Source organism: Dasypus novemcinctus, chromosome 9, assembly GCF_030445035.2.
Source record: "Dasypus novemcinctus isolate mDasNov1 chromosome 9, mDasNov1.1.hap2, whole genome shotgun sequence".
In the NCBI taxonomy this organism is placed as follows: domain Eukaryota; kingdom Metazoa; phylum Chordata; class Mammalia; order Cingulata; family Dasypodidae; genus Dasypus; species Dasypus novemcinctus.
This window is the reverse complement of record NC_080681.1, coordinates 127855792-127999970: the sequence shown is the minus strand read 5'-3', so window position 1 is coordinate 127999970 and position 144179 is coordinate 127855792. Positions and strand designations below refer to the sequence as shown.

General features: G+C 47.8%; 1 pseudogene; it reads left to right on the top strand.

Annotated features, from left to right (window-relative positions):
- The first annotated feature begins 59512 nt into the window (after positions 1-59512).
- LOC101433679 (creatine kinase B-type pseudogene) lies at positions 59513-130859 on the top strand (annotated as a pseudogene).
- Positions 130860-144179: the final 13320 nt, after the last annotated feature.

The window sequence follows — 144179 nt, the reverse complement described above, 5'->3', positions numbered from 1 at the left end:
AGCTGTAAGCCACCAGCCAGAGGGGGCCGTGCCCAGCCCGGGGTCTGGGTCATCACGAGGGATCGGGCGGGGCATCCCTGGAGAACGCCGCTTGCGCAAACTTGTGGTTGGAGATCTGTGCGGGATTTTCAACACCAGGAAGCTTGTTTTGGAAACTCCCTGCCTTCCAGGCGCAAGTGATTGTCAAGGAGAACAGCAACGTGCCAGGAACGGAGGCCCCTGGGAGCTCGCCGGTGCCACCTTCCCACTAACGATGAAGCGTCTCTAAGCATCTCCATCCGCCCCGTACTTGGGGTCCTTATTTCTGGGGACCCGCCTTCGTAAGCACTTAGCGATGCAAGCCCTCTTAGTCTGCAGAATGCCCAGGTGGAGAGTGATCATTAAAAACATGTGAATTAAGTTACCCCAGTTGCTCGAGAGATGAGTCATTGACTTTTCTCTCCTGTCGGATCTTAACCTACCATGGAAATTAATCACTAAGCGGCTCAAAACCAAAGATTAGCTCGCTCTGTTCACAGTCCCCGCGAGGGGAGGCCTGCTGCCCCCAGCCCCCGGCCGCATCTTCGCTTCCTCCCCTCCCGGCACGTAAAGGGGGTTGGGTGTGGCTACGCTGGGGGTGACCAGAAACCCCCGGCCACCTGCCCCTGCCTGCTTGGCTGTCACCACGGGCAGGGTGACTCTGCCATCTGCGGCATGGCCCACAGCCACACGTCCCCCAGAAAGGAGGGGCTCCACCCCGAGAGCAGCTGAAGGAAGGAGGCCACTGCCCTTCCGAGCTCACCCAGGGCCCACGGGGATGCCCGCACGCTCATCGGTCCATGCATTCATGCCAAGCGTTTATTGAGCTAAGATGTTGAAGTTCTAGGACCTTCCAGGGCCTACGGTACATGCTGGGCACGTGGAGATGCGTGAAGTCCAGGCCCTGCCCACAGGGTCTCTCGGGCCAACGGAGCACACGCGTGTGCACACACACACACACAGAATCCAGGGAACCCGCAGTGCGGCCAAAGCATCTCAGGGGATGCACAGGGCACCCTGGGAGCCCAAAGAAAGGTGTAGGAGTGGGAGTTGTCTGGGGAAATCCAAAAGGGCTGCATGCAGGAGGGGGCATTTGGAGACCCATCTTCAAGAATGAGCAGGTGTTTGGCTCAGAGAGGCTTTCTAGGAGGGGCGGCTGGCGTGAAATCTGGACCCAGCTTTGACCAGTGTGCAGCGTTGTCCTCGGTGGGCACGTTCCTTACCCTCCCTGAGGATCGGTTTCCAGGCACAGGGCCTTAGTTTGCAAGCAAGTGGTCTCTCACTGTTATTGCCATGCCGTTGTTACGGCTCAGGGGCTGCAGGGTCCCGCGGCCTCGCCATCCGGGAGCTCAGGCTGCCAGGCGGGCGGAGCCCTCAGGGGCTGAAAAGCCAGTGCGGGGAGAGGTGAGTGACCAAGTGAAGGAGTGAGAAGGCAAATAAAAGAATAAAAGGATGCCATCTGGAGCCAAGGGGCCTGGGACAGGACATTGGAGGACGCCAGCGGCGCTGCCACCCGCAGGTCCCCAGGTGCCCGGGGACCAGGCAGCCCTGGAGGGCACGAGGCTCAGGAAGAGGGAGCCCTGCTTCCTTCTTTGGCCTCCGCTTCTGTCCAGCCCCCGGGTTGAGCCCCCTCTGGGCTCCCAGCAGCCCCTCGAATGCAAACATCTCCCCAGGAGGCGGTCCCTGCCCCAACCGAAACAACACAAGTTTCTTCTCCGGGGTTCTGCAGGTCTACGTCAGGGCAGGGCGGGGCCGTGCCCGCTGAGGCTCTGGGGGGCTCCCTCCTGGCCCCCCAAACCCTGCCTCCACCCTCACTCGGCCTCCTCCTCTGGGCCCATCTCCTCTTCGGCCTCGCGTAAGCATTCAGGGACCGTCCAGATGACCCAGGACCGGTCCCTCCCCCCAAGGCCCTTCACCATCACCTGCAAAGGCCGCATTTCCAAAGGAGGCTGCACCGCGGGTCCCGGGGCACCGTTCAACCCAGGACAGCGCCTTTCCCTTAGTCTCAAGTGGCTGCGGAGCTGCGAAGGCCCTGCCGGCACCCAGGGACCTGCAGCTTGAAGCAGAAAACCTGAGCGAGCCCAGCGTCTGGTTCCCCAGGGGCTCCTGGTAGCCAGGACACGCCCAGCAGCGCCTCCGATAGCGACGAGGGGACGAAGGAACGGAGACCTGCAGCAAGTGCTGGAGGGTGCTGACACCAGTAACGAATTCCTGGACACGCAGGCCGCCGGGCCAGAGCAGGCTCGCGGGAGAAAGAGCAAGTCCTAAAACTCGGCCACTGGCCATTCACCCACGGAGAAGCCGTTCTGAAGCCCCACCCGCCTCCTCCAGGAAGCCCCCCAGGGCACGAGACCATGGTGACCTCTTCTGAGAGTTGCCAAGCCCTGCCGTGGCCTGCTCCTTCGGACAAGGAGCTTGAAGGCTGAATCCTGCTGCTCCTGCCACCTCCACCCGCCGGTGGAAACCCCTTCGCTGCCGCCTCATCTCTGGGTTCCGCCCTCTGCTCCGTGGCTCTGGGCAAGATCTCCCCGGAGGTGGCCAGGGGGCCCCAGGGCTCCGGCCACATGCTGCTTGCTGGGCACCCTGGTGGAAAGAGCCCTTCCCTCCCCGTCAGTCCAGCCGCGTCCACAGCTGATTCATGTCCCTGCTCGGGGCACTCGGCTGCCCCTGAACCAGTGGCCAGAAGCAGAGTATTTGCAAACTAGCCAGGCTGGAGTGAAGTCAGCCCCCCACCAAAACCAGGGGGAAAGCAGCCCCCCAAAGGACAATGAGGGGCTGCTCCCCAAATAAAGGAGAGCTGGTGATGCAAAACACCCCTGCCCAGCAAAGCCAGCAGGAGGGTCAGGCGCTTTCAGCGTGGAAGTTAAAGGAAAGGGAAATCTGGGGCACTTGGGATCGGCAAGTTTCAGCTCCATGTGTCTGCAAGCGGCTTCTGGGACAGGGTCCAAGACTGAGCTCTCTGGCAGCTCCCCTCCCACCCACCCACCCAGCACACCGACAGGGCTGGCAGGTACCAGGTCCGCGACGTCGCCTTCACAAGCCTCAGAGTTGAGCGAGCAGGCGGAGCGCACAGGGCACCCCGTCTCCTTTCCCCTGGGCACGGAATGGGAGTTACCTCCGGGGCCAAGAATGGGCCACAGACCTCGCCTCTCCCAGCCGCAGGGTCACCCGCTGCAGGACTCTGCCCGGTGCCTCCTCAGGAGCCTCTGCAGGAGCCAGCAGCTGCTTCTGGAAAGCGAGCCGGGAGGAAGGAGGTGCCAATTTGTGGCAGACGTCTGGAGAAGCTATTTCTAAAACAGCAATTACCAGAAAGGGGAACAAATTACTACTTACTTCAGAGACTTTCACACATGGAGAATCAGGGCTCTACAAAGTAATCAGGGCACTGTGTTTGCAAAACTGCATTATTTATATTCAAATATTTCACAGAGAAAGGTCAGGCACTGAAATTGAAGATTGGTGAGGAATAAAATACCAGGGTCACTTTACCTCCGTTCGGCGGGCGCGGAGCTTCCATCACAGCTGCGTTGGGCACGCTGGAAGAGGATTAAGTAAACCGAGGCTGGCACCCAGCGTCAGATTCTAGGAAGCTGGAGCTCAAGTGGCCAAGCCCGATGGCGGAGCAGCCGGCGGGGGGGCCCTCAGAACCCGGGGGAAGGGTCCTTCCTCGCCTGGCCCAGCTCCTAGCGGGCAGTTTACAGCGGCCCTTGGAGCGCTTTGGCTTGTGGTGACACTGCTCCAGTCCCTGTCTCCGTCGTCACAGGGGTTTCTCCTGGTGGGCATTCTCCCCGCCTTAGGAGTGCCCCAGTTGTTCAGGATTCAAGGCCTGAGGCAGCCTCACTGGTCCACACCTGCAAAGGCCCTACTGCCAAAAGAAATGCCCAGTCAAAAGACTGAACATGGGAAGTGGACTTGGCCCAGTGGTTAGGGCGTCCGTCTACCACATGGGAGGTCCACGGTTCAAACCCCGGGCCTCCTTGACCCGTGTGGAGCTGGCCCACATGCAGTGCTGATGCGCACAAGGAGTGCTGTGCCACGCAGGGGTGTCCCCTGCATAGGGGAGCCCCACGCACAAGGAGTGCGTGCCGCAAGGAGAGCCGCCCAGCGCAAAAGAAAGTGCAGCCTGCCCAGGAATGGCGCCGCACACACAGAGAGCTGACGCAAAAAGATGACGCAACAAAAAGAAACACAGATTCCCGTGCTGCTGACAACAATAGAAGCGGACAAAGAAGAACATGCACCAAATGGACACAGAGACAATGGGGGGGTGGGTGTTGGGGGGAGGGGAAAGAAATAAATTAAAAACAAAAAGACTGAACGTGCCTTTCGGAGGGACACCGCCCCAACCATAACAGATGGAGGTCAGGAGGGGGCTCCCCCAGAGCAGCAGGCCTTAGCCCCACCCCACGCCCCCCCACATCCAGCCCCAGGGACCTGCAGGGGCTCCTCCCTCCATCCCCTCCCCTTCCCCCGAGGAAATGTGCAATTGTACTAATTAACACCAGGCACAGCCCGAGAGGCCAGTAGGGGAAGAACAAGCCCCAAGGAGGCGGGTCACAGAGCTCCCAGCCACAGGGAAGGTTTGGGGGCTGCGCTCTTGCTCCAGGGGCACTCCCCCAGGCTCTTTGGCACATCGAGGGCCGCTCACCGAGGAGGAAGGGATGGAGGGACACCAGCGTGAGATCTGTTAGCAGATTCAGGCCACGCTGTGCAGTCACCCCTTGGGCTGAAGTGTGGTTTGCTAGCGGGGGAGCAGCCACGGCAGGCCAAGCCGCTGCCCCCATAATAGGGTGGCTGGTCGGACTCACCACCACCCCTGAAGGAAGCTCGGCATGGGCACAGAGTGCCCTCGGGTCTCCCCTTCTCGGCAGCCATGCTTCCGCGGCCGCCCCTCCTCCCAGATAGCGCTACACGATGCCTTCTTTCTCCCTGCGCAGGCGCAGGGCGGAAAATTCCAGTCTGCCCTTTTCCCCTCCCCCGACAGCAACAACAGCCAGGCGTGGGCGGAAAAATCCAGTCTGCCCTTTTCCCCTCCCCCGACAGCAGCAACAGCTAGGCGTGGGCGGGAAACTCAAGTCTGCCCTCCACCCCAGCAACAGCAGCCACCAATCCCTAAACCCTGCCCCTTCCCCCAGCAACAGCGACAGCCAATCCCTAACCACCACCCCTCCCCCGTCCAGTACCGCCCACTGACCTTTCGCCGGCAACCAATCAGAACAGGGCGTGGCTTCGACCAATCAGCCTTCCCCAGCCCCTATAAAACTGTTGCCTCTCCCTCAATAAAGTGGACTTGCGTGTTTACCTTGTCTCCGCGGTAGTTCTTCTGCCGTGCGCCCTCCAGTCCTGAGAGCCCCCGACAAGGGCCTGGCCTCCCTTGTCCCCAGTTCGTCGCCTGCTTCTCCGGGCGACCCCTTCGTCGCCGGCTTCGCCGGGCGACCCCGTCAGCCGAACCGCGCAACCCCTTGTGAGACCGATCCCTCGTCTGCTGCCGGACTGACCCCTCGTCCCAGGTGGGACCGACCCCTCGTCCCAAGCGGGACCGACCCCTCGTCCAGAGCTGGACCGACCCCTCGTCCGCAGCCAGACCCCACCTCTACCGACCGAGCAAGCCGCCGCAACGCTGGTCCCTTCCTCCTGGCAGAGAAACCCCCCAGGCCAGTTCTGGGTCCAGCCCATTGCCTGGAATCGAGAGGGGAGTCATGTCCCTTTGTTCTGGGAGACAGCCCACACCTACTCTCCTCATTGAGCTACGTTGTCTCTGGGTAGAATCCCAGCAACCTCTTCCTTGAGGTCCTCCCACCTGCACATCATCCCACCCACTCTCTTCTCCCAAGACCCATTGCTTCTCCCCTGGTTCTCCCCTCCCCCCAAGCCTTGCTGCCCCCAAGGGCACACAGCCTCACTGGGGTGTTAGTTTTGCACCAACCAACTTGGATGAAGTCATTGCAGGACAGACGCTGCCAAGCACAGCTCATTTGGTGGTCCATCCCCTGGTCATAGGTACCTCGGGCCAGGGGTTCTATCTGTTCTTTTCTCTGGTGTAGCCCCTGCACCTTCAAAACCATCCGCCACAGAGTGGCTACTTAATGAATACTTGAGTAATCCAACCACCCACCCACCCACCCATCCATCCATTCACCTGCCTACCCATCCACCCATTCACCCGCCCATCCACCCACCCACCCATCCACCCATCCATCCATCCACTCACCCATCACCAGAAGTTCCCCAAGCAGTGCTGGGGTAGACGCCATCAGAGAGAGCCCACAAAAATGGAGACGCTGGACTAGGTCTTGTCAGTTTCTCAGCAACACTGGGTGGCATTTGGGGCTTAGCTGAGGGCCAAGCAGGAGTTAAATATGTCCTTGCTGATGGACTTGGCCAGCATCAGACCAGAAAAGTCACAGTCTTGGGATGAGGAAGAGAAAGAAGGGGAGTGGCAGGACTGTGAGACCACAAGAGACAAAGACAAGGGCAGAGACATGAGCAGGAAGGACAGATATTTAACAATCTGTGGGTCAGACAGAAAATAAATAAATAAATAAAACCACCAGACAAGGTTCAGGAGGCTGCCAAGAAGCCTCAGTGAAGGCAACCCCCCATCACCTGGGACCCCAACAGAAGCGGAGGACCCCGGAATTAGAGCATCTGGCCAGGGCCTGCTACATAATTTACAAAGTGCAAATGTGGGGCTCCTTGTTCAAAATACAAGAACAAAGGGCATTTTGAAGGTACTAAAATATAAACCCTTTTCCTTCCTTCCAGTCTATCTCTTGGCTTATCGTGGTGATTAAAAAAAAATTTTTAATGTAAGATTCTTAAATTTTATTAGAGAACTTGTAGGTTTACAGAAAGATCATGCAGAAAATATAGTTCCTATATACCTACCCCTAGTTTTAACATTTTACATTAGTGTGGTAGCTTTGTTACAGTTAATGGGAAGATATTATGATCAAAGCCCATAGTTTAGAATAGGGTTCACTGTTTGTGTTGTCCATTGGTTGTTTGTTGTTCTGTCTAAAATTTCCCCTTTTGATGACATTCAGATACCATCCATTACTAAAACTTTTCCATCACCTCAAATAGAAACTCTTCACCAATTAATAATTACCTCCCCACTCCCTACCATGCCCCCAACCCCTGGTAATCTGTATTCCAGGTTCTGACTCTACGAATTTGCTTATTACTCTTCACATCAATGAGGTCATACAATATTTTTCCTTAGTGTCTGGCTTATTTCACACAACATGGTGTCTTCAAGTTTTTTCCAGGTTGTCACATATAGCAGAACTTTATTCCTTTATATCGCTGAATAATATTCCATTTCCACTCAGAAAGCTGGGCATCCATATGCAAAAGAATGAAGGTGGACCCCTACCTCACACCATATACAAAAACGAACTTGAAATGGATCAAAGACCTAAATATAAGAAACAGAACTATAAAACTCCTAGAAGGAAACATACCATATTTTGTGTATCCATTTATCTGTTGATGGACATTTGGGTCACTTCCATCTTTGAGCAATTGTGAATAATGCCACTGTGAATATCAGTGTGAAAATATCTGTTTGACATTCTCTCCTCCTTATGAGTTCACTTTTGGGGTATATATCCCCAAAGGTTTCAATGCTTTGGGGGTATATACCTAGCTGTAGAACTGTTGTGTAATTCTATAGACAACAAAGTTTGTGCCTTGTGTGTAAAGTCTAAGAAACCATTGCCCACAAAACGTTCTGAAGATGTTTCCCTACATTTTCTTCTAGGAGTTTTATAGTTCTGCTTTTTGAATTTAGGTCTTTGATCCATTCTGAGTTCATTTTTGTGTATGGTGTGACAAAGGTGTTGTAGAAGTTTGATATGGTTATGAATTCCAAAAATAGATATTGGTCTGTACCTGGTCTGTACCTGGGTTTGATTGAGTTATGATTAAGGCTTTGATTGGGCCACATCATTAGGGTGTTGAGTCCCCACCCCTTGGTGGGTGGGGACTCACAGAAAAAAGGCATGGTAAAGGACAGAGTTGGGGTTTTTGATGTTGGAATTTTGATGTTGGAGTTTGATGCTGAAGCCTTAAGCTGGAGCCCTTGGAAGTAAGCTCACAGAAGAAAGAGAAGCCAGCCCCAGGAAGAGAGGACCCTGAGCCCAGGAAGAAGCAAGCCCTGGGAAGAAAGGAACCTTGAATCCAGAAAAAGCAAGACCCTGGAAGAGAGGAACCCAGGAAGCCTGAACCCTCACAGCTATTGGCAGCCATCTTGCTCCAACACGTGAAAATAGACATTGGTGAGGGAAATAACTTATGCTTTATGGCCTGGTATCTGTAAACTCCTATCCCAAATAAATACCCTTTATAAAAACCAACCAATTTCTGGTATTTTGCATCAGCACCCCTTTGGCTGACTAATATAGGTGTCCACTTTCATTCTTTTGCATATGGATATCCCATTTTCCCAGCACCATTTGTTGAAGAGATATTCTTTCCCAAGTGAGTGTACTTGAAACCCTTCAAAAAAAAAAAAAAAAAAAGCCATAGAAATGAGTGACTATTTCTGAACTCTTACTTCAATTCCATTGGTCAATATATCTAGCCATGTGTCAGTACCAAGCTGTTGTGACCACTGTAGCTTTGTAATAAGTTTTAAAAACAGAAAGAGTGGCTCCTCCAACTTTGATTTTCTTTTTCAAGGTGTTTTCAGCTATTCATGGCCCCTTACTCTACCATATAAATCTGATGATTGACTTTTCTACTTGTGCAAAGATAGTTGTTGGAATTTTGATTAGGATTGCATTGAATCTGTACATTGCCTTGGGTAGAATTGACATCTTGATAATATTTAGTCTTCCAATCCACAAGGACGTAATGTCCTTGCATTTATTTAGGTCTCCTTCTGTTTCTTATAGTAATGTTTTATAGTTTTCTATGTATAAGTCCTTTACATCCTTGGTTAATTTATTCCTAGATATTTGATCTTTTAGTTGTATCGTAAATGAATTTTTCTCTTAATTCCCTCTTTATATTGTTCATTGCTAGCATATAGAAACACTACATATTCTTGCATGTTGTTCTTGCACCCTGCCATGTTGCTGAACTTGTTTATTAGCTCTAGTAGTTTTATTGAGATTTTTCTGGATTTTTTATATATGGGATCATGTCATCTACAAATAGAGAAAGGGTTACTTCTCCCTTTCCAAATTGGATGCTTCGTTATTTCTTTTGCTTGCCTAATTGCTCTGGCTAGAATTTTCAGTACAAGGTTGAATTACAATGTTGACAGTGGGCATCATTACCTTAATCCTGACCTCAGGGGAAAGCTTTCAGTCTTTCACCATTGAGTATGATGTTAGCTGTGGGCTTTTTATATATATGCCCTCCATCATTTTAAAAAAACTACTTTCTATTCCTATGTTTCTGAGTGTTTTTGTATTGATAGGATATTGGATTTTGTCAAATACATTTTCTGCTTCAATTGAAATCATCCTGTGTTTTTTTTCATTTGTTTTATTAATATGGAGAATTATATTTATTTATTTTCTTATGTTGAACCATCCTTGTGTGCCTGAGATAAATCTCACTTGATCATGGTGTATAATTCTTTTAATGTACTGTAGAGTGGGTTTGCTTATATTATGGTGAGGATTTCTGCATCTATATTCATGAGAGATATTGATCTGTAATTTTCTTTCCTTGTGTTATCTTTATCTGTCGTTGGTATTAAGGTGATGTTCAACTCATAGAAAAAGTTAGAATGTGCTCCTTCCTCTTCAGTTTTTTAGAAGAGTTTGAAGAGGATTGGTGTTAATTCTTCTCAGATGTTTGGTAAAATTCACCAGTGAAGCCATCTGGTCTGGAGCTTTTCTTTATTGGGAGGTTATTGATTATTGTTTTAATGTCTTTACTTGTTATTGGTATGCTGTGATCTTCTATTTCTTCCTGAGTAAGTACATGTAGTTTGCGTTTCTAGGAATTTGTCCATTTCATCCAGGTTCTCTAATTTGTTGGATACAGTTGTTCATAGTATCGTCTTATAGTACTTTTTATTTCTGTGGGGTCAATAGTAATGTTTCTCCTTTCATTTCTCATTTCAGTTATTTGTGTCCTTTCTTTTTCTTCGTCAGTCCTAAGCAAGGGTTTGTCATTTTTATTGATATTTTCAAAGAGGCACCTTTTAGTTTTGCTGAATTCCTCTATTGCCTTTTTTTTTCCTTTTCTTGTTATCTTTTTTTTTTAAAGATACATAACTCACACAAAATGTTACATTAAAAAACATAAGAGGTTCTCATATACCCCACTCCCCACACTCCCCACTCTTCCAACATTGACAACTTCTTTCATTACTGTGGTACATTCACTGCATTTGAGGAGTACATTTTTGGGCATTGTACACAGCTTGGATTATAGCTTATGTGGCAGTTTACACTCTCTCCCAGTCCATTCAGTGGGTTATGGCAGGTATATAATATCCTACATCTGTCCCTGCAATATCATTCAGGACAACTCCAAGTCCCGAAAATGCCCCCATATCACACCATTTCTTCCCTCTCCCTGCCCTCAGCAACTCCTATGGCCACTGTCTCCACATCAATGATACAGTTTCTTCCATTACTAGAGTCACAGTAATCCTATAGTAGAACACCAGTAAGTCCACTCTCATCCATATTGTATTTCTCCATCTTGAGGACACTGGGATGGTGATGTCCATTACACCTCTAAATTGAGATGGGGCTTAGAGCCCACATGGCTGATAGATAGGATTCTCCTGCTTGCAGTGGTAGACTCTCTTGTTGCCTGGTGTGGTGGCTGACCATCTTTACCTCTTTGTTAGCCGACCTGTGGAAGTCCAACAAACTGGAGAGTAGGAGCTGCCAACTCTGCTGAGGCTCAGGGCTCAGCTGGCACATGGCCAGTCCAGAGACTGAAGTCTCCTGGGTATACACCAACCCCAGCACCAACCACAGGTTCAGTAAAAGTGACAGAAGAGGCATGTGTAGAAAGTTCATATCTGAATCCAACTCCATCCCAATTAGGAATTCACAATCACAAATTCCAAATTGGGGCCCACTGACAAGGCTTCTTCCTTCTGCTCTTCCCTGGATGTTGCACAGTGTTTTACTAGACTCTGGGGTTTCAAAACAGTTGGTCCAATCAAGACCAAATGGCAGGAGCCATTTAAACAGTCATTCTTTTGGAGGGACTGACTCCTGGCACTTTCTGTTCCATCTTCCCACAATCCTTCATTATGATGATTTTTATTTGCTGTTTAATGTCACTCTAAGTAAAGAAAAATTTAAATTATTAGCTTGAAAGTCACCAGTCATCTTTATATTGTGCAATGACAGCTTAAAATGCAAACCCAAGAGACTTTAACTCATCACTGAAATTGAAGAATTCATATTTTGTAGCTCATATACGCATGTGTATTTCATTCTTACCAGAAGAGTGGAAACCCTGCACATAAATGAACTCAGCTGCATTCATTTCACTTCTAGATGTGCTCACATCTACCAACAATCTCTTTCTTGGTCTTGCTGATGCATAAGGAAGGACTGAAAGGAAAGCAGAAAACAGTTGCCCACCTTTCCCTTTCCTTCCATGTCATTATTTTCAGTATAAGTGGATGGTTAATGCAAGGAAGTAAGAGTAAATGAGAAGGGACAAGATAGGCTTTCTTGGTTATTCTTGGGATGCTTGTACCTTCTTTCTGTGCTCAAAGCTAGTTCTGGTTAGAACAGAAAACACGCTTCTCAGGCTATCAGTGCCCACTTAGTCATGAACATAACTCATTTTCCCCTTCCTTGCTTTGAGGACTCTGGATTCTCATGCACCATGGCTCCAGAATTCTGGACATTGTGATGGTCACATGCAAATGGGGTGGTATGGGTGGGTGGACAAACACACCTCACCTTCTCTGCTCACCCATGCTCCGTTGTCCCAGTGAATTCTCTTACAAAGTACAAGTTCAAATGTAAACTTGTTAAGCATTTCAAGTTGGCAACAACAGAGCACTAGACCAAGCACAGTCCCTTCTGGGTGTGGGGCCCAGCCCTGGCACTGCCCCCATTTGGTGACCAGATCTCAAGCCCCATGTGGCCCAAGCCTTCCCTCAGCAGAAAGGACCTGCCTGAGTGTCTAGTGGCTTTTTCCCTATCATCAGACCTGGTGTGGACTCCAAGTGGAGGTGGGATCAATCTGAAGCTGAGGGAGGGAGTTATGGGGGATGGATCCACCTGCTGCTTCAGGTCACCCCCAACCCCAATGTCAGGCAGACCCGAGGCCTCGCAATCATCTCACTATCTGAGTACAATGAGCCAAAATACAAAGCGACAGCTCTGCTCCACAGGCTCCAGCTGCAAGGCGTGCATTTCCACTTCTAGAACATCCAGACAAGCCTGCCTCAAGAGGACCAGACATTTCTATATCCAGTCGGGCTGAAGGCAGCAAATATGGTGGAACTGCCATCCTCACCTCGCTTTCAATTTTTTGTGTGATTTTGAAGATCACTGTTAAGCATTTAAATGTTTCTATATCTTCAGTCTACATAAGAAAGCTCCCTTTTCAGGGCCTGCCCCACCCAACCCACATGAATGAGGATGCCCACACATGTGCCCTTTGCACCCTGCCACACATCTGGACATGTGCAGAGCAAGGGCAGCTTTCAGCAAGATGTGCTCCTCATTACCCAGGGTGCCATCCTGTCCACGTGGGCTGCAGACACACATAGTCTTGGGGCACTGGTGCCCAGAAGAAGCCCCTGGAACCCCACTTTGGCAGCCATCTCAGAGCCCAGTGCTCACCATTCCAAAGAGAAGGGTCTTTATCTTCCTTTGAGGTTGAACACAATTTTTGAAAAGAGCCACAGGTCATCCTGAATTCAGGCCAGGGTATAAGGTGGGTGGGCAAAGGACCCCCAGCTGAGCATTCCCTGGGGCAACTTGCAGAGCTTCCTTCCATGGCTGTGTATCCATCCTCAGTCTCAAAATGCCTGGTTTTAATCCCGAGCTCCATAAATGCATCATCGGTGTGATCCTGGGCAAGTCGCTTCACCTCTCTGTGCTCTGAAACCACGAGTACAGAGTGTGGTACTAAGGACAGCAAGTATTTCAGAGAACTCTTGTGAGGGTAAACAAGATAAAGGACATGAAGGACTAAGAACCATCTGTGAAACATGGTAATTACTCCATAAACGTTAGCTCTTTGCATCCTCACTCCAGGGAAGAGATACTCTCCGGTGTGACTCACAGAGTGGCCTGGTGGGTGCCAACTCTGCAAGGCCCCTTGGGGTCCATCTGCCTGGTCTCTTGCCCTTTTGCCACCAAGATCCCTCAAGACCAGCCCTGTCCAATAGAACTTTCTGGAATGATGGAAACATTCTCTTCTGCACTGTCCAGTTTGTTAGCCACCAGCCACACGTGGATATGCACCTCCCAAAATGTTGCCCTTGTGGCTGGGCATTGCATTTTCAATTTTGTTTCATTTTAATTAATTTTCATCAACAAAGCTACATGTGGCTGGTGGCTACTGTATCAATCAGGGCAGCTCCAGACCATCATCCCAAGTCTCTCAATTTGAAAATAAAGGTTGTTCACTCACAGAAGACTGGGAGATGCTGATTTCTCTATTCCCCTCCAGAAGCTAACTTTTGAAAGGCCCTGAGAAGTTCTGCAGCAATTAAATTGTTCTCCCTAAGGTTCCCAAACTTATTTTACCGTAGAACTTCTTTGGCACACAGTTGTATACGAACACTTACCGACACCCTGCAGAACATTCCAGAAGGAGAAGCCCATGTCCACTAGAACAATGGGTATAATTTTGGCTTGGAAAGAGCTCCAAAAATCTCTTTTTATGTCTGTGCTAATGGCTCCAGAATCGGGAGTCAGTAACAAGTCACTCACGCATTCACTCAGCAAACGCGGAATGCATCCTTATGCTACACATATCCTCAGCCAAGCATTAATTCTCCCCTTCTCCACCTTGCACAAGGAAAAGTGCTCCCCGCCTATCCCCAGTGCCAGCAGCGTGGGTTTGGCTGCACTGGGTAAAAGCACACCCTGGCTCCACCCCTGGAGGGTCTGTACTTTTAAAAGCTCCCCTGGCGATGCTTCTCAGATCCAGCTTTGGAATGGATGATGAGGGAGAAGCAGGGACCGGCCGTGTCTTTGGATTCAGCCCAGGACGGTTCTGGGTCCCCAGGGCAAGCACTGTTCCATTTGGGCCGAGAAGCTAGCTCCAGCCCACTGGTGTCAGACTGGACCCAAAGTGAGAGGAGACCAACCTTTTTGTCCACCCGCCCCAGGCTTCTCCCAGGTGCTCACGGCATCCTCGCAGGAGGAAGGGGGTGTCAGAGCTCAGGGACCAGCTCTGCCCTCCCCGAAACTGTCAAGGACACAGAAACAGGGCAGCACGCCCATCAGCTCCCATCCAGCACGGAGCCCCTTAATGATTTCTAGATTAAAAAACCAAGACGCCGGCATATCTTTAAGATGCCTAATAAAGCAGTCGGCTCGTCAGCCAATCCGGCCCTCGGAGCCAGGCACCAAATGTGGAGACGGGACCAGCCTCAGCAGCTCTGCTTAATGCAAAACAGGTAATGTCATTTACAAGCCTCTCAAATGCACCTTATGAATAAAAGAACAGTGCTCGAAAACAAGCCCCAGCGATGCGTATGCATTGCAAACAGCCCCGCGCGGATCTTTGTGTCCTCTTGGCACACCCCTTCAGCCCTGCCTCGGCCCGGTGGAGGGCACCCCGTGAAGATCACGCTCTCCCTGCTGGAAAAGCTGCCAAGTGCGGGAGGCTAGAAGCTTGACTTCACAGGCAGCCGAGTCCCTTCCCATCACGTGACTCCTGAGAGGGACCCCAAGGCAGAGACACCCGGAATGAAAGATAACTGTACCTCCCACCGCCTTTGCCAGATTCGGCTCCTGTGCCTGCCGCAAACGCTGCCAGGAGGTTTCTGCTCTCCTGCCACCACTAAACCAGCTGTCTGCAAAAAACTGTCCACCTTAGGAGGGCCAGGCATGGGGACAAGAGACAGGGGTTCCGTGGTGACCCATTTCCCTGCCACCCCACAGCCCTGGCCCCATCTGCAGAGGGCCCCATGCTCCTGGGCAGACGTTCAGCCCAGACTCTCACCAAGGCATTTCCGCAGCACATTAAAGAAAGAACAAAGGCGAAAGGGGAGGACAAAGCCAGTCCCTCCGGATTCAGAATGAGAAGATGAAATGTTCAGAAGGGAGAGGGACTTTTCAAAGTACTTTTCATCTGGCACCAGTGCGGTTTGAGAGACTCAGAACAGAGAGAGTTCTCTGCAAACGGGACGCGCAGTCCTGGCGAGTACCTGGCCGGCGTCCTGGGAAGAGGCAGGCGGGCCAGGGCAGAGCACGCTGAAAACCTGGCTTTGGAAGTGCTCCAAAGACGTTTTGAAAGTTCTCCTGCCGCAGGGAAGTTTGCTTTCGGGTCTGTGATGGTTAGGCTAATGTGTCAATTCGGCCAGGTAATCGTGCCCAGGTGCTTGGTCAAACAAGCACTGGGCTAACTGTAATACAAGGGCATTTATGGACTTGAGTCACCATTGACTTTACTGCAGTGGAAAATCATAGATAGCTGGTTATAATTACATCAGTCAGGGAGAATGCCATCAGCAGTGAGTGATGCTCAACCCAATCAGTTGACTCCCTTAAAAGCGGAAGGGAGTCCAGCATCGAGGGAGAATTTCCCAGCTCGACCTTGGAGAGCCAACGTCTCCCAGAACATGTCAAGAACCTTCATTGGACTTTCATCAGAGGCCCTGGTTTGCAGCCTGCCTGCGGAACCTGGACTTGTGCATCCCCACGGTCACGTGAGAGACTCATAAAATCTCTTACTACCGACAGATATCTTTTGTTGGTTCTGTTTCCCTGGAGAACCCTGACTAATACAGCTTGGTACCAGAGGTGGTTCTTGAAGAACAGAGTCTTAAACATGGGGTGCCTGAGGTCGTTCTGGGAGTTTTGCAATTGGCTCTCTACTCTATTGGACTCCCTTTCCAAGAACGAAGAGGTTGCTAACAGTCCATGGCGAGAGTTGGCAATCAACATACGCAAAATATCATCACTGGATTCCCCTACTTTCATGCTTATTAGAAGCAAGGATCTGGGTGGCAGTGTTTTCAACAACTTAACAGAGTTTTGTGCAGTCAAAGGGTATAATGATGTTGGCTGGCTCCTCCTAGATACTCTGGATACTGTTACAAAAGAAAGATGAGTTGAAGGCTTCAAATTTGAAACTTAAATGCCACATAAATGATGGGAAAGTTTCTTTGTGTGCTCTGAAAGAAAATCTTGTCTCCTGTAGCCACAGGCTCAAAATATCAGAGAACAAAACTCAGACGCTCATTGTACGAGTAGCGGAGTTATAAAGGAAACTAAAATCTCAACCCCACAGGGTTTCTGCAGTTAAAGTGAAGGCATTGACTGGAAAAGAGTGGAATCCAGAGAATTGGGATGGAGACATATGGGATGTGATGATATTGGTGGAGACATGGGAACCCTGAATTCTGCTGAGACTTTACCAGATAAGCCTACAGTGGCCTGCCCGGTCCAGACCACATCTTGTCAACCTTGTATCATCCAGCCTCTGGCCTGCCCCAGGGAGTCTGGAACAACTTCCAGCCTTGAGGTGGGGACCAGCCAAACTGAAGCCTGCTCTGCCCAGCCTCGGGCCTGCCCCAGGGAGTCTGCACCTCCTCCCAGCCCTGAGGCACATACTAGCCAAACGCCAGCATGCACTGCTAAGCCTCCAGTCTTCCCTGAGGAAACTGCCTTCCAACCCCTGCCCAAAGAGATTAATCCTGTCTCACCAGAAGAAAATGCAAGGGAATGCCCAATGTCCTGAGGTCAGTAGCTTGCCAGGCATTTCTAATCCTTCTCCTTACCCCTCCCCACCCCCTCTTTTGTCTTCCAAACCTCTTACTAGACTAAAATCACAAGTCCCCAAAGGTGAAATACAAAGTGTGACCCATGAGGAAGTAAGGTATACTCAGAAAGAACTGAATGAATTTTCCAACTTATATAGACAGAAATCAGGGGAGTATGTGTGGGAGTGGATACTGAGAGTATGGGATAATGGTGGAAGGAATGTAAAGTTGGATCAGGCTGAATTTATTGATATGGGCCCACTAAGCAGAAATTCTGGATTCAGTGCTATAGCTCGAGGGGTTAGAAAGGGCTCTAACAGTTTGTTTGGGTGGCTGACTGAAACACAGACCAAAAGATGGCCTAGCATGTCTGAGGTTGAGATGCCCAGTTTGCCCTAGTATACAGTAGAAGAGGTAATTCAAAGGCTTAGGGAGATTGGAGTGCTAGAATGGATTTACCATTTGAAAGCAGCCCACCCACCCCAGGAATGTCCAGAGGACACACCTTTAACTAGGACTGTGCGGAATAAATTTGTAAGGCTAATTTCATCTTCCCTGAAGAGCTCTGTGGTTGCTCTTCTCTGTAGTCCAGATATTACTGTAGGGAGAACTGTGATGGAATTAGAATCCTTAAACATTATGGGGATGATCAGATATTCATCTGGTAAAAGTCTGGTATCAGCAGTTAATTGCTGAAGTCGAGGTGGGCATGGCTACTGCAATGAAAGGCAGATTCAATAAAGCACTCAAAATAGTCTGAGTCACATACAGTTATGGCGTTGGCTAATACATCATGGGGCACCTAGCAGTGAAATAGACGGGCAGTCTACTAAATTTCTTCTGGATCTGTATAAACAGAAGAGTTCTAGGTCGAGTGAACAGAACCCTAACCCAAATTACAGATACAGAGAATCACAGCCCCTTAATCAATTCCCAGACTTAAGACAGTTTACAGACCCAGAGCCCCTTGAATGAGGAGAAGGTCAGGTCCCCTTGGGGAAGGGTCCTGTTAAACTGCCCAAAATTCATACTCTTAATCTTCCTCCCACCTTTCCCCAAGGAGATCTACAGCCTTTTACCAGAGTAACTATGCATTGAGGAAAAGGAAATGATCAGACATTTCAGGGATTATTAGACATTGGCTCAGAAGTGACATTAATTCCAGGAGACCCAAAACATCACTGTGGTCCACCAGGCAGAGTAGGGGCTTGTGGAGGTCAGGTGATTAATGGAGTTTTAGCTCAGGCCCATCTCACAGTTGGTCCAGTGGGTCCCTGGACCCATTCTGTGGTTGTTTTCCCAGTTCGAGAATGCATAATTGGAATAGACATACTCAGTAACTAGCAGAACCCCACATTGGATCCCTGACTTGTGGAATGAGGGCTATTATGGTGGAAAGGCCCAGTGGAAGCCACTAGAACTGCTCCTGCCTAGCAAAATAGTAAACCAAAAGCAATACCAGATTCCTGGAGGGATTGCAGAAATTAGTGCCACCATCAAGGATTTGAAGGGTGCAGAGGTGGTGATTCCCACCACATCCCCATTCAGTGCTTCTATTTGGCCTGTACATAAAACAAATGAATTTTGGAGGATGACAATATATTATCATAAACTTAACCAGGTGGTGACTCCAATTGCAGCTGCTGTCCTAGATGTGGCATCATTTCTTGAGCAAAGCAACACATCCCCTGGTACCTGGTATGCAGCTGTTGATTTGGTGAATGCTTTTTTCTCAATTGCTATTAGTAAGGATCACCAGAAACAGTTTGCTTTCAGCTGGTAAGGCCAGCAGTATACCTTCACTGTCCCACATAAGGGGTATATCAACTCTCCAACCCTATGTCATAATATCTTCTGCAGGGATCTTGATCCTCTCTCCCTCCCACAAGAAATCACACTGGTCCATTATATTAATGATACCATGTTGATAGGACCTAGTGAGCAAGAAGTAACAAAGACTCTAGACTTATTAGTAAGGAATTTGCGTGAGAGAGGATGGGAAATAAATCCAACTAAAATACAAGGTCCTCCCACGTCAGTGAAATTTCTAGGTGTCCAGTGGTGTAGGGCATGTCGAGATATCCTTTCTAAAGTGAAGGATAAGCTGTTGCACCTGGGCCCTCCTACAACCAAAGAAGAGGCACAATGCTTAGTTGGTCTCTTTGGATTTTGGAGACAACACATTCCTCATTGGGTGCGTTACTCCAGCCCGTTTACCAGGTGACCAGAAAAGCTGCTGGTTTTAATTGGGGACCAGAGCAAGAAGAGGCTCTGCATCAGGTCCAGGCTGCTGTGCAAGCTTCACTACCACTTGGGCCATATGATCCAACAGATCCAATGGTGCTGGAAGTTTCAGTGTCAAATAGAGATGCTGTCTAGAGCTTTTGGCAGGCCCCTATAGGAGAATCACCATGCAGACCCTTAGGATTTTGGAGCAAAGTGCTGCCATCCTCTGCAGATAACTATACCCCTTTTGAGAAACAGCTTTTGGCTTGCTACTTGGCCTTAGTGGAGACTGAATGCTTAACTGTGGGCCATCAAGTTGTCATGAGACCTGAGTTGCCTATCGTGAACTGGGTATTGCCTGACCCACCAAACCATAAAGTTGGCATGCACAGCAGTACTTCATAAGGACATGGAAGAGGTATATATGAGATAGGGCTCGAGTGGGTCTTGAAGGCACGAGTAGGTTACATGAGGAAGTAGCCCAAGTGCCCATGGTCACCACCCCTTTCCTTTCCCAGCCCACAGCTTTGGCCTCTTTGGGGAGTTCCTTACAAGCATTTGGCTGAGGAAGAGAAAACTCAGGCCTGGTTTACAAATGGTTCTGCATGATATGCAGGTACCACCCAAAAGAGGACAGCTGCAGCATTACAGCCCCTTTCTGGGACGTCCCTGAAGGGCAGTGGTGAGGGCGAATCCTCCCATTGGGCAGAACTTCGAGCAGTGCACCTGGTTGTTCATTTTGCTTGGAAGATGAAATGGCCAGAAATGTATTTGTACACTGAATCATGAACTGTTGCCGATTGTTTGGCTGGATGGTCAGGGAATTGGAAGGAACATGATTGGAAAATTGGTGACAAAGAGGTATGGGGAAGAGGTATGTGGATAGACCTTTTTAAGTGGGCAAAAAACATGAAAATACCCGTGTTCCATGTAAATGCTCACCAGAGGGTGACTTCAACAGAGGAAGATTTTAATAATCAAGTGGAAAGATGACCCGCTCTGTGGCTAATACTCAGCCTCTTTCTCCAGCCACTCCTGTCATTGCCCAGTGGGCTCATGAACAAAGTGGCCACGGAGGTAGGGATTGAGGTTATGCTTGGGCTCAGCAACACGGACTTCCCCTTACCAAGGCTGCATTGGCTACAGCCACTGCTGAGTGCCCAATCTGCCAGCAGCAGAGACCCACACTCAGTCCCCAATATGGCACCATCCCTTGAGGTGACCAGCCTGCTACCTGGTGGCAGGTTGACTACATTGCACCATTTCCACCATGGAAGGGGCAGTGATTTGTTTTAACTGGAATAGACACATACTCTGGATATGGGTTTGCATTTCCTGCACGCTATGCTTCTTCCAAAACTACCATCTGTGGACCTACTGAAGGTCTTTTTTTTTTTTTTTTTTGCATTTTTATTTTTATTTCTCTTTCTCTCTTTTTTTGTCTTTATTTATTTTTTTAATGTTACATTAAAAAAATATGAGGTCCCCAGATACCCCCCAACCCCTCACCCCACTCCTCCCCCCATAACCACAACCTCCTCCATCATCATGAGACATTCATTGCATTTGGTGAATACATCTCTGAGCACCGCTGTACCTCATGGTCAATGGTCCACATCATAGCCCACACTCTCCCACAGTCCACCCAGTGGGCCATGGGAGGACATACAATGCCCAGTAACTGTCCCTGCAGCACCACCCAGGACAACTCCAAGTCTCTAAAATGCCCCCACACTTATTTACTACCATGGCATTCCACACAGCATCGCTTCTGATCAAGGAACCAATTTCACAGCAAATGATGGCTGGAAATGGGCACATGCCCATGGATTTCACTGGTTTTACCACATTCTCCATCATTCTGAAGCAACTGGATTGATAGAACTGTAGAATGTCCTTTTTAAAGACTCAATTACAGCACCAACTAGATGGCAATAGCTGGCAGGGCTGGGGCAATGTTCTCCAGGAGGCTGTGTGTGCTCTAAATCAGCATCCACTCTATGGTGCTATTTCTCCCATAACCAGGATCCATGGGTCCAGGAATCAAGGAATGAAAATGGGAGTGGCACCACTCACTATTACCCCTAGTGACCCACCAGGGAAATTTTTTGCTTTCTGTCCCTGCAACATCAACCTCTGCTGGTCTACAGGTTTTCGTCTCAAAAGGAAGAGTGCTGTCACCAGGGAACACAGCAATGATTCCATTGAACTGGAAGTTAAAACTGCCACCTAGCCACTTTGGGCACCTCTTACCTCTGAATCAACAGTCAAAGAAGGGAATTACTGTACTGGCTGGGGTGATTGATCCTGACTATCAAGGGGAAATAGGACCGCATCTATGTAATGGGAGTAAAGAAGAGTTTGCCTGGAATACAGGAGATCCTCTAGGGCATCTCCTAGTACTGCCATGTCCTATGATGAAAGTCAATGGAAAATTGCAGCAACCCAATCCAAGCAGGACTATCAATGGCCCAGACTCTTCAGGAATGAAAGTTTGGGTCACCCCACCAGGCAAAGAACCACAGCCAGCTGAAGTGCTTGCTGAGGGTAATGGAACATGGAATGGGTAGTGGAAGAAGGTAGTGATAAATATGAACGTTGACCACATGACTGTTACAGAAATGAGGACTGTAATGGTCAAGAATCTTTCTTCCTTGTTTCATTATGATGATGGTTGTATATGTACACAAAACAAATTTCTTTGTTTTCTTCCTCAAGTTTTTTCCTTATTATTTAACAAGTTGTATCAGTTTCATGTCATAATATTTGAGGATATCAAGTTTACGAGTGAATATTATCCAAGAACTTACACCATATTCTGTACAGAATTAATGCATTTCTGGTTGTACACAGGAGAGTTGAACTTTGTTATGTGGAAATATTGTTATTGTTTTTACTTAGAGACTAAGTATGGTTTAAGGTAATGTGTATGGTTGCCAAGTTGACAAGGGGTGAATGGTGATGATTAGGCTAATGTGTCAACTCAGCCAAGTAATTGTGCCCAGTTTTTTGGTCAAGCAAGCACCAGGCTAACTGTAATACAAGGGTATTTATGGACTTCAGTCACTGTATTAGTCACTCAAAGGGGTGCTGATGCAAAATCCCAGAAATTGGTTGGTTTTTATAAAGGGTATTTATTTGGGGTAGGAGATACCAGGCCATAAAACATAAGTTACTTCCCTCACCAATGTCTATTTGGAGCAAGATGGCTGCTGACATCTGTGAGGGTTCAGGCTTTCTGGGTTCCTATGTTCCTGGGGCTTGCTTTTCTCTGGGCCCAAGATTCCTTTCTTCCTGGGGCTGGCTTCTCTTTCCTCTGCATGCTGACTTCCCAGGACTCCAGCTTAGGTCTTCAGCATCAAACTCCAACATCAGAAAACCCTCAACTCTGTTCTTTGCCATGCCTTTTATCTGTGAGTCCCCACTCACCAAGGGGTGGAGACTCAATGCCCTAATCATAACTCAATCATGCCCAGGTACAGATCAAATTACAAACATAATCCAATACTTCTTTTTACAATTCATAAATAATATCAAACTGCTATAGTCACCATTGACTTTACTGCAGTGGGAAATCATAGATAGCTGATTACAATTATATCAATCAGGGAGATTGTCATCAGCAATGACTGTGCTTAACCCAATCAGTTGAATGCCTTAAAAGGGGAAGTGATTCCAGCATTGAGTGAGGTTTTCTCAGCTCGTCTTTGGACAGCCAATGTCCCCCAGAACTCATCAAGAACCTTCATTGGACTTTCATCGGAGTGCCTGGTTGTAGCCTACCTGCAGAACCTGGACTTGTGCATCCCCACGGTCACATGAGAGACTCTTATAAAATCTCTTACTATCAACAGATATCTTTTTTTGGTTCTGTTTCCCTAGAGAACCCTGACTAATACAGGGTCCCTGCCCTGGGAAGAGCTGAGCTGAGCTGACCTGCAGTGCTGGGAAGCTGGAGAGGACACAGGTGTCTTCTGCCCTGGCAACCAGCAACTGGCTCACAGCCTGCTCAGGCATGCTCCAGTCCAGTGGGGAGACCCTCAACAGCCCCCTCTAAATAAGGGTGAAAGGCCAGATGAATTGCTAGGTCCTTTCCCCTTCTAGCTACCTTTGTTTATTTGAAATTCAAAGGAGGGAGTTCTCCAGGGCATGTATACAGGGTACATAAAAATGTTTGGATATTTTCATAGTAGTTTCAGTTAAAAACAACAACTGAAGGAGTACTGAGTTCCTAGCCAGGGGAGCTTTATCACATTCCCCAATGGAACAGCAACAATCCCCCAAGTGCAATGGCAAAGACCAATAAAGAAGGATGGTCCAACAATGAGTACTGATGACTAGGCTTATGAGCCTGTGCACCTGAAATATGAACTAGGCCTAGAGCTAAAGAGTGCCTATGAGTTACCTCCTAAGAGCCTTCATGTTGCTCAAATGTGGCCACTCTCTAAGCCAAACTCAGCTTGTAAATGCATTACCTTCCCCTCAGCATGGGACACGACTCCAGGGGATGAGCCTCCCTGGTCCTGAGGGATTACTTCAAGCACCAGCTGGTGATGTAACTAGAAAAAGGCCTTTGAATAAAAGGGTCAACTCAGACCAGCAGAATATCTCAGCCTACATGTAATATCAGGTGCTAAAAACTGCTTTTTGACCTTGAATAAAAGGGGGAAATGGAAAGGACAAATAAGTTTATATGGCTTTGAGTCTCCAAAAAAGAATCGGGAGGTCATCAGAGGGGTCACGCTTATGCATGCCTCAGCAGGGTCCCAGAGACAGCCAAAGTAGATACAACCCCAAGTACTGGTTCTCCTGAGGGCTTCACAGACCCACAGGTTCTATGGTTATGACAGATGGCTCTGGAGTTCAGTGCCATGTCAGTTGGCCCTACTCTGGAGTTTGTGTTTCTGAGTGTGATGGAGTTGGACTCAGATGTGACCTTTCTACACATGCCTCTTCTGTCACTTTTACTGGACCTGTGGTTGATGCTGGGGTTGGTTGTACTCAGGAGACCTGAAACTCTGGACTATCCATGTGATGGCCAGGCCCTCAGCCTCAGCAGACTTGCAACTCCTACCCTCTGGTTTATTAGACTTACCCCAGCCAGCTAACAGGGAGGTGAAGAAGGTCAACCACCACACCAGGGGGCCAAGAGTGCCTACAACTGCAAGTAGGAGAATTGCATCCATCATCCATGTGGAATCTAAGCTCCCTCTCAATATAGAGGTGCAGTGGACATCACCATTCCAGTCCACAGGATGGAGGAATAGAGTATGAATTAGAGTGCACTTACTGATATTCTACTATGGATCTATTGTGATTAGTAATGGAAGAATATGTAGCATTGGTATGGAGAAAATGGCCACAGTAGCTGCTGAGGGTAGGTAGAGGGAAGAAGAGATATGATGTGGGGGCATTTTCAGAACTTGGAGTTGTCCTGGGTGGTATTGCAGGGACAGTTGCTGGACATTGTATGTCCTGCCATGGCCCACTGGGTGGACTGGGGTAGAGTGTAAACTACAGTGTTAGCCATTATCCATGTGGTGCAGCAGTGCTCTATAATGTATTCACCAAATGCAATGAATGTCCCATGATAATGAAAGAGGTTGTTGATGTGGGAGGAGTGGGGTGAGTGGGGTGGGGGGTATATTGGGACCTCTTATATTTTTTGAATGTAACATTTTTAAAAAATAGAGAAAAAATTTTTAAAATAAGAAACACAAACATTGAACAGCTATTATGAAAATGAAAAATAAAAAAGAAAAGAAAAGAAAAAAAATTAACAAAATACATACTAACAAATATTTATCACACATGTAGAAAAACTGTTCGCATAGAGGAGGCAACTCATAGATATGGGATGGTTTATTCATTGATGTCACTTCTTGTGCATCAGAGGTGCTCTAAGAAACTGACTGCAGACCAAGTCCTGCCACAGTCGACACCCAGCACCCACGGGTACTGTACTCTCCGAAACAGACGTTATGGGGGTAGTTGTCCAACAAACCATCATGACCATCTTCCATAGCCTGGCAGTCCTTCCGGAAATTCAGCAACTCCTCAAAGCCCTTTGAACTTTTTTTTTGGGCCCACATTATAGAAGGAAAAAAAAAAAGTCTAAATAAAAGCAAATAACATACTTTTTGAAAGGAGTGTCTCCAACTCTTAATGCTATTCATCTGTCAACAGGTGCCAGAGGGAGAAAGTCTGGCTCTATATGCTAACTGTAATAACTACATATTGAACATCTCAGGGTTTGATTTATTAACAATGAGATTTTACAAGCAAGTCACTATTGACAAATGGCAGCAATTTTAGGCACCCCAGATCAATACCCCCTAATCAAGTCAAATCTCAACAAATTAAATTAAAGCAAAATTCCACAACAGCCGCAAACTAAAATGATTTTGTATAAAATCCCCCACATGGCTGGATGACACAGGAGTCACTCATAAGCTGGTGGTAGAATTTTTATTTATTTATTTGGAAAGTGAGATGGGTGACAGGGCGCTGTGGTTAAATTGCCATGCTTGTGTTCCTTTTGCGGTCCTGTGGTTGAGCACAAGTGATTAAGAGGAGGGCACAGATACATTTGGGTGTCAGTCGAGGATATTTTTGAAAGAAATTTCTCACCTTCCCATTTGCCACCCCCCCCCCAATTCATTACCTCTGGTAAGCAGGAAATGCCAGAGAGACTCTCAGATCTTGTGGCCCAAGGAAAAGAGCCAGGGACCAGAGCTCAACTCTTCCCTGGATGGTCTGTGATCTTGGACAAACCATGAAAAACTTTTCCATCCACCAAAGGAGAATGGTAATCATCTCATCACTTCCAAGGTTGCTGTTCCGTTCAACAAAGTAATGTGTTCGAAAGACCAGGTCCAGGTCTGGCCCAGAGCAAGCACTCAGACTTTAACTGATGTGCATCAACGTCCCGCTGGACAACAGCTCACGAGGCAGCCTTCACCCAGCAAGCTTGAGGGGGACAAGCATCAGCACCCACGGCCAGGCCAGTACCTGGGACAACAAGATCCCTCAGTGCTCGAACGTGGCCAAATTCACCATCTCAAGACATTTCCCATGGTCTGCAGGAAGCCCCAGAAGAGCGTCTCTACTGGGGACTGTTCACTTTGGAAATTCTTTTGCCTCTGGAATTTTCTGGTGTTTCACATGAGGCCTTGTTTGCTGGATTTCAAGTACGGATCATGGGCCCATCCATAAAAGTTCAGTTTTCCAAACTGTTCTTGGTCAACAGTTAAAGAAGGTGACAATCTCCACCCCATCCCAACACTGGAGTGGGAACTTGTTCTGGAATCTGGAGAAGCCCAGCGCTCACCCAGTACCTTGCATGGAGCTTGGCTCAAGGAGTCGAATGAAAAATCCAACAGGAGCATGCTTTTGCTGGCCAAAAGGTTGTTCAACGAGTGGGAACAGGTAGTGACAACAGTGATGGCACTGGGGACGTGTGTGGCTGCCATTCCTGACAGAGTTTAGCCCCCCGACACCTGCATCTGGTGGATAATCAGAAAGCGGCTACCCCGCCATCATGCTGTTTGTGGATTTTCTCCAAAGCGAGCCCTCTTCTTCAGCATCCACCATCCTGTGCCTGTCCCCGTGTGTCCCAACACAACCAAAGTGGGTGAGTGAGGGGTGGGAGCCAACATTTCTTGAGGACCTACTAAGTGCAGGGACAGCAGAGGGCAGAGACCTAGCGCCAGCCCAGGGCCATGTTGGCCAAGTTCTGTCCAAGGCTGGAGATGCCCTTCTCCTTCCACCTGACACCCCAGTCCCCAAGAGTAGATGAGGCCTTCGCCCTGGCTCCTGGGCACCTGCAAAGCCCACCCCAGAGCCCTACGCTTATGCCACTGTAGCCACATTTGCTTCCTATGGCTGCATAATGAAGGACCACAACATGGGGCCTGGAAACAACAGAGACTGATTCTCCCCCAACTCTGGGACCAGGAGTCTGAAATCAGGGTGGGGCCTCACTCCCCACTGCCTCCGGTGGTTCCTGGTGTCCTGCACTTGTCGCTGCATCCCTCCAGCTCTGCCTAATCTTTCTGTGGCCTTGTGCTCTGTGTTTGTCTTTCCTCTTACAAGGACTCTTGTCATTGGATTTAAGATCCAACCAAATCATCCAGGATAACCTCATCCCAAAATCCCTAATTACATCCACAGATGCTTTCTCCAAATAAGGTCACAACCACAGGTTCCAGGGCTTAGGACATGGGCAAATGGTTTCTGTTTTTGTTTTGTTTTATCTTGTTTTAGGTTTTTTGGGGGGAGGGGAGTGCTCATTTGCTAAAGGCTGTCAAGGCAATATATGGGAAAGGGGTTGACTTTTATGAAGGGGATGTGTTAACTCCTAAGCTTACAGTTCTGAGGCCAACAAATCAAGCATCATCAGGAGATGCTTTCTTCTCGGGCTGCAGCTGTGGGCAATCAGGTACATGGCAGGGCACAGGGGCGTGTCTGCTGGTCTCTGTCTTCTCCTCCAGGCTCTGCTGCTTTCACTTTCCAGCTGCCTCCAGCTTTCTCTCTGCTCCTGTGACTTTCTCTCTCCTGGATTCCATTGATTTCAGCTTCTGGCTCTTGGGGCTTCATGTCTCAGCTTCTAGGAGTTTTTCTCTGGGTCGCTGCATGTTTCTCCCATTTATAAAGGACTCTGGTAAGAGGACTAAGATCCGCCCTGGGCTATGCCTTACTGGAGTAACCTAATCAAATGGCCCTTAACTGAAAGTAACCTAATCAAAGGTTCACAGTAGGTTCACAGCCACAGAAATGGACCAATTCAAGAACAAAATTTTCTGGGATCCACCAAAGACTCCAAATACCACCCTCTTCTAGTCACCCTTTATAAATAATCCCTCTTCTTCCCATCACATTCTCAGGCCCTAACAGGTGCCAAGTCAATTTCTGCAGAATGAATGAGTGCAGGCATGAATGAATGAAGGGATGGGCAAGCAGCTGCTCCCCCTGACAGTGGCCAGCGCCCCATTCCTTGCAGCCACATTCCCTCAGTGTTCCCAGGTGAGGCGCTGCCCACACTGGCTGGGGGTGCCGCCCCTGCCCTTGGGGTTGTGATTTTTGCCTCCTTGTAGCATTCAGGCTCATCCCAGATGCTGAGAGATCCTCTGAAGCCACTGCAATTCTCAGAAGTCTCAGGATGGGGTCCAGGGGTGCCCCTCCCCTGATAATTGGGCTCCAGGACTCATCTCTGCCTCCCTCACAGACCCCACAGGGCTCCACCTGGTCAAAGGAACTGAAGCATGTCTACTGGATGCCCTCAAGCCTCCGTGTGGAGGAAGGGATTGGGGACAAAGGCAGAGAAGCCCTAATTGTGAGGACGCCATCCACCCCCAGACCCAGGCAGGCTGCAGGTGCTCGAGGAGCAGAGCCATGCTCTGCTCTGCCTCCCAAGGCATGCAGCAGTCACGTGCCCAGGCCCCTTCCTCTGCCACACACCAGGACCTCAGAGCCCCCACCCCAGCCCTGGGAAGATGCTGCTCAATAGCAAGGTGCGGCGGCTAGCTCGGTCGGTAGAGGTGGGGTCTGGCTGCGGACGAGGGGTCGGTCCAGCTCTGGACGAGGGGTCGGTCCCGCTTGGGACGAGGGGTCGGTCCCACTTGGGACGAGCAGTCGGTCCGGCAGCAGACGAGGGGTCGGTCTCACAGGGGTTGCGCGGTTCGGCTGACGGGGTCGCCTGGCGAAGCCGGCGACGAAGGGGTCGCCCAGCGAAGCAGGCGACGAAGGGGTCGCCCGGAGAAGCAGGCGACGAACTGGGGACAAAGGAGGCCAGGCCCTTGTCGGGGGCTCTCAGGACTGGAGGGCGCACGGCAGAAGAACTACCGCGGAGACAAGGTAAACACGCAAGTCCACTTTACTGAGGGAGAGGCAACAGTTTTATAGGGGCTGGGGAAGGCTGATTGGTCGAAGCCACGCCCTGTTCTGATTGGTTGCCGGAGAAAGGTCAGTGGGCGGTACTGGACAGGGGAGGGGTGGTGGTTAGGGATTGGCTGTCGCTGTTGCTGGGGGAAGGGGCAGGGTTTAGGGATTGGTGGCTGCTGTTGCTGGGGTGGAGGGCAGACTTGAGTTTCCCGCCCACGCCTGGCTGTTGCTGCTGTCGGGGGAGGGGAAAAGGGCAGACTGGATTTTTCCGCCCTGCGCCTGCACAGGGAGAAGGAAGAAGAAGGGTACTGCCCCACAGGCATCGTGTGGCGCCACCCGGGAGGAGGGGCGGCCGCGGAAGCATGGCTGCCGAGAAGGGGAGACCCGAGGGCACTCTGCGCCCATGCCGAGCTTCCTTCAGGGGTGGCGGTGAGTCCGACCAGCCACCCTATTATGGGGGCAGCGGCTTGGCCTGCCGCGGCTGCTCCCCCGCCAGGCCAGCAAACCACACTTCAGCCAGAGGGGTGACCGCAGCAAGGGGCAGGGCATGGGTGTGCAACCCTGTGCAGACACCACAGCCGTGGGCCGGGGAATGGGTGTATACAGGCATGTTCAAGCATGTGCAGGCATGTTTAAGTATGTGCAGCCATGTGTCAACCCTACAGTCATGTGCAGGAATGTGTCCATACAGGCATGCTCAAGCAAGGGCAGGCACATGCGTGTGCAGGCGTGCCTAATGTGCATTGGCATGTACAGAGGTGTGGGGGCATGTGTGCAGGCATGCACATGCACGTGCATGTGTCTTGTGAGTGTGGTTTTCTGTTTACATATGCAAGTGGGGGCGTAATTAGGCAGTGTGCCCAGGAGGCCTGTAATCTCTTTAGGCATGTGCTTTATTCTCCTGTCAGAATATTAGTGCTAAAAATTATGAGACGCAAATGGGCTGGTTCGCATAAAGGCCGTAACGTATTTGTTTCTAATGGAGCCCGCGTACAAACACATCTGTCTTCAGACAGCTGAGCCCCCCACCTTTGAGAAGAGGACTTCCATCTCAAATACGAGAGGCGAGGAGCCTCTCTCCATCATTTCAGGGAATCCCCCACATGTTCTCCCCAGCTGGGCCCTCCTTGTTTTGAGCCTTGGTGGAAGGGGCCAGTGTCCAGGCATCTACCAGGGGCCAGAGACAGTGGTCCACCCCTCTCAGGCTATTGGCCCTCAGCCCCACCCACCAAGGAACCCCTCTCTGCCCTTACAGAAAAGAAACTGGGGCTCAGTCGGTCCTGAGAAGTTGGAGAAGGACTGACACTCAGGGCTGGGACCCCCAAGTCCATGGGCTTTCCAGTGCCGAGATCCTCATGGACAGGAGCACCCAGGGGTGGGTGTGTGGGTGGGGAGGGGTGCTTATGAAACAGGCCCGGGGAAGCCCAGATTGGGCTGAGGCTGGGTTTTGCGTCTTCCATGCACCCCCAGTGATCTGAGGGGCAGCTTGCCCCCCAGCCGTCCTCTGGAAACACCGCTGCGGCCTGAAGTCCACACAGCCCAGTACCTGCCAGTCTCACCGGCAGGAGGCCTCAGAAGGGGTTCCCCGCAGAGCCCCCTCAGCCTCCTGGCTGGCAGGGGGATCTAGAGGAGACCCAGCAACGGGCAGGACACCCACCTCCCCAGGGCAGCCGCGTCAGGCAGCTGCCAAAGCAGGAAAGTCCACATGGAGGCTTTGTCCAGAGCAGGAGCTGTCCTGGGGACGCAGGCTCCCAGGCAATTCCTAAGGCACAGCGGGGAGTCCTTCTGGGCATAGATGGACCTTTTCCTTCTGTCCCGAAAGGCCCCAAGCCCTTCGGTGGGAGAAAGAACATGCTTTCACTGTGGTGGCAAGACCTCTGCGTGCTGGCGGCAGGGTGACCAGGTGATCGGGTCAGATTGCCAAGGGCCCTGGAAGCAACATGGAGGACTTATGCACCTGCACGGTTTCATCCATTCTTTTCTTCATGCATTCATTCATTCAACACGCATTCAGAGAGCACTGACTACGTGCCAGGCCCTGCATTAGGGACTGGGATGCAGCAAAGAGAAAAAGGCATTTTCCCATTTCCACCAAGAGCAGACCACGCTCAACTAAACAAGCGACGTCTACGTCGAGTAAACAGGAGGAAAACAGCGAGGCTCCAGCCCCGCAGCAGCAGTGGGGACAGGTGTCGAGATCAGGCAAGCAACTGCCACTGAGCACACGTGATGACAGCAAAGGGCAGAGAGCTGGGCTGCAATGGCCATTAACTTCCACAAAGAGGAAAGACCCTACAGAAATGTGTCACCTGCAGGGCAGGGCGAGTTAGCTGCCCACCAGTCCTGTGCGCAGAAAGTTCTCGTTTAGATGGAAGAGCCTTTGCTCCATCTCTCTCTCCCTCTACATATTATCTCTATCTATGTAGAAAGAGATAGATACAGATGTATAAAAATGCAATATACATACATACCCAAGTATGAAAAGACAGGTGTACTAGCGAGAGATGTGCATTTGAAATAATAGGAAGAGACCCCGGGGTGTATGGTCTTGTCGACATTCTTCCAGAGCAGAAACTATTTTGCTTAATTGTGTTCTGCTGAAATTATTTTTTTAAAAGCTCCTTGCAGATGCCGCCTCCAGAACAATCATGCTTTCCACCCCCAAAATTGGGCCAGAGTTCCCCTGACTAACTGAATATAATGGGGGAAGAAAAGTTATCTTTGGGAATCATACTACATGCAATTTCAAATTTTTCCAAAAATTGGAACATGCTTTCCCACGAGAGAGCTAATGGTGACGGCGTCTTTCTCCAATGGTCCAGGGCTTCTAGGACCCAGCAGGCCTCCCCCTGCACGGGGAGCGGGAACCAGTCGAGCTTAATTACCGAGCCCACCCTCACGTGGGCAGAGTTTACTGGAATTTACCGTCAAAGGCCAACTTGGCAGGCTGGGAAAATGGAGGTTTTGCGTCTTAATTCCCCTTTCTTAAGCAACAGCTAGAATTTATTCGCATCTTGTCCCTCATCCCACTGCCTCAATCTATTTTTTTTTAAGATTTTTTTTCTCTCCCCTTCCCCACCCCCCCAGCTGTCTGCTCTCTGTGTTCATTCTCTGTGTGTTCTTCTGTGACTGCTTCCATCCTTATCAGTGGCACCGGGAATCTGTGCCTCTTTTCATTGCGTCATCTTGCTGTGTCAGCAATCCGTGTGTGCGGCGCCATTCCTGGGCAGGCTGCACTTTCTTCCGTGCTAGGTGGCTCTCCTTACAGGGCGCACTCCTTGCGCGTGGGGCTCCCCTATGTGGGGGACACCCCTGCGTGGCAGGGCACTCCTTGCATGCATCAGCACTGTGCATGGGCCAGCTCCACACGGGTCAAGGAGACCCGGGGTCTGAACCTTGGACCTCCCATGTGGCAGGTGGATGCCCTAATCACTGGGCCAAGTCCATTTCCCTCCATCTATTTTTAATGACGTTCTCGCCAGCCCCTATTCGCTTTTCCCCTGTTAACACAGGTTTTCATTATTCGCGTCATCCATCTTCCTCCGACCTCAGCAGCACACCCCTCTCCCGCCGATCAGCGGTTGTCCCGGGTGTCTGTCCCCGAGGCTGCTATCTTCATTCACAGCCCTTTAAGTAAATCCAGGACCTACTTAGCCAGCTCCTTCCTGGAAGCCATCCCCACCTTCTCGAGAAGATTAGTGATGGAGGCAATTGCGCTGGCACGGTGGGGGGGGGGGCCGGAGGACACGTCCTTGGCCTGGTCATGATTCTACGCTCGACTTTGTGGATTGGCATCTAGCCCACGTGCCGCTCTGTTGACCCTAGAACGTTGCAGAAGGTGCTTGGCGTTGGATCTGACTTGGTCTTGGGCCCCGAGAGGCTGCTTATTTTTTGTAACATGGAATTTGTAGCATGGAGGTTTAGAGCTTTGGAGACACAAAGACCAAGGTTCAAATCCCAGCCCCTCTCCAGCTGGCCACCTTGGACCCTTGACCCCTCAACCTCCAGTGTCCTCCCCTCTAAAATGGAAGCGGTTTCTCCCCTGATGGGAGTTCCAATGAGCATGCTCAGAGACACTCCCCTGAAAGGGCTGCTCGTCCCGCCCGCGGAGATCAAGCAAGATCCTAGAGAACGGCAAATGAGAAGCAAAAGAGCAAACGTGGCGCCCGCGTTGGACGGCCAGATCCGCTGAGGCAGCGCAGACCTAAATCCATCTCGTCCGGGCTCAGCCATTTGTGAAATACGGGTCTCCCCGCTGCCAGCCAGCCCACACTCACGGCATTCCTGCCGACAGATATTTATGGAAATATCCCACCAGTCAAGGGAGATGTACGAGCTACATAAATACAAAGGATAATCTGGCAAATTCCAAGCTAGACTAAAGGGCTACAAATCAGTCCTTGGGCTGGGTCCCAGACACCGAAGAGAAAGTGTGATTAAGTGTGACTTTTTTAAGTTTTGTTTGGATTTATTCCTAAAAGCTTTTTCATCCGGAGACTCAGATTTCTTGTTGGCTGGGGCACAGATGGCTGCCCTGTCATGAATCAGAGGTGCAGGGTTTGAGCAGTTTCCAAAAGGAGCCCAGAAAAAAAAAAAAAAGCACAAAAAGGCAGAACAACTCGTCATTTGGGTGCAAAATTAAGAGAGGCGAAGACCTGTCCGTGGGTTTGGGAAGTGAAAGCCCGTCGAGGCTCATGGAAGCTTGTGCCCCGCGGCCGCCTGCACGCCTCCGTGGCCTCACTGGGCAGAGGCCCCTGTGGGTCTCACCAGGGCCGGGCACAGGGGCACCCGGTGGACACGCAGCCGCCGGCCGGCACGACACACGCAGGTGGAGGAGGAGGGCGGCGCGGCTTTGGCGTTCCAGCAGGACCAGGGCTCGGCTGGGGCCGGCACCCCCCGCCCGGGAGCGCCCTGCTCTGGGCCCCATTTCCAGGAAGGCTGGTGCCGGGATGCAGGCCCTGCAGCAACTCCCTCCCTGAACCCTTGGCCCGCTGCTGCCTGAGCCTCAGTTTCCTCCCCTGCAAAGTGGGAGTGACGACGGCTGCACAGGTTAGACGAGAACCTCGGGAGGTCCTCTGTGGGAAACTGCGGGGCAATTTCCCATCAGAGCCTCCTGACGATGGCATGAGCTCCGGGTTCAAATCCCAGTGGTGTCATAGGGGCTAGCTCATTCTCTAGATCAAAGGCAAGAGCCCCGACCATGCTTTGGGAACGTCCTGATCCTCCTGGACTCTGCTGGGGGGCAGAGTCTCCCCACTTCCCACACACACTGCTGGTCTGCCCTGCCCTCTGCCTGCTGCTAAATGCAGAGCAGTGGCCGTTACTCGGTTATCCCCGCCGTCTTTCCCTTGGGGACAGGGTCACTCCTCCGCGCCCGTGGGAGGTGTGGGAGGCCGGCTTGGCCCCACTGTGTGGACGGGGCAGGTCTGCTCAGTGCTGGCTTTGGGGCGCGCCAGCCCCCCCCGAGCTGCGCCTCTGGCCCAGTCTCGTTGGTGGAGGTGAGCTGTCCGGTCCATCCACTGCCCTTCCTCACCTTCCCCAACTCCCACAGGACCAAGGCAGGCAAGAGGAGTGCACGGGCCCGGGGACCCCCGAGACCCTCCCCTAGGTGGAGCGCTCTCCCTGGGGGCGGACGGCCCCGGTGCGGGCGTGGCCATGGGCCTCACTTTGCCCCCGTGTTCGCCCCGGGGCCCCCGGCAGCTCAGGGTGGCTGCAGCTGGCCCGGCTGGCCCGAGGACTCAGGCGCTGCCCACCGGGCAGAGGCAGGGGCAAGCTTTCCCCTCCCGAGGCCGCCTGCCCCGCCGGGGTCCCGAGCGGGAACGGTGCGGGCTCTGGAGCCCGATGCCCAAGAAAGGGGCAGCAGCCCTGCTCTGCCGGCAGCTGGCAGACCCTCTGAGCGGCCAAATCCCCACCCGGGCTCCTGCTCCCGGTGAAGAGCAGGGCCTGGGCACCCGGAGGCCTGCTGACCAGGACTGTCCCCCAGGAGGCAGCGGTCAGCGACCATCAGCCTCCCGTGCAGGTAGGAGCGTCCTGGGGGAGGAAGGCGGAGACGTCTGGGTTCTGCTCCAGCCAATGAAAGAGGCTTAAGTGGCCGGGACAAGGCCCTCCAGAACTCTCTCCTCCCACCAGCGTGTGACTCCGCGCCCTCACGGAAAGGACAAGATCACTCTGGAGAGTTCTCAGCCCTGCGGGAGCTCTGCATCAAAAGGAACTAGACCAGTGACACCCGAAGCCCTGACACGGGGCTGTTTGTTACTGCGCCATACCCCAGCCTGTCCTGACTAATCCAGGGGCAGACAGAAAAGTCAGCTCTCAGGGACCCCTCCCCAGTGGCCCCGAGAAGGCAAACCAAGCCGCAGAGCTCCGATGGAAGAAGCAGCGACCCCATCATTTCACACGAGTGCATCCGAAAAAGAATCAAATTCTACAGCTCTGTCATCTAAATTGCCTGAGGAGAGAACGTTTATTAAAAGTTTTCCAGAAGCATGCCCCAGCTCTTTAATCACAGAGCCTTTCTCTTTGTCTTTCCCGGAAGATCTTAAGGACATTTACTGCCTCCACATAAAGGACTTTCGCTTCTAATCATATCGATTTTACCGTAATTAATTTTTAATGTATTTTCCAGGGTGTTGTGTATATATATACAGACCAAGATATTTTATCATATGTTAATATAGCCATTTCCATTCTTAAGAGATGTTATTAAATGAGGGCTAATTTATTATCGCTTAAAATGCACAATGTTAATGCAATGACCATTTGCCTTTCATCTCGTACACTTTGGCCAACGATAATAGACCCAGTGGAATGAAATTCACCAAATATCCTCCTTGAGACTGTGGCTGAATTCTAATAGCTTGAGTATGTAGCAGGCGGCACTTTCCAGCAAAGTATAAGTAACCGCCTCCCGGCCCCACCTGCTGTCAGGAGCTGGGGGCGGAGCTGGCGACACCCAAAGCAAATCCCACCGCTGGCTCTTGCCAGCCCAGCGGCCTCCGCCAGCTCTGTGCTCCCCAGAGCCTCGGCCTGCCCGCTCTCACCAGGCTCCCTCGTCGGGCAGCTCCCGGTCTATAAAGGGCTGCTGGAGTTGGCACGTGGTAAGGGCTTCCCAGACATTTGCTACCTGGACGTCATCACCATCAACCCCTCAGGGATCTTCCCAGCATGCACCTCTCTGTTAGTTAGCAATAGATGTGCCCATGGCTCCACCCCCAACTCAACATTCCCAGAAAACTCCAAGCAGGCGGGAACGGTGCCTCCTGCCCCCCAGGGAAGCCTGGCTCCTGGGCATGGCGGTTGGGTCTGGAACGCTCTTCAAGGTGACCGCCGCCTCCACCACCCGTCTGTCCTCAGGGCACAGCCGCCGTCATGGGGGTGGTGCTAGTCCGCTCTCAGGAGGGAGCACAGCAGCCGCTGGGCAGGGGGTAGGACGGGGTCCCAGGAGTGGACGTCCTTTCCACGACCTTGTCAGCATCCATGTCCTGGACTCGGAAACAAATGTCCCCTGGACTCTGGGGCTCGTGCCCGCCTCCCTGACCAGGAGCCGCTAAAGCCCCCTCGTCCCTGGTCCGCCCTCCATGTGGAGGCGCGTGAGCCCGAGCCTGCGTGGGCTCAGAGAACCACCTCTGCCCAGGCTGGTGGCCTGGTGAGGCCGGAACCCCCCCTCTGGCCCTAGCACCCATGCCCGCGACTGCCCTCCCAGCACCAGCACCCCATGGCAGCTGAAACCCGCTCTTCCCCAACCTTCCGCAGAGGCTGGCGGAGTTGCCGGTTAATTGCCTCCTGGGCTTTGTCACTCTAAAGGGCACGGAGCGACATGCGGAGGCAAAACCGGTCTTTCAGCTCAGGCCAGGGATGTGGGCACCTGAAGGTGAGGCCAGAGGGGAAGACGAGAGGCGCCTCTCGGCCACTTCCCGGCTCCCTGCTCCCCTCCCCGGGGCTGCTGGCGCTAGAAGCACGCAGCAGCCTGGTCCCCTGCGGTTCTCGCCCGTGGCGGTGAGGGCGCCGGGCTCCACGGAAGAGGTTCGCAGCAGCCTCGGAAGCAGCATCTTGCAGTTCTCCTGGTCTCAGCTCCAGGGTTCACGGTGCCCACACGGGCACAGGAAAGCAGCCCCTCCCGGGCATCACCGCCTGCCAGCTCATCGCCGGCCGGCTTCTGCCACCCCCTCGCCAGCGCTCCTCCACCAGTCCTCTCCATGGACCCCCGCTGCACCCCAGAGACCCTGGCCTCTGCCTTCCCAGCCTGCCCCGGCGAGTTTTCCAGGCAGGCTTTCTTGGCCTTTCTCGGCTACTTCTCTGGGCCCCGCGTTCCCACCCCCGCTCTTCCCCTGCCCTCTCCCTGTCTACTTTAGGTTCGTTCCGCCAGGGTCCCCTGAGCGCTGGCTCTGACCCTGGCTCTGTGCCAGCAAAGCCCCAGCGGCCAGCAGACCGGTGCAGCGCCAGCCTCGGGGCAAACCGCTCAGCTCCCGGCCGTTCCCAGCCTCGTATCCGACGCTTCCTCACTCGCTCAGTCACTCGCCCACGAGACAGACGTGGACTGCACATCTCCTGGGCAGCAGGCTCCCTCCCGACAGCCTTGCATGCACGGAGGAAATGTGCAAGGCCAGGCGTCTGCCCAAAGTGCTCGAGGAGGGGACAGCTGCCCCGAAAACCTCACGCACCCCCCAGCCTCCTCCTCTGGGAAGTGCCCCGTGTTCATCCGCTAGAGGCTGCCGAGGCGAAAGCCCCAGAAGGGGCTTGGCGTTTATGAAGGGGATTTGCCTGGAGCAAAGGCTTCCGGTTCCGAGGCTGTGGAAATGCCCACACCCGGGCATCCTCTGAGAGGCTTCCCCAGCACAGGTCGGCTGCTATGGGCCCCGGAGTCCAGCCACGAGGCGAGGCAAGCTGGCGGGTCGGCTGGTCACTCCCTCTGTCCTCCTCGAGCTCAGCTGGGGGCGATCGGGCATCTCCCCCTCGGCCTCGGCTCCTTGAGCCTCTCGGGGCTTCTCTTTCTGCAGCTGTAGGTGAACTGGGGTCTCCTCTCCCCGGGCAGCTCACACTGGCTGCGCTCCCTTTCCTGCGTATCGTCTCTCTGCGTTCTCCGTTTATATAAGACCAGCACGGGGGTGACCTCATCCACTGCCATCGTCCAATCAAAAGCAACCTGATCAGGTGACCTAACCAAGGTCCCTTAACCAAGGCTAATGCAACCAAAAGGTCCCTTTGCTGACTCTACCCAGGAGGGCCCACACACTCAGCGCCCAGGCATGGGAACAGGTTAGCTTAAGAACATCATTTTCTGGGGTCACAGAAGACTCAAACCAGCACACTCCCCGCATTTCGGTCCGCACTGGCTGCTTCTTTCACCGAACCCGAAGAGGACCGCCTGGGAAGGGCCGGTGTTCTGCAGGAGAAGCACCGAAGGCAGCTGGAGCTAGTGCACGCGGCTCACGGGAGCTGGCCGCGCCCAGTCCACCTTCGGGGACTTCACATTGGAAGCGTGACATCAGCCACCGCAGGACTATCCACACCACAGTGATTGGCAAATGCTGCAAATCACCCCCCAGCCTTGAAAGCTGGACCCCTCGTCCTCCTGATGCTGACCCACGGCTCAGACTCGGCATCCACCACAGCAGGAGGCAGTCATTCACAAGCTCCCGCACTAGCTGCAAAGCCCTACTGCTAAATGCCCTTTAATAATCTGTGACTCTGACAGGTCTCTGGAATGCAATTCACAAAATGCAAACAAGTACACAGCTCATGGAACGACCAGAGGAGCTACCACAAACACACCCCTTTTACTCTACCTCCGGGTACATCTCTAGAGCTCGGCCTCCCCGCAGTAACATGGGGGTACCTTCCCCAGTAGCTCACTGCGTGGTGAGGAGGGGCAAAAGTGAGGCTGGAAGTGAGAGCCTCTCGTGAGCACCAGGTGGACGATGGGTGGTGCGTCGGCCATGGCTGGCTCCAAAAGTCCGGGACACGTCAGGCCCCGACCACCATCCTCTACTCGCTTGACTAACCTTCACCGAGCCTGCAGGTCTGTGCCCGCTGCTGCCGTGGGCCCGAGCAGGAGCAGGGCTGGCCCACCTGCAGACAGCCCCCAGGCTGGCTAACGAGCTCCATGATGACCAGCACCTGCCGAGCGAGGGCAGAGCCAGACACAGACCACAGCCTTCGAGCACGGCTGGGAGCCTCGTGGGAGCAGCTCGCTTCCACCCCATGGCACGAGCCCTCCCAGGGTGGCAGGCTGCAGCAGGGCCTTGCCAGCAGCTGGGAAATGAGGGTGGTGGCCCCCTTGTCACCAGGGTCACCACGTCCTCTCCCGGAGAGCAAAGACGCAGGGAACGGCACGCTGGCAAGGGCGCAGGGGATCCCCACCATGTAAGCGTCCTAGCTGGGCATGGAGGAGAGCTGCTCCCCACACTCAAGCACCCCAGCTTGTCCCGTGACCCCACTACAGGTGCCATGCATCGTCACTGAGCCCAGTGCCTGTGACAGAGAGGGAGGTGGCTGATGCGAGGCTCTGCTGGCCCAAGGGACAGGCCCACCCCTGTGCTGTCAGCTCCCTGCGTGGCACTCACCAGCCACTGCCCGGCTGAAGGGGGCCGAGCCTTTCCGTGATGAGCACGTGTTCCTGACTCCCTAATTTTAAGGGAAGGGAGAACAGCAATTGCGTGGACTCTGACCCTTCAGCAGAGCTGTCTCGTGGTTGGGAGGGGCTCCCTGAATCATCTCCGCCCCTGAACTAGGACGCTCATTTAAAGCTGCTGCTTCCCGCACTAGAGAAGCCCGCAGCGTTTCTGAAAACTAAGAGTTAGGGCGAGAGGGAGGCAGGTGGCCGTGGGAGGCTGCACAAATCGCCCCCCGGCAGCGTGCCTATCTCACGGGGTTAGTAGACGCACTGCACGGGGCTTATATATAATATTTACACTTACGGGGAGAGGGATATTCTGTCCCAAGGCCAAGTATCTCGTTTCTTTTGGAAGCGCTCCCTCCTTTTAACTAATGGGGAAATGGCCCACTAAGTAATTTATAACCTGCTTTGTGGACTCATCCCGTTTCTACGGGGAGCCTTCACACGGGCCACCAGGCAAGGAGCACGAGGCCTGAGCACGTGGCCAGCCCGCGGCTCTGGGGTCGGTCAGAACAGCTGCCCAGACCCGCATGGTCCACGCGGGATGTGGGGCCCTGGGGTCCCCACCTGCCTCGGTGGGAGTGTCCCCGTGATCACAACACCTGGTGCTGGGAAGCACAGGCCCCCTCTTCCCTGTAGGGCCCATCGGGCCGAAGGCTGAGAAGGTCACAAAGGGGAAACCGAGGCCCCTGGAAGGAACCTGGTGGAGCTGGGGGTGAAGGGCAGCTCTGGCGCTCTCCAGTCCCTTCCTCCTCCTTCCCACCAGCGCTGCTGGGCCCTGGCTGTCCCCTGCCAAGCGGCCGCAGGCCCCTCCCTCCTCCCGAAGGCCTGGCTTTCCTGCCTGCTGCTAATGAGGAGCGTGGTCTTGGCGCTGGCCTTTGTGTGCCCCTGGGCCGGGGCGAGGGGCAGCTGGAGGGCACCGCAGGACCCCCACTTAGGCCCTGCCACCCCTAAGCCCAGCACCCTGCCCGGGGTCCCAGCTTGACCAGGGATGCACCGTGCACCCCAAAGAGAGCCGCACCGACGTTGGCTCAGTGCTGACAGCACCAAGCCAAGGCCCCGCCCCAGAAGGGCAGGCTCCCCTGCGAGCCGGGGAGGGAGGGGGCGCGAATCTTCTTCCCTCACCGGACCTCGGTTTCCCCAAATGAAAGTGTGAACTCCAACAGTGGGTCAACCTCGGGGGTGCACTAGAACCTCCCAAGAAGCATTAGAACTCCCCATCGCCAGCTGCACCACCCACCGATAACTTGGGCCTCTCTGGGTGGGGACCCAGGGGTCCCCTCTGCACAGCAGATTCCAGCAAGCAGCCAGGGGGAGGACTGCTGGCCCGTAAGTGCCTCTCCAAGCAGGAGCCTGGGCAGGAGCTTACCAGCTTACCGGAAGCACAGATTCCCAGGAACCCGCCCAGACCTGACTCGGGAGTTCCAAGGGTGGGACGCGCGTTCTGGGTTTTTCCAAGGCTTCCAGCAGTGGGAGAGCCGGGGCTGGCCCCCCATCTCCTTTCAGCTCCTCCCACCTGCGCCCCAGAAGCGGGCAGGGCGGCAGGGGAGTCCAGCTCCCCACTCCAGCCCTGACTTGACCGCCCGGAGCCCTGGCTTCACCTGTAAAATGCCAGTCCCGTCAAGACGCTGGCCCCCTGGGCGCGGGCAGCCGAGGGAGACCCGGCGCACCCCGGGCGCTGAGGCTGGCGACAGCGGGGCAGGCGCCCAGGCGCTGCTTCTGGGAAAGGACGCAAGGAAAGGGGGGGCCCTGGGGAGCCCTGCGCCGGCCTGACCCGGAGCCCGGGGCTGTCCCTGGAGGGACCCAGGGGGGTGGGGGGGCGCCCTGGGACCCGCACGGGGCTGCCTGGGGGAATCCGTGGTCAGAAGCCCCCTCCTCTGGGGAGAAGCTCCGCGCGAGGTGGGCGTCCTGGAGGCGGCGGAAGGGGGAGGGAGGGTCCGGCTGCCGGCCTCGGGGGCCCTGGACGCGGGACCTGACCCCGCCGCCCCCAGCTCGGTGACGGGAACCCTTCCCCGATTCCCTGTGACCAGGGCTGTCCCCGCGCGGTCACGGGCAAGGCCGCGCGCGGGTCTGGGGCCAGCCCGGTGGGGTGGGGGCGGCCGCGGAGTCGCCCAGGGCGCGGGGGCTCCGGGGGCGCAGCGCGAGGCTGCAGTGCACGGGGCCGGCCGCCAGGTGGCGACGCCGCCGCCACGAGGCCCTCCCGGAGGCGAAGCTTCCCAGGGGCGACTTGGTGGCAGCTTTTAGGGGGATGTTAGGAGAGTCGCTGATGGGAAAGGAGGAGCCCCGCAGAAACCTCTCCGGAGAGGACGCCACCCCATAAATGAAGTCAGGAGACGCCCACGGGAACCGTGACAGCCCCCCGACAGCCCCCATCCCACCTGCGGGGAGCCAGGACCCACGCGCGCCCTTCTGCCCCAGCCAGGTCTCAGGCAGTGTTTTCCAAACTGGTCTCCACGAGCAAGTTCTTCCAGGTCTGATAGTTCTCTGAGAATTTTCACATGTATTGTTTTTATTTCAGTGGCTCTAAAATATATTCTCCCAAGTCTAAAGACTTGGATCATTTACAAGATGAACTATGTTCCTAAACACAGCATTTTCTTAATCATTATTCCTTAAAGCAAATTGTCAGGGTTTCAGAAACAAGATAATAGCTACGATTTATTCCATGCTTACAGCAGCACTTCCGCACTGCGTCCTGGAGCGAGCCTCAGGCTCCCGCCACACCCCCAGTCTTGAGCAGATTAAGGCAGAGATGAGAGGGGTGGGCGGGATTTGGGGCAGGCTGCCCCACAGCTCCCCTCTGAAGCTCAGGGCTGGGCCACTTCCCCAGGCTCCTGGAAGACCCTCTCCTCCTGAAGCTCCTGGCACGGGGGTGGCAGTTGTCCCTGGTCTCCCAGAATCACTTTTGGAGATGGTAGCAGGATCTAATTCAAGCTAGAGTGTTAATGACTGGCTGTGGTTTAAAGGGCTCGCCCTGCTGGGGGATTTTCTCCTTTCCCTGCTTGAAAGTGGCCATGCAGGGCGTGTTAGAGGAATGCCCTGCTGGGTGACCAGAGCTAATGAGGCCATTTGTCCTGACCCCCCTTCTGCGTGGACAGCAAACAATCGGATTTTCTCATCAGCTCCCAAAGAAATGTCATCCCCAGAGCGGCACCTCCACCCGCGCGGTGGGGACTCCACCGCATCAGCGAGGCAGCCCAGACCACCCCTGGGTGGGGAAGGGGGAGGCGGCCAGGCGCAGGCGGGATTTGTACCCAAGGCCCTGGCCGCGCTGGCCGAAGCCACAGGCCTTGTTTTCCGTGGCGGGCGTCCCCGTGTGCCGCAGCGGCCTGTGCGGCTGCATAAATCTGCCCCGCCAGGAGTCCAGGGCGTAACTGAGTCTCTCAGGCAAACAGAGAGCGCTGAGAGGCAGGAAACGCTGGGCTGATGGGCCACAGAAGGGACATTAGGAGAGTGAATTGACCCAGCTTAAAACAAAAACACATTCCGGAGAGCAGGCCTGCGGAGCGCCGGCGCAGCTGAAAGCTGGGCGTCCCTGTTGGGGGCCAGCCCAGGCACGCCCCTCCTTCAGAAGGGGCCAAAGCACGTGCGATGGCAGCTGTGCGTGTGTGTGTGCGTGTGTGTGTGTAAGAAAGAGGGAAGGAGAGGGGAGGGAGAGAGAAAGAGAGATTTCTTGTGCAGGGAAGGCTGTTAAAGAACGAGCACTGAACTGTTTTGCAAGGAATTTACTGGTCTCTACAGCTTTAGATCTTGGAATAGAGGCAGAAAGAGGATTGAACTAAAGCTGGTAGTGGAGTGGGGAAGCATCACTTTGTGCAGATGTTCTAAATGCCTGGATGTGACCTGACCAAGAGCGACTGGCCTTCCAAACCCACCCCAGCTGTCAAAAGTCATAACTGAGTTGTCATCTGTGGGGGGGGGGGGTGAAGCACTGGGGACACGACTCAGAAGCTTCATCTGCTAGTTCAATGAACTCGAGAAGACCCTCCTCTCTGCGCCTCAGTTTCCCTCAATTCTCAAACGGAGTCTCCAGGAGTCCAGGTGGGAGTTCCGCTGAGGAGCCCCCAGAGCTTCTTTCTTAGAAGGCAAGAAGAAGCCAAGCCAGGAAGCAGGGGGCTCCCTCTAGCCTCCCCCCACCCCTCGCATCCTGCCAAGCAGCAGGGAGCTACCCCCACCCTCTCTTTAACCCCGGCTACCATCCAAGCTGCTTTTTAAAATTCTGTTTAATAACTCCTGAAAGAGATTTCCTTGGAAAACATTGGCACTAAAGAATTTCTGAAGTCCCTTCTGGCTCTAACGCCAGGCAGAAGTGGCTGTAGGCACGTGGTCCATGGAAACCCCTGGGCAGTAGAGCAAGCTCGGGGCTCCCTCGCCTCTGCCTCTGGCCCCTGCGTGCTCACTGCAGGCTCCCACCTTGGCGGGCATGCCCACCTCCAGGGGCTCTCCCCACCCCTCTCCCACCACCCCAGCCTAGGGTAGTGAAGCAGGGCACAAAGTCAGCACTTCCTCGTTTAGTGTGGGGTGAACACAGGCTGGGTACATAGCGGGTGCTCAATAAATGCACACAATGAATGAGTAAACACTCCCTCTGGGCTGTGCTCCAAGCCTGCGGTAGAGAGAATGCCCTCAACCCCAGGGGTTCCACATCGTAGCCCTTGAGCCTGCCACTCTGTGACTCCATGGCAAAAGGGGCTTTGCAGATGCAATTAAGGTCACAGACCTTAAAATAGGGAGATTATTCTGGGTCAGACAGGTCAGCCCAGCATAAGCATGCTTTAAAAGCAGATAACATCCCAACAAAGAACCCCAGGACCAGATGGCCTCCCTGATGAATTGCACCTAGCATGTATATGGAAGAATCAACTCCAATCCTTCTCAACCACATCCATGCAAATGAAGAGGGAGCCCTTCCTGACTCATTCTACGAGGCCAGCGCTACCCTGGTATCAAAGCCAAACAAAGACATCACAAGAAAACAAAACTCAGACCACTATCCTTTATGATCATTGATGCAAAAATCCTCAGCACAATACTTGCACACCAAAGCCGACAGCCCACTAGAATGATTTTACACCATGACCAAGTGGGATTTATGCCAGGAATGAAATGGTGCTTCACCAGAAGAATATCAATCATTGAAATAGACCACATTCATAGAACAAAGGAAAAAAGCACAAGATCCTCACAGCCGACACACTAGAAAGGGCATTTGACAAAATCCCTCACTCTTCCATGATAAAAACACTCAGAAAACTGGGAATAAAAGGAATCTCCCTTAACATAATAAAGGACGTTGATGAAAACCCCCCAGTTAGCTTCACACAGCAATGAAAGACTGAAAGCTTTCCCCCAATCAGGAACAAGACAAAGATGCCGGCTGTCACCACTGCTATTCAGCATTTCCTGGAAGCTCTTGCCAGAGCAATTAGGCAAGAAAAAAGAAATAAAAGGCATCCAAATTGGAAAGGAAACAGTAAAACAGTCTCTATTAACAGAGGACATGATCCTATATTTAGAAAAGCCCAAATAATCCACAAGAAAGCTATTAGAACTAATGAACGCATTCTGCAAAGTTGCAGGGCACAACCCCAACACACACAAAAAACAAGTTGTGTTTCTATATAACAGCAGTGAACCATCCAAAAAGGAAATTAGGGACACAATTCCATTTACAATAGCATCTAAAAGAATAAGATATCTAGGAATAAATTTAACCACAGAGGTGAAGGACCGGTATCCTGATTTCTACAAATCACTGCTGAAAGAAATTAAAGAAGACCTAAATAAATGGAGAGACATCCTATGCTCACGGATTGGAAGACTGAGTACTGTAAAGATGTCAGTACCACCCAGAGCAACCTACAGATTCAATGCAATCGCTATCAGAATTCCAACAGATAAAGAAAAGTAGATCCTCAAATTCAGATGGAATTATAAGAGCCCCAAAGAACCAAAATAGTTTTGGAAAAGAAGAACAAAGATGGAGGACTCACACTTCCTGATTTCAAAACTTATTACAAGGCCAGAGTAATCAAAACTCTGCGGTACTGGCATTAGGATACACATATAGAACAATGGAATAGAATTGAGAGTCCAAAACTAAACACATCTCTACGGCCAATCAGTTTTCTACAGGGTATCAGCTCCATTCAATGGGGAAAGAATAGTCTTTTCAACAAATGGTCCTTGGAAAACTGGATTTCCAGATGCAAATGAATGAAGTTTCTACATCACACAATATAGAAAAGAATTAATTCAAAATGGATAAACAACCCAAATATTAGATCGACGATCATAATAGTCTTAGAAGAAAGCATGGAGGAAATCCTTCATGACCTTGGATTTGACAATGAATTCTTAGATATGATGCCAAAAGTATAGGTAATGACAACAAACAAACAGGTCAAATGGGCTTCATTTAAGTTCAAAACTTCTGTGCATCAAAGAAAATAATGAAGAAGGTGAAAAGACTATCTATAGAATGGGAGAAAACATTTACAATGATATCTGGTAAGGGCTTAATATCCAGAATATGTAAAGAACTCCCACACCTCAATAGTGAAAAGATGAACAACCCAATTGAAAAATGGGTCAAGGACTTGAGCAGATGCTTCTCCAAAGAAGATAAACAAATGGTCAATAAGCACACGGAAAGATGCTCAGCATCATCAGTCATTCAGGGAAATGAAAATCAAGACCACAATGAGCTATCACCTATTAAATAAAACAGAAAATACAAAGATGTGAAGAAACTGGCACTTTTGTGCATTGCTGGTGGGAACGTGAAATAGTGCAGTCACTGGTGGAAAATGTTTGGCCATTACTCAAAAAGTTAAATATAGAATCACCATATGACGTGGCAATTCAACTCCTAGATATATACCCAAAAGAACTGAAAACCAACACAAACAGATATTTGCACACCAATATTTATGGAAACATTATTCACAATAGCCGAAAGGTGGAAACAGCCCAAGAGCTCATCCACAGATGAATGAATTTAACAACAACAACAAGAATAGACCAGCTATTGTACATACATGCAATGGGATATTATTCAGCCAGAAAAGAAATGAAGTTCTGATACATGCTCTAATATGGAGGAGCCTTGAGAACTTTCAGCTAGGTGAGCTAAGCCAGGCAAAAAAGGACAAATATTGTAGGATTCCAATTATATGAAAAATCTAGACTAAGACAGAAAATAGATTAGAGTTGACTAGGTCCTGGGGTTCCATTACTGCTTAATGGATCCAGAGATTCTGTTTGCGATGAGGAAAACATTTTGATACTGGAGGGGAGTGATGGTCGCACAACTTTGTGAACGTAATTAATTCTGCTGAACTGTACACTAAAAATGGTTAAAATGGGAACTGTTGCATTGTATGTGTTAACACAATAAAATTTAAAAAGAAAAAGCAGACCAAGCTTTCTGACTGAAACAGGAGAACTGGGCAGTTGATTTGAGGAGTATCATGTTAGGGTGACATGGATAGAAACCCAGGTGACCCACCCTGGCCAAAATTCTGCAGCTGTGTACCTGCCAGATTCTCTCCCCTGAAACAGGTGCTCGGCAGCAAAGCTGGTGATCAAATAAATTGTGATTCACCACGCAACTTTGGTTCCACAAAGATTCCTTCACATCCGTAGAGAAGCAGCGGATGGGGGGTGGGTGATAATCCAAAGTATGTTCCCCGAGGGAGAAAAATCCACAGCTAGGCTATAAGTCTTCAGAGACTAAGGAATTATGTTTTAAATATTTGGGTTAGGATGCTCGTCGCGCAGCTAACTTTTAAGAAAAAGCCATCATCTTTGGAGACACACGCCATGATGTTGATGGATGAAACGACACAATGTCTGGAATTCATTTCAAAACCATCCCGGGGTGCAGCTGAGTGGGAGTGGCCCTGAGCTGGTGGCTTTCGTAGCTGAGTGACGGGTCTATCAGGATTTACGTCTGAAACTTTCCCACAACAGAAGGCTAAAACCTGTCATCTTAGAAAAATAGAGACGCCCGTGTATCCACCACCCAAGGTTAACTAGCATTCCCATTGGCTCATTTTGCTTCTTTAGTTTTAATAGAAGAAAGTTAATATTTACCAAAAAATGTTTTCAGAAAAAATGGGGTTAAGACCCTCAGCGTCTTTTCCTTTGGGCTTTGTCAGGACACCTCTCAGCTCATCCTTGTGCTCTGGAAGATTTCTCCTCACCCCCAACCTCCCTTCCGCCGCGCTGCCTCTCCTCAGCTTGGGGCCTTTCGTATTTCTTACCTGAGAACTATGTCCCATAACTTGATTTACCATTGTATCGTTTCCAGTTTGGAATCTGCCTGCGGGGGCTTGGAGCTCTCGCTGCCCTGTCCCCTCCCACCCTCCACCCCCCACCCCCAAGTCCCCTTTGGTTTCCTTCATCTGACTGGCTCCCCTCCTTTCCCACCCCAAGGGCACCAGCTTTCATCTGGCACAATCTCCACATTATTTACCAGGTGAATGACCTTTCCTCTCCAATTACTTCTCACCAGCTCCCTCTCTCTTTTTTTTTTTTTGCAAAGCCTCTTCATTTTATGAGGTTTAAGAAGAAAAATAGAAACGCAAAGCAGCAAAAGCCTCTCAGTTTGAATACAGTAAAATGTCATTAATTTGGGCTTACTGGAGGAAAATATTCTAGAATAGTAAAGGCATTAAACTGCAGATTATTTCAGACATTTACCTTTCACTAATTGCTCTATTTTAACAAACAGATAAGAATCATTTGCAATTAATGTTATCATTTGCATGCAAATGCATTCTGAAGTTTTTGACTAATTATTCCTCTTGGTCAGGTTCACAATCTTGTCTCTTCCCATTCAAGTTCCTCCTTGTTGTACTTAGCACAACGTGTACAATAAAGGTAAACCTCAGTCCAATCCACGACCTGACGGCAACCGTGATGTATAGAGACCTCCAGGCCAGCTTTTCTTTTCTCTCTCGGGTGCGTGTTCCAATCCAATTCAAAAGACACTGCGGAAAGCAAATGCCTGTCCCCGGTCTTCACATGGAAGTCAGAATTAAAAAACAACAACACACACAACACAAAAACAGATGTGCACAATCACTAATTCATCACCGCCTTTGAGGTAAGTTAAAGGAAAGTAGACTCAGGCTATAGTAACTCAGAAAATACTTCCTTCTGTAGAGTTAATGGGACTCGGTTTTCATCTGAGCCTATTCACTTCTCCCAGGTTGTGTTTGCCTTTAAATGAGGTTATCAACTCCCAGGGTGACAATGAAATGTGTCAACAAAGCTCCTACTTAGTGCTACAGAAGTACTTAATTTTCATTAAAAAGATGACATTGCAAGCAATTATCAAGGACAATCCACATTTGCGGACTATTCATATTCATAAGGACAGATTGTAATACAGAGAGGCATAAATCACCCAACTCTGCCTCTGTTTCCTCCCGCTAGTGTGTGCCCTGGCTGGTGCTCCCTGCCTGCTTCCATCTTCCCATGGGGCCATCGTGCTGGGTTCTGTTCTCTACTTACACCCACCTCCACCCATTTCCTCCTGGCTGGTATCTATCCTTGGCATGTGTGATGCCAACCGTTTTCATCATGAACCCATTTCCTCTACTTATAATCCTTTTCACAGGCATCCAAAGTTGAAAGAGGTGACTTGATTTAGTTCTCTGTAACCTTTCCACTCCTAGCCACTCCGATGCCTTTGACGGCTCAGGCTTCTGATTACAGTGGTCGAGCCAGGCACAAACCGCAGAGTGCTGCCTGGTCAGTCCTTGTCACCAGGATGGATGAGGGCTAGCTTGAGGGTCAGAGGGAGTAAGAGGACTGGCCCAAGGTCAGTCAGTTAGGAAGTCACCAAGGCAGGACTTGAATGCCGATCCGTCTCTACCAAAGCTCACCATCTCTCTGCTATACCGTGTAAGGATTCCCAAACAATCCTGCAAACGTGAATGGAGACTGCACTCCCTGCCAAGTCTGGGCAGGGCCCTGAGGATGGGGATGGGGGTCACAGGCCCACCTCTCTGCATCCTCAGTCAAGAGCAAGAGAAAGACACATGAGAAGAAGAAGGAAGGATGGCTTGACTGGGGCTACCAAAACAGTCAACTTCTGATAATGATCCAGTAGTGAGCTCACACACTTCAATACATCTCAGCGCTGAACACCTAGCAATGCTAGACAAAAGACACCAACAGAAATAAGAAAGACAAAGCTAGGCTAAAAAAAACAAAAACTAGACAATGGATGAGCGTACCTCTAGTAGGTGGGCCAGGAAAGGAACTGAAATGCAAAGCTTGCTTGACTCCATGCAAGCAGAGGAGTCCCGCTCCTGTGAAGCAATGGGGACTAAAAGTACCATGTCCAAGCAATGCTTACCACTTCACCCCAGAAGATGGGGTCTGGTTTCCCAGTTCATGAAAGGAAGCTGGAGAGAAGTTTGTTACAGACCCTGCCTGTGGCCCTGGCATTAGCCAGCTATGAATCCAAGGAGACAAGATACAGACTGCCCACTCCATGATGATCCACCACATTTCCCAGAGCTCTGGGAAAAGGTGTGCCCTGGAGTTATTGCAAAAGCTGGTTCTGAGCTTGTGACCCCAGCTCCGGTGGAGGCAATTAGAAAACCAGTAGACGGGAAGAGGCAAACAGGGGAGCAGAGAGAAGAAGCAAGCGAAGACCTTGAATTCAAAACAGACCTGCAAACAAAACTCCCAAAACACCTGTGTAAACTGAATGCTAAGAAAGTCACTAAACAAAACCCAAAACCAACCAATGACATGGATTTACAATAGATAAAATTAATTTTATTAAGCATCATAACAAAGATCTTTTTAAAAAAAGAAAACTTGTGATGTGCAAAGAGAAAAATTAATCAATTGCTTTCATTTTAAAAGAAGAAATTAAGATGTAAAAATTTACAAGTTCCAACTACATGGCCTTCCAGAAAAGGCAAAACTGTAGAGAGACCTTCATAGTCTATCTCTTTTGAATCATTTTCAACAGAAGCTAGACAACTTCCAACATCCATCTTCTCTCCAAATAATACAGTCCTCTGGGATTTCAAGAGAATGGATAACGCTGCATTTTCCAAAAGAGGACTCCTCCGTTAGCTCCAGGCTGTTGTTCAGGCTGCTGGCATGGATCCTGCAAGAGATGAGTATCTTCCTCTCACCAGAGAATGTCAACGTAAGGTTTGGGGGAAACAACCAAGACGCATAGCTCTTCCTCAACTAGTCCAAGTGTTTTCGCTGAGTGTAATTTCAAGGGGTTACAATTGTACAGTCTATCACCTGTAGAACAACCTGCGTCCTGTATAACAAAAAGTAATAAGCAAGTTGTACCGACACAGGCAGTGAAAACCACTTCACAGCTGCCATCTAGCTGACAGCTGTTGTAAGAAGCCAGCTCTCATCAGATGCATCCAATTCTTGTAGACACTAAAATGTGAAGAAAAGAAGTCTTAGAGCTGAAATAATAGTCGTAGAAGTTTCAGAATAAGAGGCTAGAGAGAGTAAAAGAGAGGGGATAGTTGAAGAAATAATGGCTATAATTCCAGAACTGATGAGAGATGAGTCTTCAGATTGAAACCCAGCCCAATTTCTGAACAGGACAAATAAAATTAAATCCACATTTAGACAGGTAGGAGGGAAATTGTAGAACATCCGTGAGATAAAGAAAAATCCCACAAAGAACAATGCAATTAGACTAAAGCAGACTTCTCATCATAAAAAATAGAATCTTAAAATTCATTAAAGTGTTAGGGGAAAACAACTATCAATCAAGAGTTATCTACCCAGCTAAGCTATCATATATAAGAGAGGATAAAATAAAGATGTCTCCAGGTAGACAAAGATTAAAAGACTTTTCCTAATGATTTGGATGAAGTTGCTATCATGGGAATGAGATCCAGTTCCACTCCAGTGACTTCCAGTTTGGACTTGGACCGCTGGACCTTATTAGCTGTTTCATTTATCAACTCAAGTGGGGACTTGCTCATAGTAGAAGCACCTTAAAAATGTGTTGAACTGATGAAAAGTGTGAGAGAGAGGAGGGAAATAGGATGGTGGTCAGATCAGACAGGGCTTTATACTCTGGTTTTAAGCAGAATAGAGAGACAGCGTTAACTGAATTTGTGAAGCGTTGTGACCACTCTGGAGAGTGAATCCATCCACCCCCCTGGTGTGCGCTGACCACCTCCACCACAGAAGCAGAGAAAGCCTGTGACCCAGTGGCAGAAGTCGGATCTGAGTCTTGCTCTGCCCGGCAGCAGCTGAACGATCTGATCCAAGTGATCAAGCTCCCTGAGCCTCAGTTTTGCCACCTGTGAAATGAGTGTGTTTGAACCTGCTCTGTCCACCCTGTGCCATTCTTGGAAAGCTTCGTGGTCTGTAGCAGGCGGTACCAAAGGAAGCATGCTGTCGTCAGAAGCAAAGCAGGCACGACCCTGGGCCGCGGCTTGGACAAGGCTACCATGGAATGAACACTACTGGGGCCCTCCCCTGGGGGAAGGAGCTGGAATGAACCTGGACCCTGGCTCTGCAGTTCACTCCCTGCTGGGATCTTTGTCCTCAGCAAAGAGCCGTTGCCAGACTCTTGGGTTCCGGTATAATCCAGTTCCAGCTTTCTCAGAGACCCTCCTCATCCCTGGCTGGACAATGGCTATATTAATTGTATAAATTAATTATACAATTAATTATACAATTAATTTATACAATTAATGGATTGTATAAAGCGGTACAAGGTTAGACTCTGGATTTTGCACCAAAATCAGATGCGGGGTGTCTTCATGCAGTTTGTCTTGCCCTGAGATTCATCACTCAGAAAATGCAAGGAAACTTACATGTTTGCAGCATCAGTGTCTTCTCCTCTCCTCTCCTCTCCTCTTATCTACTGCATTAGTCAGCCAAAGGGGCACTGGCGCAGAGGACCAGAACTCTGCTGGCTTTTATAAAGGGTTTTTATTTGGTAAAAGTTTACGGTTACCAGGCGCTAAAAAGTCCAACTCAAGGCTGCTTTCTCCCCAAAGCCAGCTGCCACGTGTGGAGCAGGATGGCAGGCGGTCTCTGCCTGGTCTCTCCTTGCTCCGTCCTCTTAAGGTTCCATGGGCCCAGCTTCTTCTGTGACGGGGGTCGGAGGAACTCGGGAGGTGGCACTCACAAGTCCTCCGGTCTTTTCTGGGGGCTGCCCTGCTCTCCAGCTGGGGCCCAAGGCCCCCAGCAGGCCACCCACCCCGTGAGGACCGGGCCAGGTGCACAGTAGGGCACGACAGAGCGCAGCGGCCCAGCCCCGCGGCTCTCACCTCTGGTGCCCGGGCGACCTGCCCACCTGCCTCCCTGCCGATGCCCAGGTGTGCGGCTGGCTGCCCGCGCCCCCGGGGATGCTCGCAGCAGAGGCCCGAGAGGCGCCCCGCAGGCAAGGACCCGGCCTGGCCCTCCTCGGGCCCCCCCTGCGCCGTGCCTTCCCCGAGGAGAAGCCTCGGCGGGTGGTGGAGAGGACCCGGGGCCAGCGGTGATGGACAAGGCGGAGAAGCCTCAGGGCGCCCAGCAGGCCCCGCCTCTCGAGGACGAAGCTGAGAAGAGGGAAGAGGCTGTCCCCACCTGCGTCTTCCTCCCCCCCAAGGCCCTGCGGCCCCCGCAATCCCCCTGGGCCTAGCTCCCCACCTGCGTCTCCCACCCCCCAGAAGGCCCCCCAGTCCCCACAGTCCCCCGGGCCAGCTCCCCGCCTGCGGGCTGAGCACAGGGCTCTGGAGGGCAGCTCGGCCCTCGTGGGCGCGTGGCAGGCGCAGAATCCTGCCCCCACGGAGAGCCCAGGCCATTCCCAGGCGAACCCCGCTTCCCGTCTCCACCTCCTCGGAGAACAGCCCACGCCGCCCAAGCGCACTGCCCGGGACCCTCCCCGGGGAAAGGAGGGTGCAGGGTGGCTTTGGAACTGCCCGCTTGGGCACCTCCCGACCCGTCCTCAGGCACTTGGCTTGGCCGGGCGTTTGAACCGTCCTCGGGGGAGCGGGTGGGGGAGCCATGGGCACGCCCCAGCCCGTCGGACGTGGACCTGGGCACACGACCCGGGGAGTCCTCCAGCTTTTCCTCTGCGTCCACCGAGCGCCAGCCCAGGGGTGAGCACTCCTGCCCGCGCGACTCCGTGGTCCAGGGCGGAAGCACTGGGGGGGACGAGGGCCACCGAGAAGGGGAGGTGGCATCAGACGGAGGCGGGGAATGAGCCGTGGGCACAGGCTGCGCGACACAGGCGAGGGCACAGCAGGTGCGGAGGGGGTCCCCGAGGTTTAGAGGCAGCCGGGAGGCTGCTGTGGCTGGGGTGGTGTGACCGGGCGGGGGACAGAAGAGGCCAGGGAGGGGGTCAGCTCAGCTGCTTGTGATGACTTGGGCCTTTACCTGGGGTTAGGGGTGGAGGAAGTGAGGTCTGTCCCCGGAGACCCGTGGTGCTGAAAAGGGGGGGTCCCAGCCAGGGCGGCGGGTGCCGCAGCGGAGAGGAGGGGCCTGCGGCGCCGGTGGAGGTGGCGGGCAGGTGGGCGGACTGCCCGGGAGGGGAGTGGAGAGCGATTCTGCGGATTTTGGCCCGAGGAACGGAAAGGATGGAGCTGCTCTTAGCTGGAGGAGGACAATCCCCTCGATATATATTAGGCGCCTCCAACTAGCATAGGCTGTTGACCTAATAATTCCACTTAAAGGAATTTATTGTAAGGAGATAATCATAAACTTGGGAAAATATTACAAATACGGCTCATTAAAACGTTACAATAAAAAATTGGCAATAGCCTGCTTCTCCAGCAGTGGGGAAAGCCGTAACTTTTAGTGTGATCTGTAGTTAATCGACTGGTCAGCAGCCGTTCCCAAGCCACTTCTGCGGCCATCTCAGGCCTCAGAGGTGAAAAAGCCAGGCCCTCCCTTCCCCCGCCCCCTTTGGCTGGGGGTCACCAGGTGATCTATTTGTACAGGGAAGCACGATGAGGAGATTCCAGGGTGGCTTTCACTGTCCCGTTATGAGGGCAGGCATAATGGGGGTGCTCACTGAGACTATTACTGTGTCATTTTTTCTTCCATGAACACAAATGCATTGTCTGGAGCTGTGGCAGTCACCTTGGGACTGTGAGGCAACAGCAAAAGGAGCCCAAACCCAGCATGCCAACAAAGGGGGGTGGAAAGCCTCCAGAGCCCACCCTATGCCGCTCTTCTCTCCCCCAAAACCTGTTTCCCTGGATGTTTTAGAAGGTCCTGGCCCACGGAGTCCAAGGCAGCCCCTCGTTAGATGGCCAGCTCTCTGCACCCCAGCACAGCAGTGCAGGGAGAGCATCTGGAACCTCCCAGTGGATGCAACAGAGAGGCAGGAGTCAGTGCTTTGTGCACGCTGGGCTCACTTATGAGGGCAGTTGAGGTATAACCTGAACACCAACCCCCAGAAATCCAGGGGGGTGGGTGTTGGGAGGTGCTCAGGCAAGCAGAATAGGTGTCAGGCTCTCGAGAGCTGGTGTCCACCTGCCTTGTTCAGGGCCTGGTTGAGAGTAGCTGCTCGGCAGGCACACAGTGGGTGCTGCGCAGTGAATGCGCAATGGGTTGTTGCCATTAGTGAACCTCCAAGGATACCCACAGGGGCCTCAAGTTGTGGAAATGATATAGAACTCATTACAAAGTGGAACATTATCTAGCCATAAAAAATCTTATTTTCAAAGAATATTTTACAATATGGGAAAATAATTGTTCCATGGCAGAGGAGAGAACCTAGTTTTGATTTAAAATATAAAGTGAGATCCAAATAATATATTATTTCAATTTTGTGACATTTCGACATAATGCATGCAGAAGGGGTGCACAAGGTAAAATCTGAACCACCCTCTTCTCCTGAGATGGGATCAAGGACTGATTTTTATTTTATTCCCTATATCCCTCTGTGGTTTCCAAATTTCCTATACTGGGTTCAGAGCCTTTGGAATTAGGACAAAGATTATTCTAACAACTGCCAGGGGCAAGACAGGCTTGGCTTTGCCACATCTTAGTCTGCCAGGGCTGCTAGGACACATGCTACTACACAATGGGTGGGTTTAAGAATCTATTGGATTGTGGTTTTAGAGAACAGAAGCCTCAATTCAAGGTGTCAGCAAGGCTGTGCTTTCTCCAACATCAGTAGTGTCCTGGTACAGGCTTGCCCAAATCCTGTGGCTCTTTGTCTCACATCTCTGCCCCTGTCACTGGGCGATGTTTTGGTCTCCTCCAGTGTCCTTTTCAGTCTTCCGGTGGCTTCTTCAGTCATATGGATTAAAGCCCGCCCTGATTCTTCACAGGCTCTCTGAAAGCCTATCCACAAATGAATCGACACCTTGGTGAACAGAAGAGAGAAGACAGGATTGCTGGAGCAACGTCCTTGAGCAGGACGGGATTTAGTGGACAGGCGAAGACGTTGGCCTCAACGGGCCACGGAGAAGGGAAAGGGGTAGTGATGGGGTGCAGATGCAGGAAGTGGGGAGATGGGAGCAGCTCATGGAAGCTCTCTTCTTATTGTCCGTTGCTCATAGGAAGTGAAGTCATGGCTAAGCGGTGGTGGGAGTGGTGTGGGAGGCTGGAGTAGGAGAGGAGGTGGAAGAGCTATCTAGGAGTGCAGCCAAGGGGGATGGACTAACAGCCATGAGAAAGACTAAGGGTGCTGGAAGTCAGAGGACATGAGCTTCAGAAAGGCCCAGGCGTTCCCTTACTGGGAGTCAGAGGGGGCTTCTTTAGTCAAGGTCAGCTGTTCAGGTGAAGGCTTGGAAAGAGGAGAGCTGGATTTTATTAGGTAGATATTTCCAGAATAGCAATAAAGTAAAGAGATGTCAGGAAGTTGAGTGTGGATGCAGGGGATGGTTGTAATGAGGGACTCTGGGTAGGGGGGAAAGTCAGGGCATGGTGTGGGGAGGTGAGGGCAAACACATAAGGAGCACTGCACTCCAGGTCCCGCCTGGGCTAAAGGCTATTGGGACCAGGGTACCGGAAGGGGTCTGATGAATAGGCACGAGTTTGTCATAGGGCAGTGAGAAGGCTGGGACTTTATGTTAAGGGAACTTGTTGCGATTGTTGGTAAGGGCTAGGGCTTATCAATAGGAGCGATTGGCTAGGGTAGAGTTCCCATTACCTGGTGCTATATAACAAACCCCTCCAAAGTCTCACAGTTGAAATGACATATTGTTATGCTGTTTCTGTGGGTTGACCTCTCTACTCAATTCTCACTCGGAGTCACTCAGGCTGAAGTCACCGGAGAACTGCCCCGGGCATCCAAGGGGCCTCACTCTGACGGCTGCCAGTTAGCACTGGCTGTCAGTCGGGGCTCTGGCACGGCGGTCTGCTGTGGCCTCTCCATGTGCTCGGGCTTCTTTCAGCATGGAGGCTAGTTCTGGGAGGGAGAGCCCCAAGAATTAGCATTCCAACAGACCCAGGCAGGCATTTCTAGGCATCTTATGATCCAGCCTCAAAAATTCCAGCACTGCATTGTAAAAGCCAGGCAAGCCACTGAGGCCACCCAGGTTCAAGGGGAAAGGGGGTGGACTTCGCTTCTTGATGTGAGGAGAGCCACGTGTGCTTGGGGAGGGAAGAAATGGAAGGGGTGGTCTTTGGAGATGGCCACAGGCCTTTTTCTGAACCTCTCTGTACGACAATGCTCTTAAGAGTCTTCTACACTACCTGCCAAAAGCCATAAAGGACGTCTTTCAGTCCTTCTGAGTTTTCAACAAAAGACCACACTCCTGACTTACCCTGAGGACATTTCTTACTTTGAGAATCTTTTGTCATCTGGAAAGACTGCTCATCTCTCTGTATTCATACCTTTTCATAGCGGGCAAAAAGAAACCAGTGTGTACTGTCAACGTTCTGTCTAGAAGTTTCCTAAGTCAAGTCCATCAGTTTATTAGTATTTTCTGTCTACCAGGTAACCACAGGTGACAGTGTTGCCAAACTTTCTGGCAGCACATGACAGTGGTCTCCTTTTCTCCAGCCTCCAAGAACGGTTTCTTCACTGTCCTTTAGGACGTCACTGACAGTCCCTCAGAGTATTTTCAGCTCCTGCCAGCTGCCAAGTCCCAAAGCCAGTGCCACATGTTGTAGGTTTTTACTCCAGGAACACCCCACTTCCAGGCTGAGTAACAAACCACCTATATTAATCAGCCAAAGGAGTGCCAATGCAAAGTACCAGAAATCTGTTATATTTTATAAAGCTTATTTATTTGGGGTGAAAGCTTACAGTTACAAGGTCCTAGAGAGTCCAACTCAAGGTTGCTTTCTCACCAAAGTCAGTTGCCATGTGGTGAAGCAAGATGGCGGGTGATCTCTGCTTGGTCTCTCCTTCCTCCTTCCTTTTAAGGCTCTATGTGCCCAGCTTCTTCTGATCTTAGCTGCAGGCTGGCACAGGTTTCATCTCTCAGGGATTCCTATATCAGTCTCAGCTGTCTTTGCATTGTCAGCTGTAAGCTGTCAATTAAATGGTCCATCTCTCCCTGGGGCTTTAGCTGTTTGAGCCTTCTCCTTTCTGTCACACTGCAGGCAGGATCAAAATGACAAAGTTCTCTCCTCTGGTATCTATGGAGCTCTCTTTCTTTCTGTCTTCTTCCATGTCTTCTTGAGTGAGTGTCCATTTATACAGCCCACCAAGGGGGCAGGGACTCAACCAGAGGCATGCCCTACTGACATGGTCAAATCAAAGCCCTAATCTTAACATAATTTAATCAAAGACATCTTAGCTGAATCTAATACAATCAAAGAGTATCACACCCAGAGAAATAGACTCGTTTACAAACATTTTTATCTTTTGGGGGGGATTCATAAGTAATATCAAATTGCCACACCACCAGTAGCAGTTTGATATTATTTATGAATTCCGAAAAAAGAAAATTGATTATGTTTGTAAACTGGTCTTTTCCTCTGGGTGTGATAACCGTTGATTGCATTAGATTCAGCGGAGATGCCTTTAATTAAATTAAGTTAAGATCAGGGCTTTAACATGCCACTTCAAAAAGGCATGCAGGGTTGAGTCCCTGCCCCTTGGTAAGCTGATGAAACAGACTCTTACATGGCAGTAGACACACAGAGAAGAACACAGAAAAAGACATGGCAGAGGAGAGAACCTAGTTTTGATGCTGGGGCCCCAGGAAGAGCACCAAACTGTTGCCCGATAATTTCAGCTGGAGGAGAAATGAGCCCTGGGAAGAGATATGAGCCTTGTGCCAGCCTACAGCTGAGATTGAAAGAAGCTGGGACCATGGAACCTTAAGAGGAAGGAGGAAGGCTGAACCCTTGCAGACATCTTCTGCCATCTTGTGTCAACAGACTTTGGGTGAGGAAGCACCTCTTATTGTATCTTGAGTTGGACTCTTCAGGGTCTTGTAACTGTAAGCTTCTACCCCAAATAAATACCTATTATAAAAGCCAACAAATTTCTGGTACTTTGCATCAGCACCCCTTTGGCTGACTAAAATACCACCCAAACAATAATTTACTCTAAACAGTGGTTTATTACAATCTTTCACATTTCTATGGGTTGACTGGGCTCAACTGGTGGGTCTCATTTGTTTACAGTCAGAAAGCAGCAGGCAACGTGTCATCGAAGGCTCACCTCTGCAGGACATTCAGGAAGGCTCACTTATATAGTGGGCAGTTGATGCTGGAAGCTGGGAGCTCACCTGGAGCTGCCGACACCAGTGCAGCTTGGCTAAACTTGGCTTCTCCGTGCGTCTTGAGCTTCTCACAGCTTGATGGCTGGGTTCTGAGGAGCATCTCACCTTCTGTTGGCCAAACAGCTCTCTAGGAAAAGTCCAGGTTGTATGGGAAGGATGTTGTGAGAAGCAGTATGTACATACAGGGAGGGAAGGAATGGATGGCAGCCAAGTGTGGAGACCCTGTTTCCAGATAGGATGGAGGACAACACTGAAGGAGAGGAGATCAAGGAACTGAAACGCCCAAGTGATGAAAGGAGCATCCACATAGATATTGAAAATGATGAAAATGAAGACAGAAGTGTGTTGCAGAGAGCAAGGAGTTCATTCTTACCAGAATAAGGGAGGTAGCCCTGGGGTTGGTAAGTGCCCACCTCAAGGAAGGAGAGTGGGTGGAATAAGGTGAGTTTCCAAGCTGGGCTTTTAAAGGATGGTCTCAGGGAAGGATGGTCAGGATTTTTGACTGTCCAAAGTGCCTGGAGCCCCAGCTGGAATGGCTTGCTGGGGCGAAACATGGGTGAGAGTGTCTCCTGCCCTGCATAGCTGGCTCCAAGCATGACTGGTGACCATCGCCGAGGCAGTGATGCTGCATCCCATCCCGTCTTCACTCAGGCACTGAGAGGCAGCGTTGCCTCCATTCTCAAATGGAGATTGATCTAACCACAGCCCACAGGATTCCTGCATAAAGAGAGCCCAGGCAACGCTTTGGGGCAGCACGCCCTCTGCAGAAGGACTCTCGGACCCTGCTGGAACATGTTTCAAAGCACTGAGGTGATAGCCTGTCAACCTGCCCAGTGTCCAACAGAAGAGAGAAACCATCACGTACTGCCAGTCACGGGTCTGAGGACCCTGGGGAGCTGGGTTCAAGGTTACCCAGAAAAAGCATCTGAGCAGATGCCCCGCCAATCTTTGGCAAAACAGGTTGACTCAGCGCATAGGTTCTTGCCCCTGGAGGTTGTTATCAATTGTTCTCTTGATGAATATGTAACCGGTTTCTCTCAGCCTGTGTTCATCAAGTTCAGGATCTTGCAACCAAAACCACAGGAAAATCCAGCTACAGGTCAGCCCCAGAGACGGAGGGTCAATGTTAGTGCCTGAGGGTTACAGTGTTCATTTGTCTAAATAGAACGTAGGGCTATCGACTGTTCTAGAAATTGCCTCTGGCTTATGAGAACAAGCTGACTCAAGCTGACTCCAGGGTCAGAAAAAACTCGTGCCACTGCTCATGCAGCATTTGCTAGCTGTGTGGCATTGGGCGAGTGACTTACACTCCCTGTGCCTCAGTTTCCTTGACTGGAAATAGGTGACACTGCAAGGATAAATTGAGCCTTATCTGTGTGACCTTCCGTCACCTTCACCATCATCTCTCTTGTCCCCATCTCTGAGCGTCCAGGACTCTGAAAGCTGAGAACACCCGGCTGTGAGTCTGCACACGTATCAGGCACTGCTCACTGACCTGGAATTATTCCAAGAGCTACAGTGAGCTAGGGAAAAAAGAAACAGACATAATTCCCTTTTATACCTGCCAGCTGTTTGCGCTGCCCGAGGAAGGAGGAGGAGGGGCTGTGAGACTTGGGGACAGTCTCTGGTGGGGCTGGAGGGAAGGAATGTCTTCAGAGGGCATTAGCAAGGACGGGCCAATGTTCCACTTTTATTTTATTAGCTGGGAGGTTTGAAAGCTGCTATTGGAAAGGAGGTGAAGCAAAGAGACAGGAAAGAAAAATTCATATCAGTCGAGTGCTTTCCAGTTTCCAAAGCTTATTCTCCTTAATCTACAGCACAAACCCCAGCTAGACAGCAGCAGAGTTGGAAACATTTTACAGAAGAGGGAGCTGGGTCTCAGGGAAGGTACGGGTCCTCCTGGGACCCCAGGACAAAGCAGGCTGTGGCTGGGGGTCTTTTTGGGTTCTGTGGCACCCTCTAGCAGACACTGGTCTTTCTGGCTGCCCTCTACTGGGCCATGCTGGCCCTGGCCATGTGCTGCTGGCTCTGGCTGTGCCTGCTAGAGCTGCAGGCCTGGAGAATAGGCTAAACACATGCTTTTAGGTACACCGCAGGGCAGAGGCTCCAGAGACCCCTTCCAAAAATTATGCATCCACCACCATCTGCAAAGAAGCATGTCTCAGAATCTTCTCCTGTCAGCCCAGCCAAGTACTGGGACACTTCTCTGGACCCTGTCCAAAAGGTGCTGGGTTTTCCTGGCCCAGTAGCAGGAAGTCAGGGATGGAACCCAAACTCCCTCTATCTGAGAGCTGCGTGGCTGCTGAAGCACTGCCTTAGCCAAGCCACGCACCCAGCCAGGAGCTTCGTCCAGTTGTAGTGTCTGTAGCTGGCCGAGCCTTGCTGGAGTTTCTGCAGAGGCCACCTGGGGACCTCCTGAGCAGGAGGAGGGTGTCATAGGTAGGTTCCCAGAAGCAGCCTGGGAACAAGGACCTGGGTGCTACCAGGAGAAGTAGGGAGGAGGCAGGAACAACACAGGGGAGCACAGGAATTCAAGGACAGTATGAGTTCAGGCACAGCCCAACCTCAGCTGATCCTGCAGGGAAGCTTGGAGTGGAAACTGCTCCTCAAGGTTGTTCCAAGTCAAGGTGAGGAGGCTGGACTGACACGTGCTTCCAGCTGCCAATCACTGAATAGGATCATTCTGGGGATGTGTCCTCCTAGGCAATTCTGGCTCTGTGTGCATGTAGCAAGGTGCTCCAGGAGCCCTGAAGTGAGCCTCCAAGATCACTGCAGGAGTCATCAGTAGAAGCAAAGCACATGGGAAATGCAGATGCATGTGCAGAAAAAGGCAAGGAACCCAAGAGGCCCAGACAGAGTACCAACAGTGTGTGCTTCAGGGAAATTAGACCCCAGACCGAGGATCATCTGCCTGCCCCTTCCAGTTCTGCTCACCTCAGCCCTCCACTCAGACCTGTTTTACAGAGTGACTTTAGCTTAGAGCTTCTGAACTGAGGAACAGTGAGGTGTCTCTCCTCTGACCACTTTCTCTCTTGACATATCAGGACTCTCAATTGCAAAGGAGGAAAGGACCAGCCCACATTCACCTTGGGAGACATTGATGAAGGAGGGATTTGATTCAGGTCTCCCCAAAGCCAATCCAGACCACTTTCTTCTCTAGCCCCTGCTTCATTGTCTAAACTAAACCTGGTTAAGAACCCACAACATGACTGAATCTCAAATCCCACCCTTTTATTCATTTACCAATTCACTCTTTAAATATTACTGGGTGTTGGGAAGCAGATGTGGCTCAAGCAATTGGGCTCCCATCTACCATATGAGAGAACCCGGGTTTGGTTCCCAGGGCCTCCTGGTGAAGGCAAGCTGACCCACTTGGTGAGCTGGCCCACATGGAGAGCTGACACAACAAGATGATGCAACAAAAAGAGACAGAGGAAAGACAATGAGAGACACAACAAACCAGGGAGCTGAGGTGGCTCAAGCAATTGAGTGCCTCTCTCCAACATCAGAAGTTCCCAGGATCGGTTCCCAGCAAGCACAAGCAACAAGGGAGGGGGAATAAATAAATAAAAATTAAAAATTAAAAAAATACTATTATGGTAAAATATATATATATTACTGGGTATTGATCATGAGCAAGATGTTACAACCTGTGGCCAATAAAATGCAATTATTTGTTAAAGACAAATTTTTAAATTTTTTTTAGTATTATCATTGTAAATGTAGCATGTTGAACTGAACCTGTGTTATTCTACAATTCAGCTGACCCAAAACAGCATCAGAACATCAGTCAATTATCTGAACTCAGTGGTCCTTTAGTCACTGGGTCTTCTGGCCTCAAGTCATGGCTGTGACTATAGATTGATGTCCCCTACTCACATTTCTGACTCAGGTGCTACAGCCAGGAGATGATGTGGATAGCAGATACAGGGTACTGGAAACATTAACATCAGTTACTTTTTCTTTTACTTTTTTTAAAAGTTGAATCAGCAGTAATGACCACATGCTCCGATTGAAGGTGGGGAAGGAAGGGCCTCAAAGGCGGAATTTGGTAAACAAGAGGCAACACCCCGATTGTGAGGGCGGAGGGGTCACTGTAGGTGGCAGAAGTCAGGGGAGGTTTCCTGGTGGTGGACCTCAAACTGTGCCTCAAAGTTTAAGGAAAATTTAAATTAATATTGAGTAGGTTGTGTTATTCGTTTATTGTTGTTGCTATAACAAGTGATCACAAACTTGGTGACTTAAAACAACACAAATGTATTATCATACAGTTCTGGACATCAGAAGTCTGGAATGCCTCTACTGGGCAAGGTGTCACCAGGGCTGTGTTCCTTCTGGAGATTCTAGAGGAGAACCTCCCTCCTTGCCTTTTACAGCTTCTAGAGGCCATCTACATTTCTTGGCTCATGGCCACTTCCTCCATCTTCAAAGCCAGCAACAACTGGAAAAGTCTTTTTCATGGTACATCAGTTTGACCTCTTCTACCTCCTCCTTGCATTTTCAAGGACTCTTGTGATGACATTGGGCCCACCTGATAACAGAGAGTACTCTCCTTATCTCAAGGTCATCAATTAGCCACCTTAATTCCACCTGCAATCTCAATTCCCCTTTGCCTCATGACCTAATACATTCACAGATTCTGAAGAATAGGCCATGGACATCTTAAGGAGGCCATTGTTCTGCTTCTACAAGTATATTAATGAAGGGACATGCCAAGTATCAAGAAGAAGGAAGAAGTCAAACAAACTCATGGAGTTCTGTCCTACCCAGTACTTCATAAATTCCTTATCAGCTAGGCCAGTGTCCTCTGGGTTTTAGAAATTTTCAAAAGCAAAGCCTGTACTATCCATAAAAGACAGGAAGATAATTATCTATCATCCTAATCCACAGTGGGCTTCCAAATATATCACTTTATGTGTTGTGGTGGATTGATTTGTCTACCCCAGTTTGGACATGTTCTTGGTCTTGGTCCTCATTCTGGTAAGTGTGGACCCACTGCAGAGAAGATGCTGTCAAGATGTTACTCAGTTAAGGCGTGGCCCACTGAATCAGGTCTGACTTTAATCCAGATTACTGTAGGCCTTTATAAGCAGAGTGGAAGATGGAGAGAGAAGCCATGGGGAGTAGCCAAAAGTCAGAAGTCAACTGATCCTGAAGGTGAAAAGAGAAGATGTCGCCATGTGCACTGCCACATGAGAGCAAAGACAAGAACCCCAAAGATGGCCAAAAGACACTGACCTCAGGAGGAAGCCAGCCTTCTAGCCTCTGAAGCCATCAGCCAATGAATTCCTGTCATTACACCAACCCCATTGCTATTTGCTTTAGCAGCTAGGAAACAAAACACATGCACATCATTTAAAATGACAACAGCGATAACAAGAGCCTACCCCAGGTCACTGTCCAAGGCAGTGCACCTGTGAACTCTCAAGGAGGTATCAGGGTGGCTGGCCCCAGGAAGAGATGCCCATGGTGTCTCCAGAAATGATGACCAAATGAAATTTTTCTCTACGAAGTCAGTCTTGGCCAGGGACTCTGAACCTATGGGACGATGATAGTGTTGAGACATTTGAGTTCAGCTCAAGCAATCTGATGAAGTCCAACCTTTTCATGTAGGGGTAAGAGGGTTTTCAAAGAACTGCACTTTGATCACTGACTTATTACATTTCATAGAAACTGGCAAACTGTAAAAAGTGCTATGTGAATTGAATCTCAGCTCCATAAAGAGATATAAAGCATACCTACCTTTACTGACACCCTAGATGAAGTGTAATTAATGCACTAATTTTGTTCATTGGGATTACAAGGGATAAAAGAATGAACCAGCGCAGCAGTCTGACCTGCCTTCCTCTCTGGATTCAGAACAAACCTGTGATTCCTTGAGATGCTGAGAGCAATCTCGAGGGGAGCTGCAAACAGCCTGCCCAGGAAACCCTGTAACCTATGGGTTTCCTCCTGGGTCCCATCCTGCACCCCAGGTAAAGTCTATGACCCCACTCTCTGTGAAAATATCAGGTACCATGGATCCATAAAGGAAACCAAGTGCCTGGTCCTCCCATTGCCCATTTACCCATAATAACAACCAACATTCATTGAGCATCTACCATGTGCAAACACTTGCATCATTTCATTTAACCCACACAACAATACAGTAATACAGGGACCATTGTTATCACCATTCCCATTTTACCTAAGGTGAAACCAAGACTCAAAATTAAACACATTTTCTTAAAGTCACAGATATAATAATAAATGTTATAGTTAAGATTTTATTTCAAAGTTTTTGTCTTCTGAATTCAACTTCTTACCCCTCTACTGAGAATTCCGATTTAACTGGAGGGAGCATGCAGCTGCCAGCGTGGCACTTCCTATTTAGGATGCTTCAACATGCTTTACACTTCCTACCCAGGTGGGGAAGTGGGTGCCCCTTCTATTCATTCATTCAATAAATGCATATTAAGTGCATCCTCTGTTTCAGGCATTGTTCTAGGTTCTGGAGGTAGGATGGAGAACAGGACAGACATGTACCCTTATGGAGCTTCCATTCAAAATTATGTTACTTCATATTTCTGTCTCAATGGGCCCATGTAATTCTTTTACATGCTAATGAGTCCAGTACAACATGTCATTCAATATTTACAAAGTGTTTACCATGTGCCAGACACTGGACTAGAAACGAGCTATACAGTAAGGAATAAGGCAGAGCTTTCCTTTCAAAGAGTTCACCAACTGGTATATTAACTCAGCAAAGACTGTGTGATAACAAGTACAGCATGCTTAGAGGCCCTGGTACAAAGTAAGTCTTCAACAAATGATGGCTAGTATTGGCACAGTGATTCTTGTCTCCTTTATATGAATGAGAAAAATAGCGAAGTGAATTGCCTAAGGTCATACAGCAAGTTAGTGTTGAAGTTGTGTATAAAAATAACTAATGGCTACTATTTGTCAAGGATGTGTTGTGTGCCAGGCACTACACTGGAACTTTACATCTATGATTCTTACTGTGACCATTAAGGTAAGCATTATTGTTCCTATTTTAAAGATACAAAATTGGACTCTGTGACATGATGACACTTGTCCAAAGCCATACAACTAGGCAGTGGCAGAGCCTGGCTTGACATTAAAACATGACTTGCCTAAATTCTGCTTCCATCCACGATAGAGAAACCAGGTCAGATTTGTCCTACAGCCATAAATGACTCACACACTGGACAAAATATATAAAACAATGATCTTCAAACATTGGGCAACAGACTGTGGTCCTTGAAAAGGGGGAAACAAATGAGGTGAGCCTTATGATTTTCTAGCTTTCTTTTCAGACTATGGTGAAAGAAGGGAGACCCAAGAAGAGCACGGTGGTCTTCCTGAGCTCAGGAAAGACTGGAGTTTAAGGAGATGTATGTGGCTGGATTTAATGGTAAAGTACTAGAGTGGAGGGAGTAATGTTGAGAAGAGTTCCAGAGAAATCTGCATAGGGTTATCCTTAAGTGCTTCTGCAATTGCTTGGAATGCAATTCCGCAAGGAAAGTAACTGACCACTGAATAATTCCTAGAGTTCACCCAAGGCTGAAAGACAACCAATGTAGAGAGACCTTGATGAGCACCTAGAGCATTCAGTAAAGGACCACAGAAGGGTCCCATCTTAATATCCAGCTAAACCGGTCACACAGTAAGACCTACTCTGGTTGCCCTTCACCCAACAAAGCTTAACAATAAGCCTTGAAGGGATCAAGCTGATCTGCAACAACTTAACTGCCTGCCAGAGCAAAAGTACACATTATTTACAAGAAGATAAGATCCAGACACTCAAGCAAGTCATATTCATAATGGTGAGCAAACTAACAATTAGATAAGTCAAGAAGAAGGAAAATATAACCCATAGTCAGGAGAAAAATAAGTCAATTGAAATTGACACAGAAATGATAGATGTGATGGAATTTGCAGACAAGGACTTTTAAGCAGCTTTCATAAATATAGTCAGGAATCTAAGGGAAAATATAAAGATGATGAGAGAATAGAGTCACTAAATAGGCACCAAATGGCCATTCTAAGGCTGAAAATTATGTCAGAAATGAAAAATAAGTGGATGAGTTACAAAGCAGATTGAACACTGAAGAGATAGGTGAATATGGACTCAGTGGCCAATGGAACAATATCAAACAATCTAACATACATGAAATTACTTGTTAGAATTTAGGAAGGATAAAAAACATTTGAAGAAATATTGGCTGAAATTTTCCCAAACTAAACTATAAAGTCACTCAAAGCAGGATAGATGTGAGGAAAGCTATACCAAGATACATTATAATGAAATTGCCAAAAAACAACGATAAAGAAAAAATCCTAAAAGCAACAAAAGAAAAAAGAAATAAGCAAAGATTGAATCACTGCTGACTTCTCATCAGAAACAATACAAACCAGAAGAAAATGGCATGGCATTTTTAAGTGTCAAAAGGAAAAATCTGTCAAACCAGAAATCTATATCCAGATAAAACATTTTTATGAAATCGAAATATATTTTCAGTTTCACTATGAAGGAAAAGTAATATCTACACAAATTAATAAAGCACACAAAAATAAATATATGTCTAGCATAAGAATTTTCCTTCAAATTTTAATTTCTTTAAAAGATAATTGATGGTTTAAAGCAAATATAATAATGAAGATTTGCATAGTTTATAACATATACAGGTATAAAGCATATTCCAACAGCACAAAGGAATTAACAAGTCAACATACAAAAATCAGCTTTGTTTCTGTATATGAGCAAAGAAGATTTTGAAAATGAATTTTAACCCACATTCCTGTGAGTATGAAACCATTTGTACACAGGACCTTTTGCAGATGTTATTTTTAGTTAACAGGGTGGGTCTGAAGCTCTACTGCTGGAGGACTTATAAAGAAAAGAAACCAGAATCCAGAAGTCAGAGAAAGTCACACAGGGAGAAGCCTGAAGTCAGAAGAAACCAGGAGAACAGGCGCAGGAGAGAGAGAAGGCCATGGAGCAGGAGGCTGAGGTGCAAGCCAAGGGACCCCAAGATGCGGCTAGCCAGCTCCAGAATGCTTTGGAGAGAAAGCATCACCTAGCTAATTCCTTGAACTTGGTCTTCTAGCCTCCAAACCATGAGACAATATATAAGCCAACCAGTGTGTTCCCAGCACACTGGCAAACTAAGACAAATACCATCAAAAGCATTAAATGCTTTGGGATGAATTGGATTCTTTTGGGTTTTTTTCAGCTTTATTGAGGTGTAACTTACATAAAATAAAAGAGTTCAATGAGTTCTGACAAATGTAGAAGGTCATAGAACCATGACAACTATTTTATATAGAATATTTTCTTCACTGCAAAGAATTGCCTGTGACTCAATCCTGTCAATTATCTTTCTCCACCCTCTTCCCCTGAAATCACAGATCTCTTACATACCACATTTTTTGCCTTTTCTAGGATGCTATATGGATGCAATCATACTTTTAAAGTCTTTTGTGTCTTGCTTCTGCCACTTAGCATGCTGACTTTTGGGTTCATCCATGTTCCCATATGTATCAGTCCCTTTGTACTGATGATGAGTAATATTTCATTGTATGGACATACTACAATTTGTTTACCATTCATCAGTTCATATTTGGTTGTTTCAAATATATACTTTGGGCTATTATAAATTAAGCTGCTATGAACATTTGCATAAAAGTCTTTGACATATGTTTTAATTGCTCTTGGATAAATGCATGGTAGTACAGCTGCTAGTTATAAGGACATACACAGAAAATTATATGAATACCTGTATTACAAGAAACTGTCAAACTGTCTTTCGGAGTATTTGTATCATTTTGCATTCCCACCCACAATTCTTAGTCATATGGGAAAAATTATATATATAAATTATTGTTATCTAGAAAATATATAAAGAACTGTTCAAACTTACTGATAAGAAAACAAACAACCCAATTTTAAAATGGGAGAAAATCACAAAACAAGATATACAAATGGCCAGTAAGTGCAAAAAAAAAGATGTACAACATGATTAGCTATCAGAGAAATGCAAATGAAAACCACAAGATGCCATTGAATTGTCAGTAGAAGGGCTAAAATTAAAAAGACTGAAAGACTGATAATACCAAGTATTGGTGAAGAGGTGGAGCAAATGAAACTCTCATACATCCTTACTTGGAATATAAACTATTACACCCACCCCAATATGTAGAGGTCCTTATAAGTTAAATATGCCCTTATCCTGTCACCCAGTAACTTCACTCCTAGGTGTTTTTTTCCAAGAGAAATGAAATCATAGCACCACGCAAAGATTTGTGCACAAATGTTTATAGCAGCTTTATTCATAATGTTCCAAAGCTGGAAATAACTCAAAGTCCACAAACAGTAGAATGGATAATCAAATTGTGGCATCGTCATGCAATGGAACACTATTTGGCAATAAAAAAGAATTAATGGTACACCCAGCAGCATGGATGAATCTCAAAAGCATTATGCTGAGGGGAAAAAAAGCCAGACGCCACCAAAAAGTATGTGCTGTCGGTTTCCATTTATATGATAGTCTAGAACAGGCAAAACCAATCTATGGTGACAAAAGCGTTTAGGTGTTTATCTGGGACAGGGTGCAGGAGTACAGGGCTGGCCGCAGAGAGCCACGAGGGGACACTCTGTGATGATGGAGCTGCTCTAAGCCTCTTTGTCATGGTGTCTGCACAGCGCACACTTGGACATATTTGTCTGTATTTGGTAGGTATGCATTTATCACAGCTCCCCAATCTGTATTAAGATGAGCACATTTTATTGCATACAAATGATTCCTTCAAAAAGTCAATTTTTCAAAACACTCACTTTCCAAGATCCTAGGTTTCTGCCACCCAGCGTGATGCTGGCAGCAGGAGGTTTTCAGACCGGGCTGCCAGCGGCTGGGGGATCAGGCTCCCGCTCTGGCTCTCAGAGTCCCAGCGGGCACAGGACCCACTCATCCTGTGATGACCTCGGCACCCATTTCCCTGGCATGAGCGAAATTTCCTCTCAAGGAAACAGGCCTGTTTTTGTAGGAAATCCCTCCTGGGAAATGGCACCGCATGCCCTTTCCTGACAAAGGGGTGCCCGGGCAAGGAAGAGGCAACTCCTCCAGCTTGGGGAGCAGGTGCCTGCCTTGAGCACAGGTGCCCGAGCCCCTGCCCTGGCTTCTTGGGGGTCAGCAAGCTCTGTGCTTTTGGAGAACCAATGTGCCCCCTGTTCACAGGAGAACCACACGGTGAGTGCGGGCTTCCTGGGGGCTGGGTGGGAGGACTCCCTTACAACGAAGGAGGAGAAGAGGGCCCCGCACCGGCCTCTGGGGACAGACGCATTCGTGTAAATAGTGGCATTCACCTCCTAAAACCCGGGAGGAAATGCGGTCCCTGGAGCTGCGTGACCGCCTAAGGGTTTCCCTGCTCAGGCCCCGGAACTAAACGCCGGCCACGAGGGAGACCCGCGTGGGCGCCGCGTCAGCTGCCGCAGCGCTCGGAGCCCCATGGGCGGCCCCAGCTCCTCTGCCCACCCGCCCCCAGGGGCTGTGGGTGGCCCCGGCTTAGATGGCCCTCGCAGCACTGCCACCTGGGTCTCCCAGTTCGGTCCAGCGGCGTGGACGTTCCAATGAACTTTTTGCTCCAAATTAGATGGGGCGCCTCAGTGGGTGGGACCCGACTGCAGAAGGATGGGATGGCACGGGCCCTGCAGAGGAGAGGGCTGCGTGTTAATTACATTTTCTGATTGCTGTTTAATTGCTCGGAATTGACAGAGATTCTCCACGCTGCCCTCGTTTAGTTCCGACATTTGTGAACAAGATGCAGCAGCGTGAGATGGAATCCAGGAGACGCGCAGGCCCCTCCACTCCCCAACAGCCCGCTGCGCCACCTGAACCGAGGGGCTGCGAGGGAAGGGGGCGTTTCCAACGCCCCCCCAGGCTCCTCACTTCCCCCTCACCTAACCCCACGAGGCCGACTCGGAGGGGCGCCCGGCACGGCCAGGCGGAGGCCCGCGCACTGCTCCGCGCCCAGGTAGAGCTGCTCTCAGCACTCACTCCCTCGGCTCCCGCGAAGGCGGCCCTGAGTGTCCACTCTCATACATGGGTAAACTGAGGCTCGCGGTTGGGTAGGAGGCTCCCTGGGGCCACAGACCTGGCAGCTGGGAGTGCCACAATTTAAACCAGGGCCCTCCGGCTCCCTGTTATCCAGGCTTCTCTCCTGCTCCATCGAAGAAAATGTGGCATTGGGGTGGAGAAAGTGGCCATGGTGGCTGCTGGGGGTAGGGAGTAGGAGGAGATGTGGGGGCATTTTCGGGGCTTGGAGTTGTCCTGGGTGGTGCTGCGGGGACAGTTACTGGACATGGTATGTCCTCCCATGGCCCACTGGGTGGAACGTGGTAGAGTGTGGGCTATGGTGTGGACCATTGACCATGAGGTGCAGCGGTGCTCAGAGACGTATTAACCAAATGCAGTGAATGTCTCATGATGATGGAGGAGGTTGTTGTTATGGGGGGAGGAGTAGGTTGAGGGGGAGGGGGGTATATGGGGACCTCATATTTTTTTAATGTAACATTAAAAAAATAAAGACAAAAAAATTTTTAAATAAATAATAAATAAAATAAATCTTTGGGACCTTTGCACTGTGCTCAGAACTGTGTGTGCATCTGCTCAGCTCGCCCCCCTACAGAGGGGACAAAGGGGAGGCTCAAATGAGGCAGGTTCAGCATCGCCCCCAAACCACCCAGCCAGGAGGGAGTGCCAGGGCCTGGCCATGCCGTGGACGGTGAATTGCGCCTTCTTGGCCCGGCCAGCCTTTAATCGACGAGGTGGCCTGAAGACCACCTTGCCAGGTTAATTACCTGAGGGAGAGCCTGGACCTGGGTCCTACCGGGCCTTTGAGCCCGTGGAGCGGGGAGCTTTATTTCATCTCTCCGGGCCCTCGACATTATTTGTAAAATGGAGATGATGACACCTCCTCAGGCTGAAGGTAAAGAGAGGGGAGATGGGAGGGGGCGGCACAGGGGCTGCAGATGACAAACCTTCAAAAAACACAGCTCTCACTTCCCCCGTGAGAGAGCAGAGACGGCGGCTCGGTTCAGAAATCAGAGCACCTGAGCAGCCTGTCAGCCTGCTGCTCCGTTGCTGAACCGGAGGGAGCCGCTGCCCTGAGGCTGCTTTCTCACCAGGTGGGGCCCTGGGACTGTCGGGGGTTCTGGGGCTGGCCATGTCGAGCAGGGGCAGGGACATGGGGGAAGCCCAGAGCCAGGCCGAGACCCCTGGGCAGGGGCCAGGCTGTAGCCCCTGCCGGGTCAGGGGGCCTCACAGGCCAGCGCAGGCGGGCAGAGGAGCTCGGGCCTTCTGAGCCGCTCGTGGGCTGAGTGGCCAGGAGGCAGGCAGCTGCTGGGTCCCCCCGGCCCTACCCTACCCAAATCCGGGCCAAAGCCAAGCTCGGACTGGGGTCAAGCACATATCAGGCTCGGGTCACCTGAGCAAACCATCAAGTGGCTGGTTCGGGACGATGGAGAGAACGCTGGACCCCAGGGGAGCAGGAAACGGAGTGCAATAACCAGCTCCCCCCTCACCAGCCTGCCAAACAACTCCATTGTCCAGAAGTGCAGATCACAGTCGCCACGGCCAAGTCAGAAAACGTGCCACCCAGTGAGACTAGTAACGAACAACAGTCAGACGGCGACAAGGCAGTGGTTTACTTATCACATAACCGTGAGGTAGAATGCTCTGCGGCACAGGATAGCCAGGCGGAGGAGAGCAATGTCCAGGATACATGCAGTTTTCTTTTTAGTACTTTTGCGTTATGGAATATATCGCACATGCAAGAATATAAATGATCTGTGTGCACAGCTAGAGGTGAACAGCACCTACGAAAGTCATCATTTCCAGAAGGCTCGGCGGCCCCTGAGGGACCCTCCCTGGTCATATCCGCCTCCCTGCCCCCAAGAGGCACACAGAGACTAAATTGTGCGCGGTATGGTTTTTCCGCAAATGTGTGGATTCCTCAGCAATGTTCTGTCGTTGTTGTTTTGGGCTTCACAGTCACTATAAATGGGCCTGCGCGTGCACGTGCCTCTGGCTTGCTTTCATTGCTCCACGTTAGTTTTAAGACAGACCCACGCGTGAGCCCGTGCGTGCACCATCATCGTCCGCTTGACGTCCGGTGTTTCAGCACACGGCGATTTAGTTAACCGTGCTACGGTGAAGGCTACTTGAGTTGTTCCCCTTCTTTTTCCCACGACACATAAGGCTGCTGCTAAGTTGAGTGAGTCCTGAGTTTCTCTGGGGTTGCTAATGCGAAAGTAGAAGTGCTGGTTTGTAATAAGCGCACCGCCAACATTACTGCATGGCAAATTGTTTTCCAAAGAGCCTGTCGCAGTCTACACCCCCACCAGCAACGAATGAAAATAGCTGTTGTGTCAGCGCCTCCCGGGGTCCCAGCAGCCAGCAGATGGTTCAGATGAAGAGGCGTAATGAAGGGCTTACCTCCCCAAGTGTAGGCAGGGTTAAGAGAAGGCGCAGAAGCGGAAGGTTCCCTGACGAGCAGACTGGAGACAGATCGGAGCCCTGAGAGGGAACGGGGCAGGGGGCGTTGCCCGAGCCCAGGGAGGCTGGCAGCGAGGAGGGGGCTGCTCCCTGGGAAATCTAGGGGTGAATGAGGCGACTCGGGTGGGGAGGGACCAGAGAAGAGGTACCCCGAGCTCTCTTCCCACCATCCAGACCCTGCCAGTTGGAAATCATCGTGCCCACGCCAGGTCATGAGCTGCAGGGGTCAGCCAGGAAGAGCAGAGAGAAGGCTCAGACACTGATATTTGTCACTATCTTTGGGGGGTGAGATGGTTTCTCATTTTTATTTTAATTTGCATTTCCATGGTTACCAATTAGGATGGGTATCTTTTCATAAATTTTATTGGAGATTCATGAATCTTTTTCTGTGAAATGTCCATGTGTGGACTTTTGCTGACACTTCTTATTAAATTACAGGATCCTTAGTGTATTCTAGATATTAACTATTTTGTCTGTTATAGGGTAGTCTCAGGTTTGTGCCTTGTCTTTTGCTCTCTTTATGGCGTTTGGATAAATAGAGGTATTTAGATTTCGATATTGTCAACCTTCTCCATCTTTTCCCTTACAACTCATTTTAGAATGGTTGCTTTTTTCCTCTCTTTCATTCCTTTTCGTGGTGTGGTTTCTTTTAAGACTTGTCTTAGGAAACATCTCTACCCCAACATCATATATTCATTTTCAATTTGCTATTCTAAAAGTCTTACAGTATTGCCTTTCAACTTTAAGTCCTCGTTCCAACATGTGCTGATTATTTTTGAGTATGTCACAAGATGGGTGAAGGTGAATTTTCATTTCTTCTGCAAGAATAAACAACTGTTTCAGCACTATTTATTGATTGACTCTTCCTTTCTCCACTGATCAACAAAGTCACCTCTGCAATACGTCATTTGTCCTAGCAGTAGATCATTTTGTCTCTGCGCCAAGACCACACTGTCTTCATTCCTAGAGTTTTATAATAAATATTGATATCAGTGTGGGAAAATTTCCACATTTGGTTTTTTCCCCTTCAGGGATATTTTGGTTATTCTTGGTCTTTTGCTGTTTGATATAAATTTTGGAAGTACATGTCAAGTTCACATAGCACCCTACTGGGATTTTTATTGAAATTATGATTAATCTATAGATCAATTTCAAAAGAATTGACTTACGTATTTATAATATTGTGTTGTTCTATCCATAAATGTGCAATACATTAACTTATTTAATTAGTTTTAAAAGGTCTCCAATGAGAGTTTATAATTGCCAGTGTAAAAGTCTTTCACACATTTTATTAGATTTTTCCTTCTATTCCTTTTATTGTCAATGCTATTTGTAACTTGTATTTGCTTAAATTAAATGTTTAATTGATAGTTACTGGTGTACAGAAATGCAATTAACTTGTATATTGATCTTATATCTAGCAACTTTACTAAGCTCTCTAATTAGAATAATTTGTCTCTAGATCCTTTTGGATTTTTCTAAGAAGACAAGTTTATCATTCTACACATAAAGAAACAAATGATGACTTTGTTTCTTCCTTTTTGACCTGTGTGTCTTTTATTTCTTTTGGCTTGAAAAATTGCTTTTAGTATTTTGCCATTAGGTATGACATCTGCTAAAGTCTTTTTTAACATTTGAATAACTGTTTTGGAGTTTGAATAATAAGAGTTTCTATCTTGAAAGAGCAAAGAATGTCAGGACACATTTTTTGTGTATCTTTTGGTCTGATCATGTCATTTTCTTCCTTCAGGTTGTTAATATAGAGGCCATAAATGAATACATTTGCTAATTTTTGCATACTGGAATAAAGCCAAATTTGGACACACTCAATGTTTTTCTACTTTGCTGCTGCAATTCTTTAGCTGGTATATTTATAGGATTTTTGCATCCATGTTCATCTTTGAGATTAGCCTGTAATTTTCCTTCCTTAAACTATCTTTGTTTTGATATCAAGATTACACATTTCTCAAATGCTGATTTTGTGAAAATATTCTCTGAAAAATTCTGTGTAAGAATGAAATTATCTATTCCTTGAATAGTAAAACTTGAATATAAAACTGTCTGGATTTTTATAGGAAGATTTTATGCTAAATTCTATAACCCTTACCAGTTATGAGACTCTTCAGAGCTTTCATTTCTCTTCAGACAGTTTTGATAATTTATACTTCCCAAGGATTTTGTCCATTTTGTCTAAGATTTCAAATTTACTGATTTAACATTGTTCATACTCTCCTTTTAGATGCTCCATCCATCCTTTTCATGATATATAACTGAAAAAAGGGAGTCACAAAGTTGCCTGTAATTTATACCAAATTACACACTGAACACATAGGAATGTTTATTGCTGAGTAATTATTTCTGAATTATTAATGATTTTTGTGTACATCTTTATACAATTTTACATTTTTCTGTTTTCTATAATGAAAATGTATTGCTTTTAAATCAGGAAAATCACATGCGTATCATTTGCCTTCCCAAAAAAAGACAAAAATATTTAAGAGAAATAAGGCTGGGACTGATACTCCACAGCACTTGCCTTAGCTGCCTGCCCTCTCTTCTGGCTCTCCACCGCAGACTCCACCCCGCCTTCTAGACCTTTCCCTTCCTTCTCTCCAATCGAAACTCTCCTGTCTGCCTCCCTGAATGACCACAGAAAACTACATTAAACCAAGGAAATAACCCTTTCTCCCTTCCCACCCCCTCCCACCACCAGCCCTGTGGGGCTTGTTCTTTCATTGGCCCTGTGGTAGGATGACCGAATACCTGAAAGTAACTTGTTTCTGTCCCTGTTGCTAGGATACGAAGGAAAGAATTTTATGTAAATTAGAAGGTAATGAGATTCAACCCTCTCTTGATGCCAAATTCAGCTTTTGGGGGTCAAGAACTTCCTGCTGAAGAAATGAAGTAGGAAAACCGGCTTCAACCAGTTGTCCAGACCTGCACAGAAGCAGCCCCTTGCTGCCCTCACCTCAACTTCATTAACATAGTAAAATTCCTGCCCAGGGGTGGAGGTATCTGCCTCTCTCTTGATCATGCAATGTATGTGCAAGCATGATTTCCTAAACATACCAATCATACAATTATATAATCAGCTATGTGTGTTCACCCATATGCATAAAAACTAATGCATAATCAAAACCAATGCTAAGTAGTACCTTGGGTATTTAAGCAAGAGTGAAACTGCAGCACAGGAAGTCAGGTCTGAGTTACTTTAGACAGACCTTGGCTCCTACCTCTGCAGACGAAATAAATACGAGTTTGCCTAACTCTCGAGTTGAAGTTTTCTTCATTCCATCTCTGGTTAACAGTAAAGGCCCTGTCTTGGGGCCGAACACCTGCATGAACTCTCAAGATAGTGTCAGAGCAGACCTGTTTTCTCTCAGATAGTGAAAAGTCCTCCAGTCACTTTCAGTTACAAAAACCTGTAACTTCATTCATCCAAATAGCCAATACCACATAATGGTCAAAAGGCCAAACATCATTAAAGATTGTAGCCCCCACCTGCAGCCAGGGCCGTTTCAACCTAAAGGAGGCGTGGAGAAAGGGGCTTCACCAGCCTCTTCTGTCCTCCCTCTTCAGAGCCCTAGCCATGCTTCAGACTTAAGATCCTTCTACCTGGTACAGGTAAACAGGTAAGGGGGCACATGCCTGGCACCTGGCACAGGTATTGATCTCCTCTGCCCACAGATCATCTTCAGATAATGAAAGCCAATAACCACTAAGGGGTTGTACTGTGGATTCCTCCAAAACCTCAATGAATCAGATACGCATGTGATTCATGTAGTTTACACAGCTCAGAAGACACATTTTCCTCTATCTGGCCACTTTTGTTCTCTCCACTGTGATAGTTTGATTTAGTGAATAAAAAAAAATGGTTATGTTTTTAAGCTAATCCATTTCTGTGGGTGTGAGACCCTTTGATTGCATTAGATCCTGTTAAAGAACCTTGAATAGATCATTTGATTAGGTTACTTTTAATTTGCTACATTAGAGAGGTATGACTCAGGTTGGGTCTCTGCCCTCTTGCTGGGTCTTACACAGAGAACACAGCGAAAGACATGGGGAAAAAGGAAGCCTCCATTTTTTACCACAACATGTGAGAAAGGACTATAGGATCCCTAGCACCTAAAGCTGAAGCACCAAGTCCCCAAGAGCCTGGGTCTATGGAGCATGTCAAGGCTAAGAAGATGAGCCATATACCTGATTGTCCACAGCTGGAGTTGGGGAGAAAACTAAGCCGCCAAGGCAATGGGAGAAATGGGAGAGATGGGAGGCCTGGGGAAGGTAGGGACCTCCATAGCTGCCAACTTGTTCACCATGTGGCAGGATGCCAGGATCACCAATGGCTGAATTTTGGTGAGAAAGCATCTCTAATGGTGCCTTGATCTGGACATTTCATGGCCTTGAACTGTAAACTTTTACCCTAATAAATTTCCCATTATAATAGCCAACCCATTTCTGATACTTTGCATATGCAGCCCTGTAGCATGCTAATGCATTCCCCATTCCTGATAATCTACCTGTTCACCCAATACACCTCTAGGAAAATGATTGAGGCAGAACTCTCAATGTCTCCAAAACCCACACCATGCATATTATTCCCCTTCTCCACTCACAGTGACTCCTTAGTTACTCAGTTTTAAGATTTTGGAGCCATCCTTGAATCTGTCCCATACAATCTCATCAACAGGAAACCCAACCTTCAAACTAAGTCCAGAATCTAACCACATCTTGCCCAGCCATGGCTGCCACCTGGTCCAGGTTACCAAGTCCTCCCCATGCCTCTGCTTTTCCCACCACCTATTCATAACATTGTGCTCAGTGATCCTATGAACACAAGCTCTTGATGACACTCTTACTTGCCAACCTGGTAATGGCTTCCTGTTGCAATCAATGAAAAAGTCAAAGTCCTAAGATGGTCTCACAGTTCTCTTTGTGGGCTCTCCACTGCTTCTCTAACCTCATCTGTCTTCCTATTCCATTCCCCAGGGCACACTCGCTCCCCTCCTGCTCCTAGACCTTGCCAAACCCGCTTCCCTGTTCTCTCTACCTGGAGCAGACTTCTCCAAGATAGCTGCTGACCTGATTCTCTCACCTTCTTCAAGTCTTCCTTCAATTACTCAATTGTTTCAGTTTGCTAAAAGCTGCTGGGGGCAATATACCAGAAATGGGTTGGCTTTTACAAAGAGAATTTATTAGGTTAAAAACCTATATTTCTGAGCCCACTGAAGTGTCCAAATCAAGACATCATCAGGAAATCCTTTCTCCCCAAGCTGCAGCTGTGGGTGATCAGGCACATGGAAGTGTCCACTCTTCTCTCCCCTCTCCTCCAGGCCTCCCTGCTTTCATCTTCTAGCTAAATTGACTTCTTCTCAGCTTCTTTGTTCTGTTCATTCCAGCTTCTGGGTTCCCCTCTTTCTCTGCACCTTTTTTCCATCTCTTTCATCCTGTTTATAAAGGATTCCAGTAAAAGGATTAAGACCCACCCTGGGTCATGCAATCTAATCAAAGACCATTAACTGAAGTAAATGAAACAAAAGGTCACAGCAACACCAGGTTTACATGCACAGGAATGGATTAGCTTTAAGAACAGGATTTTTTGGGGTCCACGAAAAGCTTCAAACTGCTACATCAGTGCTGTTAGCTCTAACCACCCTATTTAATGTTGCTTCCTGCCACTTGCCTCTCCCACACACATTTGCCCCTCCCACACACACACTAGCTCTCAGACCTGTCTTACATTCCTCTACTGTCTACATTCCTATAGCACTTACCACATCCTCTTATATCATATAAACTACTCCCTTGCTATGTCCATTGTTCATTATCTGTCCCTTTTCATGAAACATGTGCTCCATGAAGGCAGGGACTTTGCTCACCAGTGAATCCCCCATACCTACAATAATGCCTGGTCTATGGCAGACACATGATTTATATTGGAGTTGGCAAACTATCTAGAGAAATTCTAATTTCCCAGCCTCTTCTGTGGGCTGCACATGCAGAGTTAGCTGAGGGCTGGAAAGCAGATCCCAATGCCTGACCTGCTCAGAGTCCCCAGAGTCTTACTTTGGAATTTGGCTGTGCTTGGCAACACCATGCCAGTTAGGGCCTCAATGAAAACTCAGGTGGAAAGATTCTGTGATTGGAGGATGTTGGCTGCAGACACTAGTTCTTCAGAGGAACAAAACTAAGGACCATACAGGAAGATAAGGATGACAAATTTCAGGACCATTGAGGTCAGAAATTATAGAGGAAGTCTCTTTGTAGGTCTTCCCCAAAGCCTCCCTTTTCCCTCCAGGGTTCTTAGCCCCCTCCCCCAATTCTTCACCACTCACAGGGGCATTACAATCCACACAGTTCTATGAACCGCCTGACCCCCCAAGTCCCAGCCTTAAAGCCCCCCTGGGGTTAGGCAGTCTTATCTCCCAAGGAGAGGAGGAGTGCTTGTCCTCTCTGCCCTAAGCATGGATGTTTCCCAACACCCTCCATCAACTCCAGACCCCTCAATCAGGTTTCTCTTCCCCAATTTGGAGTAGGATGCACTATTTCTCCTACAGACTTACCATGGTCATCAAATTTTGATGGAAAGCCAAATCTCTTGCTTCTCCAGGGGCTTATTTGATGGTGCTCTACTGTTCTCTACTCCATCTGACACATCTCTGTGATGGAGTTGCAACAAGACTGGATGTGCCTTCTTGAGAAGCAGCAATTCAGATATAGTTCATCCAAGTCTCCTTTATCCCCTGCCCCATCCTGAGGTTTTGCTGCTCACACACCTACCCCTGGCCATTGTAGGATCATCAGCCATCTCATCTAGCATGAGCCACCAAGGTTCAGTCATGATTAAAATCCCTCCAAAGGTGGCACCACCACTTTTTTGGAGCATGTAAGTTGAGTTTCCACCCCAGAGGGGACCTTGCTGATCTGGACAGTTTGGAGGTGGAGGAGGCTGTTCTCCACTTGGATTAAGAATACACAAGGCCTTATTCTTGTTCTTATTTCAGGTACACAGGCTTACAAGCATAGTCATTAGTATCAAGGGCTCATTGTTGGACCTTCCTTCTTTTTTGGAGCTGCAGGGTGCCTAAGAGTTACCTCCTGAGAGCTTCCATATTGCTCAAATGTGGCCAGTCTCGAAGTGAAACTCAGCATGTGAATGTGTTGCCTTCCCCCCAGCGTGGGACATGACTCCCAGGGATAATTATGCCTTCCTGGTGCCGAGGGATTACTCCCAAGTACCAGCTGATGATGTGACTAGAAAATGACCTTGAATAAAAGGGTCAACTCGGACCAGCAGAATATCTCAGTCTACATATAATACCACGAGTTAAAAATGCTTTTTGACCTGAAGAAAAGGGGGAAATGGAAAGGACAAATGAGTTTATATGGCTGAGTCTCCAAAAAGAGCCGGGAGGTTATCAGAGGGGTCACCCTTATGCACACCTGAGCAGAGTCCCAGAGACAGATAAAGTAGATACAACCCCAGATATTGGTTCTGCTGAGGGCTACAGAGACCCACAGGTTCTGTGGTCATGGCAGATGGAGTTCAGTGCCATCTCAGTTGGTCCTACTTTGGAGTTTGTGTTTCTGTGTGATGGAGCTGGACTTAGATGTGGTCTTTGTCCACAAGTCTCTCCTTTTACTTTTACTGGAACTGTAGTTGGAGCTGGGGTTTAATGTATACCCAGGGGACCTGAATCTCTGGACTGACCATGTGATAGCCAGGCCCTGAGCCTCAACAGACTTGCAACTCCTACACTCTGATTTATTTGACTTACCCCATTCATCTAACATGGAGGTGAAGAAGGTCAACCATACACCAGGAAGCCAAGACTGCCTGCAACTGAAAGCAGGAGAATTGCATCCAGCATCCATCTGGAATCTAAGCCCCCTCTTGATATAGATGCAGAGTGGACACAACCATTCCAAGGTCCACAGGATGGAGAAATAGAGTATGGATTAGAGTGGACTTACTGATATTCTATTCATGAACTATTGTGATTAGTAATCGAAGAAAATGTGGCATTGGTGTGGAGAAAGTGGCCATGGTGGCTGCTAGGGGTAGAGAGTGGGAGGAAGAGACGAGATGTGGGGGTGTTTTCAAGACTTGGGCTTGTCCTGGGTGGTGCTGCAGGGACAGTTACCAGACATTGTATGTCCTCCCATGGCCCACTGGGTGGAATGTGGGAGAGTGTGGGCTATTATGTGGACCATTGACCATGAGGTGCAGTGGTGCTCAGAGATGTATTCACCAAATGCAATGAATGTCTCATGATGATGGAGGAGATTGTTGTTATGGGGGGGAGGAGTGGGGTGAGGGGGGTGGTGGGTATATGGGGACCTCATATTTTTTTAATGTAATATTAAAAAATAAATAAAGACAAAAAAAAAAAAAAGAATACACAAGGGTGACAGGAGCTGGGATAAGCAACACTCATAATTGCCCACCTGGGTTTGAATCCTGTCTGCACCAAAGTGGTCTTTCCCCTTCTATATTTGTGCTTCACTGGGCATTGGATTCCTGGTCAATACCGGCAATAAATCATTTAGCTGCATGTGAGATCTGCTACAATTACATCTGAGAATAGCAATGGTCTTGCCCTGCCTTTTATCCAATCCTGTGGCCATGTTGCTAATTGGCCCCAAATATCCACTCTTTCTTCCTCATAGTGCAATGATGGCCCTGCCATGTCCTAGCAGAGCACAAAATTGACCAGCTAGAGACAACCTACCCAGTCTCTCTCATAGCTAGATGTTATAATGTGACCAAGACAATGAGATGTCAGTAGTGTGAAGTATGTAATTTCTTGATCATGTTCCCAAAAAGAAACACTATTTCCTTCTGGTTCCTCCCTCCCTCTTGGTTTGAAGTAGCCAACTGAACTTAACTGAAGTAGCCAACTTAGACCCAGAAGTCCTGTGCTGAGGATCAGAGAGACCTCCCAACACCCAAACTCTATGTGAGAGAGAAGTGTCTATCTTGCTTTAGCCATTTGTTTTGGGATCTCTTTGTTATAGCATCTTAGAGTCCATACAATACTGATATACATTCCAAATTCTCTCCCTATCCCTAGAGGTCTCTTGCGTCCATTCCATCATTCCACACCTGGCATCAATCAATGCCTGCATCAGAGTTCTTGGTTTTGAGCAGAGAACCTGACTCTGGGTAGATTCAGTACATGCACACATCCACACACGCACACACACACATTAGAAAGGTATCACTTGCTTCCAACCCCCACAGAAAAGTGAAGGACCAGGCAGGAAAAGCTAGGAAACAAGGTCACCTGACCCACATGCCCAACGTGCCACTGCTGAGAAGAATGACACCTGAATTCTCTACAGGAACGTACATCACTCACTGTAGTTGCAGAGATCAGTCATCTAACGACCCGAGTCTTGGTCATACACTCACCACCTGGCTGTGCAAGGGCAGGGAGGGGACTACTTTTCATCAAGATCTCACTCATAAGGGGATTTCCTAAAAAGGAATATCAGGATCCTACAAGAAAGCTCGTATCTAGTGTAACACAAATTAGAGAAGCAGCCTTCCCAATACCCAGGGCCTCATTCCACACCTGAGGAGCTAGGTGGCACTGGGAAAATAGAAAATACCTAAACATTACAAATTTGGATCCTAAGTACATAAAAAAAATTAAAATAAGAAAGTTTGGAGGTCTCTGCTGCAGCAGTCATGTCAAGGGGGACGTGAGGCTAGAAGAAAGCCTCTAGCTTGTTTTCTAAGAACTTCTCAGGTCAATCTCCACTTCTTTGGAGAATATGCCAGACTCATGTGGTCTTGCTCTCAGCCTACAAGCTGAGTAGTCAAGTACGATGGTTAGGCCCAGGTGTCAAGTTGGCCAGGTAATAGAACCCAGCTGTTTGGTCAAGCAAGCAATCACTGGCCCAGTTGTTACTGTGAGAACATTTCATGGACTTCAATCATTAGTAAGTTAATTGCATCTATGGCTGATGATGTCTACCATCAACTGAGGAGATTGCCTTCAGCAATGAGAGAAATCTTATCCAATCAGTTGAAGGCCTTAAAAGAAGAAGTGATGACTTCAGCAGTCAGAAGAAAGAATTTCCATCCCTACTTCAGTCAGCAGCTTCTCCTGGGGAACTCATCAAGGACCTTCCTTGGCGTTCCTGGCTTGCAGCCTGCCCTGCAGAATTTGATCAATTTTTATAAAATCTCATACTTACAGATATCTCCTGTCAGCTCTGTTTCCCTAGAGGACCCTGACTAATACACCAAGAGCATGTCCATCTTTCAGATGTGTGCCCTCGTTAACAAGGAAGCTTGCTGTGTACAACCTAGATACCAATGTATTGATTTTCAGGGAGAAATACCCAGCCTTGGGAAGCAGCAGACTCATATCTGCAGGACGAGCCCACTCTCTCCCCGGAGGCGGATTAGCTAAGGAAAGCCAATTATGAGCAGAATCCTCTTTGGTGAGCATGGAATCAGAACAAGGACAAATATTTCAAGGCGTCGACATGGGAGAGCCTGGTGCTTCCACCTCATTAGAGTCACCTTTCCGAGGTGCTGGGATACACACAGTTGATCCACGGGGGCCCCTTCGACGCTCCGACAGTGCACCGAGCAGTGCGGTAGTTACACCGTTATAGCCTGGGGGTAAATTGGTGTGTTAAAAGGAGGGAAAGGGATCCATGGGGCTGGCAGACGTAGAGGTAGGGGAAGAGAGGTGAGAGATGAGGGTGAGGGCCAGGTGCCCAAGAAAGTGGACTTGAATTTGTTCTAAGTGAAACAGAAGCCACTCAGTCAGATTCATCTGTCCGTGGACCGAGGGACCAGCAGGGCGTTCCGCTGGGAAGCATTGCAATGACCCAGAGATGCTGACCTGGCTCCGGAGGAGACCGCAGGTGCAGAGAAGGGAGGCCTGAGCTCTGTTTGCAGGGAAGACCTGACAGGACTTGCTGACAGATCAGGCGTAGGACGAGGAGAAGGGACAAGTCAAGGGCACGGGGGGTTTCGGTCTAGAACGGCAGGCAGATGGAGGTGCTGTTGCCCAAGGACTGTTGGGGTCTCTGAGGGATCCCCCCAACCCGAGTTCTCAACTTATTAAGAAATAAAACCAGAAAGTCACAGGTGAAGTCTCAATATCACCTACTGGAGTCCGGGATGGGGGGCACTGGAGAACACACGCCCCCAGGGCAGAGGGCTCGGAGAAGGAGGAGGGGGGCATGCTGAGCAGAGAGAGAGCAGGGCAGGGGGAGCTGGAGGAGAGCCAGGAACGGCCTCATCAGTGAGGTCCCCCCACCTGGCGGGAACGTCAGAGTGGGAAGAAGCCCCCGCCCCCCCAACGAGGAAGCCTGAGCTGCAGGTCAGCTCTCGGGCAGTGCTGATGAGGGCACAGTGGGCTTGGCCGGAGGAGCTCCGTATCTGGAGGGATGCCACACGGGCACTGCTCCGAGCTGTGGACACGAACAAGAGGGAGAGTGGCAGACGGGCCAGGACCGAGCTGGGGCTGGGGGGAGCGGATTACCCGGCCTCACGCGCCTTTCCGTGGCACTGCCTCCGCGGCTACCGCTCTTGGCCTCTCTCTGCCTCCTCCCTCGCTCTCCAGCCCCCAGACCATAAAGAATGCCTCATTTGTGAGCTGGGGACTGAATCGTGTCCCTCACAAAAGGCATGGTCAGGTCCCTAGCCCTGGCCCTGTGGGTGTGGACCCTTTGGCAACAGGGCCTCAGAAGAGGATCCCCCAGGTGAGGCCCACCTGAATCTGGCTGGGCTTTAAGCCAGGTCACTGGTCTCCTTTATGAGAAGAATGAAATTCACACAGAGAGGGGGTCCTACAGGGAGCCTTCAGAAGTTGGAAAACAGAGGACTTCCGGCAAGATGGTGGCTGTGTGAGCTTGCCTTGCCGTCTCTCCTGGGAAGAGGCAGCTGGGCACCGCTGGAGGTTCTCCGGGACCAGGCTTTTTCAGGATTTTTTCAGGGCAGGAAGTGTCTGGACATCGATTTGGTGGGAAGGTAACGGAAAGGACTGGTCTATAAGATATAATTTGGGAATTTTCAGGAGGGGGAGGCAAGATGGCGGCTGAGTGAACTTCCCGGTTACTAGCTCCTGGGGGAAATTGGCTGGGAGGCGTCGGAGACTCTTTGGGACCGGCTGTTTCGGGATTTTTCCTGGTCCAGAGGTGTCTGGACATCGATTTGGAGGGAAGGTAACAGAGAGGATCCATCTGTGAAATATACACGGAGATCCCAGCTACGTGTGGAGGATTCCCTCCTTGGGTAGGCGGAGCCGAGGCAGCTAGCACCGTGCGGAGCCCCGGCGGGCGGAGGCCAGGGTAGCCTAGCTGGGCCGCGGTGGGCAGCGGGCGGGGGATCCGAGCCACGCCACGGTGGGCAGCGGGCGGGAGAGCTGAGCCGAGCAGCGTTGCACCGCGGCGGGTGGCAGGCGGGGGAACCGAGCCCAGCCGAGCCCAGTCGAACCCACCCGAGCCGCGGCGGGCCGGGAAGCCGAGCCCAGCCGAGCCCAGCCGCGCCTCAGCGGGCGGCGGGTGGGAGAGCCGAGCCGCGCTGTGCCGTGGTGAGCGGCGGGCGGGAGAGCCGAGCCGCGCTGTGCCGCGGCGGCGGGCGGTGGGCGGGGAAGCCGAGTCCGGCCGAGCCCGGCTGAGCCGCGGCGGGCGGGGGGGGCGGAGCCCAGCTGAGCCCAGCTGCGCCGCGCCGGGCGGCAAGCGGGAGAGCCGAGCCGCGCTGCGACGCGCCGGGCAGCGGGCGGGAAAGCTGGGCCCAGCCGAGCCCAGCCGAGCCCAGCCGAGCCGCGGCGGGCGGCAGGCGGGGGACCGGAGCCCAGCTGAGCCCAGCCGAGCCTGGCGACGGGGTTTCTGTTCTTTGGTTTTTTTTGTTTTTTTGTTTATTTGGTTTTTTGTTGTTGTTGTTGTTCTTGTTGTTCTTTTTTTTTTTTTTCAATCCTCTCTTTCTTGTCCCCAATATTCTTCTTATACTATTTTACCTTAACAATACAATAGGTCCTACAGGAAATACCTCACATTTGCGGGGTTTCCTCACCCTCCACTGCCTCATTTCTCTGTGAATAGATTTAGCCTATCTACACTATCCCCTTTCCCCTACAACTTGATATCCTCCACCATCTGCTATCTCTCCTATATTCCATCTCCCTTTCTTTGATCCACAAAGTGTCTAACTCTTAATTTCTAATACCTTTGTTTAGTTTTCCATCTGGTATTCGTCCCTGAAACTATTACCTTTCTTTTCTCTTTCCCTCTCTCACGAAAACAATAGCCTCTTAGTACGTACCACATTCCTCCCATATTCAGTCGTCTACCTCATTATAGGTACTTTCCTACTACTCTAACTCTACACAATTTACATGATCTAACCTCCATCCTCCCAGAACTCATATTGTTGCTTTGTAAACATATATCACCAATACTACTTCACACTTTTTCCTTCCTTACACAATTGACTTTCCCCAGCACTAATACTTTCCTTTAAAGTGAGCTTAACTAGCAATAAGAAATTGGAATAAGAAGAACAAAGTGACAAAGAGAAGATATAATACTTACGCAAAAACAACAGCTAATTAATCTCCAAGACTAGACAAAGAAGCTAAGGAACTGATTAAACCCGTCAAGAAAAAATGTTGACAAGACAGCAACAAAAATCTACAAACCAAACCAGTAATCAGGAAAACATGGCTGAATCCAATCAACAAACTGAAAATCAGGAAGGGGGGCAGGACTTCGCACAAGCAATGAAAGATCTCAGAACATTTATCACCGACAAATTTGATGAAGTAATGAAAGAGGTTAACAGCGTGAAGACAACACTTGGAGGGGAAATTGCAGACATGCGCAAAAAAATAACAGATATGATGGAAATGAACACCACAATTCAAGAAATCAAAAATACACTTGCAGCAAATATCAGCAGACTAGAAGAGGCAGAGCAGAGAATTAGTGATGTGGAAGACAGTGCATTGGAAATCAAACAGATAGTAGAAGTGGTCAATAAAAAGGTAGAAAAAATCCAGATAGGACTTAGGGACCTGAATGATAACGCAAAACGCTCAAACATACGTATTATAGGCATTCCAGAAGGAGAAGAGAAGGGAAAGGGGTCAGAAGGAGTGTTGAAGGAAATAATGAATGAAAACTTCCCAAATCTACTGAAAGAGACAGATGTACATATCCAAGAAGCACAGCGCACTCCACTGGTCATAAACCCCAACAGGCCCACCCAAGACATATACTTGTCAAATTATCCAATGCTCAAGACAAAGAAAAAATTCTAAAAGCAGCAAGAGAAAAGAAAACCATCACATACAAGGGAAACTCCATAAGATTAAGTGCTGATTTCTCATCTGAAACGATGGAGGCAAGAAGGCAGTGGTATGATATAGTCAAGGTACTAAAGGAAAAAAATTTCCACCCAAGAATACTCTATCCAGCTAAACTAGCATTCAAAAATGATGGAGAGTTCAAAATATTCACAGATAAACAGAAACTGAAAGAGGATATCAACAAGAAACCTCCCCTTCAAGAAATTCTTAAGGGAATTCTGCAGGAAGAAAGGAAAAAACAGGACAGTCAGAGATGGAGGAGAGTGTAAAAGCAACAAGAAAGACAAAAATAGAAGGGGAAGATAAAATAATACAAACAAAATATAACAAACACAAATCCAACCAAAATATGGCTACCATAAATAACTCTCTAAACGTAATAACACTGAATGTCAACGGATTAAACTCACCTATCAAAAGATTCAGACTGGGACACTGGATAAGGAAATATGACCCATCTATATGCTGCCTACAAGAGACACATCTTAGACCCAGAGACTCATGGAGGTTGAAAGTGAATGGCTGGAAAACAATCATACAAGCAAACAACAACCAAAAAAAGGCAGGAGTAGCTATATTAATATCAGACAAAATAGACTTTAAATGCGAAACAATTGTGAGAGACAAAGAAGGATACTATATTTTAGTGAAAGGGACAATTTATCAAGAAGATCGAACAATCATAAATATTTATGCTCCTAACAAGGACGCCTCTAAATATGTGAGGCAAACGCTGGAAAAACTAAGTGAAAGAATAGATGCGTCTACAATTATAGTGGGGGATTTTAATACACCACTATCAACTCTGGACAGAACATCTCAAAAGAGAATCACTAAAGAAACAAAACATTTGAACAGTATATTAGAAGAGCTGGATCTAATAGACATATATAGATCATTACACCCAAACACAGCAGGATATACATTTTTCTCAAACGCACATGGAACATTCTCCAAGATTGACCATATGCTAGGCCACAAAGAAAGGCTTAATGAATTCAGAAAGATCGAAATCATACAAAACAATATCTCTGACCACAGTGGAGTCAAGCTGGAAATTTGCAAGGGACAGAGACCCAGACTTCACATGACAATTTGGAAATTAAACAGCACACTCTTAGAAAAACAGTGGGTCAAAGAGGAAATCTCAAAAGAAATCAATGACTACCTTGAAACAAATGATAATGATAACACAACATACCAAAATTTATGGGATGCAGCAAAAGCAGTACTGAGAGGGAAATTTATAGCCATAAATTCATATATCAAAAAAGAAGAAAGAGCAGAAATTGAAGAATTAACTGCACATTTGAAGGAATTAGAAAAACAACAACAAAGTAACCCAACAGGAAGAAGAAGGAAGGAAATTACAAAGATAAGAGCAGAACTAAATGAAATAGAAAATAAGAAAGCACTTGAAAAAATAAACAAGACCAAGAGCTGGTTTTTTGAGAAGATCAACAAAATTGACAAACCTTTAGCGAGACTAACAAAGAAAAAAAGAGAGAAGATGCAAATACACAAAATAAGAAATGAGAAAGGTGATATCACCACTGACCCCACAGAAATAAAGACTATCATAAGAGGATACTTTGAAAAACTATATTCCAACAAAAATGACAATTTAGAGGAAATGGACAAATTCCTAGAAATACATAAGCAGTCCATACTGACGAAAGAAGAAATTGATGATCTTAACAAACCAATCACAAGCAAAGAGATAGAATCAGTCATTAAAAATCTCCCAACTAAGAAGAGCCCAGGGCCAGACGGCTTCACAGGTGAATTCTACAAAACATTCCGGAAAGAACTAACACCAATCCTGTTGAAACTATTCCAAAAAACCGAAACAGAAGGAACACTGCCTAATTCCTTCTATGATGCCAACATTACCCTAGTACCAAAGCCAAACAAAGACACCACAAGAAAGGAAAATTACAGACCAATTTCTCTAATGAACCTAGATGCAAAAATACTTAACAAAATACTTGCTAATCGTATTCAACAACACATTAAACGAATTATACACCATGACCAAGTGGGATTTATTCCAGGTATGCAAGGATGGTTCAACATAAGAAAATCAATCAATGTAATACACCATATAAACAGATTGAGAGAAAAAAAACACATGATTATATCTATAGATGCAGAAAAGGCATTTGACAAAATACAGCACCCCTTCCTGATAAAAACACTCCAAAAGATCGGAATACAAGGAAACTTTTTGAACATGATTAAGAGTATATATGAAAAACCTAAAGCCAACATTGTTTACAATGGCAAAATCCTGAAATCCTTCCCTCTAAAATCAGGAACAAGACAAGGATGCCCATTGTCTCCGCTCCTATTTAACATTGTCTTGGAAGTACTGGCTCGAGCACTGAGACAAGAACCAGATATAAAAGGCATTCAAATTGGAAGGGAAGAAGTCAAAATTTCATTATTTGCAGATGACATGATCCTATATATAGAAAACCCTGAGAGATCTACAACAAAGCTCCTAGAACTCATAAATGAGTTTAGCAAAGTCGCAGGTTATAAGATCAATGCGCAAAAATCAGTAGCATTTCTATACACCAATAATGAGCAAGATCAGGAGGAAATCAAGAAACAAATACCATTCACAATAGTAAATAAAAAAATCAAATACTTAGGAATAAATTTAACTAAAGAGGTAAAAAACTTATACATCGAGAACTATACAAGATTGTTCAAGGAAATCAAAGAAGACCTAAATAAATGGAAGAATATTCCCTGTTCATGGATAGGAAGACTGAATATTATTAAGATGTCTATCCTACCAAAACTGATCTACACATTCAATGCAATCCCAATAAAAATCAACACAGCCTTCTTTAAGGAACTAGAAAAACTAACTATGAAATTTATTTGGAATAGAAAGAGGCCCCGAATAGCCAAAGACATATTGAAAAAGAAAAACGAAATAGGAGGAATCACACTTCCTGACTTCAAAACATACTACAAAGCTACAGTAGTGAAAACAGCATGGTACTGGCATAAGGAGAGACACACAGACCAATGGAATCGAATTGAAAGTTCAGATATAGAACCTCATGTATATAGCCATATAATATTCGATAAAGCCACCAAACTCTCTCAACTGGGAGAGAATGGCCTATTCAACAAATGGTGCCTGGAGAACTGGATAGCTATATGTAGAAGAATGAAAGAGGATTACCATCTCACACCTTATACAAAGATCAACTCAAGATGGATCAAAGACCTAAATATAAGAGCCAAGACCATAAAGACCTTAGAAAGCAGTGTAGGGAAACATCTACAGGACCTTGTAATAGGAAATGGCTTCATGAATATCACACCAAAAGCACGAGCAGCAAAAGAACAAATAGATAAATGGGACTACCTCAAAATTAAAGCCTTCTGCACCTCAAAGGAGTTTGTCAAGAAAGTAAAAAGGGAACCCACACAATGGGAGAAAATATTTGGCAACCATATATCTGATAAGAGACTTATAACTTGCATATATAAAGAACTCATAGATCTCGAAAACAAAAAGATAAACAACCCATTTAAAAAATGGGAAAAAGATTTAAACAGACACTTCTCCAAAGAAGAAATACAAATGGCTAAAAAGCACATGAAAAAATGCTCCAAATCCCTAGCTATCAGGGAAATGCAAATCAAAACTACAATGAGATACCATCTTACTCCCATAAGATTGGCAGCCATGAAAAAAACAGTAGAATACAAATGCTGGAGAGGATGTGAAGAAAGGGGAACACTCATCCATTACTGGTGGGAATGCAGAAGGATCCAACCATTCTGGAGGACAGTTTGGCAGTTTCTCAAAAAATTATCCATAGATTTGCCATATGACCCAGCAATACCACTGCTGGGTATATACCCATCAGATCTGAAAACAAGGACACAAACCGATATATGTACACCAATGTTCATAGCAGCATTGTTCACCATCGCCAAAAGTTGGAATCAATCAAAAGTCCATCAACAGATGAGTGGATCAATAAAATGTGGTATATACACACAATGGAATACTACTCAGCTGTAAGAACCAATACACTACAATCGCACGTGATAACATGGATGAACCTTGAGAATCTTATGTTGAGTGAAGCAACCCAGGCATTGAAGGACAAATACTATATGACCTCAATGATATGAAATAAGTTAACTGCCTCAGAGAGCTAGAGTCTGGAAAAGTGGCTTACTGGAAATCGGGGGGTGGAGGAAGGATGTGAGTTAATGTCTGTAGGGGTGGAATCTGTGATGAGCTGGGGGTAAGTATGAGCACAAAGAAGGGACAAAATGGGGGCAAGGGGTTACCTTCGGGTGGGGTTTTCTGGGTTTGAGGGGGGCTGGGGATGGGAAGAGGGGTACTATGGTCCAAGAAATAGGTGGGAGGGAGGGGCAACATACAAACATGGGAGAGTGCCAGAAGTTCATTGAGAACTAAATGTTGAGTAAAACGTATCAAAGTATAAGTAGGAGGGTTACCTGGTTAGGACGCTCAGGGGGTATGGTCTGATGCGGGACGGACTCCGGAGGGAATAGCTGAAGGCTCATTTTGCCAAGGTGGGTTCTACCATTGGGTGGGGTGGACCCATATCCTGGGGAAGACTAATGCCATCGAATAGAGAGAACTGTATCTCTCGTGAGAAAGGACGGCTCCCAGGGCATTAGATTGGCAGGCGTTGTGGGCCCTAAGAGGAGGGGAAAATGGACGTGCAATGGATGGAACAAAGGTAAATAAGGGGGCAAAAGAGGAGTTATGTGAGAGTACACGAGGATGAATATAAAACAGCTAATATTACACCAAAAACATATAGGGGACGACAGACTAATAATGAAAACCATAAGACAAAACATAGGATAACTAAAAAATTTAGAAAACTGTACAACCTAAAGTATGGATCACATAGTAAGCACAAATGTTACCTTGTTTGAAAACTATAGTTTCGGAATCTGTACATCAGTTTCAGGAAATATGATATGAATAAGTTAAAAGATTATTGCTGTGGAAGGGAAAAGGTTTTATGGTGGATCTGGGGAAATACTGTATATTGTATATATGAATTTTGGTGATCTAAGACTCTTCTGAAGCTGACATTATGTTGGGATTCACTTTAAGGGAAGTTTTGGATCACAGAGTGGTTCAACAATGGCAGCCGAGGAATACTGATATGGGATGTTATTGACAGGATATATATGGTTGACAGGGAGTTATACAGGGCATATGCCCAGGGTATATGGTAATGTCTATATATACTCATAGTGGAAACAATTAAAAACAACAGCTGGGGGGGTACTGGGCTCCTGGCCGGGGGGTCACTGTTGTGGGCCCTGGGAGAGCAGCAGCAATCCTCCAGGTGCAACGGCAAGAACCAGGAAGGAAGGAGGGCCCAACAGTGGGCTCTTGATACTAATGGCTACACTTTTGAGCCTATGCACCTGCAATAAGAACAAGGCCTAGAGTAGCATTGTGCCTGGGGGTTTCCTCCTGACAGCCTGCATGTTACTCAAATGTGGCCACTCTCACAGCCAAACTCAGCGTGTAGACGTGATGCATTCCCCCCAGCGTGGGACACGACACCCGGGGATGAGCCTCCCTGGCACCGAGGGATCACTACCACATACCAGCTGAAGAAGCAACTAGAAAATGACCTTGAATTAAAGATTCAATGCGGAACAGCAGAATATACCTGTCTACATATAATAACATGACTTCGGGAAGCGGTTTGACCTAATGTAAGGGGGAAATGGAAAGGAGAAATGAGATTATAAGGCTGTGAGTCTCTAAAAAAGAGTCTGGAGATTGTCAGAAGGAATACCCCTATGTACAACTGAACAGAGTCCAAGAGACAGATAAGGTAGATACAACCCCAGGTATTGGTTCTTTTGAGGGATAAAGAGACCCACGGGTTCTATGGTCATGGCAGAAGGGGTTCACTGCCATGACAGATGGCCCTTCTTTGGAGCTGGTGTTTCTGCATGATGGAAATGGACTCAGAGGGGATCTCTTTTCATAAGACTTGCATGCTACTTTATTGGAATTGTAGTTGGTGCTGGGTTTAAGATATATGTAGGGGATTTGAATCTCTGGACTGATAATATGACACCCAGGCCCAGAGCCTCAACAGACTTCAGCTCCTACACTTTGACTTATTGGACTTACTCCACTCAGCTAACATGGAGTTGAAGAAGGTCAACCACCACAACATGGAGCCTAGAGTGTCTACAACTAGAAGCGGGAAGAGTGCATCCAGTACCCATGTGGAATCTAAGCCCTCACTTGACATAGGTGTGCAATGGACACAACCAATCCAATGTCCACAGAGAAAATGTGGAATGGGTGTGGGAACGGTAGCCATGGGGGCTGCTGGGTGTGGGGAACGGGAGGAAGAGATGAGATGTGGAGGCGTTTTCGGGACGTGGAGTTGTCCTGGATAGTGCTTCACGGACAATTACGGGACACTGTAGATCCCCCCAGGGCCCACCGGATGGAACGTGAGAGAGTCTGGGCTATGATGTGGACCATTGACTATGGGGTGCAGTGATGCTCAGAGATGAACTTACCAGGTGCAATGGATGTATCACGATGATGGGAGAGAGTGTTGCTGTGGGGGGAGTGGGGGGCGGGGGCGGTGGGGTTGAATGGGACCTCATATATTTTTTTAATGTAATTAAAAATAATAATAATAAATAAATATTTAAAAAAAAAAAGAAGTTGGAAAACAACGGAACCTGGAAGAGAAGGGAGAAGACACTGCCATGTGCAATGCTGTAGGACGGAAAAGCCAAGGAACCCCAAACATTGCTGGCCATCCAGAGGCCACTGACCCCAAGGGGAAGCCAGCCTTCCAGCCTCCGAAACCACAAGCCAAGAACTTCCTGACATGAAGCCCACCCACTGCGTGGTGTTGGTTTTAGCAGCCAGGGAGCTCAAAAGACATGGAAATAAAGAAGACTTTGCTTCATTTAGAAAGCAAAGCATATGCCACACCACCTTTTACTGACGTCCCTTGCCCTGCTCCCAACTAAGTAGCTCACGCTGGTGATGCTGACTGTGTCCCCACTTCCAAGTTTTCAAGTTCAGGTACATTAGGGAGACTGGGGGTGGGGGGCACAAAACATCCTCTGCTTCCTGAGAGGACCCACTTTAGGACAAGGCTGCTACAATTACAGGCTCACTATACCCGGCTCCTTGCTGATTAAAAGCCACATGAAAAGGAAGCTATCACTGTGCACCCTTTCCCGTAGCCAAGCCTCTGATTGACTAAAATCTGCAGTTTCATTATACTGGAACGTTCTCTCACCCTTTCTGCATTGGCCCTGTCTCCTTAGCTACCTCACACGCTTCTTGCAGTCAGGCATTTGGCCTTTTCTTTTTTCTTGCATTTCTAGCAACACTTGAACGTTGTTGTTTGATAAATGACCAGGAACTAGCCTTGGTTCCTCCCAGTCTCTTTGCTGGAAAAGTGAGAGAGAGAAGCAGAAATGTTCTAGAAGCTGGACTCCGGAGCCCACTGCTGGATTCCAGCTCTCACGCTCCCCAGCTATGTCTTTGGGAAGTTGCTTAAATTCTCTGTGCCACAGTTTCACCATCTGTAAAAGGGCAAGAATAATAGTACATATTCCTGCAGAACGGAACAGTGGCCCCCCAAAGAGGCGCAGGTTCTAATCACCAGAACCTGCAAATACGTTGCCTTATGTGGCAAAAAAAAAAGGACTTGTTGGGTGTGATCAAACTAAGGACCTTGAGATGGGGAGATGATCCTGGGTAATCCAGGCACGCCCAATGTGATCACAAGGGTACTCATAAGAGGCAGGCGGGAAAGTTGGCGTCAGAGAAGGAGGCAGGTCCATAGAAGCAGAGGTCAGAGAGGAGAGATGGTGCCTACTCTTCTGAGCTTGGAGGTGGAGGCAGGGTCCATGGGCCCAGGTGACCTCTAAAAGCTGGTAAAAGCTAGAAGCAGTAGTTCCCCCAGAGCCCTATGGAACTCACCCTGCTGACACCTTGATTTTAGGACTTTTGACCTCCAGAACTATAAGCTAATAAACTTGTGCTGGTTTATTATAGCAGCAATAGGAAACGAATACAGATGTTGGTACCTAGAATTACAGCAGCAGGAGGAAGCTAATTCTCTCTAGAGAGATGATGAAAATGGTAGATGATGACAGTGATGCAAGATAGATAGATAGATAGATAGATAGATAGATAGATAGATAGATAGATAGATAGATAGATAGATAGATAGATAGATAGGTAGATGATAGATACTTGATAGATGATTGATAGATGATAGCTAGATAGATGGTGGCTAGATAGATGATAGCTAGATGATAGATGATTGATAGATGATAGATAGATAGATAGATAGATAGATAGATAGATAGATAGATAGATAGATAGATAGAGATTTAGGTAGAGATAGAGATAGAATAAGCCACTTGGACCCAAGCTGGTACACTGTAAGCACAGTGCATGTCCTTGTTGTAAGTAGCCAGGCTTGGTCAGCAGAGAGTCCTTTGACAAAAAGGATGAGACACAACTGGAGCTGCCTGAGCATGGAGCTGGCATGAGGACCGTTTGTGGCAAGGAGCACTTACCTGCCCAAAACTGCTGGTCAGAGCCACTGGTGAGGGGCCACAGGGTTTGAACTTTCTCTGAGAAGACACAAGTTGCTTAAATGAGTACACAAACTGAATGGATAGCGGCTGGTTGTCAGTCTCCAAAACCCCTCCCCACAGAACCCGAAACAGCTCTTACAAGAGTAGCCAAGCAAATAATTCAATGTAGTCTGAGTCCTCCATTGTGGGTGCCACACAGGGTGTTTCTTCCACCCAAACTTGCCAACTACCTTGCAGAGGTCTGAGATGCTCCATACACACCTGCTCAGGGTGCAGGTAGCATGGAGTCTCTCTTTCTCCTCCTCCTCCTTCCCCCTCCTTCATCCCCTCCTCCCCCTCTTCCTCTTCCTCCTTCTCTGTCCTCTCTTCTCTTCCTTCTCCTCCTTTGGCTTCTTCTTTCTCCCTTGTTTCCTCCTTATTGTTCTCCTTACCTTTTCTGTCCTCCTCCCCCCCTCACCTCATCCCACTGCCATGGACCTGGCTTGTCCTGTGTATGCCTCTGGAGCACTTCCCATGCTCCTCTACTCATAAACTAAACCATCACGGACATATAGATGTTTATTCTAAATGTTCGTTGGTTTCACTAAAATGGGAACAAATTAGTACATTTCTCCATGTGGAAAGAAGAGATGGGGAATCGGAGCAGGCAGTGATGGTGGGAGAGGTGCGCAACTGTTGAACATGAAGGGCGGGGCTGCCACAGGGTGCTCTGGGCGGCGGGCAGAAGGGGGCAGGTGACCGACTCCAATTCCATGAGGGTCCCCGGGGCAACGGAGACCCCAATGACTACAGTACCTATCTTGGTAGATGTGAACAGTATCCCAAAGGGAACAGTGGGGAGGAAAATAGAGAAAACCCTGGTATAGGGAAGAGGGAAGAGGAAGGAAGAGAGGGAGACCGAAGAGGAAGAAAGGAAAAACAGAAGCCAAGCAATAATTCCCGTTACCACTGAAAATTGGTGCTGGTTGCAGTGACAAAGACAAAAGCTTCCGTGTTCCCTCCCAGCATGGAATTGGGAGAGGGGAAAGGCAAACATAATTCACTCCAACGAAGAGGAGCCAAACCTACAAAACCCACGTCAGAGAACTTGCCTTCAGGAAGTCAGCCTGCCTGGGAAGAACAGTCCCCACAGATTCTCCCCAGGAGCATAGGGTGTTACCGCCAGGTCCTCACGTGTCAGATCCTGCAGAGATGAACAGCACTGACCAAGGAGATGACGTCTAAGGTAGAGGAGATCACCTCCTCCACAAGGACTCTGCTTCCCTCCAGGCACAGCGATCAGCACAATTTTCCTTGGTGTTCAGGAAGGCACCCTCCCTCACAAAATCTTATTTAGTTGAGAGGGGACATCTCAAGACTGTTGGTGCCCCACGTGCATCAGGTGAAGAGCAGCTTGAGGAACCTGGCAGAAACCCCACTGACCCCAATCCCAACCCACGAGGAAACTGAGGAAAGGGTGGTTTCCACCATCTTCCCCTTTCCCTGAGGGGACTCCCTCCTCTCCTCAGACACACACTCAGCAACAAAGGGCTCATCTCAGAAGCAAAGACAAAAACCAAGACCAGAAGGAAACACTTGACCTGCAATTTAAAAGAGGGAGGAAGCTCTGCAGGGAGCAAGACTAGCACCATCAGGGGCAGGGAGGCACGACGCAGGAGGCTTCTTTGGGGAAACAGCAAGTCACTGAGATCATCCCTGCAACACAGTGGATTTGGTGGGGAAGCCACTAGAGATGAGGCTGGGGGTGCTGGTCAGAGTGAGATGGTCAAGGTCCTCAAAGGACAGCCCAGGGTGTGGACACAATTCTGTGAGGTCTGTTGCCAGGAACAACAGGATCCACTCAGTTCTAGAAAGATCATTCAGACAGCAATTTGGGAATGGATTAAAAGAAAGAGGAACTGGAGGGAAGTTCTCACCAGCTGGGAGATGATTTGTGATTGCCCAGGGAGAAGATGATGGCAACTGGAGCTGGAACAGAGTTACAATCATGGGGAGAATCGTGAATTATGTTTTCTATGTGTGGGAATCCAATATGGCGCCACATGCCTCCCTCCTCACCTTCCCCAGCACGGCACCCAGAGGACAAGTTGGTCTTGGAAAGCAGAAGAGTCATCAACGACCTCAACAAACTGCTGCAGAAGAAACAGGGTCAAATCAGAAAGTTGCACCCAGGACTCACACACTCTGGTGTGGAAAGGCCAAGGGGAGCACTGGGATCTACCCTTCATTTTGCTAAAGAGAGACGTGAACCGATGAGGTCGAGGGTCACGCAATTTCATAGCAAGAGATAATGATGGGTGTCGGCTGAATCGTGGACCACCAGACTCCCACGTCCTAATCCCAGAACTTGTGACTATGTCACCTTATATGGCAGAAGGGACTTTGCAGGCATGGCCAAATTAAGGGTTTGGGGTTGGGGTGATTATCCTGGATTCTCCTCACAGAGGAGGCAGAGGGAGATTTGACAGACAGAAGAGGAGAAGGAGTGTGCCCATGGAGGTAGACTGGAGTGACGTGCCCACAAGCCCAGGAACGCTGGCAGAGGCGAGGAGAGGATTCTCTGCCCCCGCCCTGCCAACACTTTGGTTTTAGCCCTATAAGACTCAGCTTGGACATCTGGCCTCTAGAACTGTTTTAAGCCACCAGGCTCGAGGTAATTTGTTATAGCAACCACAGGAGACTAATCTAGTGACGGAGTCGGGGCTCAAATCCTGGTCTCCAGACCCAGTGTCCAGCTGGCCACAAAACCGTCAAGCCACAACGTGTGCTCCCAGACATACCCCTGCCCACATGGGCCAGGTGAATTGGGAGGTCTTTTACCCAACCTTTTAGGCAACCAGCATTTATAGGATGTGGCTCACCCCGGAATACAGCAATAGCCATGGTTCTTCTTCAACATCCTGCATCTGCAGAATGATGGAAAGCGGACGTACGGGAGGGTGCCACCATTTGCCATAGGAGAGACGGGGTGGGCTCGTGGCTGTGAGGGAGAAGTCACTCGTGCTTATTTCATGGACTTAGTTACTTTCTCTTTCCAGAGAATCCCAGCAAAATTTTGGACACATATTTTATCACTTAGAAGACTCACCAAGGCACATTCCCTTGCCCTCGCCTCATGTCTTTTCCTGTTAGATAAGAAATATGAACAGCCACCCGGGGCAGAGCCCAGGAGTTGGTCTCCAAAATTGGTACCCGGGGATGACTCGAAATAGAGCTCTTCTTTTGGTTAATTACAGATTTCTCACTTGAGGCCAGTTGGTTGCGATATTAGCATTTGTATAACAGGAAATCATGTAAGGCAACTCTCCCGGCCCGGGGCTCCTAACAGGGTTCCATTTGTGAAGACAAACGAGCAGCTGACCCACATGCTCCAAATTCAGTGTGCAAGCGGCGCCAACTGCCCAAGGGCCGGCAGCGCCCTGTGTCTGATGTCCCCCCAGGACCACTTGGGAGGGAGGAGCAAGCCCCAGTGGACAGAAGGATGCTGAGCAGACAAAGCAGAACATTCCACTGAAAGAGGCGCTGTCGGCACTTCCTCCCCTGCAGCTGCGAGACCAGCCGGGGCCTCCCCTCCCAGCCAGTCAGCAGGTGCAGGCCACCTTCTTTATTCTCACCCTCCCCATCTTTCAGAAGAAGGGAGAGGAGAGCAGAAACAGGCATGAGAACAAGGGAAAACTTCAACTACCTGGGCCCAGCCAGCAGGACTCTGAATTACCGGGGGACACTTTGCCCCATCCTGCTCATTGGGCAAGAGGCGACTGGCAGGAGGCTGAGCCAGGGGGCCTGTTGGAAGAACAGAGAGCTCACAGGCCAGGGCCCCATCCGGGAAAGGCACGGCCCGGCCCCTCCCGCCGTCCACATGCACATGCAAGGGGGCCCTGACGCACCCCGTCCCCAGGTACCATCGGGCCCTACAGCAGGCTTCCCGGGCCAGCAGGAAGGAACCACAACTCAGAGTGATTTGGCACAACCAACAGCACAGACAGAGGCTTTATTCCCCTCAGTGGACCCCAAGGTGACCAGAAAATTAACGAAGCAGAATTCCTTTGAACACCCAAGGAAGCGGGGCCACACTCTAACAGCAGGGACGTAACGGAGGCCGGGGTTCCCGAGCATGGCGATGCAGCTCCCAGAGCACTCCGACCCTGCGCCTTCGGTCCCCCCGGCCCCCACCTTCAGCTCACCGGCAGCCCTCTCGGAGTGATGCAAAGGCTCGGCTAATATTTGCAGATGGAAAAGCTCCCTCCAGAATAAACAAGCACGCGGTCGGGCCCACTCCCTGGCTGGCCTGAGATCCAACTGCAAAACCCTCTTGCCCTTTCGGACGCGGAGAGGAATAAGGAGAAGGCAGCGCTGCTGCGGAACTTGGCGCCCCCAGTGTGGGGCCGGGACGTAGGGACTTCCCAGCGCAAGGTGGAGAAGGGGTGCTGGGAACTCACCCTGGGCGCTCACCTCCGGGAGAGGGAGGCAGGAGCCCAGAAGCTGCTTGACAACCTCCACCCGGCCGCGAGGAAACAGGAAGCAGAGCCGTCTCTCTCCCGGGGCGGCAGTCGCACGTGGCCCTACAGTCCTGGAGACTGGAAGTCTGACGTCACAGCGCCAGCTGGCTGTGCGCCCCCTGAAGCCCACGGGGACTCCTCCCTGGCCTTGCCCGGTGTCCCCTGGCCTGGGGACGCAGCTCTCGGCCGCTGCCTCCTCTGTGTCCTGTGGCCTCCCTGGGTCTCTGTCGTGTCTCTTCACGCCTTCTCCCAAGGGCACCAGTGAGGTCAGTTTCGGGGCCCACCCTGCAGTCGATGACCTTGTATCAACTGAACTAATACCACCTGCCAGGACCCTACTTCCTGATAAGGCTGCGTGCCAGGTGTGGGGTGGGTGTGGGGCTTATCTCATTGGGGTGCAGGCCATAACACTGGGCCTGCCGAGAGTTCCCGTGCTTCTACCCCAGTGGGCCGTACAGAGAGGAGCAGGAGACCCCTGGATTCCACGGGACGAGGCCTGTGAGGCGGACCCCAGCCCCCCTGACGCCAGGGCCAGCTGCTCGAAGGCACAGGGCGAGGGAGAGAACGTGCTGGACCCCGTGCACATCATGCAAATGTTCGGGGCACCCCGATATTTGCAGGCCCGGGGCCAGAGAGCAAATAGAGACCCACAGACAAACCACGCCAAAAACTGCTGCCTGGAGCGTGCTCTGCCCTCCTCCCCCGTGGGTCTACCTGCGCGCGGACCCGGTGGGCCAGGTTCGCGTTTAGAATGCTGGGGCTCCTCGGAGCTGAGCAGTGGGCTGTGGCCACGCGGGGCAGCAGGTCCAGCTGGGCCCTGCCCCTAGCCCACCCCCTCCTCTCCATGCGCTCATCCTGTGTGGGGAGCAGCCTTGGCCTTGGGCCGATCCCCAGCTCCTTCCACGCGCTCCGCTAGCAGCCCCCTGGCCGCCAGGTTTTCCCGGGAGGATGGACTCAGGCTGGCCTAGAAGCAGCTCCAGGCCTGGGGCGGGGAGGGGCAGGGCCCTGCGTCCGGCAGCACGCCCAGGCGGACCCCGCCCTAGAGGAGGCCCTGCCCAGGCCTGAGGCTGGACACGGTGGCCCCCCTGGGATGCACGTGCCTCCTCCACGGCCACCTTGTCATTGAGCCTCCCTCGGCCGAGACGCTGGGGGCCTCAGGATCGGTCGTCTCGACTCCCCACGGCAAATCCTTTGGGCACAAAGTGAGATATAAACAAATTAATAATGAGAATAATGAAAATGATACCACTGTATTTCCATGATTCTTAGACACACATTTTTCCTCCTCTTGATTTGTCTGAAACTGGGACACGTTTTACAATTCCTGGGGGCCCTGAGTGCAGTTAGGGTTTCATCGTCTCTCCCAGGATGCTGTTGTTAGGTCAATGGCGCCTCCTACAGTCCAAGGCGACTCCGATTTGGGGTTTTTCCCAGACAGTGGAGAAGCCCTGGTCTTGGCCTTGGCGTGGGGGTGTGGGGGGGCGGGGGGGAGAGATCCTCCGAGGCGATCTGGGAACCCCAGGTGACAGCCGGGCAGGAGTAGAAGCATCCGGAAGGCGTCGCGGCTGCAGCAGCGGCGCCTGCACGAGATGGGGCATGACGGGGCCTTCAGTCCCACCTTGACATCCAGCGGGGTGGGTGGGGGGCCGTCCGTTTCTCCCTGCTGGGCCGCAGGTCCCAGGAAATGAGGGGCATGCCTGACAATCTCCAAGGACCCTTCCAGCTCTGAGTTTCTTCCCCTCCTCACCCACGGCCAAAGCTGTGCACTTTAGCTGCCTTTACCTAAATAAAAATCGGCGCCTCTCCCCCTCCAGGGGCGATGTCCAGCCATCTCGGCATAAACCCATGCTGGTAAATATTCCAGAAGAAGTTCATTTCCCCCAAAGCAGGCGGGAGCCTCGGCCCAGCCTTCCCATCAATAACCGATTATCTTGTTGCAAAGTCACTCCGCTGCCTGCGCCCAGCCGTCCCTGATGGGTGCTGACGAGTCGGGTGGCTTTGGTGGAGCCTGTCAAGAGGAACACCCTCCCAGGCCGGGCAGATTCCGCTCAGGGCCAGGCGTGGGGGGCGAGAGGAGAGGGCGCCGCCCGATCCAGTCTGTCTTCCGGGACCCCCCACCCTCGAGGCCCTGCCCAAGAGCCACCCATCTCAGAAAAGCGGCAGAGAGCTGGTTTCACCCACAGTCGGTTTCGGGCTGCAGCGGGGGTACTTAGCAGGTGAAAGGACGGGCAGGGCCTGTGCCAGCTGGGCTGGCCCCGGGAGGGGGAGAGAGAGGGGAGCAGACTGGGCCGCCACGGAAACCGGCACGTGACGGAAGCCAAGGGTAGGCTTGAAAAGCCCAGGACCTGGAAAGCCAGCTCAGGCACCGCGGTCAAAGGGCAGCTGCCTTCCCTCGCTGGCATGCAGGTCATGAGAGCACCACTCATTCAGTTATTCACTCATTCATTCACTCACTTCTGGAACATCTATTATCTCCTGGTGCTGGGCTGACTCCCATGGGTATGAAAAGGTCGGCCATTCTTTGTCCTTGGAGAGGTCGCACGTTCATTCATTCATTTATCCATTCCCCACGTATTTACAAAGCATGTAGCTGTGGGTCTGAAACTTTCCTAAACCCTAGTTTAGGGAAAGGACCCAGGCCCTACCGCCAGGGTAACTCGTGACTCAGAAGCATAAGCCAAGGCCGAAGGAGAGGAAGTTTCTGGGAGGAACATAAACCAGGTAGCTCGGGACCCCTCAGACTTCTGCAAATGATTACACGAGATTTCACTGTAATTATATTGACGCGATTGTTGGCTGTACTGAGAAATCAACACATTGGCAAAGGTGTTAAGTGAAGTTTCACACATCAGAGACCAGGAGCTTGTTTCCTGGCTGACGGTTACCTCATTCTTGGACAGAATTTGGAACAAGGCCTCCGCTACCCTTCTGCGACTGTCATCGATCAGATGTGCCGTTGGTCGGGAGGGTGGCTCTGCCTCCCTGGGTTTTAGGCGCAGGCCTGTGCGTGCGCTGTGTGTGAAGCTGCGGGATTTGACCCACGTGCTGGTGCCAGTAGATGCCGGGTGAGTGCCCGGGCACGCTCCCAGCACAGCGTAACAACCTGAATGCCCGGGCACAGGCGAGGCTAGCCCCCTAAAGGGCCTTTAAACGCTGATTTAAAGCCCAAAGCCTCCCCATCCAACCTTCACCGTGATAACAAGGCACATGAATCTATCGCTGATACTTTAATTGAAGAGAATCTTGAGATGGCAAGGGAGACTTTTTAAAAACTGTTATCTTTAACTACTTTCCTGGGAGAATCAAGAAGTCCTGACATGGCCCAACTGAAATGACTTCAAGATAAATTAGAGGCTGAGCTGCCTTCCAGATTGCCCAATTTAGAAGGCCCCACGCATCAAAACAGCTTCACTCTTTCCCTCTCTGACCTGATGACAAGGGAATATTATGAATCTGAACGAGTGAGATTAATCGATGCCAATAAGACAAGGTCGTGATCTCTTTCATTTACATTTTTCTTATTGTTGTTTGGAAGACTCTCAAACATACAGAACATTACAGAGAGCGGCCTAATTCCCTCAGATGCCCACAAACCCGGGCCCGCACACTGTGTGGTGGCCAAGAGAGCAGGGATGCGTGTGTCGTGTTCACTGAGGTGTCCCCAGCAGGGTAAGTGCACAGTGAATACTTGCTGAGCGACTGAATGGTTTTAAGAAATAGTGCCTTTTAGGAGGGGAAATGGTGCCATGGCTATGCCCACGGCTGCTGCAGTGAGGCTGGCGAGGTTTGTGTCCTGCCTCTGCTACTGGTTAGCTGTGTGACCTGGGCCAGTTACCTAACCTCTCTGTGCCTTTCATCCCAAGACTCTGTCCACTGATGATCTTTGCTTGAATCAGCAATTCTACTAAGAGTTGGAATGGTCATTTTCCGATTCTAACAGTCCTTCCACATGCATTAGCTGATAGGAAAGTTCCCTCATACAGAAAAGGATCGTGCTTGAGTCTTCTCCTCTACCTACTTTCCGAGTCCTGACCTGTGCTTCCGGTGCTGCCAAGGAGCTGTCCTTTCGCCCCTTCTCTCCCCCTTTCCCTCTCTTTCTCCCCTTCATCTCTCACACTCACTCTTGCTTTGCCTCGCTCTGCTTTTCCTTTTTAGAACCATCATCATGAACTTATGGTGTTTTCACGTGTTCCATGGGTTCCAATCATTTGCAATCAGTTTTTTTTTTAAGATTTATTTTACTTATTTCTCTCCGTTCCCCCCCCATTGTCTGTTCTCTATGTCCATTCGCTGTGCATTCTTCTGCGTCTGCTTGCATTGTCCAGCAGCACTGGGAAACTGCGTCTCTTTTTTGTTGCGTCATCTTGCTGCATCGGCTCTTCGTTGTGTGCGGCGCCACTCCTGGGTGGGCTGCGCTTTTTTCACTCTCGTAGCTCTCCTCACGGGGCGCACTCCTGGCGCGTAGGGCTCCCCTACGCGGGGGTGCCCCTGCATAGCACAGCCCTACTTGAGCACAGCAGCACTGCACGTGGGCCAGCTCGCCACACGGGTCAGGAGGCCCTGGGTTCGAACCCTGGACTCTCCATATGGTAGGTGGATGCTCTATCAGTTGAGCCACATCCACTTCCCTGTAATTAGTATTTTTTATGCTCCAAGGTCCCGTCTTTGAAAATGGGAGTCTGCTGGCCCCTGTTGTCTTTTTGACGGAAGCCCAGGTGTCTTTGATGACTCCCTTGCTTTGGGCCACAAGGAGATGTGCTAGGGTGGCTGGCCTTGTGTATTTCCTACCCCACACCTGGAATCAAACGTTTCATTTAAAAGCCCTGGTTCCTTTGAATGAAGAACGGAATTCAGAGACTGCAATCAGGGTTCTAGTGATGCTTTCCATTGAGGAACTTTTAGTGGGTTGTGCCAGCACATGCACTTAAAAAAATACCAAGATATTATATGATCATAGATATTTCCAACACATTCATTTATGGATCTTTTTTAATGTCTTGGATTTACGATGGTATCATTTTTTATGCAAAAAAATGGATCTTAACAATATAAACATCATCTATGAACTGCTTTATTTCCCTTTATAATACTCTTAAAAGAATAATACCAATATTACTAAAAACAATAAGTTTCAATTGAAATCTGAAATTTCTCTTAGTACTACTTGTGCTTTGAATACGTCAACTGCAACCAAGGACATACAATCACAGTATTGTATTCTAAAGTAACATGAAATCATTCTTTTTACTATTGCAGTTATTTCATTTTGTTTTTGATTTTCAATTCTCTTGGGAATTTTAAATTTATGTCTTTAGATACCAGTTTTATTTTATCTGCATGATACTAAAGTAAAAACGGTAGAATACGATAATTCAAACAAGTGTCACATTCACCCTGCCCCTTCCTCTATCTTCCATCTAGCCCCTTAGAAATACTCATTTTTATTAGTTTTCTTCAAAAAGTAACCAGCTGTATACAGATCTTCACATCTCAGTTTTTTTCCATTTGACAATATATAAAGATCACTTCATATATGTGAATAGATATGAATAGAATTTTTAAAAATTGAGGGAAATTTTAAATTCAGTAAATTGCACAGATCTTAAGTATAAAATTCAGTACTCATTGGCAAACCACGATACCAGTGTAATTAAGACCTCGATCAAGATTCAGAACATTTAGAGTAGCCTTCAACGTAATCTCAATCACCACCCCAATAAGCACGCACGTTAGAATTTCTATCACCGTAGGCTATTTTTGCCAATTCTTGAATGTCATATAAATAGAATCAGCATGAACTCTTGTGTTAGCCTTCTTTGGATCAGCATAATGTTTTTTAAATTCAAATATGTTGTTGCATGTATCAGTAGTTCATTCATTTTTATCACTGAGAAGTAGTCCATTGAATAGTTGTACCACAGTCTGTCTGTCCATTCACCTATTGATAGATCTTGAATTGTTTCCAGTTTGGGACAATTGTGAAGCTAATACCAACATTCTCTTACAAGTCTATTGTGAACATGTATTTTCATTTTTCTTCAGTAAATACCAAGCAGTGGAATTTTAACTTAATCATAAATTATCAAAATATTTTCCAAAATGTCTTTGCTATTTTCTTTCCCACCAATAATGTTTGAGAGTTCCAGTTGCTCTATATTCATGCCAACACTTACTATTGTCAGACTATTTTTTTTCTTTTTTAGCCATTCTAAAAGTGTGTAGTGGTATCTCATTGTGGTTTTAAATTTTATTTCCCTAATGACTAATGAAGTTGAGCATATTTTCATTGTTTGTGTGCTATTCATTTATATATCCTTTGGTGAAGTATCTGTTCAAATATTTCTGCTCATATTTAATGGTTTGATTTTAATTGAAGTTTGAATGTTCTTTACATATTCTAACTACATACCATTTATCAGATGTGTGGTATGAAAGTATTTTTTACCCAGTCTGTGACTTGTCTTTTCATTCTCTCTACAGACTTTTACAGAGCAGAAGCTTTTGATTTTGATGAAAGACAAATGATCAATTTTTTTTCTGGTATTGATATTGCTTCGGTGTCATATATAAGTAGTTGCCTAAACCAAGGTCACAAAATTTTCTCCAGTTTTTTCTTTTCCAACTTCATTTTCTAATATGATAACCATTAACCACATGTGACCATTTCCATTTAAATTTCAATTAAACAAAATTTAAAATTCAATTACTTAGTCACAACAGTCACATTTAAAATGTTCAGTAGCTACTTATGGCTGGTGGCCCCCATGTTGGAAAGCACAGATATAGAATCTACTCTTTGTTGCAAGAAGTTCTGTTGAAGAACACTGTCTAGAAGTTTTACATATAGTTATAGGTTTTATATTTAAGTATCATAGGCAGCAAGGTATGGATTGAGATTCTTTTTTTCCCAATAGATATCCAATTGTTCCAGCATTATTTATGGAAAAGAATAACATTCCTCCATTTAATTGCCATTGCATCTTTGTCAAAATTAATTGGCCATATATTTGTGGACTTATTTCTGGGCAATATAGTCTTTTCTAGCCTTTTACTAACACCATTCTATGTTGACTTCCGTGGCTTTATAATAATACTTGAAATCAAATAGTATGAATCCTAAAACTTTGTATTTCTTTTCCAAAACTGTCCTGGCTATTCAAGTTCCACTCCTTTTCCACGTCAATTCTAGAATCATGTTATCCGTATCTCAATTTTCATCAAGATTTCATTGAATCAGTTTGGAAAGAATCAATATAATAATAATATTTAGTTTTCCAATCCATTTCTCCAATTATTTGCATATATGATTTACTTGAATCAATATTTTGTAGCTTACAGCATATGTATCGGGCACATGTTTTGTTATTTTCTATACCTAAGTATTTCATATTATTGATATTAATGTAATTGGTACTAAAATGTTGTGGGTTTTTTTGTTTTTTTTTTTATTAAACTGTCTTTTTTTTTAATTACATAGATCACAAAAAATGCTACATTAAAAAATATAAGAGGTTCCCACATACCCCACACCCCACACCCCCACTCCTCCCATATCAACAACCTCTTTCATCTCTGCAGCACATTCATTGCATTTGGTGAACACATTTTGGAGCACTGCTGCACCACATGGATTTTAGTTTACATTGTAGTTTACACTCTCCCCCAGTCCAGTCAGTGGGTTATGGCAGAATATATACTGTCCAGCATCTGTCCTTGCAATATTATTTAGGACAACTCCAAGTCCCGAAAATGCCCCCACATCACATCTCTTCTTCCCTCTCCCTGCCCTCAGCAACTACCACAGCTACTTTCTCCAGATCAATGCTGTGTGTGTGGTTTTTTTTTTTTTGCAACTTTTCATTGTTAGGATATAGAAATATAATTGATTTTTGTATACTGATCTTGTATCCTACAACATTTCTATACTCAATTATTAGCTCTAGTAGTGTTTTGTACATTCCTTAGACTCAAACTATCTGCAAATACAGACTATTTTATTTATTTCTCTCCAATTAGTATGCCTTTTATTTCCTTTTCTCTCCTTATTACACTGGCTAGGACTGCCAGTACTATGTTCAAAAGGAGTGGTGGGAACAAAGCCTTGTCTTGTTTCTGATCTTGCCTTGTTTCTGATACGTATTTCATAATTCAGTATGATGTTAGAGCTATAGGTATTTTATACATGCCCTTTATCATATTGAGGGAGGTCCTTTCTACTCTTAGTTTACTAAGAGTTTTAATTGTGAATATTTGTTGAATTTTGTCAAACTCTTTTATGCGTAAGTTGATATAATACATGGTTTTTCTTCTCTGGACTGTTCATATTGTTTGTTAAATTGATTGATTTTTGAATATTGAATCATCCTTTTATCCTGGAAGAAATCTGACTTGTTTGTTCATGAGGTATTATTCTTTTTGCATATTGATAGATTTGGTTGGTAAATATTTGTTGAAGATTTGTTTTACCTGTGTTCATGAGGGATATTGGTTCATAGATTTTTTTCCCTCTCAATGTCTTTGCTGGATTAAGTTTCATAATGTTGGCTGCATTAACTAAGTTCACAAGTGTTCTCTCCTCTTCACCTTTCTGGAAGAGTTTGTATAGTGTTGGTATTGTTTTTGGTTTTGGTTTTGGTTTTGTCAATTTATATTTGTTGTTTATTTTTTTTCTTTAGGTATTATTTTAAAATATATGTTTATCATTGAAGTCACTATGAAGCCAACTAGGCCTGGAGTTTTCTTTGTTGGAATATTTTTAACTACAAATTTAATTTATTTAATAAACATGGGACTATTCAGGTTATTTATTTCTTCCTGAATGAGCTTAGGTGGTTTCTGTCCTTTGATGCCAATTCATCTAATGATCTATTTCATCAAAGCTGTCAAGTTTATGGGTATAAAGTTGTTTGTAATATTCCCTTATTATCTTTCAATAATTGGAGTGTCTGTCATGATGCACCCTCTTGCATTCCTGATATTGGTAATATTTGGTCTTTTTTATTCTTGGTCAGTCTGACTTAAAGTTTATCAATTTTATTGACATTTAAAAATAGCTTTTGGTTTTATTGATTTTGCCTTATTTCTCTATTTTCAATTTCATTGTTTCATATTCTTATTTTTATTTTCCTTCCTGCTACTTGTTTTCTGCCTGGTTTGTACTTTTTTTGTTCTATTTCTTAAGGTGGAAGCTTAAGATACTGATTTGAGACACTTTTTCTTTTCTAGTATGTTTTCATTTCCTCGACTGCATAAACAAATATTGTACAGTGGGTTGGCTTAAACAATGGGCATTTAATGGCTCAAAGTTTTAAGGTTAGGAAAAAGTTCAAATCAAGACATCATCAGGGCAGCGGACTTGGCCCAGTGGTTAGGGCGTCCGTCTACCACACTGGAGGTCCGCGGTTCAAACCCTGGGCCTCCTTGACCCGTGTGGAGCTGGCCCATGCGCAGTACTAATGCATGCAAGGAGTGCCCTGCCACGCAGGGGTGTCCCCCGCGTAGGGGAGCCCCAGGTGCAAGGAGTGCACCCCATAAGGGGAGTTGCCCAGCGCCCAGCGCAAAAGAAAGTGCAGCCTGCCCAGGAATGGTGCTGCACACACGGAGAGCAGACACAGCAAGATGGCGCAACAAAAAGAAACATAGATTCCCGTGCCACTGACAACAACAGAAGTAGACAAAGAAGAAGATGCAGCAAATAGACACAGAGAACAGACAACCGGGGTGGGGGGAGGAAGGGGAGAGAAATAAATAAATAAATCTTTTTAAAAATTTTTTTAAAAAGACATCATCAGGATGATGCTTTTTCCCTGAAGAAGGGGGCTGGGAGTCGGTAATCCTTGGTCCTGGGCTCCTCTGTTAGATGGAAGGCATGTGGAAGCCTCTCCTGGCCCCTCCCTTCTCTTTGGGTTCTGTTGAATCTCAGCTTCTTGCTTCCCATGGCTTTCTTTCCCTGTGTCTGAATTTCATTCCACTTTTAAGGGACTGCAGGAACAGGATTAAGACCCATCCTGACGGAGGTAGGACTGAGGTGGGCCACACCTCAACTGACATAACCTCATTAAATGCCCTACTTACAAGAGGCTCACAACACAAGGAGTGGGTGAAGATTTTTTGGCTTACATACAGCTCCAAACCACCAGATAGTGTAATGTGCTTGAAATTTCCCCCCAAGCAATCACTGCTTTAGCGGCATCACACACCTTTTGATACGTTGTGTCCTTATTTCACAGAATTCAAGTATTTTCAAATACTTTCCCTCTTGGGAAATGTGGAATTTAAGTTCCAAGATTTTACAGGTATCTTTCTGTTATAGATTTCCAGCTTAAATTGTTTATAGTTAGAGAACCTACATTTTATTATTTCTACTCTTAAATTTGTTATGGCTTTCCATATGCCCCATAAACACTTAAGAAGAATGTGAATTCTAATGTTTTTGAACAGACGGTTCTGTAAATGTCAATTTGGTCATATTGATTAAAATTTCTGCTCATGTCTTCTATATCCTTACTGATTTTCTGTCTACTTGTTTTGTTGATTACTAAGAGAGGAGTGTTGAAATCTCCAAGTATAACTGTGGATTTGTGTTTCCTTTCAGTTCAATCTGGTTTTGCCTCACGTATTTTGAAGCTCTGTTTTTAGGTGAATAAATATCTAGAATTGTTAAGTCTTGACGAATTGACCCTTTTATCATTATGCATCTTCCCTCTTTATTCCTGGAAGTATTGCTTGTTTTGAAGTTAAACATTTCCATTATTAATACAGGTACTCCAGCTCTCTTTTCACATAGAATATGTTTCCTTTTAACTTTTGACCTACCCATATCTATATACTTAAAGTGGATTTCTTGTAAATTGTATATACTTGGGCTTTGTATTTTTATCAGTCTGATTATCTCTGACTTTTATTTTGATATACTTAGACCATTTACATTTAATGTAATTAATTATGTTTGAATTTAGGTCATCCATATTGTTTTCTCTTTGTCCATTCTATTTTTTATTTGTTTGCTTGTTTCTCTCTTCCCCTTTCCAGACTTCTTTTTTATTGGTTTAATATTTTTTAGTATTCCATTTTAATTTTTCTATTGGAGTTTTGGCTATATTTCTTTGTATTACTTCTTAAGGGATTGCTCAATGGATGATGTATTCATACCTAACCTATTATGTACCATCTATGTAGAGTTAATATTTTTTCATAAGAGTTGCCCTTCATCCTTGCCAACACTTGGTTTTAATTTTAGCCGTCCTAGTTTTTGTGTAGTATTATCTCATTGTGATATTAATTTGCATTTACGTATCTAATATGTTGAATATCTTTTCATGTATTTACTTGCCATTGAAATATCATCTTTGTAGTGCCTATTCAAAACTTTTGTCCATTTTATTGAGTTTTTCTTATTATTATTGAGTTGTAAGAATTCATTATATATTCTGGATGCAAGATATACACATATTTGTTCATGATATCTAATTACCTACTTAATGTCTGTAAAGTCTAAGAATAGTCTCTCTTTTTCATGTCTGATATTAGTAATTTTGGTGTTTTTTGTGGTTGTTGATTAGTTTTATTAGGAGTTCATCAATTTTATTGATCTCAAATAAACTACTTTTGGCTTTGAGGATTTTATTGTATATTTGCTTTCTATTACATTTATTTCTTATTTTTCACTTATAATTTCCTTCCTTCTATTTTCTTTGGGGTTGGCTTGCTTTTATTTATCTTGTTTCTTGAAAGGAAACTTGAGTTGTTGATTTTAAGCCTTTCTTTTTTATATATAAGTCTATAAATTTCCCTCTACTCCCTACTTTGACTACAAACTACAAGTATAATATGGGGTATATTCATTATCTTTTAGTTAAAATTATTTTCTAATTTCTAAACTTCTATGGTGATTTCTATAGTGAAAATCTACTCAGATCCTTTGAAAATTGTTAAGGTTCACTTCACGAGCCAGTATATGGTCAATTTTGGCAAGAGTTCCCTGTTCTTTTTTTTTTTTCAATTGAAAAGAGGTGTCTTCTGTCTTTGTTGGGTACATTGTTCTCTACATGTCAGTTAGGTCAAGTTGATGAATTGTGCTGTTTAGACCTTCTACATTTTGCCTGTCTGTTTTATCACTTATCAAGAAATATGTCTTAAAATCCCTACTATGATGGCTGTGTCTTTGTAATGGTCCCATCTTTATGTTTTCTCCATTTTTGTTTTGTCTTTGGAGTATAAACTCACAGTGAGTTTCTGACCAGGAGATTACTCTTTACCTGTTTCCTATTGGCAGCTCATAACATATTTCATTTGGAAAAAATCCCACTTCTGGTAAAAGAAAAATGTTTGAAAATTGGCAAAAAGGGTTTCAAGAGAGGAAACGTTGATAGTGAAATTTCTCCAGAAGCAGCCTAAAAAGTAAGAATAATGTAAAACACTCTCTCCCCCACCCCTTTGGGAACATTCCATTAGAATGCCTAAGATTTTGAGCCAGAAGACTTTCCCAGGCTTCTGGAACTGTGAATTGAAAGGAAATGAGCCATAGACTTAGCTGATATTTCTGTTAATCAATGGAACCCAAGATAAAAATCTGAGTTTTCTGGAATGGGAGGATAGTTCCAGGGACCAAAGCAAGGAAGAAGCAGCTGCCAGAGACAACGGAACATGACAAAGTCACAATTTCCTAACCACAGTCTTTCAAAGAATGGACCACGCAGGATGAGTCCCCTAAAAAAGGAGTGGTCTCCCCAGAATACGCTGGAGTAATGCTGTCCAGAACTCCATGTGTACTTCTTTTTTTTTTCTTTTTTTTTCTTTTATTTATTCGTTTTTTTAAAAATATTACATTAAAAAAATATGAGGTCCCCATTCAACCCCACCCCCCTCACCCCACTCCTCCCCCCATAACAACAACGTCCTCCATCATCATGAGACATTAATTAGCTCTTCCTGCAGTTAGGGGCTCCCTCCAAAAGAGAGGGGCCTCTGTAAGTAAATCTGGCCCTGACTCACAGCAACTGTGGCTAAGTTACTCCAGGTCTCAGCAACCCCCCCATGTATGGGCTCCAGGAAACCATGTTCTTAAATCTAATCCATTCCTGTGAGTGTAAATCCAATTTAAGCAGAATCTTTTGAATGAGTTTACTCCAGTTAAGGTGTGACCCACCTCATTCAGGATGGTACTTAATCTTTTATTACTAGAGTCCATTATAAACAGGAAGAATTCAGAAAGACAGCCACAGAAGCAGGAAGCTGAAATAAACAAAGCCCAGGAGAGAAGGGAGAGACCAGGAGATGCCACCATGAGCCTCGCCGTGTGGGAGAGGAGCCAAAGATCTTCAGAAAGGAAGTCTCACCTTGATGGCGCCTTGATGTGGACATGTTCTCAGCCTCAAAACTACAAGCTAATAAATCCCCTTATTTACAGCCAGCCCATTTCGTAATATTTTCTGGATCAGCCTAAGAAACTAACACAGCATATGTAGGTGCTTTGCTCCTTTTTATTGCCAAATGTTATTCTATTTTATGGAAATACTACTTTTTTTTATCCATTCATTAGTTGACAGACATCTGAGTTGTTTCTATTCTGGGGCTTTTATGAATAACACATATACAAGTTTTTGTGTGGCTGTGTGTTTTCATTTCCCTTGAGTATTCACTTTAGGAGTGGAATTACTGGGTCCTGTGATAATTCTACATTAAACTTTTTGAGGAATCGCCAACATGTTTTACAAAGTGGCTGCACCATTTTACATTCCCACCATCAATGTGCGAGGTTTCCAATTTCTCAACATTTTCACCAACACTTGTTATTCTCTGTCTTTCTTATTGCAGCCATCCTAATGGGTGTAAAGTGTTATTGAAAATCTGTTTTTAACCTTTTTTGTGGTCAGGGCACTTTCACACAGCCATAATTTTTAAGATGTACCTTGCTATTTGCAAGTATAAAACTAACATCCCTTCTTGTCAAACGCTCCTTGGATCACACTCTATGTCCACTCCTCCCACCCAAAGACACAGTGAACTGGCCCAGCACAAAGCAAACTCACCACTTTGCCCTGACAATAGAGGGAGGGGAGAAAGGAAGATTGCACAGCTGCACCTCTCATCCTCCCCACAGTTTCTATAGAAACTGTCATAGTCACTAGCTCTCCCTCACCTTCTAGATGTTAATAAACAGCCTCATTATTTTGCAGAAAGCACTTTGGAAAATCTGCAGCCCCACCGTTTCATCCTGGACCAAATTAATGAGGGAAGACTGTGGGGCTTTTTTTATTGACCATGGAAAGAGGAAGAGTTATGGCTCATTTGTGCACTTGCTCTGTATTTATGTTTTATGTCTTAGAAAGCGGTTCCCACCACCATTACACATCACTAATGCCCTCGTTACATAAAAGGCGTGGACCGGGAATGTATTGTGCCCATCAAACCACCAAATAAATTGTGGTGAAAGATATTCAGAAGAATAATGTTTCATAGCCAGCTCAGCAGTGCCACCCGGGGAAAGAGAAACCTGCTTTTTGGACAAATATCAAGGGAAAGAGAAGGTTCTAGCAGCCTCTTTTTCCCAGGGGATCAGCCAGGAATGTGGGAGCCAAACTTTAAGTTAGTCTGGACCACGAGATGAGCCCAAGTTCCCCACCATTGAGTTGGGAATCACAGTAGAGGTCAACATGCCGTAAAGGTCAGTGAGTCTCTCTTTACACCGGTGCTTTGGAGGATTGAGGCAAGAGAGGGCCCCAGCTTTAGGCGCGTGTGCTGGGCTATCAGGGACTGGAACTCCTGGAGCATAGCAAGTGCCGAGGGAATAGTTAGTTCCCTTTTGCAGCCAGGACTTCTTCACAGACGCAGAGGTGTTAGAGGGAGCAGGCGGCAGAGCTGGACAAGCAGTTAGCTTCTCCACGAGAGGGAGAGAGGCACATGGGCTCAGAAGAGGGAAGTGCATGGTCCAGTGAGAAGTGGTAAACCAAAGGCAAATGGTGCAGAGGCCAGGAGAACCACAGGCTGTGGGACCAGACTCCCTGGGCTCAAGTTCTAGCTCCACCACTGGCTGTCTGGGTGGCTTCAGCCTTGTACTTCTCAGGCTCGGCATCTGAAAGTGGAGGTGGTTGCAAGGGATAATGAGAAGATAGATGCACAGTGATTGCACGTGATCAACACTTAGAGGTGTAATAAATGTTAACACTAGAACTAGCAGGTATAGCTACAGCAGGGGGTTTCAGGCCAAGGAAAAGAAGACTTGGGGCTCATATCCAAGCCCGAGCCTCTGAGGGTTGCCATGAAAGGGCCATGGGACCTCTGCTGGGGCCTGGGGAAGCCGGTCACCCCTGCAGGTGCTGCCCCTTGTATGCCATCCGGTTCTGGAGGTTGAATAGATTCTGAAATGGAAGGCAGCTTCCTTCCCTTGTCCTCAACTCACCTGCCGTGATCGCCCATGGGTCCCTAAGCTTTGTGGGACCAATGACTTTCCAGTCCTATCATCCTTCCCTGAAACTTGTCCCAAGTTTCCATGGTTCTCCAACAAAGGGCTCCCACCTTCATTCCTTCACTGGTGTCTCACAAAAGCAATGAGGGAGGGTTTGATCAGGTAGAGGAGGGGCTGGAGCCCAGCTCAGGCCACTGTACATGTCCTGGAAACAGGGGCTGGAAGACCCCAGACTTGCAAAACTGTTAGATGTCACTGGGAGCAAGGGAGACAAGTCCAGGAAGCTTCCAGATTCCAGCTAGGTGCCATGGTGGCCCCGTCATGAAGACTGGATGGGGAGAGCAGAAGAGTGGGACTCAGGCACACTGCGTTTGTGGGAAGTCCGAGGGAAGGTGTATGATTGGAAACTGGCTCCCAGCCCTCAGGAGAGGAGCCCTCTCACGGAGGCGAGCCGCAGAGCGCGCAGGGGTGGCAAGGCCATGGACGTGGTGAGAATGGCCGAGACAAGGGAGGGGCTTGGGGAGACTGACAAAGACTAGGCAGCCAGAGAGGAGCGATGTCACAGACGTCATGGGAGCAAGGCTTTATCAGAAGGGCTGTGTCCCGTGATCCCCAAACACCAACTACAAGGGGAGTAGAGCCTTTCCATTGCTTGGCACCAAGAGGGCCATCTGCCCCTCTGCTGAGGACAGTGGGCAGCAGAGTGAATGGGGGTGAGGAAGTGGCAACCCCTGTGGGAGGAGAGAGGGCGGCCAAGCGCAGGAGGTCAAGCTAAGGCTGGACCACGAGCAGGTGTTGATGGGAAAGACCCAAGAGCCGGGGGGAGGCTGAAGACGCCAAGAGGAGACCTCCGCGGGGCAGCGGGTTGAGAGACGCCCCCAGCCCCTGTCTTCCCCGGGGAAGGGCCACTTTGGAGGGTGTGATTGGACTCCCGGGTTGCTAGTTAGAAGAGGGACATAGCCTGCTCCACAAGGACCCTGGGGGGGTCCATCCACTTGTGGCCGACTCCCTCCAAGGCGGGGCAAGGCCGCCGGCATGGACCTGAAGCTGCCCCACGGCCCGCGTGGCTCAGCACGGCCACGCAAGGCCGGCTCTCAGGACTTCCAGCCCGCGAAAGCACGTGCCGGGGACTCGGACAGCGCGATCAGTTAGGACCAACTAATCCGAGATGGGGACCGTGGGTGACAGGAAACAGCCAAATGCCACGGAGGGAGCCGCTGTGCCTGCACCCTGCTGCCCCTCCCCACAGAGCCTCCAGCAAGCATCGCCGCGGCCTGCTCCGCGCTCGGCCCCTCCCAGCCCCTGCCTTAATCGCGACGCTAATGAGCAGTGAAATAATCAATAAAGATGCCAGCAGAAGGGAAGCAAGAAGCTCGGGCAGTCCACAGCCACGTAATCACCTCCACGGTCATCGGAAATTGCCTGTGACTTCCCCTCTTTCTACTCCACTGCCTTTAAGTCACAAGCAAGGGAAGAATCTGACAGGCATTTGGTTGAGGAAGTTGTTTTCCTCCTTTTTTCTTTTCCTTAGCCCAGAACAAGCAGAGGCCACGCTTCCGCTGAACCCAGCTAGCACTGGCGCTGCATCTGAGGGCCTTAAAGTAACGGGGCGCCGCGCCCAGCAGGGCCGAGCAGGCTGTCAATCTGCTCGTGGCAACAGCCACGGATCCGGCCGTAAACTTCCATTGTGGCAGCTGCGCTGGTGCCATGGGAGCGGGAACAGTAAGAGGGAAAATGGTCGAATCGAGAGCCAGCCCAAAGCCACGCCAGGCCCCAGGGGGGCCAGCCACACACCTTGCCTCCATGAGACTTCTGTCCTCACCACCTTGTGCTGCTCCACATGCACAGGACTGTGGGCGTCGGAGACGTCAGGAATCTCACTGTCTTGCTTTCCCAGGGCTTCGCTAGCAAAGTACCACCAGCTAGGCGGCTGGTGTTCCCAGTCTCACAGCTCTGGAGGCTTGAAGTTCAAGATCAAGGCATTGGCAGGCTGTGTGCTCTCTGAAATGCAGAGGGAAAGCCTCTGCGATTTGCCAGCCAGCCCTGGTGCCCCTCGGTTCACAGCGCAGGGCATCGGTCCCTGCCTCCAGCATCACAGGTCCACTTCCCCGTCTTCAAAGGACACCAGTCATCCTGGGTTGAGCGTCCACCCCCAGCCGGTATGGCCTCATCTTAACTAATTCCAGGTACAACAACTCCACTTCTAGTTAAGGCCCCATTCACAGGCCAGGGGTCAAGGCTTCAACATATCTTTTTTTGGAGGGGGGCAGGGAAGGGGCACAATTCAACCTAAAACGTTCACTATGTATGCAAACCATGTAATAGATGATAGATACATAGATACGTAGACAGATCTATAACAGATAGATGATAGAAGATAGACGATGATGATGAAGATAGATGATAGATAAATGATAGATGATGATATATAGGAGATAGATGATAGATGATGATGATGATGAAGATAGATAGACGATAGACAATAGATAGATGATGATAAATACATACATAGATAGATGAGAGACAGATAATAGGTAGATGATAGATGATGAAGATAGATGATAGATGATAATAGATACATGGGTGATAGATGATAGATAAGAGATAAAAGATAGATGCTACATGATGATGAAGATAGATCATAGGTGATAGATAAATAGAAGATAGATGATAAATGCTGATGATGATACTAGAGATTGACAGACAGACAGATAGATAGATAGATAGATAGATAGAATTCATTCCTTTGATATGCATTGAAGCTGCTCAGTGTCTGCCTGGTCTGTGGAAGCTTCTCAGTGCCATGAGTCTTCCCTCCTCAAGGTCGGATCTGTGGCCTCACAGGGTGAGCAGAGCTGGGCTCAGCCTGAACATGGTTGGCAGTGCCTTGGGGGCCCAGCGTGGGCTCAGGAGCATGTGGGGTGAGACCGCCCAGCATGGGCTCAGGAGCATGTGGGGTGAGGCCGTCCACATGAGAAAGTCATTTTCATTCATGCCATCGAGCCCTGCTTGGTCCCAGCATGCACACAGAAGGAGAGTCCACCAGCAGGGACCCCCTCCCTTAGGCTCTTCTGTTCCGATGGGGGTGGGGGAGACCCTCAGCAGTACCTGATGTGTTGGATGCTGTGGGGAAAAGTAGATTATGGTAAGGGGCTGGGCAGTGCTTAGCCAAGGGGAGGACTTTCTAAATAAGGTGGTCAGAGAAGGCCTTCCTGAGGAGGCACCATGTGGGCAAAGCCTTGAAGGAGGTGAGCCGTGGGCAGCACAGATGTTCAGATGAAGAGCTTGCAAGCAGAGGGGCTGTCGGCTCAAGGGCCCTGTGACGCCAGGGTGCCTGGAGGGCAGGGGGCACCTGAAAAAGAGGACGGGTGCGGAGTGGGAGGACAGTCTGAGAGCTTCCGGGACTGCAACGGAGTGGGGTCTCTAGGCCATCGGGGGACCTGGGCTTTCTCTTAGTCTACTGGGCAATTTATTTGTTTCCTGTGGCCCTTTTAGCAAATCACACCAAACTGGGGGGCTTAAAGCAACAGAGATTTATTCTCTCACAGTGGTAGAGGCCAGGCATCTGAAATCGAGGTGCTGGTGGCTCCGCACCCCCTCTCGAGGCTCAGCGGGGGCATCCTCCCACCCTCCTCCAGCTTCGGTGGCTTCCGACAAGCCTTGGTTTGCACCAGCGTCACTCCAATCTCTGCCCCGATCACTGCATGGTCTTCTCTCCGGTGTGTCTGTGTGTCCTCTCTACTCGCAAGGGCAAAAGGTTTTGGATGTAGGGCCCACCTTAAGCTAATATGACCTCATTTGATCCTTAACTAATCGTCTCTGCAAAGACCCTGTTTCCATAGAAGGTCACATTCTGAGGTTCCAGGTAGATTTGAATTTTGGGAGATGCTGGTCTACCCACTGCAGGGAGCCACTGAGGATTGTAGGAATAGGTGTGATTGTTCTGACTTGGGTTTTCAAGGGGTTCCTCTGGCTGTGTTGCGAACGGGCTGTAGCAAGGCAAGCGTGGCTGTAAGGGGACAAGTGCCAAAGCTGTGGCAGTAATCCAGACATGTGATGGTGGTGGCCTGAGCTGGAGCCAGCACGAGGGCTTCGAGGGTTGCCATTAACAATGGGGATGGAGATCTGGAAAGCAATGGGATTCTGGAAGGACCTTCAAAGTAGAACCAGGAGGGTTTCCCAATGGATTAGATTCCTTCGCCTGTGAGCACAGGCTCCCCCAAACCAACTCTGGTGCTCTGGTCTCAAAGTATTCCTTGCTGCAACCTGGCCCTCCCTGATGCTGCATATCGCAATAGGATTAGCTTTCAATCCATCGGTAGGCTGCTGAGGTGGCATGCTGCAGCTCTTACTTCTGTTCTCATCCATCATAGCTCTTTGCAAAAGTTGCTCAAAGCAGATACCATAAAATGGGTATATTTTTAACAGTAGGAATGTATTAGTTTACAGGCTTGCCATTTTGAGACTGAGAAAAATGCCCAAATCAAGGAAGGCACCATCAAGGCATGCTTTCTTCCCAAAGATCAACCACCAGTGATCTTGGGCTCCTCTGCCACATGGCAAAGCACACGGCAGCGTCTGCAGGACTCCCTTCTCTTCTGGGTATTGTTGCTTTCAGCATCTGGCTTCCATGGCTTTCTTCCTCTTTGTCTGAACTTTATACTCTTACAAAGGACTCCAGTAAGAGGATTAAGACCAGCTATATTAATATTAAAGGTTACAAAAAAGAATATAGGGTATGGTTTTGTGAGATATGAATATGATTAAGCATTTTTCCCTCTTCATTCTTTTCATAAATATGGAGACCTTGACTTTGTCATTTAAATAATCTGTGTTCATCTGTGTATTTTTCTGAACCCTAGAGGAACAACTGAGTTAGTAATTAGAATTAGATGAGATCAGAGAGAATGGACAGAAATTTTAGGGAGTAATGCTTCCATAATTTGTTGAGCTGCCTTTTGCTGCTATTTAACATTTTTAAATTTGAATTTAAAAAAGACCCACCATCAATGAGGTGGGTCACATCTTACTTAAGTTTCTATCACCAAAAGAGATCCTTCTTACAGTGGGTCCACAGCAAAAGGAATGGATTAACGTCAAGAACATCCATTTCTCAGCACATACAGCTTCAAACCATCACAACAGCCGTGGGCCCACACGGCTCAGTCCCCTCACCCTCTCTGGGGTGGAAAGGGGCAGGATGGGTCAGGCTGGCCAAGGCGCAGTAATGGATACAAATCTCGGAATTGACCCGCTTGTCCTCGGGCAAAGGCACCTGGGCAGCCACACGAGGCTCTCACGGTCCTCATGACAGCTCCAGGCCCAAATCATGATGTCCCCTGGAGAGTCATGTTTCATAGGGAAGAAAACATTATATAAAAATACCTTCCACTCTGCCTTTTTGGATATCGCACATTCAAAAGCTAGTGTAGCGTGTGCTTGTAGCTCCATGGAAGCCACACTAATTAGGGACCATTAAGGAGTTTAAATAAGCTTGAAGGCATTGCTGCTGCCCAGTTGTGAGGTTCTTGATAAGGGGCTACATCTGGTAAGGCACAGAATGTCCTCTTGGGACAAACACTGGGGTTTTTACAAGGAAAAGAAACTGCAAAGCAATTATTAATAAAAAGACTGTGGGTGTTCTAGAGGTAGATATAGAGTGATTAGAGGGAAAACACAATAGCCAGGACCCCCATGTGCAAGGCAGCCTTCCAGATAAACAACCCAGGCCATGGTTAAGGTGTGAGGACAACCTGCTTCCTGATTCCCTGCGAGTGCCTCTCAGGGGAGACTGTCCAGGTCTGCCATTTTGTGAAGCTGAGATCAGGCAGTGGTCAGTGAGGCTGAAAGAATTACGGTCGGAGCCCAGCAAGTGGGGGAGCCTTTAGGAGATGCAATCCCTCTATCAGACCACCTAGGAATATTCAGGAAGGCGTCTCCCACTCTCGCCCTCAGATAGAAAAGTCCCTGGCCATTTCCATGTGCTTCAGGCTGCTAGGCTGCCAAAAGGCAATATGCTAGAAATGGGTTGGCTTTTACCATGGGGACTTATTTGCTTGAAAGCTTACAGTTCTGCAGCCATGAAAATGTCCAAACCAAGGCATCATCAGGCAATGTCTTCTCCCCAAAGACCGGCTGCCAGCAACCGTGGATTCCTCTGGCATAGGGCAAGGCACATGGCACGTCTGCTGGTCTCTCCCTTCTCTTCCAGATTTCCTCGTTTCTCCTTCTGGCTTTCTCTGTTTGTCTGAATTTATCCTGTTTATAAAGGACTCCAGTAAAAGGATTAAGATCCACCCTGAGCCATACCTTACTGAGTTAATCTAGTCAAAAGGCCCTTAACTGAAGTAACCTATTAAAGAGGTCCCATCGGCAACATATCCACACCCACATGAATGTACTGACTTTACGAACGTAATCTTCTGGGGTGCATTCAGCTTCAAACCATCACACCACGTTTCTCAGTCAGGGCTGAGTTTCCTACATCTGGACAGAGAGCTCAGTTCTTCCAATAGCGGGGCTGGGTGATGCGGGCATTCAGACGTCGTCACCCACAAGCTGAGCAGGTGGGCATTCAAGCATCATCATTGCACTGGCCAGGTTTCCTCAGAGAAACAGAACCAACAGGATATATATCTAGATAGATGGGTAGTTATAGAGATTTATTCTAAGGTATTGTCTCATGCAACCATGGGGCCTGGCAAAAACAAACTTCATAAGGCAAGATACTCAGATAAAAGTCATGCTGAAGTCCTTAGTCTGAATTTCAGGTGAAGCTGGTTGGCTGGAAATTCTAGCAAAAGCCAATGTTGAAGTTTGGAGAGAAATTCTTCTGGGCTCTGAAATGCTCAATCCTAACTTTTAAGAATTCTAACTGATTATATGTGGAAACTCCTCAGATTGCTGAGGTCAATCTCCTTTGTTGATTGCAGATGCAATCATCTAATTGTAGATGCAAATCCCATCTTGAAATAGCCCCACAGTAACAAGCAGTCCAGCGTTTGACCAAACAGCTGGACACCATAACCTAGCCAAGCTGTCACATGCAATTAGCTATCACAGTCACCCACAAGCTGAGCAGGTGGGCATTTGAGCATCAGGACATCATGCAGGTGGTAGGCCTGGTGGCTCAAGAAGCAGCTGTGAGCGAGGGCCAGGCATCAAGTCCCCCCATCCTCAATTCTACTGGAGAGCAGGTCCCATACCTGCTCAGCCAAGAATCAGAAGCCAAGGCCTAACCCACTGGGCATCTAGGAAGCTTCAGCTCCTTTCTCTCTGGTAGAGCAATAAGGTCAACTCAGAATGTTGGGCTGGCTCTCAGAGATGTCCATGTGGGCACAAGGTCTCTGCTGACCCCAAGAGCCCATGGTTGGTGGTTGGGCATCTTGTTAGACCATGAGGCTTAAGACCATCCTAGATACACAGGTTACCTGTGGCAGAAAAAGGACCCTAAAAAGCATCTCATTGCTGTGGACAATGAAGACTTCTCCTAAAACCCGTGGCAACACCTTTCCTCATGTGACTCATAAGGGGAACACAAGCACATTGTTTGTGCTAGTATTTGTTCTATATGAATGACTATACACATATTTAAGCAGCTTGTCTTAAATTCTTTTTGGAACAAGGTAAAGTTTAAATGAATAACAATAATAACATCTTCATTGAATTATAATCATAGGTTACCTGTATTTTAATCCTATCTTTTCACCTAGATTTATAGTACAAGCATTTCCTCCATATTATTATAGACTCGTAAGTCTAATTTTAGTAAGTGTTATATTTCTCCAAGCACTATAATTTATCAAAATCTTTTTCTGTGATCGGTCATTTATTTCTAGTGTTTCCATGTTGTGAATGTTTCAGTGAGCATGTGAATCAAATTAATCAAATTATTAATTGTTGAAACATAAGCATTCCCATTTGCAGATCTTGTGGGGCAGGCGTCACAGAATGAGGAGATGGTACAAGCTCCTCCTTAAGGGCTTTGCAATTTATTGGAAGGGATAACACATATTAAGCAATGATGGACTGGTGATAGAGCACATTATATCAATGGGTGAGAAAGACGGTGGTGCAAAAAGTTAAAACTACATAAATAAAAATATAAAAAAACAGTGGTACCAACCATACCTACAGATGTGCAGGGGGTACAATTTAGGGCTGAGATTGATTAATAAAACCCTAAAGAAAAATATGAGAGACAGGGCTTGGCCTGTTATAAATATGAGTAACCAGAGAGCCACGGAAAAGAACCTCCTGCACACATTTTGCTCTGTTGCAGGAGAATTGGATCCAGCCTGTTGGCATTGAACTTCTTGGCAGCCAGTGATGCCTGAAAGAGATGGAGAAAAGTCAGGTTGTGGGTCCCGGGGGGTGAGAATGACCAGAAGGAGGAAGGCTTTCTCTGCACCTGTGTCTGATCCTCTAAAAGGGTCCCAGCACAGTGAAGAGAAGGGGCGAAGGCGGTGTTTATCAGCCGGTATGACTTTCCCACCCCGAGGGACCCCCACACTGCAGAAGCAAAGCCACGCCTGGTGGCCCTTGCTGCCCTCGGGCTGAATGGGTTAACACACATGGCTCTGGGCAGGTCGCCCTCCTGGCTGTTAAGATTCACAGCTGTATATGGAGCACAACAGACTGTGAAATGATAATAAATCTGGAGTTGCCTCTCAATTTCACCAATAATAATTAGCAAATTAAAATGGAAATGTCACCACAAACCCATAAAAATCCTTAAGTGCAGGATGGAAAACTCCGAGGAGCAGAAATGGCTTTTCGTCTGTGGAATACCCAGGGCAGACGTGCTGCCGCACGCCACCCGTGACAGGTATTGCACCCACAGAGCCCAGCTCGGAGCTGATTCGTCCGGGCCGGCTGTCCCTACATGTCAGCAAGCTAACATAATGGTGCCAACAAGTCTGCTTTATGGGGCCTGGATTGCATGAACGGCAGGCTGGAGGCGTCGCTCCAACGAGGCAGAGGGGAGCAGAAAGCACGCCAGCCACACCCCAGCTTCTCCAGGGCCGGTGCCTCAGCCACTGGGCATCCATTTGGCCAAACAAGGGAAGGCTTGGGAAATTATGAGTAAATTGTGCACCATCTGGTTTGCGTTTTGAAGATGAGCCCACCACTCATGGAAGAACCTAACCGTGAAAATCCTCCCAAGCAGCCAAGCTACGCTCTGCCCCTATGTGGCAGTGAGGTTCCCTGAGGGTGGACTGGGCTGCCCTCACAAGAAAACCTAACCTGTGAAAACCCAAACTTCCCCAATCGATAAATTACGCAGAAATTATTCAAGTTATGCAAAATGCATCTTTCTATACATGAAAAAGAATATTGAGCACTTTCAGTTCTGACCAAAATGGAGTCATAGGGGCTGGATTTACCCTCTCACCTGAAACAAGCATAAAAGGACAAAATATGCAAAACAGTGATTTTTCAAGACTTGGGATGCCAGGCAACAAAGAACATTAACCCTGAGAGATGGGGAGCTAAAGAGGTGAGCCATAGGCCTGCCCAGCTGACTGCTTTGGGGTTCCAGGCATTACACAGGCAGAACACAGTGGGCTCCCCGGCTTGAGATGGGATAGCTGGGAGTCTTGTGAGACCAAGGCAGCAAGAATTTTCAGGGCAGAGTTCCAGAGAGGAGAGAGCAGTACAGAAAGGCAATTCTGGAGATCTGCTGAGGGTCAGTTTGGTGCTGATTAGCACCTGCGTGTTGGGAAACCACTCAAGTCCAAAGAAAGAACCACCCATAAGGTCTAGAAAGGGCAGTGCTGGCATTCCTAGATGGCCGGGGAGCCTGCCTGTGAACAGCGCCGGATGAAACCCTCCTAAGTCATGGGGGCTTGGGGAGAGCACCCAGAAGTGCCTTGCCCCAGGTATGGGGAATAATCAGCCCTGGGCAGAGCACCAATCAGTGACCTCAGCTTCCACCTTAAGAAACCACAAAAAAAAAGATGAGGGAAGCGGACTTGGTCCAGTGGTTAGGGCATCCGTCTACCACATGGGAGGTCCGTGGTTCAAACCCCGGGCCTCCTTGACCCATGTGCAGCTGGCCCATGCGCAGTGCTTATGCACGTAAGGAGTGCCCTGCCACGCAGGGGTGTCCCCCGCATAGGGGAGCCCCACACGCAAGGAGTGTGCCCCATAAGGAGAGCCGCCCAGCGTGAAAGTACAGCCTGCTAAGAATGGCGCCACACACACACAGAGCTGACGCAAGATGATGCAACAAAAAGAAACACAGATTCCCGGTGCCACTGACAACAGAAGTGGACAAAAAGAAGAACATGTAGCAAATGGACACAGAGAACAGACAACTGGGGCGGGGCAGGGGGGGAAGGGGAGAAAAATAAATAAATAAATCTTTAAAAAAAAAAAAGATGAAATTAAACCCAAAGTAAGTAGAAGAAAGGAAACATAAGGATCAGAGTACAACTAAATGATACAGGAAAAACTAGTATATAAAAAAATCAATGAAACTTTGGTCTTGGAGAAGACTAAATAAAATCATCAACCTCTACCAGACTGATCAGATTAAAAAAAAGAGAGAGAGAGAGAGAAGACACAGCTGCTAATATCAAGAATGAGAGAAGGTGGCAGACTTGCCCCAGTGGTTAGGGCATCCGTCTACCACATAGAAGGTCCACAGTTCAAACCCCGGGCCTCCTTGACCCGTGTGGAGCTGGCCCATGCGCAGTGCTGATGCGCGCAAATAGTGCCGTGCCACACAAGGGTGTCCCCGCATAGGGGAGCCCCATGCGCAAGGAGTGCGCCCCGTAAGAAGAGCCGCCCATCGTGAAAGAAAGTGCAGCCTGCCCAGGAATGGCACCGCACACATAGAGAGCTGACATGGCAAGATTACGCAACAAAAATTCCCATGCCACTGACAGCAACAGAAGAGGACAAAGAAGACACAGCAAATAGACACAGAGAACAGACAACTGGGGTGGGGGGGAACAGGAGAGAAATAAATACATCAGTAAATCTTTAAAAAAAAAAGAATGAGAGAAGTGCTATCACTACGGATTCTACAGATGCCAAAAGGACAATAAAAGAATATTTTCAACAAATTCAAGCCAATAAATTTAACAATACAGGTGACAAGGACAAAATCCTTGAAAGACACTCACTGCCCAAAGTCCCTCAAGAAGAAATAGATAACCTGAATAGGCCTGTATCTAATACAATAATTGCATTTTAAAACTCTTCCAACAGAAAATATTCTACATCTTGATGGCATTATTGGTGAATTCTGCCAAACATTTAAAGATGATATAACATCAATTCTGCACAAGCTCTTACAAAAAACAAAAAAGGAAGACATCTTCCCAAATAATCCTATTAAGCCAGCATTATCCTGAAAGCAAAACCAAAAAAAAAAAAAGAAGTCAAGAAAAGAAAATAACAGACTAATAACTTTCATGAACCTAGATCCAAAAGTTTTAAACAAAATGTTAGCAAATCTATTCCAACAATATATAATAAATCATGACCAAGTGACGTTCATCCCATGAATGCAAGTTTGGTTTGCATTTGAAAATCAATATTTCTCATCATGTTAACAAAATAAAAACCATGTGATCCCATTAGATACAGAAAAAGTTCCGACAAAATCCAAAGTAAACTTATAAAAATGTCATAAAACCATAAAGAGAAGTCCCTCAACCTGAAAAGGCAAATGTTCTAGCCAATGCAAGGCAAAAAATATATATATTGGATCTATATTGGAAAGGAAAAAACAAAACTGTCTTTATTAACACTTAATAAGATCATTCATGTGAAAAACAAAACCAATGGAATCGACCAAAAAAAGATACTAGAAGGGATATTGAGGTTATCAGGGATACAGAATACAAGGTCAATATACAAAGTTAACTGTATTTCTATGTACTACCAAAAACAATAAGAAATTGAAATTGAAAAGCAATACAATTTACAATAGCATCCAAAAAAATGAAATACTTAGGGACAAATCTGACAGAAGATGTGAAATATCTGTTCATTGAAAACTACAAAGCATTGCCAAGAGAAATTAAAGATCTGAATAAATGGAGATATATACTGTGCATATGTTTCATACGATGTGCTCTGGTTACAATGGCTTTTCTTTCCAAAAAGAGCTATATATGCAGTGCAACCCCATTCAAACTGATAGCAAACTTCCTCTTAGTAGAAATTGAAAACCTGATTCTGAGATTTACAAGAAAATGCACGCAAAGGACATACAATAATCAAAGCCATTTTGAAAAAGAATACCTGATTTCAGTATTTATCAGAAAGCTACAGTAATCAAGATACTGTAGCACTGGCATCAAGATCAACCAACAGATCAATGGAACAAAATAGAGAATCCAGAAATAGACCCACACATATATGGACAGATGAATCTTTTTACAAAGGTTCGAAGGAAATTAATAGAGAAGGAATAATTTTCAAAAAAAAATGATGCTTGTACAGTTGGTAATCCATTTGTAAAAAGAAAGGACCTTTGAGTCATACCTGTACTATATATAAAAATAAGCTCAACAGGTTCATAGTCCTAAACATATAAAACTATAAAACTTCTAGCAGAAAATCTTTGTGGCCTTAATGTAGGAAAGACTTTTTGACTTGACACCAATAGAGCAATATACTAAAAATTAAACTGATGCCTTGGACTGCTTCAAAATTAAAATACCTGCTGTTTGAAAGACATTGTTAAAAGAAACAAGCCATAGGCTGAGAAAACAAAAGTTACAAAGCATATAACTGATAAGGACCATGTAACCAAAATATTTAAAGAGCTCTCAAAGTTCAATAAAAAGAAAATGAACACCCTAATTTTTTTAAAACTGACAAAATATTTAAATAGAAACTTAACCAAAGATGTCCAGATGACAAGTGAAACACTTGAAAAGATGATCAACATCACTCCTCATTAGGAAAATGAAAATTAAGCCCACAATGAGATCCTCCTATATACTTATTAAAAGGTTTAAAATTTAAAAGACTGACCAGGCTGTTCGCTTGCACCCAAAGCTGCTGACCTACCAAGCGAGGACCCCATCCTGTTCTCCAACCTGCAGCCACCGTGCCCTTCTCCAACAGCCACAACATTCTGAAGCTGTGCTTCACAGACGAGAATGAGTTCCCCATCTGAGCAGCCACAAGGACCACATGGCCAGGGTCCTCGCCCCCGAGCTGTATGCTGATCTGCGTGCTAAGTGCACACCAAGCGGCTTCTTGCTGGACAACGCCATCCAGACCGGCGTGGACAACCCCAACCATGGCAGGCAACACGGAGTCATACGATGTGTTCCAGAAGCTCTTCAACCTCATCACCGAGGACCACACAGGGGCGAACACAAGACTGACTTGAACCTGCAGGCAGGGACATCCTGGCCCCTAACTACCTGCATCCACAGTTCTGCCTCCTTCCTCCCTGCAGCTGCAGTGAGTGCCATGCCATGGAGAAGCTGGCCTTGGGAACCCTGTGCCACCTGGATGGCAGCCTGGTGGGCAGGTACCATGTGCTCAAGAGTATGAAGGAAGCGGAACAGAGGCAGCTCATTGATGGCCACTTCCTTTTGGCATGCCTGTGTCACCCCTGCTGCTGGCCTCAGGCATGGCCCACAACTGTCCCAACACCCATGGCATGTGGCACAATGACAATAAGACCTTTCTGGTATGGGTCAATGAGCATGACCACCTGCAGGTCATCTCCGTGAAGAAGGGGGCAACCCAAAGGAGGGGTCCATTGCTTCTGCAACGGCCTCACCCACATTGAAAAGCTTTCCAAATCTAAGAACTGTGAGTTCAAGTGGAACCCTCACCTGCTCGTTCATCTTGGGCACAGGGCCACGGGCAGGTTTGCACATCAAGCTGCCCCACCTGGGCAAGCATGAGAAATGCTCAGCAGTGCTCAAGCGGCAGCAGCTTCAGAAGCAAGGCACAGGAGGTGTGGACATGGCTGCCATGAGTAGGGTCTTTGACATTGACAGTGTAGATCACCTGGGCTTCTCAAAGGTGGCACTGGTGCAGATGGTGGTGGACAGGGTGAATCTCCTCATGGAGATGGAGCAGTGGCTGGAGCAGGGCCAGGCCATAGATGACCTGATGCCCACACAGAAGCGAGGCCCGGCCAGCCCCACCACCAGCCCCACCATTTCCTAATTATTGCCTGGGAAGGGCCCACCCACACCCTTGATGCTTGCCACCTAGCAGCTGAGCCCGTAGCCTTGCTGTAGAGAAAGCCTTCTGTTGCACGTGGTAGAGTTTATTTTTTTATTTTTGTTTTTATTTTTATTTATATATGCGCCCCCCCCTTGTCGTTTGCACTCACTGTCTGCTCTCTGTGTCTGTTCATTGTGTGCTCTCTCTGTCTGCTTGTCTTTTTTTTTTTTTTTTTGGAGGCACCAAGAACTGAACCCAGGACTTCCCATGTGAGAGGGATACACCCAGTCACTTAAGCCACCTCCACTCCCTGCTTGTTGGGTCTCTCATTGTGTTTCCTTGTTGTGTCTCCTAATTGCATCATCTCAATGCCACCTGTTGCATCAGCTCGCTGTCTTGCTCATCTTCTTTAGGAGGTACTGGGAACCAAACACGAGCTCTCCCATGTGGTAGGCAGGCACCCAACTGCTTGAGCCACATCCACTTCCCAGAGCTTATTTTTTTGATGGCTAAGATGTTGTTAATGCTGAAATAAACTACATATATAACTTGCAGAATAAAAAGACTGACCATATAGTATTTTTGAGGCTGTGGAGGAACTGAAATTCTCATACACAGCTGTAGGGAATGTAAAATGGTACAACTATTTAGAAAAAGTTTGGAGTGTCTTAAAAAGTAAAACATACAATGTGATAGACTGAGTTTTACTCCCCAGTTTGAACATGTCCTTGCTCTTAGCCCACATTCTGGTGGGTATGGACACACTTTAAAACCATCTCTTCAAGTTGCTGCTTCAGTTAGGGTGTGGCCCAAGTGAATCAGAATGGACTGTAAACTGAATTACTGGAGTCCTTTAAAAGTAGAGTGAAAGTCAGATGGAGAAAGGACTCTATTGATTTCTGCCCCTGGGGAACATCCAGAGGCTAGAAGTCAATAGAACTGGGAAGAAAAAGAAGAATTGCCATATACAACACAATGTGACGGAAAAGCCAGGAACAAAGGATCACCAGCAGTCAGCCCTAGCATGCCACAGATTTCAGGGAGAAAGCATGGCTTGCTTATACCTCAGTTTTGGATATCTCCTAGACTCAGAACTGTGAGCCCATAAATTCCCATTGATTAAGCCCACCTATTTCACGGTGTTTGTTTTAGCAGCTAGGAAACTAAAACAAGCACCTGTCATGATCCAGCCTTCCCACGTGTAGGTATTTACAGATTCCCAAGAGAAGAGAAAGCATGTGCTCATGGACTTGTGTGCAAATATCCATAGCTTTGTTCGTAATAGACAAAAACTGGAAACAACCCAAATTTCCATCACTAGGTAAATGGATAAACAAATTGTGTCTATTCATAGAGTGGAATAGTGTTCAGCAATATAAAAAAGAATACATAATTGAGACATGCTACAAAAATTATGCTGAACAAAAGAAGGCAGACCCCTCCCCCAAAAACTACATACTGTATGGTTCCATTTATATGAAATTCTAGAAAGTGCGCACTAATCTATAGTGACAGCAAAGAGATCAGTGGTGCCTTGGAACACTGGGGGGATAGGTGGGAGGGACAAAAGAGCGGGATTACTGAGGCTCATGACAAGTTTTAAGAGTAACAAATTTGTTCATTGTCTTTACTGTTGTGAAGATTTCATGGTTATATACATATGTTAAATTGTACATCCTGAATATGTTTAGCTTGTTGTATTTCAATCACACCTCAATAAAGCTGTGTTTAAAAACTAATTACTCTCAGAAATTTTGGGTTTCTGTTTTGTTTGATGATGAGCTCCTCCATCACATTAAAATTGATTCATGGAATGCGGTTTACGCACAATTGTTAGGAATGAAACAGTTTCATCTAACAAGGCTCACCTGTATGTCTCCTTTCTCTGTGTCCTTATAACATGTCACACATCGCTTTGCTGTTTTCACCCAGAAGGACAAGCCCTGGGCTTGGAGCTCTCCACGGTGCTGAAAAACAACAAACAGTAGGAGAATGAAGGCATCACTTTCAGCCATAAACTTGTTAACCTCTCAGCTTCACTTTTAGATGCCCTGGTAACTGAACAATCCCCCTGAGAGTCTTTCTTAACCAAGTCAAGGATGGTTCACGGTAACCTCCCTACAGCTGCTGGAGAGAAGAGCTAAGTGTGCCATCGCCTTCCATTTATCATCCACAAACATCCAGATGTGGCTGACAGCACAGTTTCAAGAAAAGACTCCCTCCCTTCTTCCCAGAAGATACCTCTGCTCCCTGATTTGTCTCAGGATGAATGTGACACAGGCTGTGTGACAGTTCGAAGTTCTTCTATGGATCCCAAAAAGAGAAGGATTATGTTTTTGAACTAATCCATTTCTGTGGGCATGGGGCCTTTTGACTGGACTGCATCAGTGAAGGGCAAGCCAGCTTGAATCTCCACCCTAATATAAATGGAGACATAGAGAGAGAGACGCAGATAAAGGAAGCCACCGTTCTTTACCCTGCCGTGTGAGAGAGGACCCCATCACTTACAGTTGCAGAAAGACAGGAGCCCTGGGACATTGAGACGAGGCCCAGAAAGAGACAAGCCCTATGGTGGTGCCCACAGGTGAGCTCCTGGAGATGGCAGATTCTGGAGGGGAAGGCAGCAACCTTGGCAGAGATCGCCCGCCATCTTGCTTCACCATGTGGCAGCACTCCAGGATCAACAGCAGCTGGCATTGGTGAGAAAGTATCTCTGATGGTGCCTTGATTTGGACATTTCACAGCCTCAGGACTGAGAGTTTTTACCCTAAATAAAGTCCCCATTATGAAAGCCAACACATTTCTAATACTTTGCATCAGAAGCCCTTGACAAACTAAAGCAGACCTTTCCCCAGAATATTTTGGACAACATTCCTTTGAGGGCCTCCTTTCAGGCAGTGCTGGCTCTTGCTTTCATCCAAATGAGCCCTTGGCTGTGAAAAGCCAGCGAGCCTGGGAGAGAAGGGCCTCCTCCAATCCAAACACATAAGTCAGTGATGATAGCCCCTTCTAAAGCATCCCTACCTTGTTCCTCTACCTCATCATTTGGTTTATTTCCTGTGCCTGGATCACTCTCTAGTATCTAAGCCCTATAAAAAGCAGGGATCTCGTTTTCCTCATCCATTGCAGTATCCCAAATGTCTAACAAAACCCGACATATGGTGGATGCCCAATAAATGTTTGCTAAATGAATTGGGCTATAAGCTCTTATGGGGAGTCCTGAACCACTGGACAGAGCCCATTCATTGCTTCCCCTTTATTTATTGCTGTGGGCTTAAAACTAGCCTCAGGAGCTCCCCTCCATGCCCAGGTGTGGCTGGTGAATCCTATGCCCCCATCTAAATCAGAAGAACTCAGGCTTCACTCTTTTGTATATCTTTTTTTTTCCTAATGCTTACAAATCACTGTAGGCTTACTTTTAAGAGAAATCGTTTCATTTTAACTGGACTTAAATACAAAGCTGCAGCAGTGGCACCCTTCAAGACTGCGTTCCCTTCAAGACACTCCCAAATGGAGTCAGCAAGTGTTTTCCACATCCTTCCATGTTAAGAAAGCTTTACAAACCAACTAATTTGTTGATCATTCAGTCTGAGATAGGAGGTTGGACCAGATAGTCTCTAACTTCCTAAATTCATTTTTCTCATTTAGTTGGAGCCTCTCTCTCCTCCTCCACTTCATCAAAGGCTGTGTGAAATGAGGGCCCTGTTGTTCAGAGTGCTAGACAACCAGGAACCAGACTCTCTTATCAAGTGGGGGAAAGAGGACACGCTTCTTGTTCCAAACGCAAATGGCTCCCAGATCCCTTTCCCTCCACTCTCTTTTATGAATGTTCTGAACATTTCCTGACAGGCCATTCCATCATATAACACCCCAGATCAAGGTTTGCTTTCTGGATGATAGAACCACAGGCCCCTGCATGACTTGGCATCTTTCCCAGGCCACGTTATTGATCAGCCATCTCGGTGGTGGTAGATTGGAATGAGAGCACACTCCTTCCTCACTCACTCCTCCTTGGGGAGAGTGGCTCTTATTTGTGGGACAAAATGCCATAACCCCAAACTCAGGACAGAGTTCGAGGACTGGTGCCAAAACCTCCAACCTTTACAAAGCGGTGAATTCAGTGCTGAAAGGGGAGTACGGGCGGCTCTTCTGAGAGGAGCACCAGGCTCTGCCTGCAAAGGCAGGATGGCTGCATCCAGACGGAGACTTGAGCAGAGCCTTCCTGTGGAGACCACCTGGGTAACCACCAGGCTTTATCTCCGCGTGAGTGTCAGTGAAGGGAGGGAGGACAATAACGACCCGCAGGCAGAGATGAAGGAAATGGAGTTATATACTGGACTCCTGGTGGTAAAAATGCTCAAACTGCCCTTAAAATCTCACAGAAGAGCTGTTCCCATACCAACTCTCCTGAATCCTCGGCTCTTCCAATTTAGCTTGGAAATTATTTGATCAAATTCTCCCACCCCATCTCCATCCAGTTCTTCTTTGCATGAGTCCCAAGTTGACCCAGCCTCTATGGAAACAGGCCCAGGAATAAGATTTCTGCCTGACTGAGGTGGCCCCTACCAACCCTTGAACACTTCAGACATTGTTCCAATTGGCCTTCGATCCGATGAGGAGCTATTTCTCTGAAACCTCAATTCTGCTCCTTAGGGTCATATAGAGAAATGATTTATTTCCCACGTACAGAAATCTCCACCCAGTATTCAAAGGCAGCATGCCAACCATCCAACTTTCCTTTGCCAAGAATAAATATTGTTTGTTGCTTCAATGATCTTATGAATTTGTTTAGATTTATAAATGAAGCCTTAAAATGTTATTAAACACTGAAGGTGTCACAGATACACGTGACCAGTGTGGGATACACTGAGGCCATGAACTCCTGGATTCTGGACACGCTGGTTTAATCTTTCCTGTCTGTAGTTCCTAGACTCTTCCTTTCTCCCCATTTTTAAACTTGAGTATTTTCTAATCTCCCATTTTTCTGGAACCTCTCCCTTTCTCTATGATTCCTCGGGTTGCCAAATGCTGTCTATAATTAAACCTGCAGTTTCTGTGCAATGATATAATTGGCTAAGATTTAGAGATGTGAACCTACTCAAACAAAATATTGGAGTGTCCTTTTTCTGCTTAATTCACAGCACCACAGAGAGGCCTTGTTCTTTTCCTCCAAATGAACTAAATCAGGGAAAATGCCCTGCTTGCCCCTCTCACTGATGGCAAAACCATGGGAAAGAGTCATCAGTGATGCCCAAGGGCCCAAGGTCAGTTCAAGGTAGAACCTAAACCTTCAAACTCCCAGCACTGATGAGTTTCCTGGGAAGAGTGATTCCTCATTGTTCTAGAATTCCCTTCTCATGAGCTCAGCTGCAGAGACTGAACACAGTTGCCAACCATGATCTCCAACCTCAGATGGGAAGGGTGAGCGATGTGGCACCAGCCAGGAAACATTTGGAGGTCACAGAGAAGGACTGAGCCTGAGGCCGAAAGAACTGGTTTTTGTTTTCTAAATTCATGCGTGCCTCACAGCCCTCACACCTCCCACTCAAGGGCCAAGAAATTTTCCTCCTCCCAACACAGCTCTTGGTTTCTCCTGATAACAGACTCCTTAACCGCATCCCTGGTTTGTCCCTCTCCATGTTGGCCCAGAGCAGAGCCTTGGATGACAAATGAGCCGTGCCGTGGAATCTGAAATCCGGCCCAGAGGTGGCAGGGACCAGGACTTTCCAGTGACTTTTATATTCCCATTCAGAATGGCTGTAAAGAAAACAAGACATAAAACACTTCCCTGTCTAATTGGCTGGTTTGTGGTGGCACCATCACTTTGCTCTAAACGGCTACCCACAGTGTCCTTTATGGGCCCCGTAGGGGGCCTACGTGAAGCCCTGGGCAAGGCTGGGAGAGAGCCAAGGAAGCACGGAGGCCAGGGAGGGTGCACTGCCCTCCCCATCGGGGGGCTGTCGTCCTCGGGACAAGGAACTCAGCCAGCTCTGGCTGCAACCCCGCTCAGTGCTGGGTGGCTCACTCAGATTCCATCTTCCAAAGGGGAGGCAGGTGGGGCATCATCAAATCTAACTTCTGAACTGGAAGGATTGTATGCATGTGAGGATGCCTGCCTCAGTCAGTCAGGCTGCTGTAACAAAGATCACGCAGCGGTTTGGCTCCATCGATGGGGATTTATGGTCCCACGGTTTAGAGGCTAGAAGGCCAAACTCAAGGCAAGGCATTGCTTTTTCCCCAAAGTCGGTAGCATTCTGGTGCTGGCTTGCTACAATCTTTGGGTTCTGCGGCTTGCACCCTGCTCCATCACGTGGCTCTCTCTCTCCTTGCGTCTGCTCTCCTGGTTCCCGCTGACTTCAGGCTTCTGGCTCCTCCCTCTGGCTTCTGCCTTCCAGTAACATGGATTAAGACCCACCACGATTCTATAGGCTTCACCATAACTAAAAATAGCTTCTTCCAAAGGTTCTACTCACAGTTTCACGCCTGCAGGAATGTGGCATGAGATTAAGAACATGTCTTTCCTAGGGTACACAACTCAATCCTCCAAGTGCATTCTATGAATATAGCGATATGGATAAGGAGATGGAGGTGGAGGTGGGCAAGAGAGAGATCACAGCATGTCTCTCTTCCACCAGTGGTAGAAAGAGGCTCCCTCTCACCCTTATTGTTCATCACAGCACCTGTGGACAGGTGCCATCACTGTTTCCTGTGTTTTCTTGTTTTTTTAATATAAATAAAAATGAAACAATATAAAAGCTTTACTAGTAAGTGATTTAAATATTTAAATCAGCTGTATTTGTTTATTTCTATTTTAAAATATTACACTAATTTTTATTATATTAAATATAATCACATTTTTATTAATCACATTTAATTAATAGAAATTTACTAAATAATTAAATTACAAAATTGTATTTATATTTGAAATAATTTTAGACTCACAGAAATTTGCAAAAATAACATGGAAAGTTCCCAGGTACTCTTTACCCAGAGTGCTCCAGTGGTTACATCTTACTTAACTCTAGGACAAAATCAAAAACAGGGAATTAATATTGACGCAATCTGCAGATCTTTCCAGTTTCTCCATGTATTTGAGTGTTTTTGTGTGGGTGTACATATATGTTCTTGTGTGTGTACATGTGCATGTGTATTTGTGTGCACAGGTGTATACACACATGTACATGCAGGCATATAAATGTGTGTGCCTGTGCATGTGTATGTGTGTACAAGTGTGTGTACATGTGTAATTCTGTGCAATGTATCTACACATGTAGACTCTTGTAGCTCCCACCACGGTTCAGATTCACAATGGCTCCATCACCTCAAAGAAGCCTCATGCAGCTCTTGGCTTCAGTTGTGCACTTGTTGACTCAGAACGCACAAGGAGCACCTTGCCTGCCTGTTGACCTTGCATCACCAGCACTCTCAGGGAACATGCTGCATAGTAGGTGCCCAATTACACATTTGTTAAATGAATGATTCTTTGTGTACATAAATTCCCCAAACTTTCAAGAGCCTTGGACGCTAATGAATCCAGAGGCAACACTGGGGATGACATATCAGGTTTCCTTCCAAGACTGAGTATCATCATAGTTGAAGTGATGGCAATGGAAGCGACACACCTTCTCAAGCTGTCATTGGACCCTTCAGAACATGTGTCACGTCCTCCTGAGGCCCACCTGCTTCACCTCACCCCTCCTCCATCTTCCATAACCTCCTCCACTTCCACTCAGTGATACAAGGGGAGGGTATGATCATGGCAAGGGGATCATCCCAAAGATAACTCTCAGATACAGAAGATTATAATCACCATCAATTGAGCCATCCTTTCCTGTGACCTTTGGGCTCTTGAGGAGTGCCTGGGAAGCAGGGGGAAGGGGTGGAGTGGAAAGCAGCATTGCAGGCAGCAGGTGCTGCTTTCCTATTAACCCTGCACAGTTGACCGAAGTGGTTGGAAGCATCCCTGCCTTTCCACCTCCACAATCTCCAATCAGACAGCTCTTGGGGAATTTCACCTTCTTCTTCCTTCACAGGTACTTTGGGGTTCAATCCAAAGTATCAACAGCTAGCTCATGTTGTTGGAGTTTGACAACCTCCTATGCTCTACCCCTGCACTTCAAGATGACATAACATTCATCAGGAGCCCAGGACTCCTTGCCTCCAGACCTAGAGATGGCCCTCAGTTCCTTCTACCTCCTTCTCAACCCTGGGACCACAACTCATGTTCCACTACCAACCAGACGTCACACAGCCCTTGTGAGAGTGGAGTTCAAGGCTTCTCCCTGTGGCTCCTAGACACAGGTGATTCTCAGATCTCCATTGTCAACCACGCCCATAGCATCAGCAGCTCCCAGCTTCAAAGGGAAATCTAGACACTGAAATTTCCTGGGCCTCAACTGTCCTCTAAGATCCCAGCTGGGCTAAGTAAAGAGTACTTACTCATAGAATCAGCACCAAAGCTTAGACAGCTGCCAGAAGGACCCAAGTCTAAACACAAACACACCAAAACTTGCCAGAAAGGAATCTTGGTCTCATGATGAGAGTAGGAGAAGCAATGTTTCTGCGTTTTAGAAATATGGTGAAAACAATGCATCAGGGCTCCGTGGGTGAGCTGGGGGTGGCCAAATGGGACTGTGGCAGTTTGAGATTATTGTAAACTGGTCTGTTCCTGTAAACTGTTGATTGTATTAGGTTCAAAGGTTTTAGGCTAACTTGATTAAATCAAGATTAGGGCTTTGATTCAACAACGTCATTGAGTCCCTGCCCCCTTGGTGGGCTATATAAACAGACAGTCACACAGAAGAAGAGAAAAGGGAATGGAGAGAGCTCCAAAGACATGGCAGAAGATCCTGGGGTCCCAGAGAGAGCTGAGCCATTCACCTGATAGTTTGCAGCTGAAGAGACCAGAGCCCTGAGCAGTTGAGAAGGCCTGGAAAGAAACAAGCCCTCCAGCCTAGAGCTGAGGTTGGAAGAAGCTGGGCCCTCAGAGCCATGAGAGGAAGAGAAGGGCTGAACCTCACAGAGATCAGCTGCCATCTTGCTCCAACACATGACAACAGACTTTGGTGAGGAAGTCCATCTTATGGTACCTGGAGTTGGACTCTTTATGGCCTTGTAACTGTAAGCTTTTACCCCAAATAAATACCCTTTATAAAATCCAGCAGATTTCTGGTACTTTGCATCAGTATCCCCTTTGCTGACTAATACAGGGACCAACACCTCACAGTCTCACCTTCCCTGATGGGGCTAAACAGATCTGGCCCCCAGTGGCCATTTCTAGGATGTCCTCTTTGATTCCATCTGCAGATACCAGCAGCTGGGACAGAGTAAGATCAGAAGTGCCAAAAGCATCAGTGACCATTACTGGAACCTCTACCCCTAGAGGAGGTAAGGGACCATACCTGCTCCGCAGCCCCATAGCTCTCCATATCACTCGAGCCATGGCATTTAGGATTCCAGAAGCTTCTTGAGGGCTGAGACCAGGTATGTTTTGCTCACCATTGAACCCCCATCACCTAGCTCCATGCTTGACACAGAGAATGTTCTCAAAAAGTCACTGTTGAGTAAATGAAGGGATTAGTGTGTTGATTAATGTATTAATTCACTGAAATTTAGGACTAGAATAAATCCCAGTAGACATGTAAGATCTCCCTCAGCCCTATGTCCTCTCACTGTTTCTGTATCTTCACAGTAATTTCAGGGAACTTGGCTCTAATTATGTAGAAATTTAATCTCCACCCGCTGCAGGAGGGACTCACTACCCTCTTTGGATACTTGTTCCATTTTTGGAACACAATCATTATAAAATTATTCTTTATGTTAAGCCAAATCTCACATATTAAGGCTCAAAGCCACTAAAGTTCAGCAAAGACATAATTGTGTCATTTGATTTGTTCACCAAAGAGCAGGTCAAATTGAAAGGTCACAGTCCTCTTAAAAATATTCTGACAACGATTTTTTTTTTATTTTAATGTTATCATTTTGTCTTTTCAGATAAAGGGTTTCTATTTCTCAGTGCTGATTAAATGCTTCTGAAATCTGGGATTACTGACTGTGACCTTTTCTTTATCGGCAGGTAATAAAACAAATGGGCAGATGACAGAAATGTAATGTGAGGTTTACTAAATTTATGAGGAGGCAGCACATTGAGGAGGAAAGGGACTAGGATGTGCATAAGAAAGAGAGAGAAAATGGTGAGGAAAGGGAAATTTTGACCAAAATTGTTTCCCGTGGACTCTCAGCTTTACAAATGAAAATGTTGTTTCTGGCAAAAAGGCACCCATGTCCTTTATACCTCTGGACCATAAGTATCTCCTCTAGGGGAAACGCTCACTAAGTATTTGTTGAATAGGGAAGTGAGTTGTTGAATGTCCCCAATTTAGGGCAATCTTGTGGATTAATGGAATGATCCCCATAAAACACAAATTCAGACCCTGATCAGAACCATTGCTCAGGAAATATTGGGTATTATTGTTATTTTTATCATCACCATCACCATCATCATCACCAGCACCATTACCATCATCATTGCATAATCACCACCACCATCTCCACCATCATCACCATCACTGTCATCACCATCATCATCATCACGATCATCACCATCATCATCACTGTCATCACCACCATCATCATCATCATTGTCACCATCACCATCATCACCATCACTGTCATCACCACCATCACCACCATTATCACCATCACTATCATCACCATCACCATCATCACTGTCATCACCATCATCACCATCATCGTTGTCACCATCACTATCATCACCATCACTGTCATTACCACCATCACCACCATCACCATCATCACTATCACCACCATCATCACTGTCATCACCATCATCATCATCACGATCATCACCATCATCATCACTGTCATCATCATCACTGTCATCACCACCATCACCATTATCATCACCATCATGGTCAGGTCCATGATCTAATGACATAGTGCATGAGGACAGGAAGCCCTGTGTGAACCATTAAAGCACACGTGCTGGTTGCCAATAATTTCTTCCATTAAAAATGCTACAGGGAGGACTGTGGGAAGATGGCGACAAACTAACAGACAAAGCTGAATGCTCTCACACAAACTACAGAGAAAGAGCCAAAAGCTGTCCGAGGGATCTGCTTTGGGGTCAGCAGACCAGGACAGTGCTACAGAACTCCCATGAGGGCAAGGAACAGTGAGACAAAGAAACCAGTTACCAAGCCAGGAAGGGTCCCCCTCCCCCACCCCCAAGCTAGTAAGCTGGGGTAAAACCTCTGTCTCACTGTAAGCAACTAAGAGGGGGACAGACATCTTCTTCCCTGTCAGCTGTTCCCAGGGGGAAGGGAAGGGAGTTTGGGGTGCTTTGCCTCAGTGAAATCAGCCAACAGTGCCCACTTTGAATTTCTGATCTGGAGGTTCAACACAGGAACACAGGAAAGCCAGAATGAAGCACCTCCGTGGAAAGGTGCACTGACTAGTGCCATCTGCTGACCAGTCTGGAAACTGCATGGACAAAAACTTGGTGCTGGGTCCTACCCGCTGGGAGAAAACCTGCACCCCACTAGTGAGTCCCTGGCCTGATTTTGAAAACTTAAGCTGGGCAATTTTAAAGGCTGAGAATAAGTTGAACCAAACAGCAAAGAACAGCTGGGGAGGGGGAGGGCAGGAAATAGGCCAGAGAGAGAAAAAATTAGCCATCAGAGTAAATACACCAAAATATTCAGGTGGCTAGACATCAGCAAAAAATTACAAGCCATACTAGGAAACAGGAAGAGATGACCAGCCAAAAGAGCAAGCCAAATATCCTGAAGAGATACAGGATTTAATACAATTCATCAGTGATAATCACACAACTCTCCTAAGTCACTTCAAAGAATTTAAAGAAAATGTAAATTAAGAAATGCAGGATATCAAGAAGACATTGGGAGAACATAAAGAACAATTTGAAAGACTGCAAAAAAAATTAACAGACCTTATGGGAATGAAAGACAAGATAGACAAGATGTAAAATACCTTAGAGGCACATAAGAGCAGGTTTGAATTGCTTGAAGACAGAATTAGTGATTTCAAAGACAGAATATCTGAACTGGAATAGACAGGAGAACAGAAACAGAAGAGAATGGAAAAAGAATGGAACAGAGTCTCAGGGAACTGAATGACAATGCAAAAGAGATATTCACATTATTAGTGTACCAGAAGGAGAAGAGAATGGAAAAGGGGCAGGAAGAATATTTGAGGAAATAATGTCCAAGAACCTCCCAACCTTTATGAAAGACATAAATACCAATATCCTATAAGGACAATGCACCCCAAACAGAATAAATCCAAATAGACCTACCCCAGAGACACCTACTATCCAGAACAACAAATATCAGAGAGGATTCTGAAAGCAACAAGAGAAAAGCAAAGTATCACATACAAGGGAAACTCAATAAGATTAAGTGCTGACCTCTCATCAGAAACCATGGAGGAGAGAAGAAAGTGGTATGATATATTTAAGGTACTGAAAGAGAAAAACTGCCAGCCAAGAATTCTGCATCCAGCAAAGCTGTCCTTCAAAAATGAGGGTGAGTTCAAAGTCTTAACAGACAAACAAAAACTGATAGAATATGTTACCAAAAGACAAGATCTGCAAGAGATACTAACAGGGGTGCTGCAGCCTGAAAAGAAAAAATAAGGGCGAGAGATTTGGAGAAGAGTTTAGAAATGAAGATTATTAGGAAGGGTAAACTAAAGGATAAGAAAACAGACAAGAGAATAATATGACACCAGAAAGCCAAAGAACAAAATGGATAAAGCAATTCAAAATTATCAAGTAGCCCTTCACATCTATCTGATGAACCCTAAAATATGGAAAGAAGACCTTTCTTGGGGAAGAACACTCCAGGAACAGCAGAAAGTGGCACAGAGGATTAAAAAGAGTGAATCATCAACAGAAGTAACAGATTTCCCACCAAAGTCAGTTCCTGGCTATGACTTTGAAAGAGATGAGATTGTTGCTGTTTGTGCAGCTATTGCTGAGAAACAGAAGACAGCTTCAACAAATAAAACAGTGGTTATTGTGTCTGCTTCTGGGACTCTAGAGACTGGAACTAAGAAGGAAGACGATGCTCCAACACCAGATGGCTCTGTTTGTATCAAAGCCCGATGAAGGAAAATGCATAGGCTGAATTGTTTGAATATGTCTTTTTTTATTATCATTTAAAGTATTAGACATAGGGAAATTTATTCTGGTGAAATAAGACAAAACTCCTGTTTGCAAGGTAAGTTTTTCAGATGAAGCATATAAATCTAAATGGTAGCATTATTGTATAGTGTTTG